General features: G+C 41.3%; 2 protein-coding genes and 1 long non-coding RNA gene across 3 annotated transcripts in view; 1 reads left to right on the forward strand and 2 right to left on the reverse strand.

Annotated features, from left to right (window-relative positions):
• The window catches only part of LOC117529803, a 21,152-nt gene extending 6,620 nt beyond the window's left edge, over positions 1 to 14,532 (reverse strand). Inside the window, exons 1-2 of the long non-coding RNA XR_004566110.1 lie at positions 13,315 to 14,532; positions 9,020 to 9,024 (exon numbers count right to left, since the gene is read on the reverse strand). This is a non-coding gene — a long non-coding RNA (uncharacterized LOC117529803). The remainder of the gene's footprint in view (positions 1 to 9,019; positions 9,025 to 13,314) is intronic.
• LOC117529793 (ras GTPase-activating protein 3) overlaps positions 1 to 20,985 on the reverse strand; it is a 149,750-nt gene extending 128,765 nt beyond the window's left edge. The window contains exon 1 of the mRNA XM_034192659.1: positions 20,757 to 20,985. Within this exon, the coding sequence (XP_034048550.1) occupies positions 20,757 to 20,811 (55 nt within the window). The 5' untranslated portion in view covers positions 20,812 to 20,985. The remainder of the gene's footprint in view (positions 1 to 20,756) is intronic.
• A 25,566-nt stretch (positions 20,986 to 46,551) lies between these two features.
• On the forward strand, positions 46,552 to 121,613 carry pros1 (protein S). Its single transcript, XM_034192676.1, has 14 exons — positions 46,552 to 46,720; positions 73,942 to 74,105; positions 74,298 to 74,322; positions 74,435 to 74,518; positions 75,306 to 75,428; positions 91,611 to 91,739; positions 94,851 to 94,979; positions 95,160 to 95,400; positions 98,542 to 98,728; positions 98,905 to 99,069; positions 105,109 to 105,277; positions 105,786 to 105,922; positions 106,019 to 106,247; positions 120,611 to 121,613. Exons 1-14 carry the CDS (start codon positions 46,636 to 46,638, stop codon positions 120,784 to 120,786), a joined length of 2,043 nt encoding a protein of 680 aa, XP_034048567.1. The 5' UTR covers positions 46,552 to 46,635; the 3' UTR covers positions 120,787 to 121,613.
• The last annotated feature ends 5,293 nt before the right edge of the window (positions 121,614 to 126,906 follow it).

The following is a 126,906-nucleotide window of genomic DNA, read 5'->3' on the forward strand; positions in this document are numbered from 1 at the left end:
GAACCCCAAGGCGTTCCCAAGCCAGCTGAGAGATGTAGTCCCTCCAGCGTGATCTGGGTCTTCCCCAGGGCCTCCTCCCGATGGGACGTGCCCGGAACACCTCTCCAGCGAGGTGTCCAGGGGGGCATCCGGAAAAGATGCCCGAGCCACCTCAGCTGGCTCCTTTCGACATGGAGGAGCAGTGGCTCGACTCAGAGCTCCTCCAGAGTGACAGAGCTCCTCACCCTATCTCTAAGGGAGCGCCCAGCCACCCTGCAGAGGAAACTCATCTTGGCCGCTTGTACTCGCGATCTTGTTCTTTCGGTCATGAGCCAAATCTCATGACCATAGGTGAGGGTCAGAACGTAGATCGATCGGTAAATCGAGAGCTTTGCCCCCCTACTCAGCTCTCTCTTGGTGAAGAGAGGGCTCAAAATAGTACGTGCATATGCTAGTTTGTGCATGTATTATTTGAGCGGTGCACGTAATTTTATATTGCACTTGCACTGGTGCAAGTAACTTTATCCAAGTTTTATCAACTATAAGCACCAGTAGAATGAACCAATAAAGGAATAAATAAGAAAAAAAAAACTATTTCCAATGTGTTGTCTTTGTCTTCCCTGCATTTTATGACTCTGACACATGGCGCGAGTTGCTGTGCTCTATTTGTTTGTTCGCGCACACACATGTAAACAAAGAAAAGAAAAAAAACTGGCTGGCTGCGGATCCTCTCTCTCTCTCTCTCCCCCTCAAACTCTGTCATCATTGTGTTATAAACCAGTCACCATTTGGTTTATTATACATCTGTGTAGTTAATAACATTATCTTCACGGATGAACAGTTCGCGCGCGCATGTAAAAAAAAAACTGGCTGCGCTCCTTATGGAACTGGGAGAGGTCACTTAAAGTGATATTTTTTTCTGCCCATGATCATCTGTGTGCACATTTTCCTTTAATTGAGCCCACAAATTAATAAAATGTGCTCTCAAATTAATAAAACGAGCGCTCAATATCATAAAACATGCGCACAATATAATAAAATGAGCACACAATATAATAAAACAAGCACACAATATCATCAAACATGCGCACAATATAATACAACAAGCCCACAATATAATAAAACGTGCGCACATTCTCTCCACATGCAAAACATTTTGCGATGACAATTCCAGGGCTCCGTAGTTCCTCGCTCTCTCTCCCCTGAAACTCTGTCATAATTGTGTTATAAACCAGTCACCATTTGTTTTATTATACATCTGTGTAGTTAATAAATAAAATAATCTTCACGGACGATTCGTTCACGCGCACACATGAAAAAAAGAAAAAACTGAGGGGAGAGCAGCAGCAGCAGCGGCAAACTCTCCCCAGAGAGGAAGAGTCTGACACATCAGTGGAGGAGTTTTAAGGTTGATATAACACTGACTTTTGGTTGTGCAAGTAACTTTTTTTTGGTGCAAGTAATTTTTTTGTTACTAGCACCAGTGCAAGTAGGTAAAAAAATGTATTTCGACCCCTGGATAGCTTGGTGACATTAGCTCCAATGATATTGCCTTCTTGAGACAATATTCATTCATTTTCTATACCCGAATACTCCAATCAGGGGTCATGGGGGGAACATATACAGGGCCACAGACAGACAAACAGATCCATACACACCTACGGTCAATTTAAAGTGTCCAATCCACCGAACCTGCATATCTTTGGAAGTGGGAGGAAGCTGAAGCACATGCAAACTCCACACAGAAAGAACCAGGTGGGCACTCATGCCACCGGTTGTGAAAACCACCACCCAGTCCACAAAAAAATTTGAGCTAATCAAACACTTGGACCAAGATTAAGCTTACTTTGTTTGATAACTATTAGATGAGAAACCTGTTTGGGCTTCAGTTGTCCCACCCAGGTCCCACTGGCCAGGGTTTAGGTACATTCAGGCACTGCCAAGATGGCTTTAAACCAGCTCTTCAGAAACCCTACATGTGACATCATGGAGGGTTTGTCCAGTCATTTTCTAAACCAGCAGATAAAGAGTGTTTCAAACACAAGATGAGAAAAGCAAGAAATAATTAACAGTCTGCAAAATGGGTGTCCTGTGACAAAATAGAAGACATTCACCACAAACGGCAAAAATGCTCCCATGTGCTTAATAAAACCTCCAGTAACTCCACGTGGGCTGCAATATGCAGGAGCGTCGCTTACTGGCTGCGCCGCCTGCCACAGTCCTTCTGACAAACAGTTACTGATCAAACTCTTTCTCCTGCATGTACAGTATTTGAGCTAATGTTCACACAGATACGCTCAAAGGAAAACTCGAGTGTGGGGAGCAAACACAAACATGCATGCAAATGCACACTCCAGGATATACAAAGACAGCGTGAAAGTGAGCACAAAGCGCAGCAGTTTTCAAATCTGCTGAAACATGAAAGGCAGAAATCAGAGTCAGCAGCCTGCTATATGCACTCAAGACAGGAGTGCAGTGTTTCAAAGCAGCGTTTGAGGTGTGAGGTGTGGAGAAGCTAAAGGGAAAGAGAGTTAGCTGCTTTCACAGCATTATATGGCCTGTAAGTCTTGGTCAAGACACAGGTTAACCTCAACACTCAATCCAAGATTTCTCACTCGTTTACAGAACTCTCAGAAAAGGCTTGGTGTTTTCTCACCTCCACAAAAAAGGACACAATAGGCTTTGCAGTGGGAGGTAGATATGCTATCTTCTACAAGCACAGGAAAAAGAGAACAACTTGCATGTAACTTTTTGTCCTGTACGAGGCAAACTGCTCGTGTTAGAGGACAACACTGTTTCAACAACCTAATTTAATCAACATGCGCAGAGCCATCTGCTCTAAATCTTTTCAACCCGTTTCTTTTCAGGTTGCTTTGTCAGAATTATTCTCTGAGCTGCACGGTGTGCAGCATCGTAAATGTTTTCACGCTTGTGTCATTGTGAGCAGGTGGAGGTCATCCGCAGGAGGGAACAAGGCCTACCTCTGCCGCGCGGCATCTGAAGGACACCCTGAGCTTCTGCAGCCACCCGGACTATACCACCATCCAAAAGCTGCTCAGACCCAAACACAGTCTGCACCTCAACAGTCAACAGAGATGTTTACAGCCAACTACTTTCAAAAGAACAGGCCTTCTAGGACAAAATAACATGTACACCCATATGCAGAGCTGAGGACATATGTTTACATACACCTTTTTAAACTTGCCCCCTTCCCCAACTCCACCCATTTCATGTTACCAAACGATACACGTGTTAAATCAGTTAGAATACTGACTTCATTTCTTCACTACTTCATAATGTTATTCAACAATATGTCAGGAAATCAATTAACTTCAGTTTTTGAGCAGTTTTGCTGATTTGATTGACAAATTCCATCACGTGTCTGTCACACTTTGACACATGACAGGAGAAACAATGGAACATTTGGGGGAGAGTAGACGCAGGCCACTTTATTCCACTCCTGGTGATAGCCAATAAAAGTTTAAATAAAAGTCTCCTAACTATTATTTCAAATAAAACCTCTTATGTAAACAAAGCAGGCATTCTAACTGACTGCCTAAATCCACATTTTTACAATATGGGACATGAACCCTTCGCATTAACAGAAATCCGAGCCAAGTGTTCATGGATAGTCTCAAAAACATGACTCAAGTCCCACTTCTCTTCAGTCTGTGTCCTGTTCAGTTCAAATGGGGGGGGGTGAAGAACCTCTGCTGGCCAGCTGTCAAAGAGAAGGCCGGCTTCTGTCGCTACACATCGCTCCCCAGCAACAAGGATAATCCGGATGTTGTTTTATGATGCAGGAAAAATGTACAGCAAGAGGTGGATTATTTAAGTGCAGAGTCACCTGCTTTTAATTTGACATTACAGAGAGGAATTGATCTCTACTTTTTATTTTTTATGCTATCAGAGCAATGGCTTCCTGTTTAATTATAAAGCTGTGCAAATGCTAAAACTCTCCTATATCTTTCAAAGAAGTAAATTATTGTTCGTGTTGTTAGCTGCTGAAAAATGACAGTATTTGCAGATGACAGGAATTTTGCAATGCTATGATGACTGTTGTGACAGTTTTTCTGTCGCCGAGATGTGAATGCAGCGTTACACTTCCACAGAAAACACTACAAGTATTTTAAAGTTAACTCACTCTATAGATGTGACAAGTAAACAGCTCTGCAATGGAGTAAGAAAAAAGCTACCTTCAATTCAAGTTGTTCCTTAATGCTTTATTAGTTATTTAACTGATTTTTACAAATGATAAAGTAAAGAAACTCATTTGCACTGTTGCCTCACAGCAAGAAGGTCATGGGAAGGAAGGCCACATGTTCTCACTGCGCTTGCGTAGGCTCCCTCCGGGTGCTCCGGCTCCCTCCCACATCCAAACACATGCAAGTTAGGTGAATTGGGTAAGCGGGTATAGAAAATGGATATGTATATACATATAAACCTTTATTTAGGCAGCTAAAGTCTCACTGAGGTTAAAATCTCTTTATCTCTTTTAGAAGAGAGACCTGGCCAAGGAAGCAGCATAAAAATAATTCAAACAAACATAATACAAACAAACATCATCATAAACCAGCAATAATGGTTGAACCACATGGATCAAAGACTGGTAGCTGTATTTTTGTGGGTCTGGGTCATGGAGGCGACAGACTAAGCATCTCATCCCACACGTTACTATCCTCAACCAAGTCATCTAAAGGCCCACTGACACAAGCATGCCTTTGCTTCACGTGCAAATGTCATGCTATGTGGTGGATCTAATCTCCAACACTACGTGCAGCTCGTCAACTGGAGTAAAGACGAAGTGAACAGACGGAGTGGTGACGTCAGCAGATCACAACAGAGCGCAGCTCGTCTGAAGGATTATAACAAGAAGTTAAATCTGTTATAAACATACTTTAACAGCTGTACACAAGAAGGAAAGGACACACAACTGTTTTATCACACCATGATAATATAAACATGACAAATAATAACCTTTTTAGACAGCTCAAAATGCTTTCTGCAGGTAGTTAGGTGTTTGTGCATGTGCGAACGGCTCCGGCTACAGCCTCCTCTGTGATTCAGGAAGTGATTACAGCCGTTTTCAATGGCCAATTTGCAGAAAAGCAGGTGGGATCGTCACGACGATGTTCATGCTATTGCGTGAAGCAAATGTATGTTCATGTCAGTGGGCCTTAACAACTACTAGAGGATCCCGAGGCATTCCAAGCCATCTGGGAGATATAATCTCTCCACTGTCTTCTCCAAGGCCTCCTCTCCGGAAGCTGTGCTGTCTGGGGCATCAGCTTCTGGTAGCTCCTCCCATAGCAAATAGGTCCCACATGAGAAGACAGACTACGGTTGATTAAAAAAAGACCCTTTCATGAGTCAATCAATCAATCAATTTTATTTATATAGCACCAAATCACAACAAACAGTTGCCCCAAGGCGCTTTATATTGTAAGGCAAGGCCATAGTGACACAACAAGCGAAAGAGTTATCTTTCCAAGATGAGGGAGACTGGTGGCTGGGTCACACTAACACTGTCACGCTAACAATTTTTGCTGGACATCATATTGTCTAAGAAAATATCACGATAATCAATAATATTGTCATATTATTGTCGACATTATTTTAAGACCATTTTGTGCCACTGATGCTGCTGTAAGGGATCACGGCTGATCTGTACAGATTAATTTACATAAAAGTTTATTTTACATCAATGTTTCCACAAGTGTGTTTTTTGTGTTATGGTGACTTGTTTTTAAAGTGATAACTTTGTTTATTTCAATGCATTAGCAGGAAAAAAAATCACAGTGAGTGGAGGGGCAGTGCATACACATCATGAAAACGTCTTGTGTGTGTCTGTGGCTGTGTGCTGCGGCACACTGTTTGTTACTACGTCCCCGTGTGTTTGTGTGTATGGGTGTAGCATCTCACACAATGGGGGAGCTGAGCACATAGTCCCTGCCTCCAGGCTGACAGAAGGCTGAGAGGGACAAAAGAAGTCACTGAATTGTTGGTGACAACACATGCGCATGTAAAGGGCGATATATCGAGACCAGCAGAATGATCGTGTTCATTTTTATACTGTATACTGAATGATAAGTTTATATATCAGTAGCAGCAGAAGTAGTAGTATATGCAAAAATTTCTTTGAAATATGACTTAAAAGTGGACTTTAACATGGGGGGGGGGGGGGAGTGTCCCCTGACTCCATGCCCTTCTGGCTATGAATCTGTACAGTGCCTGTTAGCAGACAGGAAACACTGACGATGTGTCATGCGGAAAACACGAGGTGATTAGCTGCACCATCTGTTAGAACCTGTTGCACATTTGAAGCGAAGCAGAGCATAAATGTGCTTATGAAATGCACATTTCTGATGAACTAGCAGCTTAGCACACTGCACAGCGACATCTCCACTAGCACTGTGCATATGAAGCAGACTGAGATGGAATGAAAGTGGTTAATAAATGAGAACTAGAGACTGCAGTCGCACCAAGCCGTGTCCCAGCAAGAAGGTGTGGTCGCCATTTTAATTCCGGGCTACTCAGTAGGGAGCTCGCATGGACGCTCAATTAGTCTTGTCTACTTGATATTTTCCCCTGCTAGACCGATGTCTAGTTAAAATACTTGTCATTAGTGATTAAAATTGTTTGACAAGACCGACGATTTTTTTTATTTTGCTCTGAGATTATACTGATCCACGCTGTGCTGCTCACAGTCACAGCCTCACACCACTGACCTTATGAATGAAACTCGGTCAATAAAGGATAAGTGTGTAAAGATGTAATATATATAAATGTATTGTTTTAGGAGCCATGCTGCGCTGAACACAGCAGGAGCAGGACTTCTCAGCAGCTGGAACAGATCAGATCCGTGTAACTTTCAACACTAATATTTGGGAATGTGTGGGTGTCAGAGTAAGTTTAATACTTTCCTTTTTCTGAGTGTGTTCAGTCGCATATCCCCTTTGAAAATACATTAACATCCAGGCACTTCGTCAATATTTTCCCAGTTAGGAGGTGTCATGCTGCTGTCCATGAAGGGACGTTCGCGTTTAGTAGGCAGCATTGGGAGTGCGGACTCTAGTTCTCATTTATAACCTCTTTGGATGGAACACAGACTGGTCACTGTAACATCCGTGTTTAATAAATCTGATTCCAGCAGATCTAAAATTGGCTACCAATCATTGCAATTGAGTCGGGATATTCCCAGTTATCATGAGGGGGGAGACAAAGCGGGACAGAAACAAAGACGCTGATGTCTTTATATTAGGGATGTGGCGATTAATCACAATGCGAGTCTAACAATTCATTCAGTGTGCATCAAATCAATTGATGAATGAAATCACGATGGATCGGTCGCTGCGTGCTTGCATTGATTTTCTTCCGACACACATTGAATGCACCACGGACAGAAGCCTGAAAGCAAAGCACATTTCTACCGCAACAAATCTATTTCAAAATGGAGCCCGCGACAATGGCACAAGCAGTTTTAGGAGATTTTTGACACACCTAAAACATTTAAATAAGGCGTTTGGAATTATTTTGGCTTTTTTTTTAAAGAGATGGGACACTTGACAAGATGCAGGTCATTTGGAAAGCATGCCGTGGCTGCCGCTGTGCCCCCTAATGGCCCAGTCACATGGCACTTAATGAAGGGCAATAAAGCCCTGACGAAACAAGAAATTTGGACTTTCGTTGGCATTGTTTAACCTTCGCGCAGCTTCGTTCCTGCAGCTGGAGCTTCATCATGATTTTTCAACTGTTGAAAATTTTGAACAAAGGGCAACGAAAACCTCAATTCGTCTGTGTTTCGTTTTGCTGTCGTTCTTGCCATTTTTTTTATCGTTTGTTTAGTTTTTGTAACGTTATTGTTTAATTTGACTTCATTGGAGCAGCTGAATGTTTTCACACAGTGCAGAAGCCGGTCTGTGAGCGCTGAGGCTGCTGCTACTTCATGTACCGTAGGAAATTACAGGGTAAACGCAGCCTGCTTGCTTGGATTTTTTTTTTTTTATCTGTGTGGAGGTCAGCTTCAATGGTCTCAGGCACCTTATATAGGCCAGAATTAATCTTTTGTGTGGATGTAATTAATTATTTTGCAACAAGCAACTGCTGAATTTGAAACAACAAAAAAGTTGTGTAATTTCCGACGGTACTTGAATGCAACAGCAGCAGGAGCAGCAGCAGCTGCATGCGCTTATTATTTTTATTAAATATAACAATATGAGTGTAGGAATGATAATCCAGTCCTTCTGTACATGTGGCAACAGGTAGATGAATCAAAATGATGATATAAAGAGCTGTTCTGGAAGAAAGAATTCAAGTTGTGGATCAGTGATCATCTGGTGGAAATAACCTCCTTTGTTTCAATTGACATCTCTCGTGTTGGAGCCATGATTCATGTCAGTCCACTTGGTGCAACAGCTCTCCAAGGTGTGTTCACTCCTTTTTAGATGCAGACTAACGAGCAGATCTGATATGATGCAGGTGTTAGTTTTGGGGATGAAAATTTACAGGGTGATTCCATAATTTTTTCCTCAGAATTGAGTGATTCCATATTTTTTTCCTCTGCTTGGTCTAAAAAAGTAACCGTTACTGACTGCCACAATCTTTTTTTCTTGATTTCTTATAGTGTTTCTTAAAGCCAGAAAGTTGCCATTTGAAATGACTTTAGTTTTGTGTCATGTCTGTGATCTGCTTTTTTTCTACAAAATTAAACAACTGAATGAACATCCTCTGAGGCCAGTGATTCCATAATTTTTGCCAGGGGTTGTATATGGCTTAGAACATAATACTGTGATACAGCAGTGACCACGGCACACTTTTTTTTTTTTTTATTGGAGCAAGACGGAGCGCGCAGCGTGTCAACAGACAGTGTGGATTCTGATGATGAAGGAGATGATCCCTCTTTTGTTCTGGATGAGGAACCAGAGCAGGTGGTCCACCGACGAGCGCACAGATCTCCACAGATTCTGTTTGCAGTTTCTCCAGGACTCAGGTGCTATGAGCTCCGTCTCAGCGCCGAGTCCTGGAACTCAGAGATGCAGACACACACTGCTCCAGCTGTGGCTCAAGGCGCGTTTCATTTAAAGCATCGAGATCGTTAGCTTCGGTTTTATTAAGTTCCTCTTTCGTCCCTTTTGTGCTCTTGCTTCGCAGACTGTTCGGTGATAAAGCTCTTTCGTCCACCTTTTCTCAACGAACTGTGACTTTTTTTACTTTTTCCCTTCATTCAGGAATCATCGTGTGCCATGTGACTGGGCCATAACTCGGCAAAACTGGTGAGAAAAGTATCTGAAATTACTTTTGCTAAGGCGGTACTTTGTCAGTGAGTGACTCACTTTAAGTCACTCATTGAGAGTGACATCTTACAAGTTCCACATATGAGGGAACTGATTCTGTTCCTTAATGTTGTATCTGGTAATTTTGCTGCTTATAAGGAGTAAAACAAATTCTCTGCCTCTAGTAGAATCAGAAGAATACCATAGTACCATACTGAATTGCAGCTTCTTATTTTCTATTTAAATTTTTGGAATAATTTCTTTGCATCATGTTGAATCGCATCATATCGCACCAAATCACATCGTATCGCATTGTGAGGAACTGAATCCCCATCAAATACATATGAAATCGCATGAAATTGGGAACAGGAATCGTATCGCATCGTATCGCTGGTAGTGTATCGAGATGCGTATCAAATTGCTGTCAATGATGAGATTCACATGCCTACTTTACAAGTTTATATGCATAATGAGCCTTGTTCTTCACATTATAACATGGTTTCACTTTCATAGTTTTAAAACCATTTTGTGTTTACTTGTTTATTTGCTGTCTGAATCTTAAGCGCTCTTTTTGTCTGGTGTTGTGACAAAGGAAGTGGCTGCTGTAATGCTGCAATTTCCCAACTGTCTGTGTGTGTGTATGTGTGTCTACAACATACACCGCATTGTGATCTGAATCAACCTTTGTCTCTGTCAGTGACAACAACGTTGCATGCCTTTTTGTTAATGAGCGCAAAATCCCAACTCCAGCTGTGCCGCTGAGAATTCCCCACGTCTCTGAGGACTGACGGGCACTAACAGATGAAGCACAGCCTGCTGCCGACTGAGCGGCACTATGTTTGTGCCTCTCTCTTGGTCTCAGTACATCTGCTTTGTGTTAGTTTGTTGCCATGCGGGAAAAAAACCCCACAATTCTTTAGTCATCTATTCTCCAGCCAATCAGGAAGTGAATTGAGGTAGTTTCCTGTTTCCTGCATTTCCCAGACAGCACAGACTCGAGCCCAGTAGCCCTGGTCAGTTTCCGACATGCATGCAAGTCCAACAAGAAACTGAGAAGAGTCATCATGTGGTGGAGCATAACAATAATAAGTCATCTCATGCCTACAAATATGTGCCAGACTTTCAAGTCTGAGTCATCAGCGAACCTCAGACTCATGCCAAAGGACAAACTCTAGGACTGACTGTGAGGACAACAATGTGATGCAAAGGTTACAGAAACATCCCTGGAAGCAGAGAACTCTGGGGGTCCAGACGGTCAGCGAGTAGGACCTTCCTGCTGCTGCTCCTGCTGCTGTGAGATAACAAGTCACTGCAAACCCGACTGTCGTTACTGAGGGATATTACAAAAGAACAAGTTCTTACCCAACACAAAATGATGCAAGCAAGGTGATGTCAACTTCAGTGTTCCTGAGGAGTGTCAGAAACGGTTACCATTGCTTTGTCACAACATATGCATAAAGGGCATGGATTACTCCTGGTACTACACAGGTTTACATTTATTACGTAATTAAAAATGTTTGAAATCAAAACAACTTTGTATGTCAACCCATGTTTGTTCAGAGTGACTGCACACTGCCAGACAGTCAATGATTATTAATTTGAATAAATTAAGCATTTCTCTGATGTACTCATTTTAAAAAGGTCCTTTTTTTCGATATGAAACTGATTTGGAACCCATGTGAATATTCATTTTACATTAAATACCAACAGCCTGATTGTGTCCTGTAGGACTGTACAATACAGCAAATTTGATAAAGGTACTGCTATAAAATTTATGCTGATAATAATGATAAGGGTTGGACATTTGTACTTGATATAAACAGATGTAACAGCCTATTACAGGGCCGAAATAAATGTAAGCACAGAATCTAGCTTATGTGACATAGTGCACAACTATTTCCTCCCACAAAGTGCTGTTTGAGCTACTGGAGGTGCAGAAAGTTTTGGAATTGGTGCAAAGAAGGAGACAGGGAGAGATAGCAACCAGCAAGGGGCAACAAATGCAACTGTAAATGTGAACTTGTGTCATTCTCTAAAGCTGAGGAAACTGTGGACAGATAAGATGATCTAACTAAATATTATAACTGCGTTGATACTTACAGCAGGATAACAAAATAAAGACACAGAGGCTCCACTGTGTGAACAGACTTGTCAATAACATCAACCTGAAAACTGACCCATGATCAGCCTTAAATATGAAAATGTGTCTCCTCAGACCATGTGAAACAGCTACACCTCACCACGTGACATCTGTGTCCCTCAGGCCATCAGACTGTACAACTTCTTACTCAGGGGGAGGCGGACTAACAGGAAGACAGAGGATGGAAAGGAGAGGAAGAGTAGTAGCCAGTAGCGAGCAGTATTTCTGGTATTTATATTTACATTTTGCAAATTCTTTTTTACTTCTACTTTTGATACTTTGTGTGCTTCTTACCCTGTGTGCTGCTATACAATGCTGCTGGAACCTCAATTTCCCTGAGGGAGTCTTCCCAGGGGATTAATAAAGTTCTATCTAATCTAATGTAATGTACAGCATGATTTAAAGTTTATTCACTTTGCTGTTAGCACGCTTCTGGATGCACCAACTTCTGTATACAAGAGCTTTTGTATTATAATTGAGTTTTGAAATATACAAACACTGAGCTTGAAATGGCACATCACTGAGGTTGGGATGTCTGATGACGACATATTACTGTCACTTCTGAAAAGTAAAGCCAACTTATATTTACAGACACCATAATACAGCCACTTTTGTCTATTGTACAACAACTACATTCATTATTTTACTTGAATGGGCAAAGACATTTGGCCTTATGATATCTGCAGTTTCATCCAGTATGGGACTACTGCAGTACAACTCAGTGACACATTGAAAAAAATGTGAGTAAGTAAGTCCCTGTGGCTGTTCCCTTCTTTGCACTCAGGCTCCCCACAGCAAATCCAAGGTGGATCTGCATGTTGATTTGGCACACGTTTTATGCCAGATGCCCTTCCTGACATAACTCCACATTACATGGAGAAATGTAGCAAGGGTGGGGTTTGAACTGGGAGCTTTCTACACTGAAATCAAGTGCACTAACCACTTGGCCACCACCCATTCAATGCAATGAAAAAAAATGTAAATATGGTAAATAAATCAATAAACAAAAATCTGAAATCTCCAGCTCTTTCTGATTCCATTTTAACAGCAAGTCACCTAACGTGGTGTCAGATTAAATGATAAAAGACCATTTGGGGTGTTTTTTTATCTCAGCGTTGGCAGGCATCTACAGCTTATATGTGTGTTTGTCATTTGCTTTGCAAAAAAAAAAAAAATTTGCTCAGCCCATCTGTCGCATGTTTAGAGTGAAAACTACACAGCCGAGATTAAGCGAGTGCCAGATGTCAGTCAAAATGAAAAACATTCCAGTGGAGAAATGATTTACCCAAAATATACAACATACTTTCAGGTTCTTTGATAATCGACTCATCATGAATTACAAACTTTGATTGAGTCCAGGATTTACAACATTGTTCTGTTTTTCCGAGGCAGGCAAAAGTCACTTTCTAGTCTTGGCAAGTCAGCCTGACTGTCGTGAATAGACTGTTGTTACATTGTTTGGCTCATGTGCTCTGAGTATTCCGCAAGTCGCTCCTGTAGAACGCTGTGGGGGGCAGAGCCTGTTAATGCTGACGTGCATCTGCCACATGTAAATACACAGACGTGACTGAATCTATAGATAACAATGCGACAAATTCCTGTAACTTGCCCAAAGAAAGGTGGACAAAGTCCATTAAATGTGTCCCAGATTTGACAATCAGAACAATAAAACAATATTTAATAGATAGCATTAGCGTCATCAGCTGTAATCCTGTATGCACTGTGTGCACATTTATTTCACAGCTTTAAATCATTCAGCATTACAACAGTAAAAATACTGTAGCATATGTGAAACTACATTTAATGTCTTGATTCAAATGCGCTTCGCAAAAATGATAGTTGTGTTTGTGAGGAAAGCAGGAAAAACAGCAGAATTTGCCATCACAAAGCATTTCAGGCAGCTTGCAGAACGCCATTAAAAACACGTTTCATTCAATCATCAAAAACATTAAAGTGCACTGCTCCAGTCATCATTAAAAGAAAACACCAACTCAATATTTGTCAAGCGTTTACAAATAGTAAAACGCGCATGGAAAGCATCTGGACCTCCGGCTCAGGGCGCGGTTTACTTTCGTTTTGAGGCGGGTTGCCAGATCTGCACTTTATAAACCAGCCTGGGAGGAGGCAAGCCGGATTAAGCTGTTTCATCCTGTTTTAAGGCCCTGTCACACCTTGATGATCTGTATTAAAACACTGGCACACGTTGGTGTACTTCTAATAAATTCATGCAGCTGTCACACCTTGACGATTAACCAGCGGATGTCGACAGCCCCGTTTCCACCAAGTGGTTCGGGTCAGTAGTGCACGATGTGGTGCCGGTCGGAAACAGAGCAATTTAACTTTTTTTTTTTTTTTTTTCATTTTTTATCTTGGTGGACCATTTTCATTGTGTACAGAATGCTGATGAGTCAACTGGCTGTGGTAATCACTGCTGTGAATGAATGGGGCTGTGACTCTTTAAACCTGAATAATGAAACGCTGTGATGATTGAAACTTTTAAAGCACCAGTCGACTGCAATCAGGTGTGATCTGAATGAAGTGCTGATCTGTCGATGTGATGATCGGCGCTTTAAATGTTTAAACAACGCATTAATGAGGTGTGATCACTCTGATCGATCAGGTTGTCTGATGATCACACCATAGCGATGACACTTTAGAGTTACAGTGCATTAGTCAGGTGTGATCACCCTGATCGATCGATCAGGTCGTTTGATGATCACATCGACAATGATGACGCTTTAAAAGTTTAAATCATCACAGTGCTTCTGTGTGATCAGAGTGCATGACACCAGCTGAGAAATGCACCTGGAGCAGAAAAACCACAGAGGGACGTGCTTTAAAACGCTGCGTTTCCAGCCATGAATTAAAGTATTTCCAGATGTCATTTTCAAACATCAGAAGCTTTATGTGGGTTCATGTCCATCTGTGATGGTGAATTGGACTGAAATGAACAGGTCAGATTTACTCCGTGTGTGAACGAAACAGTCTGCCCACATGAGGACTACAGGTTTCAACCAATCAGTGGCCAGAATTAATGGATGTATGTAGACCTATGACACGTGCGCCAACAATCACATAACTTACCTACAACTTATGTCCCGAATGTGCGGGCATATGAGTCACACGCTGGCACTCGTTGTAAATTTTCAGCATGCCCAAAATTATTGGAGGAGCTCAAGGACGTACATCAGCGAGCTTCAGCGTGTTTCAACATACTTCAACATGCTCTTAACTTATAAAAACTTACCCTTATCTTATTGGACTTATGCCATCGTTAATACAATTGGCATACACTGGCTAAATCGTCAATGTGTGACAGGGCCTTTAGCACTTTTTTAGATCATGGGCGATCATAGTACAGCAGCGCCCTGTGGAATAAGCGGGGAGAGCCGTCACTCGTATGTGTTTTGGACGAATAGGTAATTCATGCCCCCCCAAACCAACAGCAAAGGTGGGAGCTCACACTTAGTCACGCCAGATTTACACACTACTGAGTACACATATCCTGATCAAAAATGACTCCAAGATTTCTCACAGTATTACTAGAGGTCAGGGTAATGCCATCCAGAGTAAGGATCTGGTTAGACACCAGGTTTCTAAGATTTGTGGGGCCAAGTACAATAACTTCAGTTTTATCTGAGTTTAAAAGCAGGAAATTAGAGGTCATCCATGTCTTTATGTCTGTAAGACAATCCTGCAGTTTAGCTACTTGGTGTGTGTCCTCTGGCTTCATGGATAGATAAAGCTGGGTATCATCTGCATAACAATGAAAATTTAAGCAATACCGTCTAATAATACTGCCTAAGGGAAGCATGTATAAAGTGAATAAAATTGGTCCTAGCACAGAACCTTGTGGAACTCCATAATTAACTTTAGTCTGTGAAGAAGATTCCCCATTTACATGAACAAATTGTAATCTATTAGACAAATATGATTCAAACCACCGCAGCGCAGTGCCTTTAATACCTATGGCATGCTCTAATCTCTGTAATAAAATTTTATGGTCAACAGTATCAAAAGCAGCACTGAGGTCTAACAGAACAAGCACAGAGATGAGTCCACTGTCCGAGGCCATAAGAAGATCATTTGTAACCTTCACTAATGCTGTTTCTGTACTATGATGAATTCTAAAACCTGACTGAAACTCTTCAAATAGACCATTCCTCTGCAGATGATCAGTTAGCTGTTTTACAACTACCCTTTCAAGAATTTTTGAGAGAAAAGGAAGGTTGGAGATTGGCCTATAATTAGCTAAGATAGCTGGGTCAAGTGATGGCTTTTTAAGTAATGGTTTAATTACTGCCACCTTAAAAGACTGTGGTACATAGCCAACTAACAAAGATAGATTGATCATATTTAAGATCGAAGCATTAAATAATGGTAGGGCTTCTTTGAGCAGCCTGGTAGGAATGGGGTCTAATAGACATGTTGATGGTTTGGATGAAGTAACTAATGAAAATAACTCAGACAGAACAATCGGAGAGAAAGAGTCTAACCAAATACCGGCATCACTGAAAGCAGCCAAAGATAACGATACGTCTTTGGGATGGTTATGAGTAATTTTTTCTCTAATAGTTAAAATTTTGTTAGCAAAGAAAGTCATGAAGTCATTACTAGTTAAAGTTAATGGAATACTCAGCTCAATAGAGCTCTGACTCTTTGTCAGCCTGGCTACAGTGCTGAAAAGAAACCTGGGGTTGTTCTTATTTTCTTCAATTAGTGATGAGTAGAAAGATGTCCTAGCTTTATGGAGGGCTTTTTTATAGAGTAACAGACTCTTTTTCCAGGCTAAGTGACGATCTTCTAAATTAGTGAGACGCCATTTCCTCTCCAACTTACGGGTTATCTGCTTTAAGCTACGAGTTTGTGAGTTATACCATGGAGTCAGGCACTTCTGATTTAAAGCTCTCTTTTTCAGAGGAGCTACAGCATCCAAAGTTGTCTTCAATGAGGATGTAAATCTATTGACGAGATACTCTATCTCACTTACAGAGTTTAGGTAGCTACTCTGCACTGTGTTGGTATATGGCATTAGAGAACATAAAGAAGGAATCATATCCTTAAACCTAGTTACAGCGCTTTCTGAAAGACTTCTAGTGTAATGAAACTTATTCCCCACTGCTGGGTAGTCCATCAGAGTAAATGTAAATGTTATTAAGAAATGATCAGACAGAAGGGAGTTTTCAGGGAATACTGTTAAGTCTTCTATTTCCATACCATAAGTCAGAACAAGATCTAAGATATGATTAAAGTGGTGGGTGGACTCATTTACATTCTGAGCAAAGCCAATAGAGTCTAATAATAGATTAAATGCAGTGTTGAGGCTGTCATTCTCAGCATCTGTGTGGATGTTAAAATCACCCACTATAATTATCTTATCTGAGCTAAGCACTAAGTCAGACAAAAGGTCTGAAAATTCACAGAGAAACTCACAGTAACGACCAGGTGGACAATAGATAATAACAAATAAAACTGGTTTTTGGGACTTCCAATTTGGATGGACAAGACTAAGAGTCAAGCTTTCAAATGAATTAAAGCTCTGTCTGGGTTTTTGATTAATTAATAAGCTGGAATGGAAGATTGCTGCTAATCCTCCGCCTCGGCCCGTGCTACGAGCATTCTGACAGTTAGTGTGACTCGGGGGTGTTGACTCATTTAAACTAACATATTCATCCTGCTGTAACCAGGTTTCTGTAAGGCAGAATAAATCAATATGTTGATCAATTATTATATCATTTACCAACAGGGACTTAGAAGAGAGAGACCTAATGTTTAATAGACCACATTTAACTGTTTTAGTCTGTGGTGCAGTTGAAGGTGCTATATTATTTTTTCTTTTTGAATTTTTATGCTTAAATAGATTTTTGCTGGTTATTGGTAGTCTGGGAGCAGGCACCGTCTCTACGGGGATGGGGTAATGAGGGGATGGCAGGGGGAGAGAAGCTGCAGAGAGGTGTGTAAGACTACAACTCTGCTTCCTGGTCCCAACCCTGGATAGTCACGGTTTGGAGGATTTAAGAAAATTGGCCAGATTTCTAGAAATGAGAGCTGCTCCATCCAAAGTGGGATGGATGCCGTCTCTCCTAACAAGACCAGGTTTTCCCCAGAAGCTCTGCCAATTATCTATGAAGCCCACCTCATTTTTTGGACACCACTCAGACAGCCAGCAATTCAGGGAGAACATGCGGCTAAACATGTCACTCCCGGTCTGATTGGGGAGGGGCCCAGAGAAAACTACAGAGTCCGACATTGTTTTTGCAAAGTTACACACCGATTCAATGTTAATTTTAGTGACCTCCGATTGGCGTAACAGGGTGTCATTACTGCCGACGTGAATTACAATCTTACCAAATTTACGCTTAGCCTTAGCCAGCAGTTTCAAATTTCCTTCAATGTCGCCTGCTCTGGCCCCCGGAAGACAATTGACTATGGTTGCTGGTGTCGCTAGCTTCACATTTCTCAAAACAGAGTCGCCAATAACCAGAGTTTGATCCTCGGCGGGTGTGTCGTCGAGTGGGGAAAAACGGTTAGAAATGTGAACAGGTTGGCGGTGTACACGGGGCTTCTGTTTAGGACTACGCTTCCTCCTCACAGTCACCCAGTCGGCCTGCTTTCCCGGCTGCTCGGGATCTGCCAGAGGGGAACTAACGGCGGCTAAGCTACCTTGGTCCGCACCGACTACAGGGGCCTGGCTAGCTGTAGAATTTTCCACGGTGCGGAGCCGAGTCTCCAATTCGCCCAGCCTGGCCTCCAAAGCTATGAATAAGCTACACTTATTACAAGTACCGTTACTGCTAAAGGAGGCCGAGGAATAACTAAACATTTCACACCCAGAGCAGAAAAGTGTGGGAGAGACAGGAGAAGCCGCCATGCTAAATCGGCTAAGAGCTGGTAGCTGCGCTAAGCTAGCGGATTCCTAAAAACACGCAAAGTCAATAATATGTAAATAATTTAGAGGTGATTCAGCAGAAGGAGTGCTTTAGTTAAGGCACGTGAAGATTACACTGTGAAACAAATTGTTATCTAGATAACTAGATCAATCTAACTGCGCAGATTAAACAGCTAACAGATACAGAAAAACACCGCTGTGCTCCGGAACAGGAAGTGATACAATACCGCAGTGAGAGCCAACCACCAGTAGAGGCCACATAACACTGGAAGCTGGCATTACAGTTGGATTAATGCCTATGTCAATGCTTTAACACCTGGTGAAGCCACTATGGTTACGGAATGTTCTCTGATCAATGTGTATCATCCACGTCAGGTACAGCTGTTTCAGCTGAACTTTCAAATGGACCTCAAAGTCCTACTGTGCCAGACGTCTGTTTCATGCCTACTTTGGTACTTTCCTTCCAAGGCCACTGAGTAAGCAGCAGGAAGAAACACTGCACTGATGTAGAACTACAGTATAATTGTACAAACCTGCACTGAGCACAGTGATAATTTGTCTTCTGGGACAGTTTCCACAGTTTCTTTTTTAAAAATCATATCACTTTGCATGTTTGTCTATAAACAAAGCTGTACCGAACAGAGTGAGGGTGTCTCATCCAACCCCTTTTTCCGATTCCACCCTCTAAAAAGAAGGTGTGTATCCGGGCATGTTTATCCACTGTGAAGAAGCGCTGATCAAGACATTGATTTCTTAATCTGAAGATCGGGCACTGATTGGCCGAGAGCTCACGTCATCAACCGAGTTGTTGCACAAGCACGGCAACGTTGGAGGACAATATTATTTTGGTTGGCAAAAAACAAGACTTATTCACCAAGTGCCATATGATTTTCCTTACGATTAGCAGGTCAAGCATGGGATTATGGGAATTAGTCATTTAGTAATTGAGTCAGAGGTTCCTTGTTGCCAATCACAGGGTTCTGGTGGTCACTAGAGGTCACTGTTGCTTTAAAAGAAAAACAACTCAAGCTTTTGTTGATCCTTTTGTCGCAGAACAGCTGTGTCACTGTTTAGGATACATATCAGCGCCTTCTGATGGTCACAAAAGAAAGGCACGCCAGCCCAAACCACAGGTGCTGAAAAGTTAAGCCAATGAGGCTTCGAAGCTCGCTGGAAAAATGAGACACCACATAGATCCTCATGTTAAAATGTCCAACTTTACAGCAGAAATAAACATGTTTACAACCTAGCAGGAAAAACACTTAGTTTCTATTGGTAGTTTCCTCATTTGTGACAACAGTACGAGGGAATTTTTATATAACTCATCACTGAAGTAATGAATAGTTTGTGGCATGGTTGTTTTTTGTGTGACAGCAAGTGTAGTGGGTCGCGCTATTCACACAGACTGCCAGCAGTAGCCACTCGACTATTTTTGTCCTTTTATTACAAATATCGAAGATAATATGGATTGCTGTACCGTAAATTGCACTCACGCACAATCTGAAGTCTTTGCTCTGGTATTTACTTTGAGTAAAACTTGAACATTATTTAATTTGAACGCTAGCACAGATGGCACCAATTATCAGGCGTCTGTAGCTGGTTGACCTTAGCTCCACAGTTAGTGAGGCAGTTATTCTGGTCATAATTTTGAATGCCCATACCCAATGCACCTGTTACAAAAATCACCGCCCAGCCCATAAATACATGTGTATATCAAACATTTAGCTGGTTTGGTAGTTGTGGGATGGGGGGCATGTTCTTACAGACCGGGGGGGGCGCGTCAGTCAACGCCACAAAACGAGCAGCGCTTTTACAGTACGGCATCAAATCCCCCACAAGGTTACAGATCACTGTACATCATCCACCAATAAAAGCACCTGCTGGTAAAACAAAATGACTCCGATGGCTAAATAACCACTAGCATTTATACAAAAATCACTAATCAACTCAATACAATAATCAATAATGATAAAAGTGGTCATTCTAAATGTGTCATATTGACTCAGAACAGCACTGAGAGATGAACAAAGCAATGTTGTGAAGACGGCAACATCTTATATACCACTACCCATGAAGAAACGATAAATAAGAATAAAGACTGACTCGTAAAGTGTGCGTGTTATTACACACAAGAAGACTTCCTGCTGAGCACATCATTAAAGCTTTGACTTATAAATGATGAGCTCAGTCTGCTGCTGCTGTCATCAGGGCTCCATTCATACCTTGACTGGGGCCACATTTCTCCACGTGTACCTACAACACTGTAATAACACTGTAATAACACGTTATTTCAGCTCTCAAGTGTCCAGATTTTAATCCATGTCGACCAGCCTGCTTAATACATCTGTGCAATTTACACACATTACAAGAGGCCAAACAAAACAGATGTGTGCGCGTGTCTCATCACACACGCCCCCCCTCCGGACTGGGAGGGGGGCGGGGGTAGAGTAGGTTTGGGGGGTTGGGAATCTCTTACCTATTTTTATTTTAACGCTCTGGAAAACCCGCAGACCTTCCTCTTCCACCGCCATACTCGCACCGTGGCTCTCTCCCGTTCGACTACCAAACAAAAACAGTCCCCCACGGCGGTCGGTTCGGGCCTCTCCAGCGCACGGTTATTCCAGGGGTTTTGCACATCTATGCTCTCCGGACTGCGACCATTCTCCGTCCCGCTGCTGCCGATCCTCACAACAAGCAAGCTGCTGCAGCAGCAGCAGCAGCGCCACTGGTTCCGCCCACTCTCATCATGTATGAGGGCTCATCCGTGCCACCGCGAGGCGGGAGGGGGGAGCACACACTCTCACGAGCGCCACTAGCTTAGTTTATGACAAGCTAAAATTGGACATACTCGTTATGGCCGAACAACTATCCAGTTTCTGGGTATTCTGTGTTAGTACGCGCCCGCGGCTGACGTGCTTGATGAATTCCTGCGCAAAAAGTAGTTCCTAGATAATTGTCATATTCCTGTGAGATAATGAGTAGAGCTCATCTAAATCAATTCTAAAATTTACCAGTAATAAAATTGTAAATAGAACTGAAGTTTTAAGAGTGGCTGTAATAAATATTTAATAAACTTAAAGTTTATGAGCAACTTCACCTGGTATTGCTCAAGCACTTTGATAAACATTGGCACAATGGAGTTTGAGGCGGAAGAATTCAGAAAGATACGATTGGAATGGTTTGATTACCATTTACAGTTGGCAATGAAAGACTTGGGTGTTAAAGTCAGAACAAGAAGCTGCACTGAAAGAGATCTATCTGGGAAGAGATACATTCTGTGTGTTGTCGCTCCAGTGAGAGCGGCACGCTGAGCAGGGTGGCGAAAGTAGTCCGGCGAGCTCAACCTGTAGGAGAGCTATCCCACAATGCCAAATTAGCAGAAATGTTGGTCCAATGAGAGCAGCACTCTGAGCAGGGTGGGGGGAGCACATCAACAAGGACAATTCTGGCGTGTATTCCCAACTATCCCCTCATTTTGCAGGGGTGGGCAACTTGTTCCAGAAAGGGCCAAGAGGGTGCAGGTTTTCTTTGTAGCCACTGACTCCACCAGGTGATTTCATTGATTAATATCACTTTGAGCAGATGGAATCAGTTAATCAGTGAAATCAGTGGAGTCAGTGGCTGCAAAGAAAACCTGCACCCTCTTGGCCCTTTCTGGAACAAGTTGCCCACCCCTGCGCCTAATGCCTGGTTTTGCATGCCAGAGAGGCGCTGCAGTCAAAATAACATGGAGAAACCACATGACCAGAATTGCAAATGAACATTAAACTACCAAACTGTACATTTTGATGCCTTTCATAACATTTATGAGCGAGACTACATGCATGAGACCCCTGAACACTTGCTAAAACAAATATCCCAAATATTCCGTGTCTGCTACCTTCAACCTGGGTGGAACTTCATAAACGCACACTAAATTGAATTTCATACATCTTATATATATTACTCTGGAACAAACAGCTTCAGGGATGTGGAACTCTTTATCTTTGACTGTTCGAGAGAGAGAGAGACACTCTGCAACAGTTTAAATTTTACACAAAGAAATGGTTGAAAGATGGTCAGATTTGTGAACACTAATTGATTATTGACAATGTTTTGGAAAACTATATATTAATTGTGAGTAATCCATTGCTGGTGTTTCCTGTTGGTGTTTGTGTGGGTTGCATCTGTTTTTATATGTTGTAGTATTCCGTACATTGTGACCTGCTGTTTCTTTCTTCTGTCCGGGGACAACAGATGAAAATTAGCTTGTAGCTAAATCTGGTCTGTGCAACACATTTGTTGTGCAATGTTCCTGTCAAATAAATAAATAAATGTGTTGTAAAGGACAATAAGCAGAGATGAGATCGTGGCTCGTGCCAATTGAAAATAACGGTGAAATCACTTATTCTCGCATGATTACATGATACAAACATAATAACGACGTCTAAAAAAATCTAGATAATATATCCACGAGAGTTTTAGGCACAACAGACAAATAGTTTTTCCTTGCACTTGATGCCATTGTCTGTGTGCTTCAGATAAAATGTAGTATTACCTGGGGGTCTTATAGCGGTTCACCGTGTTGTTGACTTCTCAATGTGCTGGCGCCTCAGTGAGATTTTGCGTGATTTGTGCAAGAATTAAAACCTCAATACGGCAAATGAATACGTATATACATATAGACTGTGTTCCAAAGGTTAAGAAGAAAATGGCAGGCAGCATTAGAGCATTTGCATATTGTCAGATGAGATTAAGCCTTCGAGTGACACCAGACATGCAACCCAAAACAAGAAAAAGTTGGGACAGCATGCAAACACACACACACACACACACACACACACACACACACACACACACACAAATTCTACTGTAATTCTTATATTTGCTTTGACTTATACGAGGGCTGTCAATAAAGTATAGGTCCTTTTTATTTTTTCAAAAACTATATGGATTTCATTCATTTCATTGTTTTTACGTCAGACATGCTTGAACCCTCGTGCGCATGTGTGAGTTTTTCCACGCCTGTCGGTGACGTCATTCGCCTGTGAGCACTCCTTGTGGGAGGAGTCGTCCAGCCCCTCGTCGGAATTCCTTTGTCTGAGAAGTTGCTGAGAGACTGGCGCTTTGTTTGATCAAAATTTTTTCTAAACCTGTGAGACACATCGAAGTGGACACGGTTCGAAAAATTAAGCTGGTTTTCAGTGAAAATTTTAACGGCTGATGAGAGATTTTGAGGTGATACTGTCGCTTTAAGGACTTCCCACGGTGCGAGACGTCGCGCAGCGCTCTCAGGCGCCGTCGTCAGCCTGTTCAAGCTGAAAACCTCCACATTTCAGGCTCTATTGATCCAGGACGTCGTGAGAGAACAGAGAAGTTTCAGAAGAAGTCGGTTTCAGCATTTTATCCGGATATTCCACTGTTAAAGGAGATTTTTTTAATGAAAGACGTGCGGACGGATTGCAGCGTCGGCTCGCAGCCGCCACGACGCTCCGCCACAGGAAAAACACCTCTGTTGGAAGCCTTAAGGACAAGTTGGAACATGTCCTGCTGTTAAACAATTTCTCATATACTCACTCCAGTGAAAGCCATCAAAAGCCACCTGGATTTTACAAATGGTTATCAACACGGAGGTGTTTTTCCTGTGCAGCCGCACCGCATCGGTTGCGTCCCGACGCGCGGACCCGTCCGCACGTCTTTCATTAAAAAAATCTCCTTTAACAGTGGAATATCCGGATAAAATGCTGAAACCAACTTCTTCTGAAACTTCTCTGTTCTCTCACGACGTCCTGGATCAATAGAGCCTGAAATGTGGAGGTTTTCAGCTTGAACAGGCTGACGACGGCGCCTGAGAGCGCTGCGCGACGTCTCGCACCGTGGGAAGTCCTTAAAGCGACAGTATCACCTCAAAATCTCTCATCAGCCGTTAAAATTTTCACTGAAAACCAGCTTAATTTTTCGAACCGTGTCCACTTCGATGTGTCTCACAGGTTTAGAAAAAATTCTGATCAAACAACGCGCCAGTCTCTCAGCAACTTCTCAGACAAAGGAATTCCGACGAGGGGCTGGACGACTCCTCCCACAAGGAGTGCTCACAGGCGAATGACGTCACCGACAGGCGTGGAAAAACTCACGCATGCGCACGAGGGTTCAAGCATGTCTGACGTAAAAACATATGAATGAAATCCATATAGTTTTTGAAAAAAATAAAAAGGACCTATACTTTATTGACAGCCCTCGTACTTCATTGCAGACAGTATGAACCCAATATATTTCATGTTTTGTGTGGTGAACTTCTTTTCTTTTCTTAATATAAGATATTCCTTTATTAGTCCTGCATGGATAAAATTGCAGTGTCGCAGCAGCAGTGGTAATAGTAACTGTGCAACGGTAGACCGAAGTAAAATGTGCAAATATCTGCAAAAAGAAGGCAAGATATATATTTAGTCATCTCAAACAAAGTGAATGAAAACCAGATAAATACTATAGTACATTGTAAGCAGGATATAAATATAATATATACAGTGGGTAGAGTAAGTCCCAGGTGTGTACTGTGAGGCAGATTTTTAAAAAGTACTTACTGTACAGTTTGGTAACCTCATGTATCTTACATGAGTAAATATATACACTTATTGGGACCAGTGCAAGTTGTACAGTATAACGGAAGGAAAGAGTCGTGATATGCCTCCTTCAGACACTTCAGGTGAATCCGTGTGTCATGGAAGGAGCTCCTCAGGGCCATAATAGTGTCCTGTAGTGGGTGAGAATGGTTCTCCAGCAAAGATAATAGCTTGGCTACTATCCTCTTCACACCCACCACTACCTTCACTGGGTCAAGGATTAATCCCAGGACTGAACTGGTCTTTGGACATTTGTCCAATCGGTTTGTCTGCTGTTGATATGCCACTGACCCAGCAGACCACTCCAAGAAAGACAGCTGATACCACTACAGAGTTATAACAAGTCTTTAGGAATACTCTCTGGACTTGACCTTACCTTCCTTAACAGACAGAGCCTGGTCTGGCCCTTCCTGTACAGAGCAAATAAGTGAGTAGTCCATTCAGTTTATTATTCAGGTGAATAACCAGAGATTTATAAGATGTCACCAACTCAATGTCTGCTCCCTGGACATTCACCAGTATTGGAGAGGAGTGTCTGCACCTGCAGAATTCCACCACCAGTCCCTTGGTTTCCCTGACGGGGTTCCATTGGCACCAGTCTACAATGTCCCGCATCAGTTCTCTGAACTCCCCCATCAACTTCATTTATGATGAGGCTGAGAATAGCAAAGTCATCAGAGAACATCTGCAGGTGGAAGAAGTTGTAAGAGAAGTCTGCAGTGTAAAGGGTGAAGAGAAATGGAGCCAGAACTGTTCCCTTGTGGGGCCCTGTACTGCAGACTGTCATGTCTGCAGTAACATACATCCATTCTTGAATGTAAGACGTGAAACACTGCAGCAAGAGGGCAATGAAGGGCTAGTAATAAGTTTAAAAAATTAAATAATAATGTTATGTCAAACAGGTGATGTCAACATGCGGCTGTAATAATGATTTGGCACAAAAACAATATCCACGAAAGGCTGAGTCTTTGAGGAGCAAAGATGGGCAGTTTTGTCAACAAATGCATGAAAAAAATTATTGAACTGTTTAATTAAACAATGTTCCTCAAAGAGCATGATATTATGATTTGCTACATAGAGCAAATCATAATATCATTAAATGATTCAAGTAATCTAGAGGTATTTCAGTGCTTAAAACGCAAGGGCACAAGCTTAAACTGAACAGCCATAATCTCCGATCCCTCCGATAGCACTGCATCAAGAACTGTGATTCATCAATAGCTGATATAGCCACAGTGGCAAGGGATTACTTTGGGAAACCTTTGTCAAACATTACAATACAAAATTACAGTGCATTCACAAATCACACTTTATTGAGCAAAAAGAAGCCTATTTAAGCCTTTTCCAGGAGTGGCATCCAGGTTTCTGTGCCCTGAGGCTTCTGGGTTGGCCCATCACTCAGCGGAAATGTGTATTGTGGTCAGTCAAATCAGTATTCCAGATCTTTACACCATGTGAAACGTATTGGGGTGGCTTATGTTGTGATTTGGCATTATATAAATAAACTGAATTGAATTGAATTGTCTGTCATGGTCTGGGATTGTGTATCCTTTTCAAAGGTAGTTTACACTTCTGCAATGGCAGCATTAATGCAGAAAAAGTTCATTGAGATTTTAGACCAACATATGCTGCCTTCAAGACAACATCTTTTCCAGGAACTTCCATGCATTTTTCAACCCGACAATGCAAAACCACATTCTGCACACATTACAAAGGCATAGCTGCAGAAGAGGAGGAAATGGATGCTGGACTACCTTTCTAACTGCCTTTCTAAAGCTGCACTGACACTTGCATGACTTTGATGCACGCAATTGCACACGTCTTCGAGACGATCCCACCCGCTGTGTTCCCAGCTGGACGCCTTGCTTTGTTCCACTGCCTGCCATACGCTCTGCGTTGGATGCTCCGAATGTAAAATAATTATTTTGTAGCGGATTAATCATTTTCTCTGCAAGTTGTCTGTTGAAAATGGCTCTAATTGCATCCTGAAACACAAAGGAGCACTCCAGCATCACCGTTTGAGTGTGCGTGCAATAAATGAGCTGCATTTGGAGCCATCTAAAAAGGTAATTATTTGTCATGTTTACATTGGCTTGGTAAAACAGTTGCATTTTCTTTCCTTCTTGTTTGCAGCTGTTAAAGGGTATTTATGATAGATTTAACATCTCCTTAATAATCCTTCAGATAAGCTGCGCTCTGATGCGATCCACTGACGTAACCACTCGCTCTGTTCACTTCTTATTTACTCCACTTGATGAGCTGCACATAGGGTTGGCGAGCAGATTGCGCCACATAGCACGACTTTTATGCGTGAAGGATTTTTTTGAACATTCCAAAATTCTCTTTGCACAATTGCACATGCCAGCGCCCCTCTCACGTTCCATCTACAACCATTAAAGATGAGTTTACTCTACTGCATGACACAGGTCGTGCAAGTGCGTGAATCAAAGTCATGCAAGTGTCAGTGGGCCCTAGCTCTAGAGAATGTGTGGAGAATTTGGGGTTAGAGGGAGGGAGTGGGGAATGCAACTACAAAAACTTTGTACTGTTGTACAACATAAGGCATGTTTGCATGATGGACTGTACAAAATAACACCTGAAATGCTAGATTTCTTGTATCCTCAATGCTAGAAGGTCTTTTAAGTGTTGTGAGAAGGAATCCCAACATAACAAATAAGTACATCTTACAACACTCGAAGGACAACCCAGAGTTCAACACTCACACCTCACATGTGTGACACTGATTTATGCAAGCAATTTTTTTTAATTCAGTGATACCATAAAATATGGATATGTATGGCACTGGCATTTCATCAAAAGTTAAACTGTTATGACTTTGAGTTTGACCTTTCAAGGTCACCTAAAGTCAAATGTCATATGATGTCATACTAGTGTTTAATAGTAACCATAGGTCTGTCCATAACAACTACTCAAAATAGTCCTTTTAAATATTGCCCTAAATACAGCATGAGTACTGTCAAAATGTTGACATGCTTTGTGACTCTGATCTTGACATCAGTTGTTAACACATACTTATTTAAACAAGACGTCCAACTCCGTGGACACAAAAGTTGTGTCTCTTTGTTATTACTAGCAAGTGTCATAATTATTCCCATTTAAAACATTGGCTATATTGTTTTTTTTTTTTCATGCTCATCTTTGGCATTAATTACCCCCCATACACAGAGCACATTCATTATGATGAATGAGCTACACTGTCGTTTGGCAAAGACTACATTCTGGATTTTGTGATTAAGAAAATGCAATTGTCTCCACTGCACTTTCTCTGCATATTATCTGCTTTTTCTTTTTCTTTTTTTTTTACACAATATGACTGCTGCTGCATTATAGCTGTTCAGAGTGGGTAGTGTTCCTCTGTATGTGGGCCCCAAGCAGCACAGCAGGAGCCCTTGTCTGCTGCTGCATGCAGCAACTAATCAGACCCCATTTATACCATTATTTTAATGGTGACTTATTTGGGGTCACATGAACTGACCTCTACTGGACGTCCTGTGAGGTAGTGTGGCTGTCATGGAAGCTGTCACAAATTAAGTGCATGCTGAATAGTGCAAATCGATGCTTTTGTGTCTGTCAGAACAGAAGTGCAGCTCTTCTGCACATCTGCAAGTCCTCTGGAACCGAACTGAATTCATTTTTATATTATATGCAGTAAACTGAGAAATTGCCTAATTCAAACCTAACATCATATATCTATAGATAGATAGATAGATAGATAGATAGATAGATAGATAGATAGATAGATAGATAGATAGATAGATAGACTGTGTGTGTATATATATATATTTGTTGTGATTTGGCGCTATATAAATAAAATTGATTGATTGATATATATATATATATATATATATATATATATATATATATATATACGCAACAAAAATATAAACGCAACACTTTTGGTTTTGCTCCCATTTTGTATGAGATGAACTCAAAGATCTAAAACTTTTTCCACATACACAATATCACCATTTCCCTCAAATATTGTTCACAAACCAGTCTAAATCTGTGATAGTGAGCACTTCTCCTTTGCTGAGATAATCCATCCCACCTCACAGGTGTGCCATATCAAGATGCTGATTAGACACCATGATTAGTGCACAGGTGTGCCTTAGACTGCCCACAATAAAAGGCCACTCTGAAAGGTGCAGTTTTGTTTTATTGGGGGGGGGGGATACCAGTCAGTATCTGGTGTGACCACCATTTGCCTCATGCAGTGCAACACATCTCCTTCGCATAGAGTTGATCAGGTTGTCAATTGTGGCCTGTGGAATGTTGGTCCACTCCTCTTCAATGGCTGTGCGAAGTTGCGACGACGAACTGGAGTCAGGTCGAGACCCCGATGAGGACGACGAGCATGCAGATGAGCTTCCCTGAGACGGTTTCTGACAGTTTGTGCAGAACTTCTTTGGTTATGCAAACCGATTGTTTCAGCAGCTGTCCGAGTGGCTGGTCTCAGATGATCTTGGAGGTGAACATGCTGGATGTGGAGGTCCTGGGCTGGTGTGGTTACACGTGGTCTGCGGTTGTGAGGCTGGTTGGATGTACTGCCAAATTCTCTGAAACACCTTTGGAGATGGCTTATGGTAGAGAAATGAACATTCAATACATGAGCAACAGCTCTGGTTGACATTCCTGCTGTCAGCATGCCAATTGCACGCTCCCTCAAATCTTGCGACATCTGTGGCATTGTGCTGTGTGATAAAACTGCACCTTTCAGAGTGGCCTTTTATTGTGGGCAGTCTAAGGCACACCTGTGCACTAATCATGGTGTCTAATCAGCATCTTGATATGGCACACCTGTGAGGTGGGATGGATTATCTCAGCAAAGGAGAAGTGCTCACTATCACAGATTTAGACTGGTTTGTGAACAATATTTGAGGGAAATGGTGATATTGTGTATGTGGAAAAAGTTTTAGATCTTTGAGTTCATCTCATACAAAATGGGAGCAAAACCAAAAGTGTTGCGTTTATATTTTTGTTGAGTGTATATATAAAAATCTGTGTGGGCTTTTAACTTCATTAACTCTTTCAATAATCAAATCAATCAAATCAATGGTCATTCTCACATCATCACTCTTTCTCTGATTTTCTCTGATTACCAAAAACATATAGTTTGTTTTGTCCAAATTTAAAAACAACTTATTTTCATTAAACTAATTTCTCACTTTTATCATTTCTTCTATTATTCTTCCTGTTATTTCCAACAGATTACTTCCTGAGTGATATATATACTGGTATCATCAGCAAACAACAAAAAATTTTACATTTTCAATGATTCACAAATATCATTAATAAACAAAAGAAAAGCAAAGGCCCTAAAACAGAGTAGACCCTTGCAGGACTCCACATATGTCCTCTCTACCATCAGAATTTTACCCATTAATATATACATACTGTTGATGGTTTGTAATATAACTTTGAAGCCACTGGTGTGCTGTGCCCCTAATCCCATACTTATATAATTTTGATAATAACAACTCATGATTTATGGTGTCGAATGCTTTGCGTAAATCAATAAATACTTCAACTATATACTCCTTTCTTTCAATTGTAGCTATAATTGTTTCTTCCAGTTCTATAAGTGCTAAGCTTGTGGATCGCTGAGATCTAAATCCATATTGTTTTTCGTTAATTAACTTTTGTTTCTCAAAAAATTTGTTTAGTTTTTGAGTGAACCATTTCTCAAGAACTCTAGAAAACAATGAGAGCTGCGACACTGGTCTGTAGTTGTTAAATTTGTGTTCGGCCCCATTTTTGAAGATGGGGATTCCTTTAGTAACTTTCATTTCTTCTGGAAAAACACAATTTTTTATGGAAAGATTACAAATGAAGCTCAACGGTTTAACAATGCAATTTCGGTTTCAATTTATTTTCATTTATATAGCGCAAAATCACTGCAAAGCTGCCTCAAGACAAGTAAGGTCTAACCTTACCAACCCCTAGAGCAAGCACACAAGTGATAGTGGTAAGGAAAAACTCCCTCTGATGCAGTCAATGGTTTGTTTAATAATTATCATATCTAGTCCATCCCTGTCTGTAGATGATTTACTTTTACATCTCCTTACTATAGATAAGACTTCCTGTTCACTGACCTCCCCAACAAACATAGACTGCCTTATCCTGCTTCCCATTTTAGTTGTTTTCTTTTGGTTGGTTGTATTCATGTATTTTGCAATAATACTTGTAGCGCCAATATTTGTAAAAAAAAAAAAAAAAAAAAAAAGTTAAATTCATTTGCAAGATTTTTGCTGTTGATATACACATCATTCTCAACAAAATAATCTGGTATCTGTTTGTGTTTTGAGTTTAGTCTCATTGCTTTGTTTCCATAATTTTCTATTATAATAGTCATTCTCAGCAGTTCTCATAATAGTTGTTAGTTTGGTTAAATATGTTTTGTATTTTATCTCACTGTTGGGTGTCCATTTTTTTAAAATAGTTTCTATACAATTTATTTTTCTTAGCTTCACATTTGGAAAATGCCCAATCAGTAGACAGTCTTGTGGACAGTTTGAACTTAGTGCTGGAATGTCTCAAACCAAAACCTACTTCCAGGCATACATACAACCATACAACCCCTGGCAATAATTATGGAATCACCGGCCTCGGAGGATGTTCATTCAGTTGTTTAATTTTGTAGAAAAAAGCAGATCACAGACAAGACACAAAACTAAAGTCATTTCAAATGGCAACTTTCTGGCTTTAAGAAACACTATAAGAAATCAGGAAAAAAATTGTGGCAGTCAGTAACGGTTACTTTTTTAGACCAAGCAGAGGAAAAAAATATGGAATCACTCAGTTCTGAGGAAAAAATTATGGAATTATGAAAAACAAAAAAATGCTCCAACACATCACTAGTATTTTGTTGCACCACCTCTGGCTTTTATAACAGCTTGCAGTCTCTGAGGCATGGACTTAATGAGTGACAAACAGTACTCTTCATCAATCTGGCTCCAACTTTCTCTGATTGCTGTTGTCAGATCAGCTTTGCAGGTTGGAGCCTTGTCATGGACCATTTTCTTCAACTTCCACCAAAGACTGTCAATTGGATTAAGATCCGGACTATTTGCAGGCCATGACACTGACCCTATGTGTCTTTTTGCAAGGATTGTTTTCACAGTTTTTGCTCTATGGCAAGATGCATTATCATATTGAAAAATGATTTCATCATCCCCAAACATCCTTTCAATTGATGGGATAAGAAAAGTGTCCAAAATATCAACGTAAACTTGTGCATTTATTGATGATGTAATGACAGTCATCTCCCCAGTGCCTTTACCTGACATGCAGCCCCATATCATCAATAACTGTGGAAATTTACATGTTCTCTTCAGGCAGTCATCTTTATAAATCTCATTGGAACGGCACCAAACAAAAGTTCCAGCATCATCACCTTGCCCAATGCAGATTTGAGATTCATCACTGAATATGACTTTCATCCAGTCATCCACAGTCCACGATTGCTTTTCCTTAGCCCATTGTAACCTTGTTTTTTTCTGTTTAGGTGTTAATGATGGCTTTCGTTTAGCTTTTCTGTATGTAAATCCCATTTCCTTTAGGCGGTTTCTTACAGTTCGGTCACAGACATTGACTCCAGTTTCCTCCCATTCATTCCTCATTTGTTTTGTTGTGCATTTTCAATTTTTGAGACATATTGCTTTAAGTTTTCTGTCTTGATGCTTTGATGTCTTCCTTGGTCTACCAGTATGTTTGCCTTTAACAACCTTCCCATGTTGTTTGTATTTGGTCCAGAGTTTAGACACAGCTGACTGTGAACAACAAACATCTTTTGCAACATTGCGTGATGATTTACCCTCTTTTAAGAGTTTGATAATCCTCTCCTTTGTTTCAGTTGACATCTCTCGTGTTGGAGCCATGATTCATGTCAGTCCACTTGGTGCAACAGCTCTCCAAGGTGTGATCACTCCTTTTTAGATGCAGACTAACGAGCAGATCTGATTTGATGCAGGTGTTAGTTTTGGGGATTAAAATTTACAGGGTGATTCCATAATTTATTCCTCAGAATTGAGTGATTCCATATTTTTTTCCCTCTGCTTGGTCTAAAAAAGTAACCGTTACTGACTGCCACAATTTTTTTTCTTGATTTCTTATAGTGTTTCTTAAAGCCAGAAAGTTGCCATTTGAAATGACTTGAGTTTTGTGTCATGTCTGTGATCTGCTTTTTTTCTACAAAATTAAACAACTGAATGAACATCCTCCGAGGCCGGTGATTCCATAATTATTGCCAGGGGTTGTATATACTACTCTTGAAACACCCCTAAATCCAATCAGTCCAACTGTCAACCCCACTGTGGTCCTTAGTCTGGGTCTCATCATTGTTGATTAACGATCACTGTTGAAATTATTGTGGATTAACAATCTAATTATGGATCATCACTTAGATATGATTGGGTTATGTGAAACCTGTCTTAAATTTACAGATGTCCTCCCCTTATTGAGGCCTGCCCACCAGCATATACATTTAGTCACGTCTATTGTGATGCATTGAAAGGCGGGGGTGGTGCACTTATTTATAAATCTAGGTTTAGCTTATTAGCTGTTGGGGGTCACAAATATAACTCATTTGAACATCTGATGATGTTGATGATGCTATGTATTGCCAAGGTCAGAAGAATAAAAACCAGCCCTATTACTTTCTCAATGTATATAGGCCTCCTGGCCCATACTCTGAATTCTTAGATGAATTTGGTGCATTCATCTCTAACTTGTCAACTAGCAGAGATAACATTCTGATTATTGGTGACTTTAACATTCATATATATAAGCCTTCTGATCCTTTCAACAAATCATTTATGGAAATTGTGGATGCATTAGGATTTCAGCAGTGCATTCAGGACTTGGCACACATTAGTGGAAATACCCTGGATTTGGTTCTCGCACGTGATATTGCTTTCACGAATACTGACATCATGTCTATTGCACTGGTGGTCTCTGACTAGGTTTACAGTTTCGCTGCCGTGTTTAGTGGAACAACAACCTTATTTATCACTGTGGCGATGCATCAACTCCTCAACTACGTATTGATATGATTCAATTGTCAAATAAAGGACAATGTTGTATTTAAAGGGACGGGTAGCAACCCTACATACATCACACTGACAAAGTGAGGAACCTTGGGGTAATTTTTGATCCTACGTTGTCCTTTGACCTCCACATTAGAGATATTACGAGGACTGCTTTCTTCTACCCACAAAATATGGTGAAGACTCATCCCATCCTGTCTATGGCTGATGCTGAAAGCCTGATTCATGCATTTGTCTCTTCTAGATTGGACTACTGTTATGTTCTATTTTCTGGTTTATCGCAGTCCAGTATTAGGGGTCTCCAATTGGTTCAAAATGTTGCTCCCAGAGTTTTGACAGGAAGTAGAAAGTTTGATCACATTACTGTCATGGTGGGGTGTGGTGTGGCACAGAAGGAGGTAGGACACACAATGCAGACGCACAGGCAAAGGAGTAAAGGTAAAAAGGCTTTATCGAGATAACAGCCAATGGTACGGTACACAGTGAGGCGGTCAGCAGGGCAGCGGTACAGGCTGATGAGAGGCAGATTCGTAGGTCAGCAAACAAGCAGAGGTCAGGTGCATGGCGTGGCGGAGATCGAAGAACACAAGCAAAGGTTGAAAAGACGAGGCAAATAGGACTGATTCATGGACGCGAGGATGAGTAACAAGCACAACAAACTGGCAGGGGACAGAGAGAAAGTGAGGGCTTAAAGACCAGGGGAGTAATCAGGGCGTGATGTGAAGCGGGTACAAGGAAGGTTCTAGAAGGGGGGTGACCAGACAAGACAGGGAAGACAGGTGGAGGTGACAGACAAAACAACTGAGTGCAAGTGACCCCACCCACAACCAGAGACAAAAAGAACTGAATACCACAGAAAATAAAAGGCAGAACTTAATGAAGACAGAACTCACCACGTGGCTAAAGTGCAACAGATAAAACAACTAATGACTACAGTGAAAGACAAACGTGCAAACACAAAGAGATAATAAAAAGCAAACACTAAACTAGAACTCACTGGTGGCAAAAATAGAATAACAGATAAGTGATACACTAATGATAACAAAGAGGCAAACAGGCTAATGAATAACTAGAAATAAATGATGACCACAGAATGCAATAAATAACCAAAGGAATGTAACCAGATAAAAACACTGAAGATAAATAATAACCAAAACCAGAGACTTAAAGCATAATACAATAAACATGATAAAACTAAACAGAGACTGAAGTAACAAGCAATAAAGAAAAACAAACTACATGCTGGACAACTAAACAAAACTAAATACGAGGTCTGTGAGAAAAGTATTGTACCTTTTTATTTTTTCAAAAACCATATGGATTTGATTCATATGTTTTTACGTCAGCCAAGCTTGAACCTTCGTGCGCATGCGTGAGTTTTTCCACGCCTGTCGGTTGCGTCATTCGCCTGTGAGCACGCCTTGTGGGAGGAGTGGTCCAGCCCCCTCGTCGGATTTTCATTGTCAGGAAATGGCGGAATGATTTGGGCTTTTTTTCCATCAGAATTTTTTCAGAAACTGTTAGAGACAAGCAGCTGGAAACCATTCGAAAAATGTATCTGGCTTTCAGTGAAAATTTTACGGGCTTCACAGAGAATAATGAGTGGTACTACAGCTTTAAGGACGGCCCACAATGGCGCATGGCGCGCTGCGCTCCGAGTCGCCATCGAGAGGCAGAAACCACCACATCATTTCTAAATGGATGGCTGTGTGGAGCTGGGACCATCGTGAGCAATTTCTCTGGTTATCACAAGAGCTGGACATCAGCCATTTTCCGGCAGATTTCACTTTTAACAAGAGTTTTTGTCACGGAAAGCCGCGCGGAGGCTTCGCGTGTCACCTCTCTGAGTCTGGTCTGTTTTAGAGAGCTTAGCCAAGGATAGGGAAGTGCGGGATGAGCAACTCAGTCTGCTGCCACCATGACCTGGACCTGAATAAGCATCAGAAAATGAATGAATGAATTTCAAAAATCAGCTTTCTTATATCACAATTTATGATATCATAAACATAAGTTTAAGATCACTCCCCCATGACTTGGGAATGGTAACAATATTCTGAAAGTCAGTCATCATCCTTCTACTTTTTTAATGCAGAGAGGAAGTCTGATTTTTTTGGCTCACACTGTTATGTGTCGGACGCAGCCCGGAGAACCCAGTATAAAATAAGCAGAGCACGGTACAAAGGATAACTGAGTTTAATAAACATAACAGTGATGTGATAAATATACAAACAAATAAGTGCGCGGTCTGGCGAGTTGGTAAACGGTGCGCTCCCAGCAGCACTAACGGTCCGGAGCCAGAACCAGTTCGGACCCAAGGACCCCGCCGACACCCCCTAGGTGGCCGCGACAAACCGAGTCTGTGAATGAAGAAATCATCATGTGAGTCCACACTCTACACACAGAGGGACCGCTCAAAGGTGTACAAACAGCAAACACTTTCTGGCTTAATTACTAATCAGCTTCCCACCCTGCAGGCATGGAACACCTTGTTCACAAACTCCACTGCAGTGGAAGCTGATTAAAACGACTAACATAACAGCTCAATATAATAAGGTGTGAGGGACACCACATTTACTGACTGTACAAATGTTAGTCACAAAACCCAACGTACCTCAGGAAGTGTGCTGACGAGCGTGAGACCTCACCCTCTCCTCTTTCACAGACCATGCATCAAACCTGGACGTTCTCTGCATCCACTGATGATGAGATGGCTCTCAAGACGACGATCTCACCCGTCTGGTCACAAGGTCGAGTCTCTGGCAAACACACACTGTGCACTCCAGACTTAAATGCCACCATGTTCCAATCCATGGAGATGCACCACAGCTGTGAGTCCTGACGAGCTGCACGTGATCAGCCTCAGGTGATCAGGGTGAGGTCCTGATAAACTCAGCTACACAGCCACTCAGTCCCAAATGCGCACCACCTGGGAGGAAAACCAAAAGACAGAAACAGAAGACAAACAAAAGCCAGCCAGGCACGCCAGTCACAACACACACCATAGTAACATATGTCATCATTTCTTTTCCACTCAGGATTCACTGATCTTTGAGGAGGTGTTCAGGTGACTATGTGATGAGGACCCCGATAAGTAGAAAAGGCCAGTGAGGTGCCCATCCATTACCCTGCCGCAGCAGGTTACTTTCAGGAGGATGGACCAGATATCTGTCTCAGTGGTTGTCATCCAGGACCCAGGGAGGTTCCTAGTGTGCTGGATAGACTTTGCGCCCGTCTGTCCGAGTGTCTGTCCGTCTGTCTGTGCTCACTGCTCAGTATAAGTCCTATTACTGCCAGAGTCTTCAAATTCACTGGTAACATTCTTGGGACACAGACCCTGGACAAGTTCAAAGATGGCTAACCTTGATGTATTTTAAGAGATATTTCAAAAGGTTAAAAGTTGCATTCTGTTTCAATCTGATCCATTTTGTTTTTGAATGATGTGGGTGACAGCCAATTAGAGTGGAGCTGTACCGTGATGTCAGTCGCTGGTCTCTTCAAAATGGCTTCATTTTGTGTGTTTAAATTAGAGGTGGGCGATACCGGGAATTTTGGTATTGATCCGATACCAAGTAAATACAGGCCCAGTATCGCCGATACCGATACCGATACTGATACTTTTTCAGATTTAAGCTTCATAGATCCAAAGGGTCCAAAAGACATACGTTAGAATTTCGCCATTGTATGTGACAACAAAATACTTTATTATCACAATCAACGTTTTTGTTTAAAAAAATCACTCAACACAACTTAAAACAAAATCCCCTGAGGTAGAGGACTGACAAACCACAATACAAGGTTGTGCTGCTCCGTGTTGTGTGACACAGTGCAGCGCTGCTCTTACAGACAGAGAGTAGAATTTGCTGAATCTGCGTGCGCAGCAGTCAGTGCATGCGGGAGAGTAAAAAAGCTTGAGTATCGAGCTTTTTACACGAGGATCGTTCAATATCAATACCAGTGTTGGTATCGATATTATCGATATTAGGATTGATCCGCCCACCTCTAGTTTAAATACGTTTCTCATATATTATGTAAAAGCTAACGAGAAATAAACACTTCTAAAACTGAAAACGCTGTTTTTGGAACCTAATAACAACTCTGAACTTATTTACAAGACATTTTGCTGAGGTTAGCATGGGGACGTGACTTCCTGGTGTTGCTACTTGCTAACAGCTTTGTTTCTGGTATATTATGTTAAAGCTAGCGAGATATAAACACTTATAAAACTGAAAAGGCTGTTTTTGTAACATGAAAACACCTTTGGAGTCATTTACAAGACATTTTGCGTATGTTAGCTTGCATGCTAACTTCAGCTAACTCACAGCTAAATTCCTATGGAGTTAAGATTGCCTCATTAATAACTGCAAATACACAGAGGGTGATCAACAAATACTCCTTGATTTGCACAACATGACGATTTGATATGAACATGCACAAATTGTACATAAGACAAGATCTTAATAATTAATTGAACAACTGCAAATGATAAAGAACACAGTGCTCATATGGCCGAGGGTATTTTAGCATTGCGTTATATTATTTTTCTTTGTTATGGTTCTCCTGAAAGAGAAGCAGCCCTAAAGAGAGACACCAAAGAGCAAGTGGTTCTGATTTTCCTGTTTTGGCAAACCGCAACAAACTGGCCTCAGATCAGTGGATGAGGTGTAGTTCTGCTGGTAGGAATGCCAGAACAGGATTTAAGATCCATTCAGGTGACAGGCAGAGGATCACTGTCCACCCACACTCGAGCCTATTGGACCAGACCTGTGAGACGTCTGTGGCCACATTCCTCAAAATAGCCTGACTCTGGTCTGGAAGGCTGCTGCTGGCCAAACTCCACCCAGCAGAGCTGTGGGCCTGCAGAGAGCCTCAGCACTGAGCTGAAGCGCTTGTGAGGACCAAAGCCTGGAGATTAGCCATAGCTCCTTTAAAACAGATCTGAATGTAATTAGATTACAGTCTGTCAGACACATCCTCAGCAGCAGATGTTACAATGTACTTAGAATGTCAATGTACACATCAGTCATCCAGTTCACACAACAATCAGTTCCTGTGCTTCAGATCTTAAACCCCGTGTCTTATCATGTATTACCTGAAGAATGTGAAGAATAACAAGAGAGTGAAGGCATATAATCTTTCTTTTGGCCACATCCTGCATGAGCAGCAGCGTGAGGGCGTGCAGGGCTCTGACATCACGTAAAGCACTACAGCAGTCAATGGTGCACATGCACATGTAGCACACGTGAAAATGACATTATATTCGATTACAGTGCAAAGGTCAGAGGCTGACCCGGTGAAGACCCAGCAGAGATACTGCAGCTGAAGTTGTGTAAGATGGAGAAGAGAGTTTTGTGAAGCTGTTCAACAGTAGAGAGAGAAATAAAGTCATTTCTGAAATGTGTTTATTTCAGTTTAGTTCTGGTGGCTACGCCCTGTGGTAAACCACAGGCCTGTGTGTGTGTGTAACCGTGTGTGTGTGTGTGCGCACAGCTTTGTGCTTTAAAGACAAAGATTTATAAAGACATCTGATTTTTCTCAAGCAACAACAGAAACCTTGATATTCTTATATATCGATGTGCAGGCATACGACCCAATAAATCTGCATGCATGTCTGTGTGCGTAGGTGTGTGTGTGTGTGTGTGTGTGTGTGTGTGTGTGTGTGTGTGTGTGTGTGTGTGTGTGTGTGTGTGTGTGTGATGATATAGAGCCATTAACAGAAAGAAGAAGCGATGCTGATTCAAAACCAATTAGTGAAGAAACGCTCAGTGAGGAGAGTTTGAGGGCGTAGGCACATGTAAAGTAACCGTACACGTCAAGTAACCCTGTGGGTTGTGGGTGTTTAGCAAGGTTTTTTCTCTTTGGTTGTTTGGTTGTTTTATTATTTGTTTTTCTGTTTACAACACACACACACACACACACACACACACACACACACACACACACACACACACACACACACACACACACACACACACACACACAGACAGACAGACAGACAGACAGACAGACAGACAGACAGATAGATAGATAGATAGATAGATAGATAGATAGATAGATAGATAGATAGATAGATAGATAGATAGATAGATAGATAGATAGATAGATAGATAGATAGATAGATAGATAGATAGATCTGCATTTCACTTTTCCCACATTTTATTATGTTACAGCCTTATTCCAAATTGGAAGAAATTCATTTTTTTTTCATCAAAATTCTGCAGACAATACTCCATAATGACAATGTGAAAAAGATTTATTTATTTATTTTTATTTTAGATTTTTGCAAATGTATATATACAAAAAAAAAACCCAAAGAAATCACATCTCCCCACAACCTGATCCCAGTTAACTAGGTGTGGCAGTTTCGCTCCATTCCTCTTTGCAGCATCTCTCAAGCTCCATCAGGTTGGATGGGCAGTGTTAGTACACAGCCATTTTCAGATCTCTCCAGAGATGTTCAATCAGATTCAGGTCTGGGCTCTGGCTGGGTCACTCAAGGACATTCAGAGAGTTGTCCTGAAGCCACTCCTTTGATATCTTGGCTGTGTGTTTTGGGTCACTGTCCTGCTGAAAGATGAACCTTCGCCACAGTCTGAGGTCAAGAGCGCTCTGGAGCAGGTTTTCATCCAGGATGTCTCTGTACATTATTGCATTCATCTTTCCCTCAATCCTGACTAGTCTCCCAGTTCCTGCCACTGAAAAACATCCCCACAGCATGATGCTGCCACCACCATGGTTCACTGTAGGGATGGTGCCTGGTTTGCTCCAAACATGATGCCTGGCATTCACGCCAAAGAGTTCAATCTTTGTCTCATTGTGAATTTTGTTCCTCATGGTCTGAGAGTCCTTCAGGTGCCTTTTGGCAAACTCCAGGTGGGCTGCCATGTGCGTTTTACGAAGGAGTGGCTTCCGTGTGGCCACTCAACCATACAGGTGGTGGAATGCTACAGAGATGGTTGTCCTTCCGGAAGGTTCTCCTCTCTCCACAGATGAATGCTGAAGCTCTGACAGAGTGGCCATCAGGTTCTTGGTCACCTCCCTGACTAAGGTCCTTCTCCCCCAGGTCACTCAGTTTAGACTGACGGCCAGCTCCAGGAAAAGTCTTGGTGGATCAGAACTTCTTCCATTTATGGATCATAGAGGCCACTGTGCTCATTGGGATCTTTGAAGCAGCAGAAATCCTGTCTTGGAGATTTACAGACAATTCCTTTGACTTCATGCTTGGTTTATGCTCTGACATGCACTGTCAACTGTGGGACCTTGTATGTGGACAGGTGTGTGCCATTCCAAATCATGTCCAATCAACTGGATTTACCCCAGGTGGACTCCAATTAAGCTGTAGAAACATCGCAATGACGATCAGTGGAAACAGGATGCACCTGAGCTCAATTTTGAGCTTCATGGCAAAGGCTGTGAATACTTAGGTACGTGTGATTTCTTTTTTTTTTTTTTTATAAATTTGCAAAAGTCTCACAAAAACATTTTTCACATTGTCATTATGGGGTATTGTGTGTCGAATTTTGAGGGAAAAAAAGAATTTCATCCATTTTGGAATAAGGTTGTAACATACAACCCCAATTCCAATGAAGTTGGGGCGTTGTGTAAAATGTAAATGAAAGCAGAATACAATGATTTGCAAATCCTTGTCAACCTATATTCAATTGAATACACCACAAAGACAAAATATTTAATGTTCAAACTGATAAACTTTATTGTTTTTGTACAAATATTTGCTCATTTTGAAATGGATGCCTGCAACACGTTTCAAAAAAAGCTGGGACAGTGGTATGTTTACCACTGTGTTACATCACCTTTCCTTCTAACAACACTCAATAAGCATTGGGGAACTGAGGACACTAATTATGAGTGTCATGATTGGGTATAAAAGGAGGATTCCCAAAAGGCTCAACCGTTCACAAGCAAAGATGGGGCGAGGATCAGCACTTTGTGAACAACTGCGTGAAAAAAATAGTCCAACAGTTTAAGAACAATGTTTCTCAATGTTCAATTGCAAGGAATTTAGGGATTCCATCATCTACAGTCCATAATATAATCAGACAATTCAGAGAATCTGGAGAACTTTCTACACGTAAGCAGCAAGGAAGAAAATAAACACTGAATGCCCGTGACCTTCGATCCCTCAGGCGGCACTGCATTAAAGTCTGACATCATTGTGTAAAGGATCTTGCCGCGTGGGCTCAGGAACACTTCAGAAAACCATTGTCAGTTAACACAGTTCGTCGCTACATCTACAAATGCAAGTTAAAACTCTACCATGCAAAGTGAAAGCCACACATTAACAACATCCAGAAACACCAGCGCCTTCTCTGGGCCCGAGGTCATTTGAAATGGACAGACGCAAAGTGGAAAAGTGTGCTATGGTCTGATGAGTCCACATTTCAAATTGATTTTGGAAATCATGGATGTTGTGTCCTCCACACAAAAAAGGACAAAGACCATCCAGATTGTTATCAGCCAAAGTTCAAAAGCCAGCATCTGTGATGGTATGGAGGGGGAGTGCCCATGGCATGGCAACTTACACATCTGTGATGGCACCATCAATGCTGAAAGGTACATCCAGGTTATTAGCAACACATGCTGCCATCTAAGCAACGTCTTTTTCAGAGATGTCCCTGTTTATTTCAGCCAGACAATGCCAAGACACATTCTGCATGTGTTACAACAGCGTGTCTTTGTAATAAAAGAGTGGAGGCACTAGACTGGCCTGCCTGCAGTCCAGACCTGTCACCCACTGAAAATGTGTGGCGCATTATGAAGCGCAAAATACGACAACGGAGACCCCGGACTGTTGAACAACTGAAGTCGTACAACAAGCAAGAATGGGAAAGAATTCCACCTACAAAGCTTCAACCGTTAGTGTCCTCAGTTCCCAAACGCGTATTGAGTGTTGTTAGAAGGAAAGGTGATGTAACACAGTGGTAAACATACCACTGTCCCAGCTATTTTGAAATGTGTTGCAGGCATCCATTTCAAAATGAGCAAATATTTGCACAAAAACAATAAAATTCATCAGATTGAACATTAAATATCTTGTCTTTGTGATGTATTCAACTGAATATAGGTTGAGGAGGATTTGCAAATCATTGTATTCTGTTTTTATTTACATTTTACACAACGTCCCAACTTCATTGGAATTGGGGTTGTAAATGAAGTTCAAGACATATTCAGTAACTGAATCCATTCCGTGACTTGTCTTAAGAAAACTGGATGTAATAGTGATGAATTAATCCTTATATTTATTTATTTTTATCTTTATCAACTTAATTTGATGTGCTTGCCTTTGTATGTATAAGTATCCCCCCACCCCACCTCAGGGGCACCACCGTCAAATAGATCTGGACACGCCACTGGTATACACAGGGAATATGAAACGAATTGTGAAGGAAACTGAAACTAACACATTCTCTATGAAGAGAGCAAAAATGGTCAGAAAATGTGGCTCTCCTGTGATCTTTGGCATGCACAGAGCTTCAGCCCCCACATGGTGGCGCTGTACAACAGCTGTAGCACTCAACACTCCACACGTTGGAACATTGTTGTGAAACTGGACTAGATTAGTACAACTTAATTAAATTGAATCCTTCTGTTTTTTTTTTTTGTTTTTTTTTACGTACATGTATACAGTGTATGTGTGTATATTTGACAATAGTTTAAATTATTTTTTATGTATTTATCTGACCATTTTTCATACAGCATACTGTTCCATTTAATTAAGTTTTATTTGTATATAGCACTAAATAACTGTACTGTGAAAAAGTTTTAGGGGATATATTTTACTAAAAAACAAACAAACAAACAAACAAAACAGCAGCAACAACAACAGATGTCATGTTTGACGGGTTTTTATTCTTCAGTCAACTGAAGAAGAAACCATTACCATTGATAGGAGTAAGCAGGTTTAGAAAATGAAAGAATGAATGAATAATAAATGTAAATTGTTACAGACATTTGTCCTTTAGTACACACAACCAAGACTTTTGCTGCCTGGTTCTATTTGTCACGTATATCAACCAGCATTGAACTCCACCTTCATCCATTACTATGCTCAACAAAAAAAGGTTTATTTGCCTCTAATGTGTTAAAATCTGTGAGCACTTCACATTTGCCAAGATAATCCATCTATTTGCAGGTGTTGCATGTCAAGAGGCAGATTAAACAGCATGATTATGTGCCTTGAAGAAGTAATTTTTATATAGATCACGTGGCCCGTTTGTACCGATGCTCGTTTTCACATTCTGGAGCGGATGAGAGTCTACAACTCACCCTGGATGGGACACCAGTCCAACGTAGGTTACTTCCCCAGCTAAGGCTGGTCCCCATTTACAGCTGGTGGACTGGTACAATCCAGATTAAACATCTTGTCCAATGGCAAAGACAGGTAGCATGAGCAGAATTCAAACCGGGTCTACATCCTCACAGGATGTGCTCCCTATCCACTGAGCTACCTGCTCTACAATGTGCCTCGGACGGGTTGCGATGAAGAAGCCAGATGTGGTGATCCTGTGCTGGTGCTGGTTTCTGATGGTGTGCAGTTGAAACTATGTTGGCAGCATTTGAAGGTGGTAGGTGTGGTGGACATTCCTGCAGTCACATGCTCCCACAGACCGTCATTCCCCCCCCCCCCCCCCCCCCCAAAAAAAAGAAAGAAAAATCATTATATCAACACTCAACATTTCTGGCATTAGTGGCCATTGTAATGAAAATTTTAAGTATTTTAAAAGTGCTGGAATAAAAAGAACAAGGACTATTGTTGATCAAACCGGTACAGTCAGTATTAAATCATAATAAAATTACAGTCTATGAGACTATGTGGGGCCCGAGAAGTAGGGTATTGGCATATATTTTAGGAATGCCCGAAGATAAAACCATTTTGGCTGGAGTTTCATAAAGCGTTAATTATTAATGAATTTGATGGTAATAACTTTAGTGCACCAGATAACTGAAACAGTCCTTCAAATGGTGATACAAGCACCACATTTGGCACAAATACACCTTAGACATTACTCTTTTGAAAAAAACCGCCTGGTCACTTGAATTTCAATAGGCAGCCAGGTCGGGGTCAACTGAAGAATTACACAGGGTCAAAATTTAAAAATGCTCCAGTCAATTTGAAACCTGCACCATATTACTTGTCTGATCATAAAGATTTCAAAAAGCTATAGATTGGACTTTCTATTACTGAATGTTATAGAGTTATGGGGTAAAAACAGCAGGAATGGTGACAAAGGTCAATTTCAGTTTGTACAGAGGTCAAAAGTTAAAGTTGCTCCAGTTTTGGTCAAAAGTGATGCAAATTATTGGTTGAGCTAATAGGATTAATAAATTAAATAGTTTTGACAGTGCTGAATGTTTGGTCTCCAAAATAAAGGCCAAACAAGGTCAACATCCACTGGATTCTATGACATGTGACATATGTTACCCCGTAACATAACTAACCATGATACATGGTCCAAACTATTCCTTTTAAAAACCCTGTTAACTCAACCAATAATTTGCATAACTGGTTACCAAAATTTGAGCAACTTTAACCTTTGACCCCTGTACAATCTGAAACTGACCTTTGTCACCATTCTTACTGTTTTATCCCATAACTCCATAGAATTCAGTCACAGATAGTCCAAACTATACCTTTTTGGAATCTTTGTGATCAGACAAATAATGTAGTATAGTTTCAAAATGATTGCAGCATTTTTAATTTTGACCCCTGTGCAAGTCTTCAATTGACCCATACCTGACTTCCGATTAAAAATTCAAGTGGCCAATCGGTTTTGCAAAAGAGGAATGTCTAAGGAGTATTTGTGTTGAATTTTATGGTTGTATCACCATTTGCAGGATTCTGCTCTAAATATCCTCTTATCTGCTGTATTACTTACCATTACAGTTTTCTACCATATTCCTGGGAAACCTTAATAATTTTATATATCTGTAAACAAATATCTTTTTGCAATTTTGATAGCGAGCAGCCAAGAAGGCAATTACAAGATGTTGGTTCTAAACATTCCCAACAATGTCTGATTTGATAAATATAGTAAATGTAAATGATATGTAATGGAATCAATTACATTTACAAATCGGCGCAAAAAGGGGACTTCTGTAGAAAGTGGGTCAAAGCCTTTAGGACAGACTTTGTGGAGGTCAATCACGTATAGAAATTACTATAGTAAAACTCTCAATCCCTTTTTGTTTTTGTGGTAGACTATTATTATTATTATTATTATTTTGCAGGATTTACTGTGCACATTATTCATTTCTCCCTATCTGTTCAGCAGTTACTGTTATTTAAAAAAGAGAGGGAAAAGTGGATATTTTGTCTGATGTTGTACCGTTATAGGCTACTTGGTGTTATTTTAACACTTTTTGAAAATAAAGAATTAAAAACATTTACAGTCTACGAAATAAAAATACAATAACCACATAATAAAAGTGCAAAATTAAAAGGCAAGTTTTTTTTTCTTAAACATATATTATTATTCAGTCTCCGCAGTGAAGAGACATCAGCAGCTCGGTGCAACAGCGCCCCCTGTAGTCATGTGGCTGTACCCGCCGACACCCTCCGCCCCCCCGGACTTTTCCCTCTTGTGTGGGCAAAAACACTTTCGGGAAGAATAAAGTTTTTCCTCCCGCGGCTCCGCGTTCAGAGCCAAACCTGTGGCCTAGCAGGAGTAACGGCCGGATGATGTGGAGGAAGAAACGCCCGCTGTGGGGCCGTGTGCCCGGCCTGCTGCTGCTCCTGCTGACGCTCATCGACGCTCGGCTACGTAAGTGTCCGTTAATGCTGGAAACAAACTAACGTTTTTTTTTTTTTTACACACAGCGTTAAAGCAGCCCAAAGCCTTCTGTGGGAGTGTGAAGGCTGAATACGGTTAAAACGTCTCACTTAATAATAATAATAATAATAACAACAATAATAATAATAATAATAATGACTATGTGTGGGCCATGACTAATGTCTGGTTACTGTTATATCAACAACCGTTCATTTCTGGGAAAAAAGGACCGGTTTCGCAATTACCTTCTCTCTCTCTCTCCCTCTCTCTCTGTTTCAGGAAAGAATAATTAGTTTATCCGTGCAGGCACCAGCAGCCATCTGTCAGGCAGAAACAAAAGTCCTGCTGGAATGTGCTGTTTCTGTGTAACTACATGTGTTTGGGTGTATTATTATCAAGCATTTGTAACACACACACACAGACACACACACACACACACACACACACACACACACACACACACACACACACACACACACACACACACACACACACACACACACACACACACACACACACAGGCTCCATGATGCTCCCCCACTCCACCCCCGCAACAAAAGTTAAGTGTAATTCATATCCCCTGCCAGATGTGCACAAAGGGGATATGAAATTGTCACACTTTGGCCGTGCACATGGTAATGGCAACAAAATGATTCTGCTTTTCACCAAATTAAAACAGGACATCTGAAACTCCGGAGTCAAATCTGCAGCACGATTCAGCACTCAGGTGCGTCAGTGTTGAGAACCAGAGCAACTGGAAAAGGCCGAAAGGACGCCAATGTTTGACCTGGCTGCAGGAGATAAGATTGCTTATTTCAAGAGGTGGAGATGGATTGGTTGTCTGCCTGTGTGGTTGCTATCCAGGACCCAAGAGAAGCTAAAACCAGAGCAGAAAAGTGCAGAGTCACTCACACTGAGAAAAATAATAAAGATTATTAGTTATAAATGATTTAAGGAGTTGTTTTTACTTGTTTCTCTGCGCCCAAACTATGTGCACATCGAGCAGCGAACCTTGTGGACACGCAGATTGTTCTCCTGGTAAAGCTACCGCATGCCACGCACATGTGCGCTTCTCATTTGGAATGAATGCACTGGGGTGGGTGATATAGATTTACGTCATTTCATGGTATTGTTTGCAATAATAGTGTAAATTATGATATGAAACTAGTACCATGAGGCCACATTCCACTGGACGTCCATAAAAAATTTGTGTGAAGGGGAGATGGATGTTTCCATTGTTGAAAAGCCCCAAGGGGAACAACCACATGAAAGAAAAAAGCTATGAGCATTTAATGGACCTGACTTCCAAAAGTGTGCAGCCCCGGAGTCGTCACATAGGAAAGAAATGGGAGGAAAAAAGTGCTCAACATGCTACTCTATGCATATAATCTGCATAAATGTAATATTTGTTTTTGTTATGTACATAAACACCATCTCTCAATTAGCACTGCGACGATTATTCATTCATTTTCTGTACCTGTTTATTCCAGTTAAGGGATGGGGCCCAGCAGGCATTGGGTGAGAGAGCAGGTACATCCTGGACAGGACGCCAGTCTATTGCAGGGCCACATGCAGACAAACAAATACATTCATGCATACTAAAGTTCACCTAACCTGCATGTCTTTGGATGTGGGAAGAAGCCGGAGGGCCTGGAGTGAAACCCATGCAAACACGGGGAGAACATGCAAACTGCACACAGAAAGAACCAGGTGGGAATCGATCCCACAGCCTTGTGAGGCAACAGCGCTAACCACTAAGCTACCATGTCACTCCTACAATGATTAATCAGTGGTTAATCGACTATTAAATTAGGCGACAAGTATTTTGATAATCAATTAATTGTTTTTATTCATTAAAAAACAAATTCTTTGATTTCAGCTTCATAAATATGAATATTTTCTGGTTTATTGTACCAGCTGCTTCTGTCTGGCAGTAGCCTGAATATCTTGGGCAACACAAAAAAAGACATTTGAAGGGGCAGTGGTGGGCATAGTTCTGCTAACCGCTAATTATCAAAGCTAACGTTTTCATTATCAGATTAGCTTTTCAGATAACTTTGAAAACCATCAGCAGACCAATTAGCTTAAGATAAGTTTAGGTCTGATCATTTTTAGACAGCTAACATTTTTGCAGGTGTAGTGAATAAAGCTCAACAGTAAAAACATTTGTGAAGTCTGAAATCAAAGATTTTAGCACCTACCTGTTAAGTGTTTTGTAGCAGACAGCTCTATCCTCCGCAGACAGAAGCGAGCTGGTTACAGGAGAGAAAGGAAGTGGGGGAGATAATTTCTCCTTACACCATACTGAGTCGCTGGCATATCACGCAAGTCATCAACAGGCATACAGTTTTAACTTATGGTTAAACTTTTAACCTGACTAATTCCAGGGACACCAGAGAGTTGCTGCAACCTCTTATTAATGTGATGAAAGCATAAAAATGTACATTTTGGTTGTATAATGTTCATTTACAATTGTCATCATGTGCCTTCTCTGTGCTGTAGACCACAACACCTCTCTGGCGCCCAAAGGATTATGGGATATCTCATTAGGGCGAACACTGCCATCTACTGGCCAGTAGATGACAGTAGACACCCTGAAAACTTGCTAAAACAAATATTCCAAATAATCCGTGTCTGCTACATTTAATCTGCGTGGAATTTAATAAACACAAACCAAATTTCAGACATCTTATATATATTAGTCTGGAACAAAGAGGACAGAGTGTTGTAAAGGACAATAAGCAGGACGTTAAAGAGCAAACTTCACTTCCCCCCAGAATGACATGAACAGGAAGCGATCGCAGCTCACACATCCTGAGCTTCTGGCATTAAACAAACACAATGACATCATCTATAAACCCAGAAAATATATTCACAAGAGTTTTAGGCACAGTATACAAGGAGTTTAATGCTGTTGTCTGTGTGCAGCGGTTAAAGTGCAGCCTGATCAGAGCGTCGCAATGCATTTCTCCTGTCGTGAAACTTTACCCATAATGCACCGCAGCATGTATGTCCAAACATTAAAAACTTCAAAATTAGTGCATTACTTTAAAACTTAACCATATAGCTGATATTTTCACTTTATAAAAGCCAGACATGATGTTAATTTAAATAACTTGTCTGGAATTGGTTTGGTTAAGTTAAAACTGTATGCCTGTTGATGATTTGCGTGATATGCCAGAGAGTCTGTATGGTGTAAAGAGAAATTGTCTTTATTCTTCCTCTTCCTCAGTCACAAGGTCTCTTTTGCTGAGAGAAAGCTAATCTGACACAGAAGCACTGGCTCGTTGTTGTGTCAGTAGCTGTTAGTGTACTGAAGTCAATACTGAAAGTTATTGGTTTAGCTTTTATCTGTAACTTCTAAGGGTGTAACGATACATGTATTTGTATTGAACTGTTACGGTACGGGACGTTCAGTTCGGTACAGGGCTGTGCACGGGTGAGTTTGTGTTGCGTGTGTTTACCGTAAATTCTGGACTATAGAGTGCACCTGAATATTAGCTGCAGCCACCAATTTTAAAAAGAAAAAAGACAGCTTTTGATTTGATCCCACAATGCACCACGCAGGTGTATGCAGGAAAATTCAAACCGGATCAAACAAACATAACTTCAGTACAGTAGAGTCGATGATCATGGCATGCAGGAAAAAAGTTGTGCAAGGAAAATTGGGCGCTTATTTCAGCAAGAAACGGTGAGTGGTTTATAAATAGTTTTCAGACAGTAGCGTATTTGAAAGGCATTCTATGATGACTGAAATTACATTTTCAGTGGTTTTCCGACCATACAAGTCAATCTATACGGATTGTCCGTAAATTATACAGATTTTTGTGAGTCTCAGAGCCATACGGACATACAAATAAAGTCGGATATTCAGGGTTTGGTCTGCAGCGGCTCAGTAATCAACCGTTTCTGTAGCGCGACTCCACTTTGAAGCGTGAATTATTGAAGCAATGCTTTGATCCTTTAGCTCGCTGGTTCTTTGATTTGCTGCTCTTCAGAAACGGCATGTCCGCTTCTTAACCCCTCTCAAAGCCATTAAAATACCGTGAGTCACTTTTGTGTGTATTAAAGTCACTAACTAGGACTCTTGTCTTGTTGCAGTCAAGAAACGAGAATCGTCCTCCGTTCCGTTGGCACAGCTTCAAACGCTGCACGGCTCTCTGCCGAGACAGAGTCCGGTCGAAATTAATAAGTTCAAAATGAATTGCCGCTTTAAATAAAATGACACCTCTTACAAACGTTGTAATACAGACAAGAAACTACAATAGACTAAAATGTTTTTTTTCCTCCCAAAATGAGACGTGCTGTATTTCTTTACAAATTCCTGACGTGCAGCACAATCAGCTGTAAGAGCTCAGCTCAGATATATGCCTGAAAGGAAATGCTTTTGACAAAAACTACAGATTTGTTTACGAGGTCTGTTAGAAAAGTATCTGACCTTTTTCAAAAACCATATGGATTTGAATCACGTGTGATTGCATCAGACAAAACCTTCGTGCGCATGCGTGAGTTTTTTCACGCCTGTCGGTTGCGTCATTCGCCTGTGAGCAGGCTTTGTGTGAGCACTGGTCCACCCCTCTCATCGTTTTTTTATTGCGAGTAAATGTCTGAACGATTTGGAGCTTTGCTGCATCAATTTTTTTCCAGAAACTGTGAGAGACCTCCAGGTGGACACCGTTCGGAAAATTAATATGGCTTTCAGGGACGATTTTATTGGGATTATACAGATTAAGGAGTGTTACTGCTGCTTTAAGGACTGCCCACAACTGCTGAGAGTGCGGCGCGCTCCCAGCACCGATCGACAGGCTCAGACCCCGCTGAAACAACCAGATCATTTCCAACGTGAAGGCTTTGTTGATCCGGGACCTCATCTGACTTTCATAAAAAGGCAGAAGTCGTGGAGATCAGCACTTTTTCGGCACATTCCACTGTTACAGGAGTTTTTTTCATGGAAAGAAAAGCGGAGGGACGCGCCACGGAGCCGTTCATTACGCGGCACAAAACCACCCCCGTGTTGGTCTCACAGGACGGCTTTCAGGTGGATTTCAGATGGATTCCGGTTGCTTTTCAGTCGTGTGATTATCCGATTGTGATTGTGCATGAGCTGGACATGCCCGAACATGTCCTGGAAGGCTTTGTCACGGCGTTGCTTTGCGCCATGCAGCTCCACCATGACGCGCGGAATTCCGCTCCTCTTTCCATGACAAAAACTCCTGCAACAGTGGAATGTGCTGTTCATTTCTAAACTGGACGCTGTCTTGATCTGGTATGTCGTCTGACTAGCACAGGAATTGTGAAAAGACGTGGACATCAGCATATTAAGACAGACGTGCGGAGGAGTTCCGTGCGTCGCGGTGGAGCTGCATGGCGCAAAGCAGCGCCGTGATGAAGCCTGTCGATCGGCGCTGGGAGCGCGCCGCGCTCTCAGCAGTTGTGGGCCGTCCTTAAAGCGGCAGTAACACTCCTTAATCTGTATAATCCCCATAAAATCGTCCCTGAAAGCCATATTAATTTTCCGAACGGTGTCCACCTGGAGGTCTCTCACAGTTTCTGGAAAAAATTTGATGCAGCAAAGCTCCAAATCGTTCAGACATTTATTCGCAATAAAAAACGACGAGAGGGTGGACCAGTGCTCACACAAAGCCTGCTCACAGGCGAAGGCGTGAAAAAACTCACGCATGTGCACGAAGGTTCAAGCTTGTCTGATGCAATCACACGTGATTCAAATCCATATGGTTTTTGAAAAAAATAAAAAGGTCGGATACTTTTCTAACAGACCTTGTATTCCTATTTATGTCCAGAGATCAAGGATCCACCATGTAGAGTTTATTATGTCCAAAGTTTCAAGATCCAGTGACCAATTTCATATTTGTTTACTTTAAGACTCAATAAAATGTGCTTATAAAGCGCCAAATCACAACAAAATCCGTCTCAAGGTGCCTCACATAGAACAGTTCAACATAAAAAATTTAAATAAAAAAAAATAAAAAAAAAAATTGAAATACATAAAAAATAAAAACTATTCATAAGAAAGAGAATAAAAATAGGCTTTAAGTCTTGACTTAAAAATGTCCATGGACTCCGACTATCTCACAGTCACAGGAAGACCATTCCATAGAGCGGGTGCACGATAAGAAAAAGCCGAATAAAAGAATGAAGATTATTGAATAACAAGACGTGTACGATTTTTATTTTATCATTGGGCAAAAATGCATGTCAGATTTTCACTCTGGATCCAGCCCTGCATACTGTACCGAAAATGAACTGAACCATGACCTCAAAACCGAGGTGCGTATCGAACCGTGATTTTTGTGTGTCGTTACACCCCTAGTAACCTCCGTTAAATTTTTTAGGGATTAATCGGTTTAGCTTTAAAAAAGATAACTTTTTAGTTAGTGGATTAACTGTTATTGAAGCTAACTTTTTGGTTAGCTGTGCCCACCACTGTGAAGGAGTCATTTTGGGCTGTGGATTACGCTGATCAACATTTTTCATTATTTTTGGACATTTTATGGATTGATCAACTAATTTAGGAACAGCCAGATCACAATCAAGGGGTACGGGTTAAGCACATCTTTGTTATATGTGATTTACAATTTAATGTCTTGTCAGTGAATGATTTGCATGTGTTCATTAATTTCATGGTACTGAAATGAACCAAAATGCACAGTTTGGTGAAATTTGCAGTGTTCTTTTTAAAATTATGGTGTATTATTAAACAACTAGAAACCATTGTTTTGATGTCATTGTGGTGGTGATTTCGTCAAAGTACTACAAAAAATGTATCTTATATGCAGAAAACCTTCAGCAAACAATGTTTAATACTTCTGCAAGTTAAATTTGGTTGTTGGATTAGTAATGTGTGATTTGTATTTTACCTATTGCTGAGAAGCAACGCTGATATGGCTGATTGTTGTATTCATGTTTGCCGTTATGAAATGAATCTTTTTCACATCATTGACAGAAAATGTTCTGTTTTGAAGTAAATATGCATATTTCTAAGTGACCATAACATTGTTATTTGATACACAATGACACTTTGATTGACCGAAATAGATTTTGTAATCATTGTCTCGATAAATTCTGGATTTATGTCTCAAGAAATATGACCCTTAATATTTCACAAAAATCAGTGTATTGTCCGTACACCACTATTTAAATGGTTTAGATTGAGCTAGTTTAGCAATATTATTTCATTGAAAAGTTCAAATTTCTTTAGTAACAACTAAAATTATATTTACATGCAACAACTGATATTTAGTGTAAATCAGCAAGGCTGATTTGAAATTCAGGTTTGCAAAATGTAGTGTCCGTACACCAAGATATTTTGTGCTGCAAGTCTGGTCTACAAACATAGGTTGTATTAGAGTTACAATAAATAATGCTCACTTCCATGCTGTAATGTATGTAACATTCAAGTATGTATGAGAAAACATTATATTTTCCCTAATAAAGAAACACCACATAATTATATGCTGCCCCCCCACCCACCCATTTCCTCGCTCTTCGCACTCCCAACACACACGCACACGCTAAATATCATTTCAGGTTGGTTTTGGGTTAATTGATCCTTCATAATAAATGATTGTGAGGCAATATGCCTGTGGTAATGTCCTGTATATTTAGGACCAGTGTTTAACCCTGGGCCCTGTGCATCACAGCGTTATCAGTGCTTGAACGTGCATTTGATTGCGGCAGTTTTAAATGAGTTTTAAATGAAAACCAGTTTTAAATGAATGAAGATTATATTCTATCCACCTAGAAAACATATTACATATATGCATCACATATTTAAATAACAGCACCTTATCATTTAACAAATGATGAAATTGTAGTGTCCGTAAACCACACTTTGGCACAAAAAACATGCATTTCGAAATCAGCTCTAGCTTTTCAGGAAGTGAAGTTAATAAAAAGATATTTTGGCATTTATTAGACAACACCTTTAATAATTTTTCTGAGTGTAAATAATATAATATAGGAACATCAAATTTCTACCCTTAGTTACCCCACTGGTAACCCTTGATTGTGATCTGGCTGAAAATAATTGATTATTCGATTATGAAAATTATTGTTCGTTGCAGCCCTGCTGTTAGTGTCACTCTCACTTTAGCGAGCAGTGTATGTGCTCGATGTGGCACAGAGCATGAACAAATAAAGTGTGGGAACTAATTAATCCTCAAGCAACCAAGCTATGTTTGAGTGGGGTTATTTATGACACCTTTGACTTTACATTGGAATACAGTAAAACTCACCTAAACCATCACCATATAAACCTGATATTCGCACTCACCTGACAAAAGCAAAAGTCCCAATGCTTTTGTATGGTTTTCCATATAATAAACACCGTATATAACAGATTTTGTATAACGGACTTTCACTCACAACGGACAAAATGTCCCATCCTAATGCAATGTATTTCCATTAAAAACACCTCACATGTACCGGACAGAGCAGGCTGGATGTGCCTAGGCCAATAACGGACGTATGAAATGAAGTTCAGCACTGACACTCGCCAATTCAACGAAAGTGGGCACCGTATTTTCTTTGTTAAAAGACCAGCCGTTTCTTTTTTCAAACCGTGCTCAGACCTGGCACCTAAATGAGGCAGGCAGTAAGTAATTCAAGACCGGTGATTATTAACAAAATGCTGCTTGTTGCCTGCACTGTAATATGGTGTTAAGTTTCACACATATCCCTAGGTGTGACAGACCAAAGAGCTCAGCTTGGCTGTGAGCCCTCCCTGCAGCCTGACGTGCACCTCAGACCGCAAGGGCTGTGATCTATCATTTTTACGTTTCATTCCTTTCCTGTCATTTTAAAAGTTTCTGCAGTGCACCTGCAGATTACAGTATAATTTGATCATGGATGAAATACATTTGGCAGAAAAGTCCGCAGATATGACCAACTTTACAACGTGGAGTCAGAACAAACAGTCAAATGACCAGCGATTCTTGGAAGAAATTGTACACATTACCTTGGGTTTGGAGTTGATGAAGAAAAAAAGGCATTTTCAAAAAAAAAAAAAAAAGCCAAGTTGTAATTAGATAACCATCTGATATAACCGGTGTCAAAAATATATAGAACACTGCCATGATCTACTGGTGCCAGAAGTTCAGTACTTCAGCTGGGTTTACACTGTGTGAGTTTTGGCCCTTTTTCAGCTGATTTTTCATTCGTGCGAGAATTTTTTGGATTGCACCGAGTTTCAGGCTAATTGCGCGTCCTCCATCGTTTAGTATACATGAAGTAACGAGCTGCGTTTAACATCTCACGACCACCTCCTGATCGGCAGTCGCATGGGTGATTCTCACGAAATCCAGATTTAAAAGGATTCCAACTTCAAAATTTTAAAAAGACATTTGAAGACAAATTTCCAATTAAGCATCCAAGATTAATGTCTGAACTTACTAAAAACATTATTATTAGACATTGTTTTGGGAATTTTACCGCAACATGAAATCACATCAAATATATTGTTACATAGTTTTATTTTTGGTTAGTTTTAAAGTAGGTTATTAACACTTATGTCAAGATGTATATATGCCTCAGGAAAGATTACTTTGTTATATTTCTAAATTAAGAAAAAAATAATAATTTGTCTCATTACCGCAACATACCTAATGATTTATATCATGTTTTTTTAGGCTATTTCTTTGAAAACTGACAAATATAATGTTTTTTGTTAAAGGGATTAAATAAGTAATCCTATAAATTGTATCAACAGAATTACAAACTATAAACAATTTTCTAATTATTAAATAATTTGCAAATAAACACATATTGTGGTAATGACAACAGTGTTTCGGAAATGAAATTCACTGTTTCGGAAATCAGACTCAGTGCAACACATTCATAGATCAGCAATGATTCATATTTAACACACAATGGCACTATTTATAGAATATATTTTTATAAACAAAAACATTTCCATTTAATTAATTTCATTCATTCAGTTCATTTAGTTGTATATTCAATTATGAGTCAGTTGTATAACATATGAGTCAGTCACACAACATGCAACAATTAAGTAAAAGTAAACAAGTAATTGCAGTGTATCACAAACACACAACATTCAGTGTAAAATAGAACAGTAATGAATCTTAACCCATTTTTTATTTAGAACTATAGATTTAATGGAATAGTAGGTCAATTCATTTATGTACGCCTTTTGTGCTTTGCCCATATATCAGGCAAAACACAAAAATGGCGGGCAGAGGAGGTGACAGGATGTGGTTCTGGAATTATCAAGATCAAGATCAAGATTAGTTTATTGCCATTTGTAGTTAAAAAAAAAAAACATAGGAAATAGTTGTGCAAAAAGCTCAGTGCATCCCACACAAGAAAAACGACATTAGACAGACATGAAACAAATTATCACATAAAGACACGTTAACATAACACTAACACTGTGAAATACAAGATACAGAGATCACGTTAAAAAAGTTAAAAAGTTAAGATCAAATAAATAAAATAAAATAAGGTCCTGTAGACTTAAGGTGCACTATTCAGGCTAATAACAGCTTGTGGGAAAAAGCTCCTAGCATACCGAGACGTCTTACACCTAATGGTGCGGTACCTTCTTCCAGAGGGAAGAAGCTCAAACATGACTCTTCCAGGATGGCCAGAAGGATCATTTATGATCTGAGAAGCTCGGTTTGAGAGTCTGCTTTTGTACAGAGCCTCCAGCACCGGCAGGTCACAGTTCACAATTTTTTTGGCTGAGCGGACCACCTTATATAACGCTCTCTTGTCTTTGGCAGTAACGTTTCCAAACCAGACTGTGATGGAGCTAACAAAAAGACTTTCAGTCGTGCACCGATAAAAATTCACAAGGATTTTAGAGTTGATGGTGAATTCTCTAAGTTTCCTCAGGAAGAAGAGACGCTGACGAGCCTTTTTAACAATATTTGTGGTGTTTTTGTTCCAACTGAAATCATTGGACAACGTCGGCCCCAGAAATTTACATTCTTCCACAATTTCGACTTTTGAGTCTTCAATAACGAGAGGTGAATGGCTGTTATTTCGACCGAAGTCAACAACAAGTTCGCAAGTTTTAGAAGTGTTCAGGAGCAAAGTATTTTCTTTGCTCCAATCCACAACTTTCTGTACCTCAGCTCTGTAACGAGAATCATCATTTGCACTGATCAACCCAATGATTGTGTCATCAGCGTATTTAACTATGTGATTACTGTCATGGGAAGCCACACAGTCGTAAGTGTACAGAGTATGGAATTATGTCCCTAATGTCCCGACTGTAGTACCAGACCCTTTCTCCCTCCAAAGGGAGTCTATCAATCTAGCGCTAGATAACAATGGGATGTTGAGGGCAATGTAAGTAGGCAAAGATGATTTGTGAGAATGTCCTAAAAGGGAAATTAACTTATTTATTAACTTATCAAACTTATTTATTTATAGTAATGGTTCATGGTTCTTTGAACTGCTTTAATTTGTGGAGGAACCAATTTATTGCTCTCCTTAATTTTTTCCTCTGACACCTTGTAGAGAGTCACAGATGAATTATTTTGTAGTTGGTTAAATAGAGAATCAGCATCTGGAATGCTGGTTTCGGCCCCACCAATGCCGTCTGGTGCACCTTTTCCATGTGATGCCTCTGTGAAATTCCATGTTATCCACTGAAACCCATGCATGAACGGCACAGTGGAGGCCAGATAGAATGAAGTCTTGTTTCTATACTGAGAGGTTGGGCCATCTGCTGTTATACAAATAATAACTTTTCTGAATCCAATATTTCTCTATGTTGGACAAATTGCCATCCATCAGTTGTTATGTTCTCCACCCCAGTCCCAAATTAAGCAAACAACAGAGTCAAGTAAATTAGATCAATTTATTTTGTTGTGAACAGCATATGAATGCTTCTAAAACATCAGTAGCGTGCTTGTCTACCTTCTTAGTGTTTTTGGCATCCTTGGAGTTCAATATTTCCACCAGTTCCTCCTATGTGAACTCAGCAAACCTCGCTGGCAGACGATTTTCTGCTTTTGTTGACATGTTTGTTGCCATGTTTTCAACCAGCGTCTGTCAGCAAGTTCCTGACCTCCACTACGTCATTAGTGATGTCATCTCATGAATAATTGTATGCCGTGCTCTGATTGGCTAGCTGTTGGCAGTAAGCTCTAACGCTATTGGTCAGTGTGAACCGATCCAGTATAACTTTTGGTCCTAGCCTTTTTGGATCCCTTTGGATCCAACATAACTTTCTGGCGCCAAGCGTGCCAAAATACAGGTAAATGATGGACAGAAAGGCTAATCTGTGATTGGCTATTGCAATCTGAGTGGAGAACATAATATAATGTAATATAATATATAATAATAATATATAATCAATTCCTGATACTATATTACATTTAATGCCAGTGCTGCATAAAAAGAGAACACTAGTGACCACTGCTGGAGAGTTTTTAAAAACTATATATATAGCAGTTACAGACTCTCCAGCAGTGGTCACTAGTGTTCCCTTTTACTTTTTTATTAAGAGTTTTAGACAAATATCATGTTATATCAGAAATACACACAAGTTTATATATGTATACATCTATTTCTCATTACCGAAACAGTGACTCTCTCTACCGCAACCTGTCCTCAAGTGTTGCGGTGTATGATAATGCTGTTGCAGAGGATGAGTGACCTTGAACTTTCCTGACCTCTTTCAAGGCACTATGATGCCTAGCTAAACTTTACCTAGCTGTTTATATTTAGACCATGATGAGGTAAATATTAATTAAAGAGTTTTTAAAAATTTAAAATTTTAAAATGTTAAAAACTTTGCATATCTGTAATGAGACATGAAAAGTCGTGTAGGCACTCTAACAAATGAACTTTCAAATTTTATCTGGAGAGAAATAAAATGAGGTGCTTACCTGGTGGCCATCTTGAGTGTTACTGGAAATTATGTCCCCCCCACTCAGAATTCCTTGATTATAAAAGTTCCTTGTGGACTTAAATGATCATTAAAAATTGTTGCAGAGGATGAGAAAATTGATGGTGGACAAAGTTCTTTTCCTTAAAATTTTTTTTTACAAATGAATACCAAATATCACATGTTTATTTACTGTACTATTACTATACTATTTGTAGTATAACATGCACTGAAAGTTTATCATGTTTATTTTTATTAAGTATTAAAATTAGTATTTCGAAGAACCTAAATTCAGTAATGGACTTGTTGCGGTAATGAGAATTATACTATTAAATGTGAAAAAACAACAAAAAATATTTTAATGATGTTCACTTAAAATCATGTGCAACATAACCTATAATGATATGTTTATAACTGTATCCTTATAATTATGATAGCATTTACTTTATTTGTCAAAATGCTTCATGCTACCTAGCAAGTCTGATTTCATGAGAATCACCCGCATGGTCAGATGAAAATCAAACCTGTTTGATATTCTGGTTGGCCGTCGTGAGGGTATCCCGCTGCTGAAATGCTACAAGTGTCCAACCTCTTGCACTGTGCCTGTGCAAACACCACAGACCTGTCTTGTAATGTTTTTTTTAATTTTGATGTCTCCCATCGATAGTTTTTGTAAAAAAATAAGAAATGTAAATTAAATTTGAAAAAAAAAGCTTCTGTTTATGTTTTGCTTCTGGAAACACGAGACCGACGTGTGGTTTTTGAACATACAATGTGTGTGAGAACATAAATCGTGCGCTCTGAACTTTTACACCGTGCGGGTCTGTCGTACAGTTTGAGCTGGAACCGCGTACAGTGATTGAAAATATCAGCCCAGCTTCAGGGCAAATACTGCCATGAACACTACTGGCCAGTAATGGCAGTAGAGACCGTGAAAACTTGCCAAAACAAAATTCCAGATAATCCGTGTCCGCTACATTTAAGATGCATGGAATTTAATAAACGCAAACATAATAACAATGTCTATTAACCCAGAGAATATATTCACAAGATTTTTAGGCACTAGAGTTTAATGCTGTTGTCCGTGGAGCCTGATCAGAATGTCTGAAATGCATTTCTCATGTCGTGAACGTACTGAGATTACCCTATCCTAGCCATAATGCACTTGGCACAGCATGTCCATACTAAAACCTTGAAAATTAGTGCATTACTTTAAAACTAAAACATATACAGTATCTGATATTTTCACTTCATAATGGTGCATTTACACATAACCAAAGACGCGTTACAAATGTCATTTTTCTGTCATTCGTGACACATTCCTGACATTCTTAATGTGACTTAATGCATCTGAATAGGTTTCTTAATAGTGCGTGCTGGTGTGTGATATTCTTGATATTCGTGGAGCATGTTTTTGCCTGTCAAAAAATCTTCCACGAATGTCACACACAACCCTCATTTCGTCTCACATCCTGGAGGTCACAACTGAGCATGTTGGTCCGTCTTGATGAGTAGTGATCCTTAATAGAACGTGACAACGTGGTTCTTGGAGCCCAAACTGTCACGCGTTGTTACGACGTGACACGGAAACTGTCAAGTTTTGACACGACTTGTAACGCGGCATCACATTTCACTGCGTGCCACGGCGAATCAGTTTTCTGTCACATGCGCAAAATTAAACCCGGCTCTACAGCGTTCAGTTTGATGCAGTATGCCGAAGAGGAACAGTGACGTGAATTTGGTTAAGTGTCGTTCCACAGTTCCTGCTGAAGCTCCTCAGGATGCTCCTCCAGGTGTTCCACCTGCTGTTGTGACCGATGAGCGGGAGAACGAGTCTGAGCCAGAGGAACCAGAGGAGCGAGCGGAGACTCATGTGCAGCCAGACATCTCTGCACCTCCTCCAGAGCACAACTACGCAAGCAATGACGAAGTTCTTCTTCTGCTGTGGATTCATCTGGGAGGTGAGGAGCAATCTGGAGCGGCGTGAAGTCTTCATCAGCTGATGGTAGAATATGCAGGGTGTGTGGAGACACTTCGCCAAATTCAAAACATTCCTGACAGATTGTGACAGAACGTAACATTGCGCTGCTGCACACAACAGCGCGGGACAATATTCTTGACCGTGCGTAATGGCTCGTAATAAATCGCCATGACGCGTGCCATTAATCCTAACGCATCTTAACAGGTCCTAACAGTTCCTGGGGGCACCTACGCTTCTGCACCGAATCATCACATTAGTAATCAGCGGCCAAGAATGTATCATTCGTGTCATTCGTGACTTGTCGTCATTATGTGTAAACACACCATCTAAACCTTTAATTTAAATAACTGGTCCGAAATTAGTTTGGTTAAAATTTGAACCATAAGTTAAAAATGTATGCTTCTGGATGACTTGGGTGATATTGCCCGTGTATCAGAATGGGGTTAAAAGAAATGATTTTTTTTTTTTGTGACCAGTTCTCCTTTGACTGCAGAGGATAGAGCGGTTTCTTCTAGAAACAGCTCTCCTCTGTTTGCAGAGGATAGAACTAAACATCTGCTATGAAACATTTAACAGGTTGGTGCTCAACTGATTTTAAGTTTTATAAATTCATTGCCTGCTATCTCTGCCAGCTGTGTTTTTACCTCGGGTCGTTGTGTAGAGCCGTTCAGTTACCTGGTCCCAGTGGTTGGGTTGGATGCTGGAAGATTTTGGATCCGGCGCCCTCCTGTTTCCCGTCTCCAACAGTGCTGAGTGAATTTTCAAATTCTATGGCCGGTAACACAGGAAACTGGCAATGCTAGTGTGAAGGCTAGCACTAAGATCCCAGCAAGGATAGCGCTGGTAAACGATAGATCACTGGCAAATAAAACCTTTGCTGTTAAGGACTTTATCCTGTCTCATGGACTGGATTTCCTCTGCATAACCGAGACCTGGGTTGGTGTTGGTGAGTCGAGCACCTTTTCTGAGTTTTTGCCTGTTGGCTTTACTTATTTTTCTACACCGAGAGCTTTGGGTCGCGGAGGTGGTGTAGCAACTGTTTACAGAGAAAGTTTTAAATTTAAACAGTTTGCTTCAACATTTACAGCATTAAGCTTTGAGCTAAACGCATTTGTTTTGACTGCTGATCCCCCTGTGTTGTGCGCTGTTGTTTACACGCCACCTAATTATAACAAAGACTTCTTAAGTGACTTTTCTAACTTCTTGGCTGAAATCATGCCTCAGTTTGACCGCATACTGATAGTGGGTGATTTTAATGTTCACGTATGCTGTGCTGATAAACCTATGGCCAAGGACGTTTTGGAACTTATTGACTCTTTTAACTTTGTGCAGTGTGTTTCTGGACCCACACAAGTACACGGACATACACTGGACCTTGTTTTAACTTTAATGGCATTTGCGTGTGTAATTTAGAAGTCTGTGATGCTGTGTTTTCCGATCATGCGCCAATTCTTTTTGACGTGCCTTATTTATGCAACACTGTCAAACCGTGCGCTCCTGCGCGCCGCTGTTGTGTAATCAATTCAACCACTGCTGCCCAGTTCTCTGTGGCTTTTAACAATTCGCTGTTGGTAGGGACCATTCTTATTTTGACTGTGATATTGAACAGCTTTTCATACACTTTGACTCTACCTGTGAGTCTATTCTTTTTATGACTTAACCTTTATTATTTTCAAATATCAGTAGTAAACAAACAACACACCACAAATATCATATTCAGCCCTTGACAAGTAACTTCCAGTGAATTACAAGAACGTTTAACACACAAACAAAATTTAGATAAAAATAATACAAAACTAAAATGGTCTATGGATACAATATACCAATATGCATATCTGTATAAATACAGTAGTAAACAAAAAAAAAAAAAAGGGGGGGGGGAGGGGGAAGGGGGTACCAAACAAATCTAAACATACAGTTTCAACTATGCCAAGCCAGTCTGAGCGTACAATGTTAGTTGTGTAAACCTATTCAAATGCCTAAAGTATTTGAGCTGGAAAATGTCATTAATTGAACATAGGCCAAATAGGGGCCCCATTTGCGATCATAATCATCTGGTCTGTTCAGTAGTCTGAAAGATAACCTCTCTAGAGAAGCTAAGAAAAGGATGGGGCTAAAGGAGACTTCCACTCCTTTACTAATAATTTTCTCCCTAGCATAATCGCTGTTTGGGCCCACTGTGAGGGAAATGAAGGCAAAGCACTTATAATTGAGGGGTCCCCTAGAACGTAAAGTCTATTACTAAAGGGAATGTCCTTGCCCAGGATCTTCTCCACTGCCCTATGAACTGCTGTCCAAAAGATCTGAACTTGTGGGCACTCCCACAGCATATGTAGCAGTGTACTGTTATCCCCCTGGCACTTCCAACATTTATGATTATCTGCTAAGCCCACTTTGTATAACCTAAGAGGGGTCCAGTACATCCTATGTAATATTTTGAATTGGACTAAACGAGTCCTCAGCTCTCTTGATATTTTCTTCCCATTTCTAAGTATCCCCTCCCATTCAGCTTGTAAGAAAGTACAATTTAAGTCCTTCTCCCATGCCTGCTTAGTGGATGTCAAAGAGGTATCCGATTCCATTAGCAACATCTTGTAAAAATTGGAAGCTGCATGACCTTGCCTAATTATTTTCCTGAGGTCTTCTAAGAAGCTACAAATTGAAAAGGCTGACCCAGCAGACCCAAAAGTTTTTACTAATAGGTGTCGCATCTGCAAATATTTCCAGAAATCCTGTCTAGGCAAATTGAATTCCCCAGCCAGGGTTTCAGATGACTTCAATATGCCATTGTCATATAGATCTCCCAACACTGACACACCTTTCAAAAACCAAGATTTCCCAAAAAAAGGGGTTTTGTTAATACAATGTTTTGGATTGTACCACAGACCTGAGGTTTGATTGAGGTGTACGTTAAATTTAAAAATCTGAGATATACTTTTCCACACTCTTTGAAGGTGCGACATGACAGGGTGCAGCCTGTTTTGAGGGGCAAGATTACTAGACAAGCAGCAAAATGGAGTGAATGGAGCAGAGACCTCCTTTTCAAGAACAAGCCAAGGAGGTGCTTTCTCTGGAGGCATAAACCAATGAGATAAATGCCTGAAAGAGAAAGCATAATAATAATACAGTAAGTTCGGGATTCCCAGTCCTCCACTATCCACCGGTCTCTGTAGTTTTTTTCAAGTTAAGCCTGGGTTTTTTATAATTCCATATAAGTTCTTTACACAACCTGTCAAACTTTTTAAAATATGATTGAATATATACCAGTAAAGCCTGTAACAGATAGTTAAATTTGGGAGTACAAACCATTTTAATAATGTTCACTTTACCCCACATTGAAAGATACAATTGGTTCCAGCGTTCTATGTCCACCTTCATACTATCAAGTAGCGGATCAAAATTAATTTTTATAAGGTTAGATAATTGTGGGGGAAATGTAATACCTAGATATTTTAAACCTTTTTTGGGCCAGGAAAACGTACCAGGGGAAAAAATGTTTTGGGACAGTAAACAGTGAGTGGAAGGGCCTCTGACTTTGTCCAATTGACCTTATACCCTGAGATATCTGAAAATGTATTGATTAGAGAGAACAGCGCAGGAAGGGAATTTTGAGGATCAGATACAAATAAAAGAATATCGTCTGCATATAGCATTAGCTTATGACAGCTTTGGCCAATAGAAATACCCGGAATTTTAGCTTCTCCTCGAATAGCTACCGCCAGCGGTTCAAGGGCTATTGCAAAAAGAAGGGGAGACAGGGGGTCTCCCTGTCTTGTGCCCCTTCCTAATTTGAACGATGGACCAAGTATGCCATTTGTGAGGACCGATGCTTTTGGACGTATATATATATAAGCCGTATCCAATTAATAAACTTGCTACTAAAACCAAAATATTTGAGCGTTAAAAACAAGTACTGCCATTCGACTCTATCGAATGCTTTTTCAGCATCCAATGAAATGGCTGCAATAGGGTCCTGACGATCTTGAACTGCCCACATAATGTCCAGCAACCTTCTAACATTATCAACTGAGCATCGGGAGTGTATAAAACCCACCTGATCAGGATGGATCAGGTGAGTCATGACATGATCTAATCGATTGGCCAAGATTTTAGATAATATTTTGCTGTCGTAAGAGGTCAAACTAATAGTTAATTATGATAATTACGGCAATCTGAGGGGTCTTTGTCTTTCTTTAGAATGAGAGTTATAATAGCTTCAGATAGCGATGGGGGGAGCATTTGTTTTTGGAATGATTCATTGTAAACCTCTAGGAGCATTGGGGCCAATTCTTCCGGGAAAGCTTTATAAAATTTGGCCGTAAACCCATCTCGGCCCGGCGCTTTACTGGAAGGAAGGTGTTTAATTACTGCAATTATTTCTGCTACCGTAATTGGTGCGTCTAGACCCTCAATTTAGTCCTGGGTTACTTGGGGAAGGTTTAAGCTCTGCAAAAACTTGGTAATATCTTCCTCTGAGGCCTGTGACTCCGAACTATAGAGCTGAGTATAAAAGTCTGTAAAAGTAGCATTAATTTTTTGGGGTTCTGTATGGAGTAGTCCGTTTGTGTCCTTAATAGCAGAGATAGCACTCATGGCCTCTTTTTGTTTGATATATCTCGCCAGTAACCTTTCTGCCTTGTCTCCCTCCTCAAAGTATTTCTGTCTTGCCCGAAAAAGACTAAATTCAGCCTTCTGTGACATTATTGTATTATATACATATTTTAGTTTAGTTAGTTTGACCAGGTTGATTGACGAGGAGTCATTTTTTAAAATTTGCTCAGTAATCTCGATTTTTTTCTCCAAATTGGCAAGCTGTTTCATATTTTCTTTCTTTCTGAAAGAAGCCTGTTGAATAATATTGCCCCTCAAAAAGGCCTTCAGTGCCTCCCAAGCCACTCCTGCTGAAGGGGCAGAAGGAATATTTGTCTCCTTGTACAAATTAATTTGTGATTTAAGAAAATTTATAAAAGCGTCCTCCATTAACAAACTAGAATTTAATCTCCACCTGGGGGTTCTAGTAATAGCATTAAACGCGATCAAGGAGAGATAAACTGGACTATGATCTGATAATATTATATTACCAATGCTGCTATTAACAACAGGTGGCATTAAAGATTGGGATATTAAAAAGAAATCTATTCGCGAAAAGGAATCATGAGGGGAGGAATAAAAAGTATAGTCCCTGCCCATTGGATTTTGTAACCGCCACACATCTACTAGGGCGCAGGCATCAGACATTGCTTTGAGTGATTGATTTCTTCTTGTTGTGCGAGTAAGACTTTTGCTTCGGTCTAATGTTTCATCCATCACCTCGTTATAATCCCCTGCCAACAAAACAGGATAGTCCCCCAGATCTGAAATCTTTTTCTCCAGCTGGCCGAAAAAAGACAGGTCATCAGTGTTGGGAGCATAAATATTAGCTAAAATAATATTTGTGCCTTGAATTTCACACAACATAATCAACATCCTACCCGCCTCATCTACACTCTGTTTCAGGCATTTAAATTGTAAATTCCTATTAATTAACGCTGCTACACCTCTACTTTTGCTGGTTCCGCTACTTGAGCCAACAAAACCCACCCAGCCAAAAGCCAACACTTTTTAGATTTAATAAAAGATAAAATTTTCCTTTTCTTTATGACATTATTGAGACCCCTAACGTTCCACCTCATCAAACTTAAATTATTAGGTGTCATTGATCAGATGGACAAGCAATAAATGGTGCTGTGAATAAAACTGTATTGGTATCAAATAAAAAATAAAGACAAGAATAAAACAAAACTTAAAAGAGAAAAACCCACCACAACAAAAAACAACCCCCCCTCTCCCTCCAGAACTTCCCTTATCACAGTCCGCGAACATACACTTAACTAACGCTGCCCAAGGCATCCCAGCCCCTCCCCCCACATATGTATGAGTTGGTAACAGGTCATTATCTAACAAAATAATATTATACATCCCAACCTATAGTAACTTTGGCTACAACAAAGAGCGTTGTATTTATCAGAATAACAATTGACAAACGGCCCTCCCAAAAAAACATTTTCTCTCACCTCTAGAAGCCCTCATCCCATCACAATAACAAATCTTAATGGCAGAAGTGCCCATCAAAAAGTCAGAGTCTACACAGTAGTGTGTCTTCACAGAGTCCGTGTGTCCGCGAGCTGGGAATACCTCAGTCGAGTGAATGGATAAACGACATGGCCTTCTTATGGTCTTTGAAATGCCTGGGTCCCTGCGCTGTCTTCACAACGAGCATAGATGGGTAGATCAATGCAAAACGAATGTTCTTGTCGTGCAGGAGCTTCTTGCAGTCCTTGAACTTAGCCCGTTTTTCGTTCAGCATCTTGGAATAATCTGGGAAGACCATAATGCATTGGCCTCCCCAAGTTACACTCCCCTTCTTTCGTGCAGCTTCAACGACGCGCTCCCGATCCTGAAGTCTCAGAAATCTGGCTATTATCGCTCTGGAGCGAGTGGGCTGCTCACCATTCTGGCTTCTGGGCATAGCTCCAAGTCTGTATGCTCTTTCCACTTCCAAACCCTTGACAAAGCTGATATCAAATAGCGACGGAATGATCCCCTCCAGGAAAGAGACCGCGTCGTTGCTCTCACAGGATTCCGGGAAGCCAACGAAATGTAAATTACATCTGCGTTCGCGATTTTCGACCTCATCCAGCTTCTCCCTGAGCACCTCGACCTCCCGTAGCCGGGGGATTAGCCTCCAGTCTCTCCTGTGCGTCCTCCAGAAATCCCAGGCGACTCTCCACGTTGCTAATACGGTTACCAATGTTAGCGAGCTTACTCTCCGTAGCACTTGTTGTAACACGAATCTCCTCAAGTTTCTTATCATGACTGTCCGACTTCTCCAGTATGAATGCAGCGAGTTTAGCGAGCTCCCGTGCTACCTCACCAGGGATGCCGGGAGACTCCAGCATGTGTACCTCCTCCACCACAGAGCTTGGTGGAGAAAGGGGAGGCCTTTGATTAGCCTTAGCATTAGCTTGACTCACACCGGCAAACTCGGAGCTTTTACCGCTCCCGATTCCCGTAGTCATAGTTGGTTTAGTTGCACTTCTCGTATTGTTTGGCATGTTAGCAACAAAATGAGAGTATTACTGCGTAGTTATGATCGCTCCTTGTTGAGCTGAAATATAAAATAAGGTGCGGAGGGGACGCCGATCGTTCTCAAGCAGCCATATTTGCCAAGCGCGTCACGTGACCCCCCTGTGAGTCTATTCTTGAAAATGTGGCTCCATTTAAAATGAGATGCCCCAAACCCAGATCTGAGCCTTGGCTAAATGAATCTACTCGTGCTGCAAAACGTGAGTGGAGGAGAGCTGAGAGAAAATGGAAAAAGGATAAGCTGCAAAGTTCCTTTCAAATGTTGAAGGACTGTTGGTCCAGCTATCAGAAATGTGTAAAATCTGCTAAGGCTCTGTATTTTGCTGATATGGTTACAGCCAATAGACACAACCCTCGTGTTCTTTTTAACATGGTGAATGTGGCTCTTCCATCCATCCATCCATCCATCCATTTTGTTCCGCTTTATCCGGAGTCGGGTCGCGGGGGCAGCAGCTCAAGCAAAGCCGCCCAGACCTCCCGATCCACACACACCTCCTCCAGCTCCTCCGGGGGAACCCAAAGGCGTTCCCAAGCCAGCCGAGAGATGTAATCCCTCCAGCGTGTCCTGGGTCTTCCCCGGGGTCTCCTCCCAGTGGGCCGTGCCCGGAATACCTCTCCAGCGAGGCGTCCAGGGGGCATCCGGAAAAGATGCCTGAGCCACCTCAACTGACTCCTTTCGACGTGGAGGAGCAGCGGCTCGACTCCGAGCTCCTCCCGATTGCCGCCGCAACAGGCACCAGAGACCTTGCGACCACAGCTACGAGCAGCCGCATCGACAATGGAGGTGGAGAACATGGTCCACTCGGACTCCATGTCTCCAACCTCCCCCGGGATCTGGGAGAAGCTCTCCCGGAGGTGGGAGTTGAAGACCTCGCTGACAGAGGGTTCCGCCAGTCGTTCCCAGCAGACCCTCACTATACGTTTGGGCCTGCCAGGTCTTACCGGCTTCCTACCCTCCCAGCGGATCCAACTCACCACCAGGTGGTGATCGGTCGACAGCTCTGCCCCTCTCTTCACTCGAGTGTCTGAGACATGTGGCCGAAGGTCAGATGATACGACTACAAAGTCGATCATCGACCTCCGGCTCAGGGTGTCGTGGTGCCACGTGCACTTATGGACACCCTTGTGCTCGAACATGGTGTTCGTGATGGACAAACTGTGACTAGCACAGAATTCCAACAACTGAACACCACTCGGGTTTAGATCGGGGAGGCCGTGCTTCCCGATCACCCCCCTCCAGGTCTCACTGTCGCCGCCCACGTGGGCGTTGAAATCCCCCAGGAGAACAATGGAGTCCCCAGTCGGAGCGCTATCTAGTACCCCTCCCAGGGACTCCAGGAAGGTCGGGTACTCTGCACTGCTGCTCGGCCCATAGGCCGAGACAACGGTGAGAGACCTGTCTCTGACCCGAAGGCGTAGGGACGCGACCCTCTCGTTCGCCGGAGTGAACTCCAACACTTGGCGACTGAGCTGGGGAGCAATTAGCAATGCGACCCCAGCTCTCCGCCTCTCCCTGTGGGCGACGCCAGAAAAATGAAGCGTCCAGCCCCTCTCCAGGAGTTGGGTACCAGAGCCCAAGCTGTGCGTGGAGGTGAGCCCGACTATCTCTAGTCGGTATCTCTCAACCTCCCGCACAAGCTCAGGCTCCTTCCCCCCCAGCGAGGTGACATTCCACGTCCCAACAGCCAGGGGCTGTGAGCATGGACCGGGCCGCCGAGCCACCCGCCCTCGACCGCCACCCAATCCTCTCTGCACCCGACCCCCATGGCCCCCTCTGCAGGTGGTGAACCCACAGGAGGGCGGGCCCACGTCACTCTTTCGGGCTGAGCCCGGCCGGGCCCCATGGGCTAAGGCCCAACCACCAGGCGCTCGCGCGCGAGCCCCAACCCCAGGCCTGGCTCCAGGGTGGGACCCCGGCTGCGCCATACCGGGCGACGTCACGGTCCTTGATCTTTTACTGGTCACGGAGGTTCTGATCATGTGGCTCTTAATGTTTCTTAATGTGTTGAGTTATTAGCCCTCCATCTGTTGATGTGTTTGATTCTGTCACTTGTAAAGTCATGTTGTATCAGTTTGAGCCTGTGACACTCTCCTGTTTAGAAAAAGTTGTGTGTCAGATGAAGCCTGCTGCTGCCTCACCCAATGATCCTGTTCCTCCGCGTCTGTTCAGAGAAATGTTTCCCACAATGTCTTCCTCTGTCCTATATTGTGTCAATGGAAGCTTGATAAATGGGGTAGTGCCTACTAGCCTGAAGCATGCAGTTGTTCAACCGTTAATAAAAAAAAAGGCTGGTCTTGATCCTTGTGATCTATCCAACTTTCGCCGTATTTCCAAACTACCATTTTTGTCAAAAGTGTTGGAGAAAATTGTTTTTAATCAGCTGAAAGCATTTTTAGATGAGCATGAGATCCTTGAGGTCTTTCAGTCTGGTTTTAAGAATTTTCACAGTACTGAGTCACCTTTGATGAGGGTTTTTAATGACATGCTGGTGTCAACTGATTCTGGTCACACTGTTTTGGTGTTGTTGAATCTTACCGCTGTGTTCGACACAGTGGATCATGAGAGCCTCCTGGATCGCCTTAAGAATGTGGTCGGCATTCAGGGCTATGTTCTAGAATGGTTCAGATCCTACTTAACGAGTTTTGGTGTAAGACTTTGAGATTTTGTTTCCTCCACAGCTCCCCTGTCATGTGGTGTGCCACAGGGGTCCATTCTTGGGCCACTTCTTTTTTCATTGTATTTGCTTCCGCTGGGATCAGTTTTTCATAGATTTGGCGTGTCATTTCACCTTTATGCTGATGACAGTCAAATCTATGTGCCCCTAAAGTGTGAGAATGCTTTCGATGCCAATCAACTTTTAGAGTGCATTGAGAACATTAAAGACTGGATGTCTGCAAACTTTCTACTATTTAATGAAAAGAAAACTGAAGTTCTTCTGGTCGGGCCAAATAAATCAAGTAGTGGTGGTTCAATAAACCTTGGACCATTGACACAGTGTATTAAAACTACTGTTTGCAACCTTGGTGTGAGAATGGATGTAGATTTTAACCTTGATAAACAAATCAGTGCTGTTGTGAAGGAAAGTTTCTTTCACTTGAGGCAGCTAGCTAAGATAAAGCCCTCACTTTCAAATAATCACTTAGAGATTTTAATCCATGCTTTTGTCATGACTTGGCTGGACTGTTGTAATGCACTGTGTGCCAGTATTAGCCAGGCCTCACTTGCATAGCTGCAGCTGGTTCACAATGCTGCAGCTCCAGTCTTTTAACTGGATCCTGGAAGTATGACCACCTTTCATCCATTCTTTCTTCCCTTCACTGTGTTGGGAAGGTGTCGTAGCATGGACCCACAACAGGGGGCGCAAAGGAACGGACAATGAATAAGCCAAAAAGTAACAATTTAATGTTGTGACAACACACAACTAAACACACAAGATCAGTAAAGTCAATTAGCACCAGGTGACGTGTGGGCAGGCTCGAAGATAGAAGACCCCCGACGAGAGATGAGCCGCGTCCCACACGGCTTCCACCACCAACGGCCTGAAGAACACCGGAGCCGCCAAGTCCCGAGTCCCCAGGTGGCCTCTGTCTTCGGCTGTCGACCCTGGTACTGCTGGCAGAAAACAAAAACAGTTCTGGATGAGTGTGAATTCGCACACTCAGTAATCCACAGTCTGCACTCAGTTAGGAGGGAGCACCTCACACACTCGTGCAGCTCCTGTTTAAACCACTTATCTGGTTTGGGGTGTGAGGCGAAGCCGTCGCTGTCACACCAAACGCCAATCCCACAGATAAGGACAAACACCACAGGATAACGGCTGCAAAAGAAGTTCAGATTATCACTCAACGATATGAGTCAGCAGAGAAAATTACGTCTTCGGTAGTCGATTTCTCGGCGAGGAGGTGGAGTTGCAGTCCGGCCTTTATGGTGATGGTGATGATGATGAATGAGTGACAGCTGGTGCTGAGGATGAGTGACAGCTGTCACTTCTTCTGGGTCTGGCGCCCTCTCGTGCTTGGAGGCCGCACTCCAAGCAGGGCGCCCTCTGGTGGTGGTGGGCCAGCAGTACCTCCTCTTCAGCGGCCCACATAACACACTGGCTGCCATTTCATTATTGTATTGATTTTAAAAATTTATTGTTTGTTTTTAAATGTCTCAATGATCTTGGCCCACGGTATCTGTCTGACCTGCTCGTGTCTTATTCCCCATCATGTTCTCTTAGGTCACGAGATCAAGCTCTGCTTGTAGTTCCTCAGACCAAGCTCAAACTTAGAGGTGATAGAGTTTTTTCTGTTGTTGGTCCCAGATTGTGGAATGACCTGCCTCTCTGTATCAGGCAGGCGGATTCACCTCTAGTCTTTAAATCTCGCCTTAAAACATATTTGTTTTCTTTGGCTTTTGACAAGAGGGTTGATGATTTTACTGTTTTAAAGACTTATATTGTTGCCACTGTTATTTACCACGTAATTATTTATTTATTTATGTCTTTGTTGTACAGCACTTTGGTTAACCTCGTTGTTTTTAAATGTGCTCTACAAATAAACTGGATTGGATTGGATAGATCTTCCCGGGGTGTGTGTGTGTGTGTGTGTGTGTGTGTGTGTGTGTGTGTGTGTGTGTGTGTGTGTGTGTGTCATAAAATAAAATAAAATTAGAAAAATTGTGCACAAAAATATATGCCCATGGTCATAAATGACCCCACTCGGTCACTTGAGGGTAAATGAACTCATGCAAATAAATTGTATCTTATGCCCTCAGCATAGCATTTGGAGTGCTATGAACTGTGGCCTTGTTCTGCATATATTTTTTTCTCCCTCACACTGGACCTCTGGGTAGATTACACACAGGACCAATCTGCTGTGTGCCCCCTGTTCTCCTCCTCCTTTGCTGCACAGAGCAGATTGGACTGCACGTTGTAACATGTACACTGTTGTTCTGGGGTCCTTCAGTACGTTTCTTCATTATGTTGATGCATTTATGATATGGCAGTATCACATTATCTGTGTTATATGGTCAGCTGAGCTTAACTTTTCTTTCTTGCCGAAGCGTTAAACTCCACCTTATACCGTGCTTACCGTTCTGCATGAGCTGCCAGCATGCAGCACATATGTAAACAGGTCAACCACTATAATAAATAATACGAGAAGAAGTTCTACCACTATAATACCATGATATGGATGCGGACTCTTAAACAGTGTATTTATTGGTGTGACTGTGTTGTATAGCTCCAGTCCTGACCCAGAGCAAAGCCTCCCAGTTCCTGAGCAGGCACAGGAGAGCCAACTCTCTGTTTGAGGAGCACAAGAAGGGCAACCTGGAGAGAGAATGCATAGAGGAGCTGTGCAACAAGGAGGAGGCCAGGGAGATCTTTGAAAACCAGCCAGAAACAGTGAGAGCGCCGACCTCTGCCTTCAGTGTTGCGAGGGATGTTTTTGTTATTCGTGTGCACGTGTGCTTTGAATCATTGCTGGGAATCTGTGCTCTATCATCTGACATGCTCACAAACTGTTTTGTAAAAAAAAAAAAAAAATCCCAGCAGAGTCTCAGGTTTCACTTTACTGACATTCTGGCCTTTTTTCAGGAATTCTTCTATCCCAGATATGTCGGTAAGATTGCCCAAATTTCTTATGTGCTCATATTTTCTTCATACTAGTTTGTGATCACGATTGAATGACCTTTTAACCAGCACATTGTTGAAAAGAGGACTCTTTGTTCCAGTGTGTCTGGGTTTGCATCGTGTTGGCATCAACAACCAGGATTCCAACGCTGGCATCCCATCAGACCTTCGTACCTGTGTGAAAGGTGAGGGGCTTTTCTCATGATTTTTGCTGGAAATGTTTGAATTCTTAAAGTTTTCAGCATGCTAATGAAAACAATACTTCAGTTATTAGGGCAACTGTTTGTTGTGATTTGGCGCTATACAAGAAAAAAGTTGATTGATTGATTGATTGAGTTAGGGTTTAAAGGGCCATTTGCTAATAACTGAGGAATTCTGATACACAATAAATCTACACCAGGTGGCGTTCTTGTCTCTGCCTTAGATGGTTATGCTCCCCGGTGCATAAACTGTGTGGAAAATAGGATGCAAGGTGCAAGGGGCTGGGATTTATCCTTTTAATTACTCCTACATTTGATGACTGGAGTGAAACTGGCGTACCCTGTCCATGTTGTTATTTAGAAAGCATAAACAAGTGAGTGGTTGTCTGGCAAGTTAGAGGACCAGTGCAAATCTATCAGGGCATGCCAGTGGACAGCGGTCACTAAAGCTCCCTGAGGTGATGCAGTAAGGTGAAGTTTTGTATTTTTCAGTGAGTGTTTACTCCTATTGTGCTGTGCTGTCTGGAAGGAGGACATTAAAATGAGTTGCATGCATCCATATGTCCATGCATCTGTGCGTGACATAACATTAAATAAAGATGGACAGAATGACGAAGTTGCTTTTGTAGCCTTGCTGCAAATCGGGGGGCCTTGTGGCTACTTGGGCCACTGCAGTTTGTCTCAAAAATTTTGATTTTGTTTGTGGCTAAGCCCTGTGTACTTTTCCTTTTTATGACATCTTGTGAGTTGATATGTGTCTGTTGCATGGCAGAGATCAGTAACCAGTGCACACCATATCCATGCCACGTGGAGGGTTCAGAGACCTGCACAGATGGCCAGGGGTCATTCATATGTGTATGCAGGCCCGGTTGGAAGGGGTTACTCTGCGAGGATGGTGAGTAGTGATAAAGCACTTTCTGTTTCATATGTTTCAGTACACCTCTCCATCGCTGGAATAGCTTCATGCAATGCTCAGAAGTGTTTTGCAGGTTGCTTTATGTTTAATATGCTGTTGTAACACTTTAAGCCCAATCTTACACCTAGCGCAAAGCAGCACAAGTTTCATTGCATAGTTTGCATGGCATATGAAGTCGTCATTTTTATGGCCAGCGTTGTGCAAGCAGTGAGCCTGTTTGTGCTTATCTGTGTGTATGGGCATGTTGGTCTTAAAATGTGGTCAGGCGCAGCGCTGGTACATTGCTATACTGAGGCAGCAGAAAAAGATTGTGTCATAGGTGGCAGTAATTAAACCATTACTTAAAAAGCCATCACTTGACCCAGCTATCTTAGCTAATTATAGGCCAATCTCCAACCTTCCTTTTCTCTCAAAAATTCTTGAAAGGGTAGTTGTAAAACAGCTAACTGATCATCTGCAGAGGAATGGTCTATTTGAAGAGTTTCAGTCAGGTTTTAGAATTCATCATAGTACAGAAACAGCATTAGCGAAGGTTACAAATGATCTTCTTATGGCCTCAGACAGTGGACTCATCTCTGTGCTTGTTCTGTTAGACCTCAGTGCTGCTTTTGATACTGTTGACCATAAAATTTTATTACAGAGATTAGAGCATGCCATAGGTATTAAAGGCACTGCGCTGCGGTGGTTTGAATCATATTTATCTAATAGATTACAATTTGTTCATGTAAATGGGGAATCTTCTTCACAGACTAAGGTTAATTATGGAGTTCCACAAGGTTCTGTGCTAGGACCAATTTTATTCACTTTATACATGCTTCCCTTAGGCAGTATTATTAGACGGCATTGCTTAAATTTTCATTGTTACGCAGATGATACCCAGCTTTATCTATCCATGAAGCCAGAGGACACACACCAATTAGGTAAACTGCAGGATTGTCTTACAGACATAAAGACATGGATGACCTCTAATTTCCTGCTTTTAAACTCAGATAAAACTGAAGTTATTGTACTTGGCCCCACAAATCTTAGAAACATGGTGTCTAACCAGATCCTTACTCTGGATGGAATTACCCTGACCTCTAGTAATACTGTGAGAAATCTTGGAGTCATTTTTGATCAGGATATGTCATTCAAAGCGCATATTAAACAAATATGTAGGACTACTTTTTTGCATTTACGCAATATCTCTAAAATCAGAAAGGTCTTGTCTCAGAGTGATGCTGAAAAACTAATTAATGCATTTATTTCCTCTAGGCTGGACTATTGTAATTCATTATTATCAGGTTGTCCTAAAAGTTCCCTGAAAAGCCTTCAGTTCATTCAAAATGCTGCAGCTAGAGTACTAACGGGGACTAGAAGGAGAGAGCATATCTCACCCATATTGGCCTCTCTTCATTGGCTTCCTGTTAATTCTAGAATAGAATTTAAAATTCTTCTTCTTACTTAGAAGGTTTTGAATAATCAGGTCCCATCTTATCTTAGGGACCTCATAGTACCATATCACCCCAATAGAGCGCTTCGCTCTCAGACTGCAGGCTTACTTGTAGTTCCTAGGGTTTGTAAGAGTAGAATGTGAGGCAGAGCCTTCAGCTTTCAGGCTCCTCTCCTGTGGAACCAGCTCCCAATTCAGATCAGGGAGACAGACACCCTCTCTACTTTTAAGATTAGGCTTAAAACTTTCCTTTTTGCTAAAGCTTATAGTTAGGGCTGGATCAGGTGACCCTGAACCATCCCTTAGTTATGCTGCTATAGACTTAGACTGCTGGGGGGTTCCCATAATGCACTGAGTGTTTCTTTCTCTTTTTGCTCTGTATGCACCACTCTGCAATTTAATCATTAGTGATTGATCTCTGCTCCCCTCCACAGCATGTCTTTTTCCTGGTTCTCTCCCTCAGCCCCAACCAGTCCCAGCAGAACACTGCCCCTCCCTGAGCCTGGTTCTGCTGGAGGTTTCTTCCTGTTAAAAGGGAGTTTTTCCTTCCCACTGTCGCCAAGTGCTTGCTCACAGGGGGTCGTTTTGACCGTTGGGGTTTTTACGTAATTATTGTATGGCCTTGCCTTACAATATAAAGCGCCTTGGGGCAACTGTTTGTTGTGATTTGGCGCTATATAAATAAAATTGATTGATTGAATTGATTGATTGATCATAGACAGGTTCATGATGTTGATGCACTATGCACTAAGGTTCTGTTTCAGGTCAAGGTGTTATCGAGGCACCAGTATAAGACATCTGATATGCCACCGGTTTTACCGTCCCCATATTTTTGATACATCAGTGCTGGATGTGGCGAGCAGTTAGTCCACTGTTTTGTGCAGCAGATCAGAGTTTGAAAAACAAACAAACAAAAAGCAGTTTGCATCATTGTGCTGTATCTCACAGCATGGTGGTGACACAGTGAACAAGAGCAGCATACCTGTGGTGAGTTTTTGAAATATATTTATGCTTTGTTTTTCTTTCAAAGTCTGTGCACGTCCTCTGGCTGTGTTAGCGCGGAGCTGACAGCAGTTAAAAACAACAGCAGGTGTTTGAGTGTGAGTTTAAAAAGAAAAAAACTAATGTGCCCGCCCCCTCTTCAGTTACACACAGTCTCTTTCTTCTTCTCTTTTTGAGTTTCTGAGGATGGCATGAGATGAAAGGACAGATCTAACCTTCTTAACTGTCAGTCAGGCACCGCTTTCCACATAAATACACAAGTTCTCCATTCTTCCTGCTCACAGCCTGTGAAGGACATGCCAAGGGCACAGCCACAGTCAGAGAGGATGGGATGCCCCCCACCACCTCCCCCAACACCCTTATGGGCCTTTCACACTGAACATGTTCGAAGCATCAAATGCGTCAAAAATCGGTCTAAAAAGCATTATGTTCAATGAGACGCGTTGCTTTTTAGATGCGTCCGAAGCGTTGCATCAAAAGCCAAGCTAAAGTGACGCTTCTGACGGGAGCGTGCATTGGCGCTTGTCAGCAGGCTGACGCGGTCAGAGTTCAACCCAATCCACCTTTCGACGCTTTGAGCTGTGACGTACCCTCGCGCTGTCCAATAGGAATGACGCGTCGGGCCAAAACACGGAAGACTAGTGGCAGAAACCACTGATCTCTACAAAACAGATTGGTGCAGAAACCCCTGATCTCTACAAAACAGATCGGTGCAGAAATCACTGATCTCTACAAAACAGATTGGTGCAGAAACCCCTGATCTCTACAAAACAGATCGGTGCAGAAACCACTGATCTCTACAAAACAGAAACGTGTCACAGGACAGCTCATTTATAGAGCAGTTTTCTGAAGAAAAATGCTTGGAAATGTTTTTTGTTGTTGTTTGTTACCTCAAATTTTCTGATGACTGTTAAAAAAAGTTTAGAACACTTGTAATTAAAATAGCTAAATAAATCAATAAATGGTTATTTAGAAACGTTTCATCTGTAAATTAAAACCACCTGTTATTTCAGATTAGATAATTTCTTGTTTAACATAAGGAACCTCAGACATTTATTTTTAGACAAATAAAATAACATGAAATTTGTACATTTTTTAAGTCTGGTAGATTATTTATATTTCATTTCAACCAGAAAAACAGACACTGTAAATAAATACAAATTTTTATTACAAATGCAACAGGAAATAATTTAACAATGACTGCAGTGTGATTGTAAAGTAGGATCTCTGTGACATAGACCTCATGATGAATTTTTTTTCAACTTGTAATTTCATCAAAATATGTAATTGCCTTTAATGTTGTTATCAGGACAGAGTCATTTCTAAAATATGAATTTGAGCACAATAAGTGGAGAGCTTCTACCTGTGCAAATGTCTTTGGACTTTGAATTCTTGGACATTTTTAATGATCTGTTCATTTATTGTTAAAATATAAAATGAAACAGCTTTTTAAAAAATAATAAAGTAGTTGCTGTTGAAAGAGCCTTTTATTTAGAAGCAGGTGATGTTATGCTGGATTCTCGGGACCAGATGAAGGTATCTTCTGCAGCTTTGGACTCTGGTGATGTTGCTGAAGAGCAGAGATGTTTTCTTTCGACTGGACTTCGTGGTCTTCAGATCATCAATGGAAGTTTGGTGGTCTGTACAACAAATGTTCCTGATTGGGACAAATAAAAGTATTTCTTTAAATATAAACACTAAACAGTTTATATATAAAAAAAGAAAAAAAAAACGGAAAAAAGCGATGGGGGGAAAAAAAACGCCCGAAAAAAAGTTATTTAAAGTTGAGCTTTTGTGGTCTCCGAAAAAAGCTGTAGCTTTATTTGGTAAAAATAAAAAAGACTGAACCATTTACAAATGAAAGCGTTCACTCAGATCAAATGTGCTAAAAGGCTACGCTAACGTTAGCCGATCATTAAACCTTCACAGCAGTGCAGTAAACGTCACGTTTTATTTTTATTATTATTATTCTCCCCTTGATAAAGCTAAGAACTAAACTCCGTTGGACAAACTGGGACTTCGCATATATACAAAAATTGGGAGATTTCGGACTGAGTGGGTTTGCTCCATCACCCCGGCTGCCTGCCTCGGTCTGCCCAGGAATGATGCCTGAAGGCCGGCTCCTCCGTGCGGGTCGACCCGCTGTCGCAGTTCGATCGATATCCCACCAAGTCGTCAGTCCTCCCTCAGTAGGCGTCACTCTGAAAAGTAGCTGAAAAAAGCTTCTCCCAGCAGGGTGATGGGAAAATCCTTCTGCTGTTTTTTTAAAGCTTTTTTGTGGTTCAGTCGACGCAAATTCAGGATGGCGATTGCTGAACTTTTTTCAGGTTGTGGAAACAGCCAGAGTGTGACGTAGCAATCTCTGCCCCCTTGCCACTTCTGAAGCGAAGCGCTGACGTCACGACACGTTGGAAACGCATCCGACGGATTGGAAAGTGTTGACGGATTGGCCTGACGTGTTCAATGTGAAAGGCCCATCTGAGTAAAGGTCCACTTTAGTACACTTTTTACACATATGTTACTACAACATATTCTCCTAATAATACTGCTGCTGCTGCTACTATTCTACAAACATTTCTACTAACTTTTATCTAGAACTAAAGTGGGATGGGCAACAATATATTTTTGAAGTAGTATTAAAGCTCAAGCATACGTGGGTCTCTTTGGGGTTCTCGCTTTAAAATCAGGCCAGTTAGGGTGAGGGAAGCTATAAATCTAAAAATGGTTTTAAAGGCTCTTGGGGTTGGTTTGATTTTCATAATTTCCAGAATTGGATAAGTTTGGAAAAAGCAAATTAGGGTATGGAGAAATAGTTGTGTTTCCAGACTTTTGCCACTACATTGTACATTAAAATGTAGCCTAAAATTCAGGTAAAATGTTTGCACCAGAGAAATATGTTGTTGTATTTATCTAGGTGACAATGTGCAGCAATGTGATTCTGTGTTGAATCAGTGGAGACTGTCTGGTGTGTTCATGTAGGTCCCCACTTCAACACCAAGTAGATTCCATACAGTTCAGAAATGTAGGCTGCTTCATTTTTATTTTTATTTTTAAAAGTTACATTCCATAAATATACACTTCCTGATCTGATCAGTTGCTGTAATTTAAATAAAAATGTCTGAACTGAGCTGTTATGGGAGAAGTCTCCCAGCAGTGAACTACATTAGGTCATGGGCTACGCCACTAATGTTAGGCAACTGATCTAAGGATTAGAATGTTGGCGCACATAATTCCATCAGAGTTGAACGTCAGCCAACAATGGGTAATTGCAAATTTTATGAGGGCTGGCTAGCAAATCCAAACTATGAATCCTGTTTGGAAAAGATCCCAAATGATAAACCAAAGCTATATGCAAGCTTTGTGTTAAATCATTTGACATCTCCAACATGGGGGAGGTGGCAATTGTAAGCCATTGTCAGGAATTGAGTTTTGTCTGCTTTTATTTCTTAGCTTTGTGTTTTTTCATTTGTTTTCTGTTTTGTTTGTTCTCTTGTTGGAGTTTTTCCTCTTTGGGTCCGTCTGTCACTTTTTCTCTTGTCTGTCTCTGCTGGCTCTTGGTGGTGGGTGTTTCCCTCTCTCTGGCCACACCCTCATTCTGGTGTATTCCATGCACACCTGCTCTCAATCTGCACCTCATCACCTGGGTGTATTTAAGCTCCTCATTTTGCTTTACTCCCTCACCAGATTGATGCGCCTAGTGCCTTCTCTCCAGCTCTGTATCTTGTTTTCTTGTTCGGCCTGCTTCATGTGTTTTTTGACCACCTGCTTGTTTCCTCGACCACGCCTTTGCCTGATGTTCCTAGTTTTGTTATTCCTGTTGGACTGCCTTTCTGTGTACCGAACCCCGTTTACTGTTTCAGTAAACTGTTTTTACATACAGAGCCTGTTGTCAGAGTCCTGCATTTGTGTCCAGCCTGAACTATCTTCCAGACCTGATCAATCTGGCCAACAATGGACACAGCAGACTCGACATCTTTCCAGGTTACAGTACACCACCATAGTGGGCAGCTTGCCAAGCAACAGGATTGGCTCGCTGCTCTCAGCACCAGCTTTAGCAAGCTAGGTCAACGTCAGGATGCTTTTATGTCCACAGTGAGCACTCTTATGGAACAACTCCTGTCGAAGCTCAACTCTCAGGCCAGTCCGGACCAAGCTAGAGGTAGCACCAGTCTCTCCCCACCTAGAACGCCGACCGCCCTCCCGGCACATGTACTTGATGCCGCCATTTGCACTCAGCTGTCTCGACCGGAGCGTTTCTCCGGAGAGACTGGAGATGTTCAACCATTTATCACACAGTGTGAACTGCACTTTGAATTAATGTCATCTATGTTTCCGTCCGATAGGACGAGGATAGCATACATGATTTCGCATTTATCTGGCCGGGCTGCAGCATGGGCCACAGGGGAGTGGAGCCGTCAGTCGCCATCTTGCTCCTCCCTCCAAGCATTCACTAGAGCTCTCCAGCAGGTGTTCCAGCACACCTCTCTGGGACGCGAGGCGGCGCGCTCCCTTCCGAGGTTGAAGCAGGGCACTCGCCGGGTGGCAGATTACACCGTGGACTTCCGCATTCTTGCCACCAAGAGCGAGTGGAATCCAGCCGCCCTCCATAATGTCTTTTTCCAAGGGCTGGTCGCCGACGTTCCAGGACAAATTGATCGCTGCCAAACTTCCTGAAGATTTGGATGAGATGGTCGCCCTGGCGATCCGGATCAACCGGCGCTTATCGGAATGCCCACGCCAGGAGATGCGCTACCAGCCACGACGCGGCTCCACTTCTAACCAGGGCGGAGCTTCATCTCACCGCACTGAGGTTGTCTCCACACAATATAGAGTACAAGAACCCTCGCGGCTGGGCCGCTCGCATCTGTCACAAGAGGAACGACGCCGCAGACATGACGACAGACTTTGTTTTTATTGTGGATAATCAGGTCACTGGGTCTCTTGTTGCCCAGTCAGGGGTGCCTCGGCACAGCGTCAAGCCTCAGTACGGGTGAGTCACAGCTCAATTTCTTCCTCAGCTTCTCAGAATTTTCTTTCTGCTAAATTAGAATCAGATCAGTCCACTGAGTTGGTGCGCGCATTTGTGGATTCAGGTTCTGATGCTAATTTTATATTACCATCGCTCGCCAAGTCCCTGCTACTTGAATTATTTCGCCTCCCGCGCCCCCTGGTGGTTAGGGCGGTGGATGGCCATGAATTGGAACAGATTTCTCACCGAACTCAGTCCGTACGTTTGACTGTCAATGAGAACCATGTGGAATCAATTAGTTTCTTTGTTTTTGACAAGATGACTCACCCTGTGATCCTGGGGCACCCCTGGCTGCAACAGCACAGCCCTAATATCAACTGGGTCTATGGGACAATAAGCGAGTGGGGATCATCTTGCTCTGGGAAATGTTTGATCAGGTCAAAATCTCCACCGCTTGCTGTTCCTCCTGATCTCGTGGGAGTACCAGCCCGTTATCATGATTTAGCGCCAGTGATGGAGATTTTATGAGTTGTTATCATTTATTTAATTAATCATTGCCTGCTTACATGATATTCAATGTAATCAAAAGTAGTCTGAGTTAAGTTTCTGTTTCTTGTGAAATGAACTGTATCAATTATGTTATCTGTGTGATGTGGGAGTGAAACCAGCCACAAGAAAAGAAAGAATATGTGTCTTAGCTGACTTGTTAAAGGATTCTACATTTATTATTGTCTGAATTATATTCTTTTATACTTCATTGACTCATTTAATCATAATAATTATGTACCCATTCATATATGCTGCATTTAAGCTAAATGATTGCTCAGCCACAGTGATGAACTAAAGATTGCTTCAGGACTCTGTTGAAATCGAAACTTAACTGCTTACTCCCTTCTTTCAGTGAAAGAAACGAGCATGCTTCACAGGAAACCGTAACTCACAAGCAACTGTTCACCCCTCCCTTCCCCAAACACAATGTACCCTGATGCTACGTTGTATTGTTTATGATTTTTTCTTTTCTAATAAAAGAGCAGAGCGCCGGAGGGGCGGCGGAGAGGAGCAGGAAAAGCAAGGTTGGTCTTAGGTTTGTACGCTCTCTCCGAAGCTTCTCCCCTTTGTGCAAAGCTCACAAAAGAGATCTCTGTCTAATGTTGTCTCTTTTTATGTGATTGTGCTTTGAGAAACTGTGTTTTGCAGGATACGATCTCAGGCACAGTTTAAGTGCCAGGTCCAGTTAGGGCAACGGACCTGACAGCCAGTATTTAGCAAGGCTAAAGCAAAGTCACTTCCACCTCATCATGTTTATGACTGTGCCATAGATCTCCTGCCTGGGGCAAGTCCACCTCGGGGAAAACTGTATTCGTTGTCAGGCCCAGAACGCACCGCTATGCAGGAATATATTCAGGAGTCTCTTGATGCCGGGTTGATTCGGCCCTCTTCATCACCTGCGGGAGCGGGGTTTTTCTTTGTTGAAAAGAAAGATAGAACGCTTCGTCCGTGGGTTAAATGATATTACCGTGAAGAATCGCTGTCCGTTACCTTTGATGTCATCTGCGTTTGAATCATTAGAGGGCGCCAAAGTGTTTACAAAATTGGACCTCCGCAATGCATATCACTTAGTCAGAATTAAGCAAGGAGATGAGTGGAAGACGGCATTTAATACACCTACGGGGCATTACGAATACCTTGTGATGCCTCTACGGGGCATTACGAATACCTTGTGATGCCTTTTGGCCTTACTAATGCACCAGCCGTTTTCCAGAACCTCGTTAACGATGTTTTATGTGAATATCTAAACAAATTCGTCTTTTTTTACTTAGATAACATTCTAATTTTCTCATCTCATCTTGAAACTCACATCCAGCATGTAAGGTCTGTGCTACGCACCCTGCTGAAGAACGATTTGTGCGTAAAAGCTGAGAAATGTGAATTCCATAGAGCCACAGTGTCTTTTCTGGGGTTCGTTATTACAGAAGGGAGGATGCAGATGGACCCTGATAAGGTAGCGGCAGTATGTGAGTGGGTGGTACCCGGCAGCCGTAAGGAGGTGCAGAGGTTTCTGGGGTTTGCCAACTTCTATCGTAAATTCATCCGTAATTTCAGCTCGGTAGCCTCTCCACTTTATCATGTGACCTCATCCCTTCGAGCATTCAAGTGGACGCTGGAGTGTGATGAGGCATTCAGGGTCCTAAAACAACGCTTTACGTCAGCCCCGGTGCTGCTCCTTCCTGACCCCGCTCGGCAGTTTGTGGTTGAGGTCAATGCTTCTGACGTTGGTGTGGGAGCCATTCTGTCACAGATGTGTGCCACTGACAGAATGCTACACCCGTGTGCCTATCTGCAGCAGAACGCAATTACAGCATCGGCGACCGGGAACTGCTGGCGGTAAAGGTGGTCTTGGAGGAGTGGAGGCATTGGCTCGAGGGGGCACAGATGCCATTTCTAGTCTACACTGATCATAAGAATTTGGCTTATTTACGCACGGCTAAGCGCCTCAATGCCCACCAGGCCCGTTGGGCGATATTTTTCAGTCGCTTCGACTTTGTCATCACCTATCAGCCCGGTTCTAAGAACGGAAAACCTGACGCATTGTCTAGACAGTATGATGGTCCTAATGCCCCTGTAGAGCCTGGTAATATCCTACCTCCATCTTGTTTTATCTCTGCCATCACCTGGGAAATTGAGACTCGGGTAAGGTCCGCACTTGTTAATGAATCTATTCCCGCCGAATGTCCTTTGGAGAAATTGTTTGTCCCAGGAGCCCTCAGGGGGGAAGTCATTGATTGGGGGCATAGCAGTCGGTTTTCCTGCCATCCAGGAATTAAGAAAACCATGTTTGTTGTGCACCAACGGTTTTGGTGGCCTCGTATGGAAACTGATATTGCAGAGTTTGTAAATGCCTGTCAAGTTTGTGCCATGCACAAGTCTACCACACAACCTCCTGCTGGTATGTTGTTGCCTCTGTCAATTCCCAAACAGCCTTGGACTCACATTTCCATAGATTTTGTCACTGACCTTCCGCCATCTAATGGACACACGGTAATCCTAACAGTAGTAGATCGTTTGTCAAAGATGTGTCATTTTGTGCCTCTGTCTAAGTTACCATCTGCTAAGGAACTCGCTGAAATCATGCTTACTCATGTGTTCCGTCTTCATGGTTTTCCAAAGGACATTGTTTCAGACCGGGTCCTCAGTTTGTGTCGGGTTTCTGGAGGGAGTTCTGCCATCTCCTCGGGGCCACATCCAGTCTCACATCTGGGTACCATCCTCAAGCTAACGGTCAGACTGAACGCTTTAATCAAGAATTGGAAAAGTGTCTCAGAATTTTATGTTCTCAACATCCTTCCACTTGGGCATCTCAGCTATCTTGGATTGAGTTAGCACATAATAGTCTGCCTTCTGCTTCATCTGGGTATTCTCCGTTTCATGTAGTTTTTGGCCATCAACCATCTCTGTTTTCACCCGTTAGCCTGCGTTCCCCGGTTCCCTCGGCCCTCAGTCTGATCGTTAGCTGCCAGCAAACCTGGGAGAAGGCTCGTCGAGCCCTCGGTCGTTCTTCCATTTTGTATAAAGCCGCAGCAGACCGCAAGCAATCAATCGCTCCTGCCTATTCTGCAGGCCAAAAGGTTTGGTTGTCTATGCGCCACTTATCTCTCCGTGGGGTTCCACGAAAATTGGCTCCCAGGTTTGTTTGTCCCTTCTCCGTATCCAAGGTTATCAACCCCGTTTCCGTTCGTCTCCGGTTGCCCCCGTCCATGCGCATTCATCCCACATTTCATGTTAGCAATATCAAACCTTTCCAGTCTAGTTCTTTGTGCCCTCTGGCCGTTCCCCCGCCTTCCGCCCAGTGCGTGGATGGCGGGCCTGTTTTTTCTGTTCGGCGGCTGCTTGCTTCGCGCCGTCGGGGTCGTGGGTTCCAATATTTGGTTGACTGGGAGGGTTACGGCCCCGAGAAGCGGTCGTGGGTTCCCTCTCGTTTTATTTTGGACCCCGGTCTTGTTCGTGATTTTCATTTGGCCCATCCTGCTGCTCCTGGGCCGTCTGGAGCCGGCCCTCGGGGTGGGGGTGGGGGGTCCTGTCAGGAATTAAGTTTTGTCTGCTTTTATTTCTTGGCTTTGTGTTTTTTCAGTTGTTTTCTGTTTTGTTTGTTCTCTTGTTGGAGTTTTTCCTCTTTGGGTCTGTCTGTCAATTTTTCTCTTGTCTGTCTCTGCTGGCTCTTGGTGGTGGGTGTTTCCCTCTCTCTGGCCGCACCCTCATTCTGGTGTATTCCATGCACACCTGCTCTCAATCTGCACCTCATCACCTGGGTGTATTTAAGCTCCTCATTTTGCTTTACTCCCTCGCCAGATTGATGCGCCTAGTGCCTTCTCTCCAGCTCTGTATCTTGTTTTCTTGTTCGGCCTGCTTCATGTGTTTTTTGACCACCTGCTTGTTTCCTCGACCACGCCTTTGCCTGATGTTCCTAGTTTTGTTATTCGTGTTGGACTGCCTTTCTATGTACCGGACCCCGTTTACTGTTTCAGTAAACTGTTTTTACATACAGAGCCTGTTGTCAGAGTCCTGCATTTGTGTCCAGCCTCAACTATCTTCCAGACCTGATAGCCATATGCAAAGGCAAAAGCAGCATCATCTCATGACTGCATCTTCTGCATCAGAAGTCACAACTTTTTTGACACAAGCGAACATGGGGCCAAGCCTGACCAATACAACAAGTCTATCTAACGTATATAGCTGACCGTGTGTGTGCATGTGTGCAAGTGTGTTGACTATGAACAGCCACAGTAATTAAGCAGTCGACACCAAACTTGCTATGGTGACTGGGCGCACCAAGGAGGAGGTCACTGGGGCCCTTAGGTTGAAAGCGTACGTGCTTGAACACACACACACACACACGTTCAGTTTTATATATTAGATTATGACCCGCTCATTGGAGGCCTTATTTTCACAGTTCAGCTGGTACTCAGGTCAGGTAACAAGCATCTAGGGCTGAAACGATTAATCTGTTCCGTGTGTGAGTTAAGGTGCATGTTTTTTTCAATTAAAATATACCTGCTGTGTACGCCATCCCAGAGCATTGCAGTGATATGACATGCTGTCACCTTTTATCATCATTCACTTGAGTCTCATGAATGTCACAAATTGCTCTATGAAAATTAATGATGACAACAGTCACACAATGCAGTGCAACTTACTAAAGTTAACTAAAGTGACATGAAATATACAATGACATGGCTTATGCTACGTTTACACATAATGACGACAAGTTATGAATGCCACAAAGTATACATTCTTGGCTGCTGATCATGAATGTGATGATTTGAGGCAGAGGTGTCAGGTGTTGTCAGGAACTGCTGCAACCTGTTACCACGTGTTACGATTAATGGCACATGTTGCTGGCGAATTATCAGGAACCATTATGCACGGTCAAGAATAATGTTCCGCGCTATTGTGCGGAACAGCTCATCGTTATGTTCTGTCACATTGTGAATGAGGCGAATTGTCTCCACACACCCCCATATTCATCCATCAGCTGCTGAATAATTCAGATCGCTCCAGTTTGCTCCTCAAAATTCACAGCAGAAGACCTTTGTGACTACATGCTTAGTTGGGCTCTGCACCATGGATGGTGCAGAGTGGAGGAGACGGAGAGAGCCAGATGTGTGGCTCCACGCGCCTCTCGTCTTGCGTGTTTTCCCAAACATCAGGCACAGCAGCAGCAGGTAAAACACCTGCAGGAGCTCGCTAATGGGCATTGGGACGAAACTTTTAGCTGACCTTGCGTCGCTGTCCTCCTTCAACATACTGCAGCAATGAAACTGAATATGGTGCAGCAGGGTTTAATTGTGCGCATGTCAGAGAAGAATGCTGTCACACTCTATTAAGGATCACCACTAATCAAGACGGATCAACACGCTCAGTTGCGACCTCCACGACATGAGGCGAAATGAGGGTGGTGCATGACATTCGTGAAAGAAAACAAAGAAAACAAAAACATGCTCCACAAAAATCACAAATATCATGCACCAACACGCATTATTAAGAAACCTATTCAGATGCGTTAAGTCACATTAAGAATGTCAGGAATGTGCCAAGAATGCCGCAAATATGACATTCTTAATGTGTCCTGCCTATGTGTAAACGCAGCATATATATGGTTCCTGATAATTTGCCAGCAACACATGCCATTAATCGTAACGCGTTATAACAGGTTGCAGCAGTCCCCTATACACCTGACACCTCTGCCTCAGATCATCAAATTTGTGATCAGCAGCCAAAAATGTATACGTCGTGGCATTCGTAACTTGTCGTCGTTATGTGTGAACGCAGCATTAGATAATTTGGAGCCATGATAATAGCACAGATTAATTGCATGGTAAAAAACTTGTCATTGAGAAAAATAACTTTTATTTGTGTGTGTGTGTGTGTGTGTTTGTATTGTGCACAAAATATTTTTGTGCCAAACATTACCACACCCCCCATGCCATCCATCAAAAGAAAAGAAAAGAAAAAGCAGCCCTTTTTTATGTCTCTACTTTTGCAGTGATTATAGCCAGTCATAGTTGGACTGTTCCATATTACTCCATTGCAATGTTTTAGTCGTCACCAAGTTTTACATTCCCAACAAAGAGGTGACAAATCATGCCGCGCGTGCTTACATAAATTGTCACCATGACAAAAGATGTAGAGAACATGTGAAAGAGAGAGAGTGTTCTTAAATATTTTGCAGTTGAATATTTTGCATTTTCTTAAATTTGTCATTCTTATGTGTTTTTCAAAATGTATTCTTTAATATATGATTATTATTTGACTTTATTTATGGTTTTGTTCAACAGTCTAGTAGTTTTAAGTGAACAGTTCTATGGTTTGCCATGTTTGAATGAGCAGTGCCTAACGGTGACAGCAAGTTTAAGTATTTCTGAAAAAAACGCTGTGCATTGAACTTGTCTGGGACTTGTAGGTGTAGAGTAGCCTGCTTATCCAAGGGTGTTGATACAAATATTGGGGCCTGCTAAATATTATGATATGCCATAAATTGGCATATTATATTTTGATATGCCACAATATGTTATACACTACATATTTACAGTTGGATTTTTAATTAATTCATTATTTTTTTCAATAAATGAGTAGTTATTTGTACATTACAGTCTATGAAGTCTCAAAAATTTAAGCATGGAAAAAGTCTGGAATTTTGAAAGGGAAAATGTGTTGGAACCCTGTGCACGACAAAGATCGGTAACCAGTGACCACTCACAAATAAGTATGTGACTGCACACGTTTCTGTGACGGGGGATACAAGACCTTCAGGCCGATATCGCATTTTATGTTTCAATGCTACTTGCTCTCAGGTCGTCATATTGTATAACAATTTGCTTACAAATGGTTTGCATAGTGTGCTTTATGTTTAACATGATGTAGAAGCACTTTGGGGGCCTATCTTACACCCTGCACAATGCAGCACACAGCGCAGCACAAGTGTCATTGCTAGTTTGCAACTAATACATTCGTTATCGATTCCCTTATCAGTACCTCTTGTGAATTTTCTGTGTACTAAAAGTAGGCTTTACAGGTTTTCTATGTCAACAACATTTTATTGAGACTTAAAGTAAATAAATGTGAAATTGGTCACTGGATCCTTAAACTCTGGACATAATAAACTCTACATGGTGGATCCTTGATCTCTGAACATAAATAGAAATAAACTAAATCTGTAGTTTTTGTCAAAAGCATTTCCTTTCAGACATTATTGGTATGAATGTCTTTCCATACATCTGAGCTGAGCTCTTGCAGCTGTGCTGCACATCAGGATGTAATTCATAAAGACAACAACAATGACAACAAATGCTGAGCCATTAATTATTATACAGAAAACAAATGCACACAAACGTGCTGAGATGCGAACAGCTAATGCTAACTTTAACATTGAAAATGCCATAGACAGGCCCCGTTTTGAAGTTATAAAATACAACAATCAACTGTTTCAGAAGACCATAACAGGTCGGTTTAACATAAAAAGGTAAATATTACTCACAGACATATGCTCTTTAGGGTTGTAGTGGGGAAAAATTAAGATAAAGCGAAATAAAACAAAGAACCAACGAGCCAGCGGATTGAAGCATTGCTTCATTGATTCACGCTTCAAAGTGAAAGTGGAGTTGCGCTGCAGAAGCAGCTGATTACAGACCCGCTGCAGGGTCTGTAATCAACGTAGAGAAATGATGATTTTCTCGACAAACACCCTCAAAAACAACGGCTGCTCTGAAGGACCGATAAGGGAATTGTTAAGCAAAAAGACTATTGATATCAGTGGATCGAAAAGAAAAGAACCGGTTCTCGATACCCAACCCTAATGTTTACTTGTGCTCATCTGTGCATCCAAGGCCATCCCATAACAGCCACAGACACACAGCATGAATGCAGGTTGAAAAGTAGGTTCGTGTGGGAAAACATGCAGTTCTTCAGCTTGACTATGCATATATCCACACACAAGTTGACAAACACAGGATGTACTGCAGCAGCTCAAATTGTGTGAGGTCTTACCACACTTGCTGTACAGTCCAGATCTTGCGCCCACTGATGTTTTCCTTTTTCTCAAGTTGAGAGAACACCTGAAGAGACACATTTACACGAATGATACAGAGGTGCTAGCAGCTCTGAACTGTTACAGTGTGTGTGTGTTTTTTTTAAATCATAGCCATGTCTTTGTAAAATAATTGAACTGATCATAAATATCGTTGTATGATTTGCTGATTTACAGACATTGATGAATGTTCAGATCCAGACTTTCCTGCAGGATGTAACCAAAAGTGTTACAATGTCCCTGGTAGTTACTACTGTATGTGTGAAGAAGGCTACTTCATCAACAACATTGACATCAACTGCATTGGTAAGACTTCAGCCATTACAATCGCAATTTATTAAACTCAGTCATATTTAAATGTTAAAAATTTTTCCAGTTTAATTCAATTAATTAAAAATGAACTTTATTGCACTGACTGAAAGGACAAATGAGTATTCTTTCATGTGGCATGAAATTAGACTGTCTGTTCTCCAGACCCAAGGAGAGAAATATCATCGTGATTGGCAGATGAGCAAATGCACACATATTTCTAGATGTTGTATCATTCTTTGATAACTTTTTTGTTGGCTAACTACATGTTGAAATGTTATGCAGAATGTAACAATCCCTGTTCTCCCAGCTGCACTGTCCCCAGGGACTGGCTTGTTTATTATTTCTAGCAGCTGACCTCAGGTGACCTCTTGCATAACAATGTGAAATGCTTGGGTCTTCGCATGTCTAAAAACAAACAAACAAAAAAAAAGACAAAAGAAAGAAAAGAGAAAGAAAGAGCTCATCTTTATTCCCGTAAACAGACTATTGGCTCTTTGGCTGATCGCCCTTTTAGAAACGACTCACTCTTTGTCAACACATTTTGCTACATTTCTGCACATTCATATGTCTTGTTTTTACAGGCAGTGTTTGTCTTGGAGTTTGTTGAATACATGTTCAGTACAAAGTCTTTGTAAACATGAAGGGAGTCATTTGGGGAAGTTTGCTTTCTCTTGTTATTTTTCCACAGGTTGTGATTATCTAAGGCAGGGGTGCCCAACCTTTTTTGAACCAAGATCTACTTTTAAAGTTGATAGTGTATCGAGATCTACCAAGCCATATTGAAAGCCATAGCATAGCCACAATTTATTGTGCACCAATATAATAGCACAATTTTCTGGCACAAAGATAAAGTTTTAACAATAAGAATAATTTATTGAAGTAAATGTGCATGGTGCAAGTAGACCTAGGAGTGGCCCGTAACAACAAACAACACAAATAATACAATGCCTAAATCAAGTTGGAAAAGTTGTTCCCTACCTTAGTAGACGTTCTGGTACTGAGAGGAGGAAGCTAGTCTCTGATAGTCCGGACAGTAGGAGCTGAGTGCCAGCTGTAAGCAGGCCACAAGGTGGTCATCAGATATACTGGATCTGTATTTTGACTTGATGGAAATTAGAGTTGAATTGGAAACTTTATAATTGTTCAGGTCTTCCTTGTAAAAGAGATCTTGATCTCAACTTTTATTTAACCTAGTTAAATAAAGGTTGAACTTAAATTTTCAAAATCCAAAAAGTGCAGTTAAATTCTGTACAGTTTGTCTGAGGTTGGGGTACTTCTTTTTCTGCATTATATTCCAGAATTGGACATTCATGTCAGGTGTTGCTTTGTATTTGAGCTCAATGTCATTTTTCAGTGTGAGGATCTCATTCTCAATAGCACAGCTATCCAAGTTGAAGACCGATGCTACTTTGTTATATGTTATACAATCCACATGTATGCTGACATGTTATACAATCCACATGTATGCTGACATTACTGTAACGTCATGTGTGTGTTGGTTGTTACAAATAGGCAGTGTTCATGGCAGTGTGAATACCAATTGTCACACATTTGCAATAATTGAATGTGTGGAATGTTTGAGGTGGTGATGGTCTAGTGGTTAAAGCGTTGGGCTTGAGACCAAAGGATCCTTGGTTCAAATCCCAGCATCACTGGAAAATCACTATGATCACTGGAAAATCACTATGAGCCCTTAGGCAAGGTCCTTAATCCCCTATTTGCTCCCAATGTGTAGTGAGTACCTTGTATGGCAGCATCCTCACATCAGGGTGAATGTCAGGCATTATGTGTAAAGCACTTTCAGCGTGTGATGCAGATGGAAAAGTGCTATATAAATACAGTCCATATACCATTTAAGTGCTGAATCACTTAAATAGAGTTTTCAAACTGCTTTTTTTTAACAAATGAAGAAAAGACATATTTACAGATTTATTTGTAAAAATCAACACACGTTACAGTAACGTGTGTTGATTTTTACATATATATAAACCGACCAACCACTAATGACAGGAAACTAATTTTCCCATAATGCCTTTTGATATGTGTGTCTGTAAATGCTAAAACCTTCAAAATTAGTGCATTACTTTAAAACTAAAACATATAGCTGATATTTTCACTTTGTAAAAATGATGTTAATTTCAATAACTTGTCTGGAATTAGTTTGTTTCAACACACGTTACAGTAACGTGTGTGTTGATTTTTACATATATATAAACCGACCAACCACTAATGACAGGAAACTAATTTTCCCATAATGCCTTTTGATATGTGTGTCTGTAAATGCTAAAACCTTCAAAATTAGTGCATTACTTTAAAACTAAAACATATAGCTGATATTTTCACTTTGTAAAAATGATGTTAATTTCAATAACTTGTCTGGAATTAGTTTGTTTAAAATTTTAACCATAAGGCAAAACTGTCCAAGGCAAATTTCTCCTTAGGGAGACAAATAAAGCCACTTTGACTTTGTCTTTGACTGTCTTGCTGTGCTAAAAGCTAATCAGCTAACAAAAAGTTAGCTTTGCTAATTAGCAGTTAGCAGATTAGCGGAACTGTGCCCACCACTGGGATTATGCCTGGTTTCCTTCAAACATGACTTTGTCAAAACACCAAGAAAAAAAACACAAAAAAGTTCATAACAAAAGGTCATAACACTAAAAAAGTCATTTTTTTCAGGAGGCATATTGTGCACAGTAACACAGTAAGTAACACTTAAGCAAAAATTCTTTTTACACTTAAGTATAGTTGAGGTTTCAAATAAATAAACAAATAGATCAAGGCTGTTTCATGGTGATTCGATTGTCAGATTCAAGGTCAAATTCTGTATTGCGAATTTTACTAAAACAGTGAAGAACGAGGATCAGATGTGGCAGGATTAAAGAAGTGGAATGAGTGATAAAAGTGAACTACCTTTCACAAAAACACAAACATGCACTGTGAGAGACAGATGGGAGCAGAGAGGACACAGGAGAAAGTTAAAACACCAAGAAAGAAAGAACGATGATATATTTTCTGTCTTGTTTTCTTTTCTTTGTGCCCATATTGTGATTTAATTTTGTAGAGTTTCACAAGCAGAGCTGGCATTGTTATGTCTCTCTTTACCAGATATCAATGAATGCCTTCTGTATCCAAGTATTTGTGGAGTTCCAGCTAAATGTGTCAACACACCAGGAACCTTTGAGTGCCACTGCCCACCAGGATTTAAATATAACTTCACTTCTAGAACCTGCAATGGTGAGTCCCAGCTGAAATAACTAAATAATGTGACTGACAACACAGTTTTTATTTATTAATTTTTTTCTTCAAATCTTACTGATTTAATCACACATTAAAAGCCACTACATCGAAGCAAAAAAACTTGAATAAAACATTAAAATTGATTTTATTCTAAACATTTTGTTCTTTCCGTTGCAGATGTCAACGAGTGTGAGTTCAGTGTGTGTGACGACATATGTATTAACACAATGGGCAGCTATGTGTGCCAATGCGATGGTCGCCAGGGCTTTCATTTGGCACAGGACAACCGCTACTGTAAAAGAATCCCCGTTTGCTTGGACCTATATGACTATAAACACCCAGAGATGCTTTACTTGGGAGAACAGTTTACTGGACTTCCTGTTATTTATCTGCTCTTCCGTCTGGCAGAGAACACCAAGTGAGGACCTCTCACACACAAAAAAGTTTTAACTTTTTCTAGAGGTCATTTTGGATAAAATTATGAATCTTTTACATTTACAGCAAGTAAATTAAGTACTGAAAACATCACCATTTTTCTCAGTAACTATATTTTAAAAGGTACTATTAACATGAAATTTTCACCAGATGTCAGTAACAACCCAAGTAATCCATACATGTAAAGAAACCAAAACAAATAATTACAGAAATGAAGTTATGTGTAATAATGTGAAATGACACAGGGTAAAAAAGCATTGAACACCTGTAGAAAGGGAGGTGCAAAAAGGCATGGGAAGCCAAGACACCAGTTAAAATCTATCTGTAATTAGAAAGCAGTCCTGTCCCTTGTCAGTGCAAATTATTATCAGTTGGTTCAGTTCCAACTGATGGCCTATAAATGTGTGTCTCATTACCAAGGTGTCACACAAGAAACATCTCATGATGGGTAAAAGCAAAGAGCTCTTTCAAGATCTTCTCAACCTTATTGTTGCAAATCATACTGGTAGAACCTTATACAGAAACATTTCTGAACTTCTGAATGTTCCAGTGAGCATTGTTGGGGTGAGTCAGATGAGACCAAAATCTAACTCTTTGGATGCCATGTGTTACTTCCCCCGGCTCTTACTGTAATGCTGTCTCTCACAAAGTACAAACTCAAACTATATCGCACTTTTAAATTTATTCAAAGTCACAGTGGAAATCACAGTGGATTCTGAAGAACTTCTCTCATGAACTATGGACACAAACAGTTTTTATAAAGCACAGCATGGCGTAACAAAGGCAAACCTTATTTCGCAAAATCCTTCCCTTATTGGTCCCCGTGGGCATTCAGGGGAGGTCCCACCCCTCTGGCCATGACCTGCACGATAACGGGACATTTATGATTTACAGTAGTGTTCAGAATAATAGTAGTGCTATGTGACTAAAAAGATTAATCCAGGTTTTGAGTATATTTCTTATTGTTACATGGGAAACAAGGTACCAGTAGATTCAGTAGATTCTCACAAATCCAACAAGACCAAGCATTCATGATATGCACACTCTTAAGGCTATGAAATTGGGCTATTAGTAAAAACAAATAGAAAAGGGGGATGATTTACACATGCCTGTGGTTGATATTGGAAACCATGATCTTTAACTCAGTGATTGGAAGATTGATGAAAGGGAGGGGTCCAAGTTTCCTTTTAAGGGCTATGAAGAATTTAATGAGATGATTTGTGCAAAAGGTAATGCAAAAGTTGCAAAAATGAGAAAAAGGGGTGATTAAAATGGTGGACAACAAATGAATCACATGTAATAATCCAACATGTGAATTAAATTACAAAAGCAGAAAGCAATGAAATGTGACAAGTGTGCATTTTTTATCCTTGTTCATTTTGTGTCCAGTGCATTAATAAGTTCATCATTTGTATCTTTCTTATCATGTAGTCCGTAATATTCAGCAAGTTCATGCCGACTCTAACACAAGATAACCATGAGTTCACCATCCACCTCTTTGGCGTCCTAAATTCTTTCTCACTGTTGTAGCAGTCAGGAAAGTGCCCGAATTAGAATCACTGAGTTGTGTTCAGTCTCTGCAGCGGTCAAACCTTGCATGTCTCAATACATGTGATCCATCCGATGAAGTAATCCTTCAGAGCCAGGAAAAGTTCCACTGTGCACCTGTACAACATCCATTCGTGGGATCCATATGATTCTACATATTTGATTCACACCAGCACCCTCTGTCACACACCACAGAATCTCGTCAGCATTGAGACATCAGGACAGCCACTAGACAGGAGCTCAGACAGAGAACAGAACAGAAATTAAAGCAGCACTACCTAACTTTTGCTCTCGAGCTCCACCTAGAGGTGTGACGCGTAATTCTCCTTTTGAACCTGTCATGATACAGGTGTGCACTGCATTTACTGACAAATAGATGGAAAATTAATCGGCAATCTTAGTAGCCATTATTAGCCATGATATGATTCACGTAAACACACAATAATGTGTCAGTTGGTGTCACTCAGTTCAATGCACTCCGTACTCGAAACTCAACCAAATCCTTCAAACAAATAGTGTATTCAGCGTCCCTCGTCATATGTTTGGTTTTTCCTATCTGCCACTCCAGGACTTTGCATGGAAGCACAGCTGGGAACAAACATTTGCGGCACTTATTAAAATAGTGACAACTTCACTAACATCAAGCAAACACAACAGGTCCTGACTTAGCAACTACTATAGCGACAGCCATGACATGCTAATCAAACAGCAACAGTTCCCAGTCTCTGTTTTGCATCCTTCAGCTTCTTTAAGCTCTCACCACTGAGTAATTTCTGGTTTCTTGCTCATCACTCCTTTGTTTTATCTACTTCGTTTCTTTGGACCGTCTGCTTTGGTTGTACCATAATGTCTGCATCAAAGATAAGCATAGCACTTTATTATCTTTGATCCAAAAGTTGAAGAGCAAGCTTCTTTAGCTACCACCACTTGATTTAAAAAAATAATAATTTAATGTGACGGCCCAACAAAGGAAGCCCAAAGTCATATATGATAGGCAGACATAGCACCTCTTGCTGAACTGTGCTGGTCCGGCGTGTAACGTGTGCTGCAAATCATTTTGCCCAACTAGCAGTTCTCGTGAGAATTGTTTCTGTCTGGCACATTGCAATAAAAGATGTTTCAGGGGTGCTGTGACAATGGCAGTGACGTCATTCTCCCTATTTTTTTAAGTTTGTTTAAAATTATTTTGAAGCCATTATTTTAAGGTAAATCTCTGAGTGGTTTATTAATGAAAAAGACGACTCCGTCTTTCACATCAGTTTAACATCTATAACACGCTCGTCGGCAGAAGAGTTGTGCTTTCCTAGCACTCCTCAGGAATTAGTGAGACGAGACTGAATCATTCCCTGTCAGTTATGTGACTAATAGAAGCGAGAGGCAAGGCGATGATGCAATACAGCTAACTGGAAGCTAATTATAACTTAGAACAGATGTATAATTTTTCAAGATTTGAAGGACTCAACAGACTTTTTTTTAATCTCATGGGGCAGTCTGTTCCACACAAAAGGTACATTGGTAAGAGAACTACAATTCATTTATTGTTTAAACTCATTATTCTATCTCATGTGACTGCTAGGTTTGCTGCAGAGTTTGACTTTCGCACATTTGACCCAGAAGGAGTTATTCTGTATGCAGAGTCCTCCCAGGACTCTTGGTTCGTGTTGGGACTCCGAAATGGATCCATTGAAGTCCAGTTTAAAAACCAGCACACATTCAAAGTCACCAGCGGAGGAAAAGCCATCAATGATGGACAGTGGCATGTGGTAAGAACGCACTGTTACAGGAGGTCTGTATGTCAACTTGCTGCAGCTACAGTAATGATGTAACTGCAGAATTCACTGGAAAGCTAATTGAAATGGGAATACTGGGGCTTGTGCTAAAGCTGTGTGTTATGGTAATTGGTGTTGCACTGTTGAACATTTGTGCTTGTCACACACAGATCTCTGTTGATGAATTGGAGAACAGCATCAGTGTCAAGATCAGCAAGGAGGCTGTAATGAGCATAAACAGCCCCGAGAGTCTCTTTACGCCAGTTAATGGCAAACTAGAGACTAAGGTCTACATTGCTGGTCTGCCCAATCGCACCAACAGTATCATCAAACCTGTGAGTATGTCATCAGAAACAATGCACACGACATATGGTGATTGTTTTTTCTCCCTCTTGAAAATATTTGGTGCATACATATATATACACACACACACACACACACATATATATATATATGAGGTCTGTTAGAAAACTATCCGACCTTTTTATTTTTTGCAAAAACTATATGGAATTGAATCATGTGTGATTGCATCACCCAAGCTTGAACCTTCGTGCGCATGCGTGAGTTTTTTCCATGCCTGTCTGTTGCGTCATTCGCCTGTGAGCACGCCTTGTGGGAGGAGTGGTCCAGCCCCCTCGGCGGATTTTCATTGTCAGGAACTTGGCTGATTGACTGCCGCTTTGCTTCATCAAAATTTTTTCAGAAAGTGTTAGAGACAGCCAGGTGGAAACCATTTGGAAAATTCAGATGGCTTTCGGTGAAGATCTTATGGGGATCACACAGATTAAGGACAATTACAACTGGATTAAAGACGGCCCACAGCGGCGGATGGTGTGCTGCGCACCGAGCGGCGATCGACAGGCTCAAACGACCAGATCATTTCCAAAGTGAACGCTTTGTTGATCCGGGACGTCGTCTGACTACCAGAGAAATGGTAAGACAGCTGGACATAGCACTTTTTCGGCACATTCCACTGTTACAGGAGTTTTTGTAATGGAAAGAGGAGCGGAGAAATTCGCCACGGAGCCGCTCATGGCGCTGGACGAAAGCACCTTCGTGTTGGTCTCACAGGACATGCCCTAACATGCCCAGCTCTTGCACCATTCGGAAAATTCAGACGGCTTTCGGTGGCTTTTCAGTCGTGTGACTATCCGAGAAATTGTGGATGAGCTGGACATGCCACAACTTGTCCTGTGAGGCTTCATCACGGCGTTGCTTTTTGTTCTGTGCCCTGCGCCTCCGTCCCGATGCGCGAAGTCCTCCGCACGTCTTTTCATGCCGAAAAAGTGCTGATGTCAAATTCTTCTGCCATTTCTGTGGTAGTCAGACGATGTCACGGATCAACAAAGCGTTTACTTTGGAAATGAATGGCACATTCCACTGTTACAGGAGTTTTTTTGTCAATATATATTGTTAGTGAACTACTAACAGCAGATACTCACCCAGACTGACTAACACAGGGCAAGACAATCCTGATCATGAAGGACCCCTACAGTGATACGGTGCCCTCAAACTACCAGCCAGTAGCTAAGCTAGCGGATTCCTAAAAACACGCAAAGAGAATAATGTGTAAATACTTTAGAGGTGATTCAGCAGAAGGAGTGCTTTAGTTAAGGCACGTGAAGATTACACTGAGAAACAAATCGTAATCTAGATAACTAGATCAATCTAACTGCGCAGATTAAACAGCTAACAGATACAGAAAAACACCGCTGTGCTCTGGAACAGGAAGTGATACAATACCGCAGTGAGAGCCAACCACCACCACAGAAGAACCAGAAAACTCAACTCTACTCCACACAGCCCCACATCATGATGGAACCACCTCCAAATTTTACTGTAGGTAGCTAGTGTTTTTCTTGGAATGCTGTGGACTTTTCCGCCATGCATACCGCCCCTTGTTATGTCCAAATAACTCAATTTTAGTTTCATCAGTCCACAGCACCTTATTCCAAAATGAAGCTGGCTTGTCCAAATGTGCTTTAGCATACCTCAAGCGACTCTTTGTGGCATGTACACAGAAAAGGCTTCCTCTGCATTACAGCATCATACAGCAGCTCTTTGTGCAAAGTGCCCTGTATAGTTAAACGATGCACAGAGACACTATCTGCAGCAAGATCATGTTGTAGGTCTTTGGAGCAGGTCTGTGGATTGACTATGACTGTTCTCACCATCCTTCGCTTCAACTCATCTGCGATTTTTCTTGGCCTGCCACTTCAGGCCTTAACTAGTACTGTGCCTGTGGTCTTCTATTTCCTCACTATGTTCCTCACAGTGGAAACTGACAGCTGAAATCTCTGAGATAGCTTTTTGTATCCTTCCCCTAAACCATGATGTTGAACAAGCTTTGTTTTCAGGTCATTTGAGAGTTGTTTAGAGGCTCCCATGCTGCCACTCATTAGAAGAGATGCAAAAAGGGAAACATTTGCAAAAGGCCACCTTAAATACCCTTTCTCATGATTGGATTCACCTGTGTAAGGAGGTCAAAGGTCATTGAGCTTACCAAACCAATTTTGTGTTCCAATAATTAGTGCTAAATGTATTTAAATCAATAAAATGACAAGGGTGCCCAGATTTATGCACCTGCCCAGTTTTGTTTATTGCACACTTTCCGTAAATACTACAAACTCATTTCACTTCTCAAATATCAGTGTGTTCGTCTTCTATATGATATGTATATTTAAGTGAAATTTCTGATCCAGACAACCAATGATTTAAAAAGGAAAATCATGAAAATTATCAGGGGTGCCCAAACTTGTGTATATCTAGCTGTTACATCTACTGACCAGAAGGCGGTGTAACATCCTAAGTAATTGAGTTGTCAAAGTTCCCCATATGACACCTGGCCTGTTCTCCTTTTTGGAGCTGGAAGTGTACCAGAAATATGTAAAATGGTGTATTTAGGGCTCTCCCCAGAACTTTAGAACATGATGTTGCTGGATGTCAGGTTAGGTGCCGAGAAGTTCCAGCATTTTGCCTTTTTCAAATACCAGTGGAAGATATTTCCTACAACTTCAAATTCAAACAACTTTATTGATCCCTAAAAGGGCAATTCATCTGCACTTCACCAGCACAGTTACACAACCACACACAGCGTGTGTGAGAAACAGCACTCCAGATTAAAACAACAAAGGTCAGTAAGCTCATGAGTAATTAAAAAATAAATAGACAATAATAAGAACAATCGTAACATGATTGATGATGATAAAAGAAATGCCATTTAAGATGATTGCTGTCTGCATTCAGCAGCTTGATAGCAGAAGGAATAAAGGATTTGGCGTATCTGTTCGTTCTTCCCAATGGTACATAATAACGGCGGCCTGAAGACATCACCGTGAACTGACCAGACAGCACATGATCAGTTTTCTTCTTCACCTGATTCTCTGAAAATGAATGCAAGTCTCTTTGCTTGACCCCAATTATTTTAGAGCAAACCTTGACAATACCATTCAAGCTGTTTTTGTCCTAAATAGACAATCCGTTGAACCAACAAATGCAAGAGAATGTTAAAAGATTTCAATAAATGAGCAATAAAAGTTATTTAAACTCCTCACACTAACATTGAAAGAGCTCAGCTTTCTCATCAGATGGATTCTCTGTTGTCCATCTTTGAGAGTAGACTCGGTGTTGATGTCAAACTTGTCAAACACTGTTCCAAGGTATTTATAAGACTCAACCCTCTGGACCGCTACACTGTGTATGACACTAGTTTTGTGTCCCGTGTTGGTATGCCTGAAATCAGCGAACATTTCTTGAGTTTTGAACACATTCAGGTCAACGAAATTATCCAGTTACTTCAGCTTTACATCTAAAATAACAAGCTAAAGAAAGGGTACCTTATGAATTTCGATCTTTGTTCCACTGTTTTCTTGAGGAAAGCGACTTTGCTGACAGTGATCAGGGCCTAAGCATTGTACACGATGGAGGAATCATATCTGCAACCTTGTTCTTTTGGTCATTACCCAAAGTTCATGACTAGTGGTGAGAATAGGAGAGTAAATCGATCTTCCTACACCGTGATGGTCTATTACAGCGTCTGCAGGACATCGGATAGAGCACCAATCCATCTCTTGATCTCAGACCCCAAGGTACTTAAACTCCTCCACTTGGGGCAATAACACTCCCCTGACCCAGAGAGGTCAGAGTGGCCTTTTATTGTGGGCAGTCTAAGGCACACCTGTGCACTAATCATGGTGTCTAATCAGCATCTTGATATGGCACACCTGTGAGGTGGGATGGATTATCTTTGAAAAGGGGAAGTGCTCACTATCACAGATTTAGACTGGTTTGTGAACAATATTTGAGGGAAATGGTGATATTGTGTATGTGGAAAAAGTTTTAGATCTTTGAGTTCATCTCATACAAAATGGGAGCAAAACCAAAAGTGTTGCGTTTATATTTTTGTTGAGTGTATATTTCATACGGAGTGTTATAGCTACACAAGGTGTAGCAACTTATTCCCTCATCTGTCGTAAATCCTGTTGTGTGTGTGTGTGTGTGTGTGTGTGTGTGTGTGTGTGTGTGTGTGTGCACGCACGCGCATATACGTTCAGTCTCCCCCCACCTGATTCCACTCACTGTGCGCGCTGATAGGCATGAACTTAAATATTATATTAGGTTATTGCGAGGGAACGCAATAAAAAAACACACAAGACTTTACATGAGATCACTGTTTCCTCTCTCCAGTGTTTGCTCATGCACAGTGTGCGACGTAATCAGCGCATAGACACTTGTAGCGCTGCTTCAACAGCGCGGAACCCTCATGAGTCACGACGGCCGACCAAAATATCAAACATGTTTGATTTTCATCCGACCATATGATTCCCCATCGGGAGGTCGTCGTGAAATGTTAAACGCAGCTCTACTCCATGTAGACTGCACGACGCAGGACGCACTGAAACTCGGCGCAATCCAAAAAATTCTCGCACGAGTAAAAAAATCGGCTGAAAAAGGGCCAAAAATCACACAGTGTAAGCCCAGGTGGTGCACTGGTGAGTTAACAGTGCCATTCTTGTTTTAACTAACTAACTTTTTCTTTCTATTATAAGCCACCCAATTTTCACAGTCAGTCAGCACATAAATGCTGGATTTAAATGCCACAGCAGAACTCTTATTATCTCTGTGCGCTGGCGGTTTGTGGGCCGGTTGGATATGAAACTCCTGGGCTGAAAAATGTTCCCAGCATGCCCCTGGTATTCAGTACATCACAAAACACTTTTCAAATAGACAGACACCCTCTCTACTTTTAAGATTAGGCTTAAAACTTTCCTTTTTGCTAAAGCTTATAGTTAGGGCTGGATCAGGTGACCCTGAACCATCCCTTAGTTATGCTGCTATAGACGTAGACTGCTGGGGGGTTCCCATGATGCACTGTTTCTTTCTCTTTTTGCTCTGTATGCACCACTCTGCATTTAATCATTAGTGATCGATCTCTGCTCCCCTCCACAGCATGTCTTTTTCTTGGTTCTCTCCCTCAGCCCCAACCAGTCCCAGCAGAAGACTGCCCCTCCCTGAGCCTGGTTCTGCTGGAGGTTTCTTCCTGTTAAAAGGGAGTTTTTCCTTCCCACTGTAGCCAAGTGCTTGCTCACAGGGGGTCGTTTTGACCGTTGGGGTTTTACATAATTGTTGTATGGCCTTGCCTTACAATATAAGGCGCCTTGGGGCAACTGTTTGTTGTGATTTGGCGCTATATAAAAAAATTGATTGATTGATTGAAATAGGTATTTTGAAACGTTGTAGCTGATTTTTCTCCTTTGGACTTGAAACATCATAAAACAAGAAAGAAAGCGAATCACCCTGTTTTCGAATATCATATTAGAGTTAAAAAGGCCTGAATCGTTTGGAAGAGTTACATGGAGACATCTAACAAGTGATTGTTATGTCTAATAATTTTGTGCACAAATTGGCGTGAGCTTTTTTGTAGTGACTGGGGTGGGCAGAAAGCATGGCTGTTACACAAATAGTAAATTAACAATGAAGTGGAGGCAGTGTATTTTTACTTGCCAGCATTGTCTTACAACTCCATGTAATTTACACAGATCTGTTTTTGGCACAGTTTACGTGGGTAGGGAAGAATTTAGTAAAATTAGATTGTGTGGTATGGCTAGCTAATGTGATAGCTACCACCATTTGGATGTTTATTACTTCACCCAGGTCAATGCCAGTTCCCTTTTTGCTTGTCAGCCTGTAGTACCGACAAGAAAGGGATAGCATGTAATGGTGGAGGACACACAGGTCAAATAGTGAGGGAGCCAGGCGTGCACAAATGTAGCCATGTAGCCGTCCACCTTCTTGATTGTGCAGGGACTGAGAGCAAATCATGGGACACCAGACATTAAACTGCTGTGCATTGTGTCCATCCATTTGTGTGTCAGATTAACCCTCGACTGGATGGCTGCATCCGAGGATGGAATTTGATGAACCAGGGTGCGTCCGGGGTGAAGGAGGTTATCCAGGAGAGTCAGAGTAAACATTGCTTTGTGAATGTTGAACAGGGCTCATACTTCTCTGGGGCCGGACTGGCACACTTCAACATAGACTACAGTGAGTAAGTTAAGTTATATTACATTAATCCCCATGTAATAAATAAGCAAACCTAAATGTAGCGATTTACATGTGGCACATGTAAACTCATTGAAGAACCACATTAAAGAAAATTAAAAAGATTTAATTTGGACTGTTTTATTTATTTATTTATTTATGTATTTTTAAATTAGATTTCAATGAAATGTCATTTGAGGATAACACACCGGGTGAAGATGTACATGAACGAAAATCATTCTGATCCAACATCTTTAAGGGGACATAACTGGATTTTTGTTGTATTTAAAAAATAATATATTTCTCAATTGCACCCACAAATGTTGACCAGTTTGTCAATTCAGGTGTTTCTTCACAAGCGATTAACGATCACCAATATGTAATATATGCAAGCCACTCGTGTGGCGGCGCAGCAGGAGGTGGGGTGGGGTATCATTTTGTAAGATTGCTCACAGACCTCTTATTCCCTGATGTTTGTTTGTGTGTCTGTGCATTCCCCTGTGTTGAGAAGGTGATTCTGAGGGCTGGAAGGTGGACCTAAAGATGACTATACGTCCCTCCAGCAGCACAGGGGTTCTCTTGGCTCTTGTGCACAACAACACAGTTCCTCTTTCGGTCTCTGTGATAATGACAGGAGAACATGATGCTGTGAGTTTGTCACACTTGTGTTACAATTAAGCATATGTGCTTATGTGGTCTATATTTTTGCATAATACCACAACATTTTTACCCCTCTTCTTCCAGAACTTACAAGTGTTCTTGGATGGCATCTCCGTCGCAACACTGGAGTCCTTGATGTTGTGTTACCCCGAACGGCTCATGGTGCAGCTGATGGTGACTTCTTCAAATGTGAACATCTCAGCCCATTCTGCTACTGTTACGTACATACAGACTGATGCAATGCGGGAGGCACTGGATCGCCTCAACATCACCATGCAGAAGCCCATCAGCACCTATATTGGTGGGATACCAGGTTAGTTAAAGCAGCAAACTACAAATGTAACACTTTTGATTAAAATTTAGAGGGGCATATCTTCCACCTGGCTAAAGGATCTCTTAGCACAAGTATATTTTAGCTTCCACTTGACAGAGTTGTGCTTTGCACACCCATTGCCCATGTCCTTTAAATTGCAAGTAGAATTGCACTCATCTATGCGCATGTGGGAATTTTGGTCTAATATGTTGTTGTTGTCCTGTGCAGAGCTGATGTGTCAGAAGCAGAAAGTGATTGTGCCATAGGCAACCAATTTCAATTTCAATTTATTTTCATTTATATAGCGCCACATCGCAACAGATTTGCCTCAAGGCGCTTCACACAGGTAAGGTCTAACCTTACTAACCCCCAGAGCAACAGTGGTAAGGAAAAACTCTCTCTGAGGAAGAAACCTCAAGCAGACCAGACTCAAAGGGGTGACCCTCTGCTTGGGCCATGCTACAAACAAATTACAGAACAATTCACGGATGAATATACAAGAAATGCTGTTGGTGCACAGGACAGGTGGGTCGACCAATAACTTGGCCTAGCTGTGTATCTGGGGTCTTTCAGTGCTGCAGTACTCAGATGCACCTTACATACGTGCGTTCATAATGCACGTACACCCTGTTTGTATAAACAATGAAACTGTACTGAAAACAACCATTAACTTGAATAAAATGATATATTTGTGGAAAAATACAAACCTTTGCCTGTCTGTTGCACCTTTGGAAGCATTGTTGGCCACTGTCCATACAGATAGGCACAGATGTATTGTCAGAAAACCACTCACTTGAGTCTTTTTTCTGTGGCACTCTGGCGCTCTTACAGGGGATGATAGATAACTGATTGCTTTAGTTCACACAATGCCCAAAACATGGCCATGAATAATTTAGAGGACGAGTCCAACAACAACATGGTGGGATATTAGGGCATGCAAGAATGACTTTAACTAGTTGAACATGGGTCCAGTTCAGTGCCGGCAGTAATGCTTCCTGCTCATTTTTCGTCTGGAGGTGTATAAAGTCTTTGACGGAGGACAGGTTGGTGCCAGTACTTTTTTCTGTGGTACCGATAGTACATTGCAGGCTGTTCCTGTCTTGTTGAAATAAGTTAACGAAAGTGCAAAAAGTAAACACATAGACTATTTGTATCTGTATTTACTGCAAGCATCTGATTAAAATATAGTGAAGCAACAAGACAAGGTCTCAGACCCTTTGACAGTAATAAGGAGGATCGAGGCACTGTCAGAAGACGTGGATCGACAAGTCTTGAAGGACTTGTCGCTGTGATTATTTTTCACTTCAGTTCCATGAATCCCTGAATAAAATGAACACAACTCAGCTTGTTGCATTGTTTTTCCAGGAGTCCACAGCTAAGGAGGACTACCTCTGTCTTTTGCACTTGAAGGATAGAATGGGGGGATACTTATAATGAGTTTAAAAAGTATGTAGGGGAGGTGATGGTCTCGTGCTTAAAGTGTTCCTCGGTTCAAATCCCAGCCTGACCGGAAAATCACTAAGGGCCGTTGGGCAAGGTGCTTAATTCCCTAGTTGCTCCCATTGTGTAGTGAGTACCTTGTATGGCAGCACCCTCACATCGGGGTGAATGTGAGGCATTAGCAGACTTGGGGAGTAACGGAATACATGTAACGGCGTTACGTAATTAGGATACAAAAAAAAGGTATCTGTATTCCGCTACAGTTACAGAAAAAAAGACGTATTCAGATTACAGGTATATTTAAAAATGGGGATTAGTTCGCAGGATTACAATTTTAAGGCATTTTATAATATCTGTATATAATGTATTTTTTTTCTTTGAAACGAAAACGTCCCTTCATGGACAGCGACATGACGTCTCCTAACCAGCAAAATATTGATGAAGTACACGGATATTAATGCATTTTCAATGGAGATTCGCGACTGAACACACTCAGAAAAATGCTCGCAAAATGCGTATTAAAATGCCATTTTGACCTGGATATCGAGCCAGTAAAATTTCCTGACATTAAATTATGTCAGGAAAGTATTAAACTCTGACACACACACATTCCCAAATATTAGTGTTGAAAGTTACACGGATCTGCGCTGTTCAAGCTGCTGAGCTGAGGCGTCCTGCTGCAGCTGCTCTGTTCAACGCAGTGCGGCTCCTAAAACCATTACCAATACATTTATATATGTATATATATATATATATATATATATATATATATATACTCAACAAAAATATAAACGCAACACTTTTGGTTTTGCTCCCATTTTGTATGAGATGAACTCAAAGATCTAAAACTTCTTCCACATACACAATATCACCATTTCCCTCAAATATTATTCACAAACCAGTCTAAATCTGTGATAGTGAGCACTTCTTCTTTGCTGAGATAATCCATCCCACCTCACAGGTGTGCCATACCAAGATGCTGATTAGACACCATGATTAGTGCACAGGTGTGCCTTAGACTGCCCACAATAAAAGGCCACTCTGAAAGGTGCAGTTTTGTTTTGTTTTTTTTTGGGGGGGGGGGATACCAGTCAGTATCTGGTGTGACCACCATTTGCCTCATGCAGTGCAACACATCTCCTTTGCATAGAGTTGATCAGGTTGTCAGTTGTGGCCTATGGAATGTTGGTCCACTCCTCTTCAATGGCTGTGTGAAGTTGCTGGATATTGGCAGGAACTGGTACACGCTGTCGTATACGCCGGTCCAGAGCATCCCAAACATGCTCAATGGGTGACATGTCCGGTGAGTATGCCGGCCATGCAAGAACTGGGACATTTTCAGCTTCCAAGAATTGTGTACAGATCCTTGCAACATGGGGCCGTGCTTTATCCTGCTGCAACATGAGGTGATGTTCTTGGATGTATGGCACAACAATGGGCCTCAGGATCTCGTCACGGTATCTCTGTGCATTCAAAATGCCATCAATAAAATGCACCTGTGTTCTTCGTCTATAACAGACGCCTGCCCATACCATAACCCCACCACCACCATGGGCCACTCGATCCGCAACATTGACATCAGAAAACCGCTCACCCACACGACGCCACACACGCTGTCTACCATCTGCCCTGAACAGTGTGAAGAGAACACCTCTCCAACGTGCCAAACGCCAGCGAATGTGAGCATTTGCCCACTCAAGTCGATTACGACGACGAACTGGAGTCAGGTCGAGACCCCGATGAGGGCGACGAGCATGCAGATGAGCTTCCCTGAGACGGTTTCTGACAGTTTGTGCAGAAATTCTTTGGTTATGCAAACCGATTGTTTCAGCAACTGTCCGAGTGGCTGGTCTCAGACGATCTTGGAGGTGAACATACTGGATGTGGAGGTCCTGGGCTGGTGTGGTTACACGTGGTCTGCGGTTGTGAGGCTGGTTGGATGTACTGCCAAATTCTCTGAAACGCCTTTGGAGATGGCTTATGGTAGAGAAATGAACATTCAATACACGAGCAACAGCTCTGGTTGACATTCCTGCTGTCAGCATGCCAATTGCACACTCCCTCAAATCTTGCGACATCTGTGGCATTGTGCTGTGTGATAAAACTGCACCTTTCAGAGTGGCCATTTATTGTGGGCAGTCTAGGACACACCTGTGCACTAATCATGGTGTCTAATCAGCATCTTGATATGGCACACCTGTGAGGTGGGATGGATTATCTCAGCAAAGGAGAAGTGCTCACTGTCACAGATTTAGACTGGTTTGTGAACAATATTTGAGGGAAATGGTGATATTGTGTATGTGGAAAAAGTTTTAGATCTTTGAGTTCATCTCATATAAAATGGGAGCAAAACCAAAAGTGTTGCGTTTATATTTTGTTGAGTGTATTATGGTACTTGGATTACATTACTGACTACATTTTTCAACAGGTAACTAGTAACTGTATCGGAATACATTTTTAAAGTAACCCTCCCAACCCTGGGCATTAGTGTGTAAAGCACTTTGAGTGTCTGATGCAGACAGAAAAGCTCTATATAAATGCAGTCCATTTATTTACCATATGTAAAAATGACATTCCCATTCAATAAAAACAACCCCCTTCATAAACTGGTGGCAGTTATGACTGATGGGGCACACATTGGGTTCATAACACTATGTCGTAATGATTTTGATATTCTGAATTTTGTGAAGTATCACTGAGACTTATCAGCAAGTAGGGAAGGTTTCAGTTTAATTTATTTCAATTTAATTTCAATTTATTTTCATGTATATAGCGGCAAATCAAAACAAAGTTGCCTCAAGGCCCTTCACACAAGTAAAGTCTAACCTTACCAACCCCCAGAACCAGCACACAGGTGACAGTGGTAAGGAAAAACTCCCTCTGATGATTTGAGGAAGAAACCTCAAGCAGACCAGACTCAAAGGAGTAATTCTATGCTTGGGCCATGCTGCTGACACAGTTGACAAAAATGAATGTACAGGAAATTTTGGGTGTCCATGCCGGTGCACAGGACAGGAGGCTTGCAGAAAAACACACCACCCTTCTGGATAGAGCCGCACCTCAAACAGAGAGAAAAAAACAGAATCAGGCATCAGAAAAACAACTAATACAGTAAGGGTAAGGTGCTGGATGTTCCTCATGTTCTGACAATGGTGCTCAAACTGATTACTGAAACTTGATTTGAGCAAAAGCAATGCAGCATCGCTTATTCACAGCTTTATTGGATGAGGTTGATGCTGCTTGGAGACCTGCTCTTCCATTCTGATGTCCGATGGTTGAGTCACAGTAAAGTGCTCCAGAGATTTGTCAACTTGCTACCTGATATAAAGATTTTTTTTTCTGTCCAGAAGAAACAAGGAACATGAGGAACTGGCACATGATGCATGGTTACTGAACCTGGTCTTTTTGACAAATGTAAGTGCAAAATTGACAACAAGCTCCAGGGAAAAGACCTGTTGCACATGATAACGGCAGTGAATGTGTTCAAGGGCAAGCTCGGCGTGTGGACCAAGATATCGCTGCACTGATCTCAGACTCATTCCTAATTGTCAAATACACCTTGCAGTGCACACACTGCCTGTTGGTATAGAACAGGTCACAGCCAAATTCCAGCAGGTATTTTCATTAGCAAGTGGAACTGACATGGGGATGATTGATTTTCAAAATGACTTACAACTAAAAGCCAGATCAAGCAACATTGACTTTTGGGGAGACTTGTCAGCAGAGAAACGTTTCCTCTACTCACTGTATGTGCAGTAAGGCCCAATCCCAGTACTCCGCCATTGTCCTACCACTTTACCTTTTCCCTTCATTTTGCACAAAGTGCGAAGTGGTTGGGTGGGTGAAGGGACAGTATTGAGATTGGACCTAAGAGTGAATGCCAACTCTGGAACCACTTCCCTTTGTGAAATGGCTTGTTTTTTCCACAAATGAAACTAATTAAATTGAAGTGGAGAAGCCACCTTACAGACAGACACCTCACAGACTGCCTCATACGTGCTGTCTCTAGCTACAACCCCTGGCAAAAATTATGGAATCACCGGCCTCGGAGGATGTTCATTCAGTTGTTTAATTTTGTAGAAAAAAAGCAGATCACAGACATGACACAAAACTAAAGTCATTTCAAATGGCAACTTTCTGGCTTTAGGAAACACTATAAGAAATCAGGAAAAAAATTGTGGCAGTCAGTAATGGTTACTTTTTTAGACCAAGCAGAGGGAAAAAAATATGGAATCACTCAATTCTGAGGAAAAAATTATGGAATCATGAAAAACAAAAGAACACTCCAACACATCACTAGTATTTTGTTGCACCACCTCTGGCTTTTATAACAGCTTGCGGTCTCCGAGGCATGGACTTAATGAGTGACAAACAGTACTCTTCATCAATCTGGCTCCAACTTTCTCTGATTGCTGTTGCCAGATCAGCTTTGCAGGTTGGAGCCTTGTCATGGACCATTTTCTTCAACTTCCACCAAAGATTTTCAATTGGATTAAGATCCGGATTGTTTGCAGGCCATGACATTGACCCTGTGTGTCTTTTTGCAAGGAATGTTTTCACAGTTTTTGCTCTGTGGCAAGATGCATTATCATCTTGAAAAATGATTTCATCATCCCCAAATGTCCTTTCAATTGATGGGATAAGAAAAGTGTCCAAAATATCAACGTAAACTTGTGCATTTATTGATGATGTAATGACAGCCATCTCCCCAGTGCCTTTACCTGACATGCAGCCCCATATCATCAATAACTGTGGAAATTTACATGTTCTCTTCAGGCAGTCATCTTTATAAATGTCATTGGAACGGCACCAAACAAAAGTTCCAGCATCATCACCTTGCCCAATGCAGATTCGAGATTCATCACTGAATATGACTTCCATCCAGTCATCCACAGTCCACGATTGCTTTTCCTTAGCCCATTGTAACCTTGTTTTTTTCTGTTTAGGTGTTAATGATGGCTTTCGTTTAGCTTTTCTGTGTGTAAATCCCATTTCCTTTAGGCAGTTTCTTACAGTTTGGTCACAGACGTTGACTCCAGTTTCCTCCCATTCGTTCCTCATTTGTTTTGTTGTGCATTTTCGATTTTTGGGACATATTGCTTTAAGTTTTCTGTCTTGACGCTTTGATGTCTTCCTTGGTCTACCAGTATGTTTGCCTTTAACAACCTTCCCATGTTGTTTGAATTTGGTCCAGAGTTTAGACACAGCTGACTGTGAACAACCAACATCTTTTGCAACATTGCGTGATGATTTACCCTCTTTTAAGAGTTTGATAATCCTCTCCTTTGTTTCAATTGACATCTCTGATGTTGGAGCCATGATTCATGTCAGTCCACTTGGTGCAACCGCTCTCCAAGGTGTGATCACTCCTTTTTAGATGCAGACTAACGAGCAGATCTGATTTGATGCAGGTGTTAGTTTTGGGGATGAAAATTTACAGGGTGATTCCATAATTTATTCCTCAGAATTGAGTGAGTCCATATTTTTTTCCCTCTGCTTGGTCTAAAAAGTTAACCGTTACTGACTGCCACAATTTTTTTCTTGATTTCTTATAGTGTTTCTTAAAGCCAGAAAGTTGCCATTTGAAATGACTTTAGTTTTGTGTCATGTCTGTGATCTGCTTTTTTTCGACAAAATTAAACAACCGAATGAACATCCTCTGAGGCCGGTGATTCCATAATTATTGCCAGGGGTTGTATAAGCCACAAAGCTATGGACATTATTCAGTCAACCATCACACTGGAGAATACAGGAGGAATACAGCTGCAACAGTCTTGCCTTCTGATGGTATTGTTCATAGCGATGCTGCATAAGATGGGACATACAACTGCAACTGGCTTTGCATTGACTGAGAATTTCCTTTTGCAGACATGCACTTACTACTTTCTCAAATGACATTTCAGTGGGTAACAATAACAGTTTTAAATGATAATTTATGTTTTGCCCATGGCAACTGTGATATTTTTGTTTGTTGTCAACTATCTGTACCATAATTCTCTAACACTAGCATCACATTATGTGACACCATCAAATTACGTGACACCATCACGTTATGTGATGCTACTGAGTTTTCATGCTAGCATTAGCCTGTTAGCATCATAATAAAATAGATTTTATTTATCAACTCATATTTCATGAATAATATGCATATGTCACTATCACGCAAAACAGAGTTCTTTACTCCCCCCCCCTGTTTCACCCAACTGGACAGACCAAAGCCCTCAGGGCACCCCTCTCTTGGCACACTGGAACCAAGACACAGGTTTGGAGTCACATTTTGTGAAAAAGACCTATGAGTCAATACGTACTCATCCGCCAAAACAGCAGCATCTGAAACATTTGCAGCCTTTTGCTCATTAATATAAGTTGCGATCCTCTCTGGTACACAGTTCTTGAACTCTTCCATCAAAATCAGATCTCGCAATTGATCAAAGTTTTTAACATTTTGCGCAGTGCACCAACGGTCAAACAATGCAGTTTTATCACATCCAAACTCCACATAATTTTGATGATCAAGTTTTTTGTAACGCCGAAATTTCTGACTATATGCCTCTGGCACAAGCTCATATGCTCTCTCCACAGCGCTTTTCACTTTGTCATAGACCAAACTATCTTCAAGTGACAACGAAGCATACACTTCCTGAGCTTTACCTGTAAGCACACATTGCAACAGCAACGGCCAAACCTCCCTCGGCCACTTTAACATCGACGCCACGCGTTCAAACAAAACAAAATATTTATCCATGTCCCTCTCGGTAAACAGTGGAATAAATCGAATACACTTGTTAACATCAAAGTCTGCTTCACCAGGATTAATAGTCCGCACGCCAGACACACGCGCTGCCTCGTGTCTCTGCGCCTCTTCCATATTCAATCTACGTTGTTCTAACTGAATTTCTTGCTCTCGCAGATTCATCTCCAAATGTCTCATTTTCAACTGCAGCTCTAATTTGCGCAAATCAGCGTCAGCTGTCCCAGCTGCCACCTGAGTCACCACTGATGCAGCAGGAAAAAACACGCCCTTTGCGACCAACGCGTCATCAATTTGTTGTTTAATAACTTTTTCTTCATCCCGTTTTCCAACTGGAATGTCAAAATGAGCCGCAATTGCCAGCAGATTTTCTTTGACGAAAACATTAAGCTTTCCCCTTGTGGGATTAGCCACAAAACTCTCCACCTTCACGTCCATGACTAGCCAAAATTACACACACACCCCGCGCCACGTAATCATACACAAACCAATTCAATACACTGAAAATTGAACTGCCAACATGTGCACAGCACGACGCCCAATGCAACCGTGTCCCCTCTATTCTATACCTGCTTAACAAAACTCCACCTAATTAACTTACCTAACTCTTTACGTGGATTGGTGGCGGGATGATTAAGCACACAACCAGCAAGAAAACATTTCTCCTGGGCTGCTCTCGAGAACACTGTAACACAGTGAATGTCAACCGCACCCCTACGACACTATAAACAAACAAACAGGCCACGCCTGAAGCAGCGAAGCCTCTTACCTTACCAGGAGACAGCCACAAAACGGGGCCCAACACCCGTGCACAAGCCGCAACACTTCACACACTTATATTTCCTCGGTTGTGTCCACCAAAACACACCACGCCATCCAAAAAAAAAAAAAACCAAACACACTCCTGTGCATCCTCACTACAGCCTACTGGGAGCATCCACGCCCCACACCGGCGTACCTGCTCCTCTCAACAGTAGATCACGAGCACCAGCTGCAAAAAAACAAAATGCACAAAACCCCCAAACTTTACCGTGTGTCACCACACGAGTCTAGGGAAAGCAAGACAACAAAACTTTTTAAACAAACCCCCTTTGTTACCGGACGAGCCCCCATTTGTTACGGCCTGGCTCAAAAGCTGCAACAAAACATGAGCCACACACGGGAGCAGATAGGCTTTTAAAACCTATAACAAATATTTATTACTAAAACTATAAAAAGAAAAGGAAGGCATAGCGAGATGAACCAGCCAGAAGACCAAACCAGGACCAAAATGCTCACGGCCGCTCTCCAAGCCGCCATGCGGGGGAGGAAGAAGCAGAGCGCCCAGAGAAGACAAAAGCCCCCCCCTTTATAGCGCAATGCAGAAGAGAACACCAGCACCTCCTGGTGGCCAGGACCTCAGAACACACAACACACATGTTTAGACAATGACTCAACAAACACATTAGGACGGCTGCAAGGGGACCGTCACAACCCGAATTAAAGGAGAAATGCTGCTTTTAACAACTTGGACCTCATTTCAGGCATAAAATACGGTCCTTTACTCACCAATACAAGTTTGGTGTGATTAGAAGTCCATAGTTCAAATGACATGTTCAGTTCAAATCTGAAGCAAACATTTTTCTTCTTCTACTAAGGTGGATTACAACTTTTTGTGGTACACAGCACCAACTACTGGACAGGAGGAACCTAGCAGTCAGTGTGACTGATTTGAAAATGCAGCTCTTTCAACCAGACGTGTGGTGCCGTGACATGTCAATTATCTGTGTCAATCAGATTTCATGAGAGTCCAGTGAAACCCCGGCCTCCACTCTAGCTCCACCCATGCCAGGAAGTGTTCAACATTTCCTGTTTCACTTATGGAAATAGAGACCTGGAATGGACGTGCACGCCTCAATCTATTAGTGTCGCTCAGGACAGGAAGGTGCCATTACTAAGGGTGGAGATGTGCAGATCATCAATAATAAACTGACCGCTTTTTTTGCACTAGCGTCGCTATTTCTTAACGGATTTTAATAAATGTAGGCTTGTTTTAAAGCCCTTTGAAAGCTCTTTCCAATGAAACTATGCATGTGTGAGTGAAAAAAACTTTTATGTAAAATGCAGAAATTTGGGGAAATTATGACAAACTGTGCTGCTTTTCTCGCTATTTGTTAACAGATTTTAATACAAGTAGTCTTGTTTTAAAGCCCTTTAATTGCTCTTTCTAATGAACCCATACATGCCTGGGTAGAAAAAAAATGTTTTATGTAAAGTGTGGAAATTTGGGGAATTTACTGTGTTTTTTTTTTCTGTCATCATAATTCTCAATGGATTTTTATAAATGAAGCCTTGTAAGTTGTATTCAAGCTGTTTAAAAGCTCAGATAAAAAAAGTCCTTATGTATTAAAATGTAAATGGTAAATGGACTGCATTTATATAGCGCTTTTCCATCTGAATCAGACGCTCAAAGCGCTTTACAATAATGCCTCACATTCACCCCGATGTCAGGGTGCTGCCATACAAGGCGCTCACTGCACACCGGGAGCAATAGGGGATTAAAGGCCTTGCCCAAGGGCCTTTAGTGATTTTCCAGTCAGGTGGGGATTTGAACCCATGATCTTCTGGACTCAAGCCCAACACTTTAGCCACCAGACCATCACCTCCCCCTAAATCTGAAGTATGCCTTGCCATTGTGGTCATTTACCTTGCTGCTTTTTCCACTGTAATATTACTGCTAGTCTTTTAATGACAACAACATATATATATGATTTTTACTAGCATTTTATTACAAGTAGAAATAAAGCCATTCACCATCCCTGGTTCTCAAGACCAGGCACCTAAGTGGCTTTACTCTACTCTTTTCTACTCTCCTATTTTACTCTTCATTTTTATATATACCTTTATATACCAGCATAGTTCCACCTTAGAATTGGAATGCAATATATAAGATATACCTTACTGAATTTTCATATCATATTAAACCACAACTACAAGTATATATATATATATATATATATATATATATATATTATATATATATAATATATGTGTATGTACATATATATATATATTATATATATATATTATATATATATAATATATGTGTATGTACATATATATATATATTATATATATATATTATATATATATAATATATGTGTATGTACATATATATATATATTATATATATATATTATATATATATAATATATGTGTATGTACATATTATATATATATAATATATGTGTATGTACATATATATATATATATATATATATATATATATATATATATATGTGTGTGTGTGTGTATGTATATATATATACATATACATATATATATACATACGAGGGTAGGCTGAAAAGTTCTAAGGCTCACTATGATAGTTAATGCATTAACTGTATCATAGTGAGCCTTAGAACTTTTCAGCCTACCTTCGTGTATATATATATATATATATATATATATATATATATATATATATATATATATATATTTTACATTTTTGTTTGTTTTGTTTGTATGCATGTGAACGCAGCTTAATGAAAAGAACTTATGGCGTTGAGTTATAGTCTCAGTGTATCGATATTAAATTGCGACATAACGACTTTAAAATAGACATTTGTTTTACATAATTACATTAAGGCTATTGTACAGTTCATTTTAGTATTCGAGAATTTGTTTTTGTAGTTTGTGCAGTTGATGGTGAAGCACTGGCTGCCTTTTTCCCCCTCATTTTGCTTCTGTTTAACAGGCTCAAGGCGCTCTATCCACCCTTAGTAATGGCCGCCGTGCGGCACGCCGCTAATCACGTGACGTCCATTCCAGGTCTCTATTTCCATGGTTTCACTGTGACTGAGAATTTAGCACTTCCTGTTTGAGTGTGAGCTTGCCACTGAGTTCCCACGAGATTCCATCTGTCAATCCAGGAAGTGTTTGACATGTGAACGTTTCCTGTTTTACTGTGGATTTGAATCTTGGCACTTCCTGTTTAGGACGCCCTGTACCATGAGTGAGCCTCGCGCGACGCTTTGCTCATATTATAACTAAAGAAAATCTGATAAAATACTTAGCTGTCATTATTTTGGAGTTTATAGTAAGTTCCTTCGGCTGCTCCCTTGTTTTCACTCTGTGTTGCCACAGCAAATCCAAGGTGGATCTGTATGTTGATTTGGCAAAAGTTGTACACCAAATGCCCTTCCTGACAACTCCACATTACATGGAGAAATGTGGCAGGAGTGGGGTTTGAACCAGGAACCTTCTGCACTGAAACCAAGCGCACTAACCACTTGGGGTGGCCAAGTGGTTAGTGGCCATGTGAGAGTTTATACACATCTTTAATTTCATAAATTTACTTAAATATATATTTTAAATGTTTTGATTTTGATGAACTTCAGCTAGATAAGAGTTGATTTATTCATGGGGATTGTGCCAGTAAGTAAGTCTCTTCGGCTTCTCCCTTGTTTCACTCAGGGTCACCACAGTAGATCCATCTGTTGATTTGGTACAAGTTATACAACAGATGCCCTTCCTGACGCAAATCTATATTATATATGGAGAGCGGACAGTTGTGGCCTTGAGCTGCATAGCATACTAACCACTTGGCCACCACCCCTGCTCCATGGGGATTGTGCTAGTGGAATTTCATTCCACCACAAAACATAAAGGCACGTGGTCTATTTCTCATATGAGAAAATTATTTTGTATATGGGGACTGATCTAGAATACAAAATGCTGTATTTCCATGTCTGTGCGCCCTGGGCATTCCACACGAAATTCTGCTTGAAATGGGGGTGGCTATTTGCACAAACTCAGCCAAATATTATGTTTGTTGGACCGCCCATTTCAATAAAATGTCTGATTTCCTCACAAATAAAGAATGAATCACGGATCTGTGTCAGTACTTTACTGAAACATTTTGCACGGCGTTTAATATAAAGGAGAAAACTGGCTCTTATGGAAACATCAAAAATATCCACGCAATACTGCCACTAAGTACTCTGTTTTTGCTGTTTGTGATTCCCCCTTGTTCAGATAAAAATCCATACTTTTTCCATCAGCCTCTCACTGAAAACAATGGAACATCCAGTCTGTTGCTGACGTCAACACATGAAGTCAGTTTTCTCCTTGTTCGGTCCAGAAATGCTACATGTCCTCTCTGTGTCCCACTCTGTCACACTCAAAACGGCAGCAGGAACTCTCCATCTGAACTCTCCTCAAAGATCTGAGCACGCACAAAACTTTGACAATCTTTGAGGACATCAGTTGACATGCAACTCATTTTGCTGAATGGAAAAAGAACTTTTGTTGTAGAAAAATGAACACAAAATGAGATTCACTCCTTCACTGTGTGACTTGTACAAAGAACACTTCCTGTTTCTTGCACGAGTCTTTCACAGTAAGAGCACAGGACAAACGGATGAACTTTAATCAACTTTCTTCAAAAGAAGAAGTGGGCTGATGCTCAGATGCGTGAATATAGTAATTTCCTCATACAAGAAATAAACAACATGCTTTTATGTTTTGTGGTGGAATGAAATTAAATTAAGTCAGAATTGAAGCCAGACATAAATTCCTAAAAAAGGTAGCAGTGACTTTTTCAATATATTACTTACAGTTAGGTTATTTTTCCTGCATCAATTTGAAAGTTTAAAAGAAACATTTCATGTAATTCAACTACATTTGGCTTTAATGAAAGGCTTTAAGTTAAAAAGACACCCTGGGCTGCCTTTTTTCTCTCAGCATCTCAATCAGTAGGTCTGGCCTTTCATCAGTAAAAAGGGTGGTGACCAAGTGCTCTACACTTAGGTTAGGTGACCAAAAGCAACAGGAAGTTGTTCTCCACAGTCTCCCTGATTTCCAGCATGCATGATTTTGATTGGACTCTAGTTGTAGCTATAGTCTGCCTGTCTCGTGATACATAGCAGCTTCAAGAATCCTGTTAATTAACCAAAGTATAAAGTTGTAATTTTCCAACCTTGGCTTCCTTCATTGCTTTTTTTTCCATCAGTGGGATCTTGGGTTTGCACCTTGAGCATTGAAGAAGTCAATGCCAGACAGTCGCCTTTGCAATGGAGGTTTTGAATGTTGTACACTCAGATTCCATGTTTCCCAGGCTCCTCTGTGGAAATGTCCCTGTTGTTTATGTCACTCCAACTTACTTCTCTCTCTCTCTGTTTCTCTGTCTTAGATGAGGTTCCATTACTTGTCACCCCTGTGACAGCATATTACCACGGCTGCATGGATGTCACAATCAATGGTCATCAGCTAAACTTTGATGATGCGCTCAACAAACACAACAGTATTAAGTCTCATTCCTGTCCGCCTGTCTCCGCCCCCGATACGCACGACCAGCAGCGGAAGTGACCAGAACAGGAGGCAGCATTTACAAGTGGCCTCTTCTTGGAGATTTAAAAACAGTGATGTGAATGAAAGGAGATGAGAAACTATGACAAGAAGATGGTGGTAGATGGCAGCCATTTTTGTTGACTTTTTCTGGTGACTTTTTTTAAAACTTCATTTGAGAGTTTGCTTCTTTTTTCCATATTGCCTCACTGCTTCCATCATGGAAGTGTAGTTTTATTCTTTTTTTTTTGATGAATAACTAAAATAGACCTTTGTTGCTGCACTTTGTTACAATGAAACAAAGCATTTGGTTTTCAAGAACAGGTGCAGTGTTCTGCGGCACACATTATTATGTGTTAAGAAATTGCATTATTTGTATAGAAAAACAAATGACAGACCCTTGTCCTATTTTATTTTATTTTATTTTTATTTTTTGTCCACTTGAGTCATGGGTAATCTTTAACGCTTTCATTCCAGCCTTGTGAGACACGTGATTAGAAATAAGTTGAAGTAGTTGTTAAAATTAGAGCAAAGAAAGTAATGCTACATGTTTGGGTTTTTTATTTTTCTTTTTTGATTGTTTTTGTTTATAGGATTGGGATGACTTGTCAAAATGGCCCAGTACAACTAGCTCATACACCTAATGTATGTAGACATTGGTCATGGGTACATATGGATTAAACCAGGTCTCTTTCCCTGCCACAAGTGATGACTTTTGTTTAGAGGTTTTTGCAGGATTAATTGGAAACATTTCACTGTAAGTCAAAATTGGTGGCCAAATTTTAATTTTCTGTTAAGTTTTGTGCAAAAAGTAGCAACTTCGTGACCTTGTGAATTTGACATTTGACCCAGAAAGTATAGCCACTGAAGCATTGTTTTGTACATAACAAATTCTTCCTCTGAGGACCACTGGACCAGTGCTTATAATCAGCAGTTGTGACATGAAGCGGGCGATAGTCTATGACTACCCCTGTACAGGACACTGGTACATTACAGGTTACTTACCTTGTCAAGGCTAACAATTTAAAGATGGGTAGACTTGGATGATGCACATGAAGTATCTTGCATAAAATGCATTTTTTTATTTACCTAGTGAATGTATTGTTTGTACCTGAAGGTATGTAAGAAGCAAAAAAAAAAAAAAAAAATTCAAAACTCTTTCATTCAAAAGTTTTCAGATTAGAAATTTATGTTGGAACTAGAGCACCGTGCTTGTAGAGCAGAAACCTCCGCCAACACTAGTTTCCAGTTACACAAATTTTTACCTTAGAAAAAAACATTCAAGATCAACATCCTGTTAGAAGTGGGTTTTCATAAGCTAAAATATAGATCAAAAGGGCATCTCAGTGCTGAAATCAAATAGCCGCTAAACCCGCAATACGGATCAGATGCAGCTCACTTAGTCCATTCACCGAGAGCGCCAGGTTGCACCTTGTCACAAATGAGTGTCTGAGGCGCTTTTGACTGAGATATGAAAAATGTACACCAAATGGGCTTTTCTAATTCAAATGTCCACAAAATCCACAATCTGAATCAGATCCTGATAAATCTTTGTCAGGTGATAGTGAGTGCCAATCTGCACCTTACTTTCAAATATGAAAGTTACTGAGGCATGTTTGATTAAGATATCATGTAAAATATACAACCCCTGGCAATAATTATGGAATCACCGGCCTCGAGGAGGTTCATCAGTTGTTTAACTTTGTAGAAAAAAAGCAGATCACAGACATGACACAAAACTAAAGTCATTACAAATGGCAACTTCCTGGCTTTAGGAAACACTATAAGAAATCAGGAAAAATAATTGTGGCAGTCAGTAACGGTTACTTTTTTAGACCAAGCAGAGGGAAAAAAATATGGACTCACTCAATTCTGAGAAATAAATTATGGAATCACCCTGTAAATTTTCATCCCCAAAACTAACACCTGCACCAAATCCGATCTGCTCGTTAGTCTGCATCTAAAAAGGAGTGATCACACCTTGGAGAGCTGTTGCACCAAGTGGACTGACATGAATCATGGCTCCTACATGAGAGATGTCAATTGAAACAAAGGAGAGGATTATCAAACTCTTAAAAGAGGGTAAATCATCATGCAATGTTGCAAAAGATGTTGGTTGTTCACAGTCAGCTGTGTCTAAATTCTGGACCAAATACAAACAACATGGGAAGGTTGTTAAAGGCAAACATACTGGTAGACCAAGGAAGACAAAGCGTCAAGACAGAAAACTTAAATATGTCTCAAAAATCAAAACTGCACAACAAAACAAATGAGGAACGAATGGGAGGAAACTGGAGTCAACGTCTGTGACCGAACTGTAAGAAACCGCCTAAAGGAAATGGGATTTACATACAGCAAAGCTAAATGAAAGCCATCATTAACACCTAAACAGAAAAAAACAAGGTTACAATGGGTTAAGGAAAAGCAATCGTGGACTGTGGATGACTGGATGAAAGTCATATTCAGTGATGAATCTCGAATCTGCATTGGGCAAGGTGATGATGCTGGAACTTTTGTTTGGTGCCGTTCCAGTGAGATTTATAAAGATGACTGCCTGAAGAGAACATGTAAATTTCCACAGTTATTGATGATATGGGGCTGCATGTCAGGTAAAGGCACTGGGGAGATGGCCGTCATTACATCAATAAATGCACAAGTTTACATTGATATTTTGGACACTTTTCTTATCCCATCAATTGAAAGGATGTTTGGGGATGATGAAATCATTTTTCAAGATGATAATGCATCTTGCCATAGAGCAAAAACTGAAAACATTCCTTGCAAAAAGACACATAGGGTCAATGTCATGGCCTGCAAATAGTCCGGATCTTAATCCAATTGAAAATCTTTGGTGGAAGTTGAAGAAAATGGTCCATGACAAGGCTCCAACCTGCAAAGCTGATCTGGCAACAGTAATCAGAGAAAGTTGGAGCCAGATTGATGAAGAGTACTGTTTGTCAGTCATTAAGTCCATGCCTCAGAGACTGCAAGCTGTTATAAAAGCCAGAGGTCTAAAAAAGTAACTGTTACTGACTGCCACAATTTTTTTTTCCTGATTTCTTATAGTGTTTCTTAAAGCCAGAAAGTTGCCATTTGGAATGACTTGAGTTTTGTGTCATGTCTGTGATCTGCTTTTTTTCTACAAAATTAAACAACTGAATGAACATCCTCCGAGGCCGGTGATTCCATAATTATTGCCAGGGGTGTACATTAAATGGGATTTTCAAATTTAATTGGCCACAGAATCTGTAATCCAATCCAGATCAAAGTTTGTCAGTCGATAAAGGATACCTTCCTACTTAAGGCTGTCAAATATGAAAGAAATTCCATCTTTTTTTTTTTGACAGTTATGATTTTTTGAAAATTCATTCAATGTTTGTTCAAGTATAGAAATTTTTCCAATTTTCCACAGTTTTTCCTAGCTTGGACCTTTGACCCTGAAAATTTAATCAGTTCTTGCCAATGAGGATATGAATCCTTTAAAAATGTTTCAATAATATATGAAAAATTGTGGGTTACAGCTTTTCTAATGGAGACCCCGAAGACCCATTTTGAAGCCCCAAAATTGCTGCTCTGGATGTCACCATGTTGGCATTGCTTAATCTGCCTACATCACAATGAACCTTGAAATGGATAAAGAGATGGAGGGTGAGCGAGACCCTGTATGACCTGGGCAGGATGAATGAAACCCAAACACGTCCCTGTTTTACAGTTATCGAACAAGCTGAGCTAACAGACTAACCTTTATTCGTGTGTTCATGAAGTCGCATTTTTTGTGGACTGGGTGGTGGAATTCAGAATGGTTTGCTTTGGTGTGGGCATTAAAAATGATGACACGCTTATTTTCCCGGTATTTATGGATTAACCGGACCTAACGTCATCAAGCTACTGATAGATCTTAAGTGTGCAAATTCCATTAGAACTCAAACATTTCACTCAACAGAAACACTGGAGCAGAGATTTTAAATGATCTGTTAGGACAGTTAGCCACACGACAAGCCATATAAATACAAATATTTGTAATTATTGTCATGGCAGTCACTCAGTGGTGAGGAAGATTGTCTCTTGATTGACTGCCGGACAGGATGGTGGATGCGGAGATGAATCAACAGGCCCAGTAAAACACACACAGTTTCTGACAGATGCTGTATGTGGTTGCTGCAGGAAGCTTAATGTCGGTCAGGATCTTGCTTTCTGTCCTTCCTTTTTCTTGCTGGTGTTATTCGTAGACATTTGTTGGAAGAATTCCCCTCCCATGTGGACAATTACTTACCAGCTGAGATATTTGTAATATAATGCTCAGAAAGGACAGACACAGCTAAAGCCCTCTTAGCAGTTGGAGCTCTCTGGTCACCTTAGTTACACATGTTAGTATCACTGAAAGCAACCACACCCCTAATTATGGATAATGTTTTAGTTTAACACGTCTTAAACTAAGGAGTTAGACAGCAATTCACCCCCTTGTAGTTGTTGCAGAGGGGGAAACTAGCACAGTAACCAATATGTTTTTTTTTTCCCAGGCTGGAAACATTTTTTTCTACTCTAAACTTGGTCATTTTAACATGGGCTTCTATGGGAATCTGCTCATTTTTGCAGCCAGCCTCAAACAGCCAGTCAAGGACCTTCAACTTTTATTTCCTCCTGGTATGCCTTGTTTTGGATGGCCACATTTTACCACTTGGTTACACCCCTATTCCACAGGACACCGTTCAGTTATGATCCCCCATGATCGAGACAGAGTGCAAAAACAGGATGAAATGGCTTACTCCGGCATGCCTCTTATCAGGCTGGCTTATAAAGTGCATACCTGGCAGCTCGCTCGAAAACGAAAGTAAAGCCTTTGTCCCACCGATAAATGAGCCACGTATGAGTGTGTCAACAATTATTTGAAGAAAGATCCACATTTTAAGCTATCATGTATCTACTATGAAGATGCCTCTATGTGCCTCTCTATACCTCACATGTGCCAGGTATCGGCCTCTACTGAGCCACGACCGACCTCTCATTTGAGCCCCATCCAGCCTCGAATGGCTAGTGTCGCTGCATGTGATCAATCAATCAATCAATCAATTTTATTTATATAGCACCAAATCACAACAAACAGTTGCCCCAAGGCGCTTTATGATCCACGTCAAGCCACATACGATCCATGTAGCGCCATGTAACGCAACGTTGGTGCACGTTTAGGCATGGGTTTGGTCTAAACCTCCGGTCCTCTAACACTTGGTCCCTTTAAAGTGTGGGTTTTCAATTCACAGCATCCATTCAAGACGTCACATTTTTTAAATGCAGTCCAAAAATAGACACTCCTGCACAGTTCAGCCGGTGCACCAAACCAGCTACAACAGAACTACGGGTTCCTGGACAGTCGCTTCTTCTTGCTGGCTTTATTTATTCTTATACAGTAATTTTGACACCGTGATCCAACGTTTAACTTTGTGTTCATCCGTTAATGTCTGCAAAAATCGCTCTTTTGCACGCTCGCGTTCTGCGTTCCTGGAGAGTCGTCTCTGCTCTCCTTCTCGCTGGCTTTATTTCTTCCACGGCTTCAAACATTTGACACCGTGATCCAACTTTTAACTTTGTGTTTGTCCGTTATTGACTGCAAAACCAATCTTTTGTGAGATGGCGTTTTGCATAAAATGCTCGCCTTGAGTGTGAGTCATGTCAGTGCACACACACGCACACACAATCTATCATAAACATACTTTTACAGCAGCTTATGTAGAAAGAATGAACATGCAACTGTTTTACCAAGCTATTACAATTAAAAACATACTTACATTTTAAGCTGTTCCAAATACGTTCTCCACCTCAGCGCATAAGAGAAAGGGAAAAAAGGGTCCAGATGAAACAGACCTATGTGATTCCAGAAGTGATTAGAGGTGTTTTCAACATCCAAGCTCTGACAAAAAATGATTAATCCGCTGCAAAATAATTATTTTATATACAGCATCCGGTACACAAAGGTGGGATTGTAATATGCAAGAGGGCTGAGCCTGTCCAAAATAGCCAGTCCGGTCGTCGTAGCCTCTAGGTGCTGGGATAATGGGCTTTTAACAGCCTTGTCCTCAACACAAACATGCCTGTCTTCGTAGTAACTCGTACACAAACTACCCCACACTTGTTGCTAAATTTTGA

This window comes from Thalassophryne amazonica, chromosome 2 (genome assembly GCF_902500255.1).
Source record: "Thalassophryne amazonica chromosome 2, fThaAma1.1, whole genome shotgun sequence".
In the NCBI taxonomy this organism is placed as follows: domain Eukaryota; kingdom Metazoa; phylum Chordata; class Actinopteri; order Batrachoidiformes; family Batrachoididae; genus Thalassophryne; species Thalassophryne amazonica.

Coding starts and splice junctions, on each gene's coding strand:
- pros1 (XM_034192676.1), top strand. CDS start 46,636: ATGATGTGGAGGAAGAAACGCCCGCTGTGGGGCCGTGTGCCCGGCCTG. Junction 46,721..73,941: donor GCTCATCGACGCTCGGCTAC/GTAAGTGTCCGT, acceptor TGTGTTGTATAG/CTCCAGTCCTGACCCAGAGC. Junction 105,278..105,785: donor ACACTTCAACATAGACTACA/GTGAGTAAGTTA, acceptor TGTGTTGAGAAG/GTGATTCTGAGGGCTGGAAG.